The 144179-nt window shown below is 44.9% G+C and overlaps 1 protein-coding gene across 1 annotated transcript; it reads left to right on the forward strand.

The window, feature by feature from the left end:
- Nucleotides 1–5016: 5016 nt before the first annotated feature.
- Nucleotides 5017–66698, forward strand: LOC120933283 (intercellular adhesion molecule 5-like). The gene is made up of 7 exons (XM_040346408.1): nucleotides 5017–5380; nucleotides 32579–32848; nucleotides 42004–42243; nucleotides 50815–51072; nucleotides 55749–56009; nucleotides 61882–62142; nucleotides 66476–66698. Exons 1-7 carry the CDS (start codon nucleotides 5317–5319, stop codon nucleotides 66574–66576), a joined length of 1455 nt encoding a protein of 484 aa, XP_040202342.1. The 5' UTR covers nucleotides 5017–5316; the 3' UTR covers nucleotides 66577–66698.
- The last annotated feature ends 77481 nt before the right edge of the window (nucleotides 66699–144179 follow it).

Genomic DNA, 144179 nt, shown 5'->3' on the forward strand with positions numbered 1-144179 from the left:
GAATATGCAAATGACCTAGATACGCCGATTCACAAACGTACGTGCGCCCGTAAGGCTTTTCCTTCGTAACGTTGCTCCTGCTTCTATGAGGCGTACGCAATGTTAAGTATGGACGTCGTTCCCGTGTCGAATTTTTAATTTTTTACGTTGTTTGCGTAAGTCGTTCGCGAATAGGGGTGGACGTAATTTACATTCACGACAATAGCAATGACGATTTGCGGCGGAATTTCGAGCATGCGCACTGGGATTCTTTCACGAACGGCGCATGCGCCATTCATAAAAAACTTAAAATACGCAGGTTCAACAATAATTTAAATAAAACACGCCCACATCATCCCCATTAGAATTAGGCGGGCTTACGCCGGCCCACATACGTTACGCCGCCGTAACTTAGGGCGCAAGTTCTTTATGAATATTACGGCGGCGTAACGTTTCGGAGATACGTTACGCCCATACAATGTTACGCAGGGCTACCTGAATCTAGCCATGTAATGCTAATTTGTGACTGATATAGCAATGATGGAAGGTTTTCTGTAGTAGCTCATTTGGCATCTATTCTGCAGAGCTGTGTACCTTCAAGGCCACCACCACCATGGTAGTAGAACTCAAACTCATCTCAAAGTCATTCTTCCTGCTTGTCGGCCTGCTCCCAGATAACATCAATGGCCCGGATTCAGGTAGATTTGCCCCTTAGTTACGGAGGCGCAGGGCAGCGTTTTTGCCCTGCGCCCTCGCAAATTTCCTGCGCTACCCGCGATTCACGGAGCAGTAGCTCCGTAAATTGCGTGTGCGCTGTGTAAACTTGCCCTGCGTAAGGGCGCCTAATGTAAATGATCCCGTAGGGGGCGGGAATCATTTAAATTAGGCGCGCTCCCGCGCCGAGCGTAGAGCGCATTCTCCATCGGGAAACTTTCCCGACGTGCATTGCGGCAAATGACGTCGCAAGGACGTCATTTGCTTCAAAGTGAACGTGAATGGCGCCATTCACGAATCACTTACGCAAATTACGTAAAAATCGAACGTTGCGACGCGGGAACGACGGGTATACTTTAGCATTGGCTGCCCCTGCTATTAGAAGGGGCAGCCTTACGCTAAACACGACATACGGAAACGACGTAAATTGCGTACGCAGGGCTCGCAAAACATTGTGAATCGGTATTAGTATGCAATTTGCATACTATACACTGAGCACAATGGGAGTGCCCCCTAGCGGCCATCGCAAGAATGCAGCCTAAGATATGCGTGGCATAAGAGCCTTATGCCACGCAGATTTTAGGCTGCAGTCGGCGTTACGATGTTCCTGAATCAGGAGCATTCGTAACGCCGGGGGAAGTAAGCAATTGCGCTGTGTAACCTATGGTTACACAGGCGCAATTGCTTCTTGAATCCGGGCCAATGTAGTTAAGTAATCATGTCACAAGTGCAGTTTGTAATTAGAAGTTCCAAATTGAAGGTGCATTTTTATCTAGCTCATTACATTATTCTGTACTATGAAATCCATGTTATAAAAGCTTTCGCCTGAACAGGGATCACAACCCTCAGATTAAAAGTTTGATGCTCTAACGACTGAGCTATCCTGGCACTTCTAGAATGCTCTATTGTATGGATTTAAAAAATAAAGTTTAATTAGCTACTAAACCACTCAATGGCCCAGATTCTCATACATTAGCGTTGCTCCTGGGCAGCGTAATGTATGAGCTCTACGTTTCACCGCCGCAGGTCTACAGGTTTAAATCCTGATTCTCAGAACACTTACCTGTAAACTTGCGGCGGTGTAGCGTTAGATTGCTCGGCGCAAGCCCGCCCAATTCAAATGGGGCGGGCACCATTTAAATTAGGCGCGCTCCCGCGCCGAGTGTACTGCGCATGCTCCGTCGGGTAAATTACCCGACGTGCATTGCGCTAAATGACGTCGCCCCGACGTCATTTGCCTAGATGTATACGTAAATGGCGTCCAGCGCCATTCACGGACGTCTTACGCAAACGACGTAATTTTTATTCAATTCGACGCGGGAACGACGGCCATAGTTAACATTGGTTGCGCCTGCTAATTAGCAGGGGCAACCTTACGCGTCGGGTACGCTACGCAAACGACGTTAATTCGCTGCGTCGACCTCGCGTATGTTCGGGAATCGCCGTACTTACCTCATTTGCATAGACGACTGGGAAAAGCGACGATGCGACACCTAGCGGCGGGAAAAACAATTACTTTTAAGATCTGACAGCGTAACAGCCTTACGCTTGTCAGATCTAATGGGTACCTATGCGCAACTGATTCTGAGAATCAGTCGCATAGATACCCGGGGCCAGATGAGGTGTTACGACGACGCTAATGGTGTTGCGCCGTCGTAACGCCTTTGAGAATCTGGCCCAATGAGTTTACTGTTTGCTTTAGGTCGCTGGAGCAATCACACAGTCTAGCTGCCGGGAGCACTGTGGTTGTTACATCATCAAAGATTGATGAACCTATTGTCTTCAGTCAGTCAGACAGACCCTGTCATCTTGGCTAGGAATGAACTCAGACATGTTCGGATCCTAGTCTGAACCCAACTGATCAAGCCCACCAAGAAATTGTCACTGTAATGGGCCAATCATAGGCATTCCTCCCCACTGCATGTATGCATGCTTAGGGTCTGTAGGGAATGCCCCAACTGATGATGAGCCCAATACAGGTAACCGCTTTCTGTAGGGTTTGCTCACATGGGTTCAGACTGGGATCTGAACTCATCTCTGCTCCTTATTTTCTGTAGGAAAAGATGATCAGCAAGGTTGAACCTTTGAGCAGCAATAAATACCTCTAAACTGCCCCAAGTGATTTTCTGGCAGCCCCTTCAATTACCCCGCAGTATCCCTTGTAAGACCTGATGGCCACAACCACATAAACTGACTAGGAGACTTACAGTAGGGTGACCAGACATCCCCAGTTTCATGGGACAGTCCCCTGATTGAGGACACTGTCCCCGGACCAAGTCTGTCCCTGGTTTTGTCCCCAGATTGGATTTAATAAGGGGCAGGGGCAATTTCAATGACAATCAGTGCAGAAATAAAATAAAAAAAATATTACACCCCCGCTCCGCTGTGCCTACTAGCATAGGGGGGTTGTATTTTTCCCATTATCTGTGCCCCTTTCTGATGATCATGTGCTGGTCGGAGCGGAGGGAATATTTCTTCAGTTTCGGGTGCATGCCCATTCAGCTTTTCTTGCATGTTGTTCTGCCTTGGCTCAAATCCTTGCCAGCCACCTGCCTATCTCCTCGCCTTCCCTTGTGGAGTGATCTTCCTCCGCTCCCCATTCAGTAGTAGCCGGGGCCCGAAGAGTAAGACTTGAAAGGCTGTGAGGCGGGCGGCAACGGGCAGAGAGTCGCTGATTGTTGCCATTACCAGTAAAGAAAAAATATGTCCCCGGATTTCATTTAAAAAATCTGGTCACCTTAACTTACAGAGAATGTCTAACTGGAGAAACCCCCTTACAATATGACCAGCAAGGAGGTAGCATCAGCTCTCCTGTATCAGGCCCAGGCCTGCCAATTCAGCAGGGGTGCCCAGAGGCAGAGCGAAGACTCCCATCCTCTGGAAACAAGTGTAGTAATGCTGCACTCGGAAGCAGAGGCCCGGGCACCTCAGGCCACATTTGTTCAGCAGGGTGCCAGAGGTAGAAAGGGGACTATTTAATAATTTTTGAATGCAAATGGAAATGCACTCTGCAAGGATATTTCTCTAGAGCTTAGTAAATGAGGTGAAACTACACTTTGCAAAGAATGTCCAATTATGTGCAAGAAAAAGAAAAAAAAAAGGCATGTTTGCTTGCACATGATTGGATGATGGAAGTCAGCAGAGCTTCCTCTCATTTAGTAAGCTCTGGAGTAAATGATATTGCAAAGTGCACAGTCTATTTGCCTTCTAGCCTGGTTTTCCTGAATGTACAGTTTATTCAGCACAACATCACACCAGAACCTTTCCCAGCTAAACCCGGATTGTGCGAGGAGCCTGTGAGGCCTCGTATACACGACCGAAAAACTCGACGGGCGAAACACATCGTTTTGCTCGTCGAGTTCCTCGTTAGGCTGTCGAGGAACTCGACAAGCCAATTTTCTCCATTCCCATCAAGGAAATAGAGAACTTGCTCTCTTTTTGGCTCGTCGAGTTTCTCGACAGTTTCCTCGACGAAAATGTACACACGACCGGTTTCATCAGCAAAAAAATATCTCCCAGCAAGGTTCTTGCTGGTTTTTGCCGAGAAACTCGGTCGTGTGTACAAGGCCTGAGATGCACAGAACTGCCAGGACTACAGGACTACTTATGATGAGCATGACTCCCACTTATATCTTGTAAGTGTTTTTAAAGTGGAGTTCCACCTAAAAATGGAACTTCCTCTTAACCCACTCCTCGCCCCCTTACATGCCACATTTGGCATGTAATTTTTTTGGGGGGGAGTGGGGGCTTCAGGAGAAGGGGACTTCCTGTCCCACTTCCTCCTTCCGCCGAGGGGCTGGAAAGGCGATTAGCTTAATCGCCTTTTCACAGCCCCTCCCTGTAGGCGAGCGCCTGTCCAATCGGACAGCGCCGCGCCGCTCGCGCATGCGCAGTGGGTGCCCGGCCGTGAAGCCGAAAGCTGTCACTGCCGGGTGCCCACACTAGAAATGAAGGGGGGGGGCGAGGAGTGGAGCCCCGGCCGGTGCGTCGCTGGAGCCGTGGTGCAGGTAAGTGTCTGTTTATTAAAAGCCAGCAGCTACACTTTTTGTAGCTGCTGACTTTTAATAAACTTAAAAAATGGGTGGAAAACTCCTTTAATCTTGTGCAATAAATGTTACTGTTTTAATACTACACTTAGAGAGCCCCCCCCTCCCCCCTGTCTGTTTTATTTGCCTTTAGTAAATCAATCCCACTGACTTTGAACAAGTGTGCAAATCAGGGGCTGTGACTTTACAATTTGTTCAGTGAAGCCAGGGACAGCCAGACACTTTGCATTTCCAGAAACAGCTGAGCAATGACAACCTCCGTACTCCACTCAGTGCAGGTTTCGTTTTCCTATCTATAGCTTTATTCTCTAGTTCCCGTACCCCTCTTATCCCTCCCACGCCATCATAACCTCTGTTTGTCCTTATTAGAATACTTTGCCCATCTTCACTCTAGCTCTCACCCGCTCTATCCAGAACTAAAACATTCTCATCTCACAAAAATTCCCCGTCCACCTTATTACCAATCAACTTCCTTCCCTCTATTGTTTCCACAAAGTTTGCGATAAGTGAGAGAGCTTTACAAACTTTCCTTAAAAATCATTCGTCTTTGCTGCACTGAGATTTACACTGCTGCCCGATGGAGCTCTGCGTTCTCTGGACCCTGGCCAACATATTTGTTTTCAGCGTTTCACAAGTGTACGGTAAGTCTCATTTTTTAACCAAATGCCTTTTAATAGAGTTAGCTGGGTGTGAGTGAGAATATTTAGTGTTGTATTTTGCTTTATGTTGACTTTGGACATAAATGCATTGTGAATGAATGTGAGAGTATGTACTTATGTACACAAAACATGACTCCACACCGTGTGGATGCAGAATTGAGACCACCACCAGCGCTTCTACGTATATTGTAATTTATTAAGAGACTGCATCTTCGGCAGACATTCACACAGGCGGAAATGCACTACCTCCAGGGTCGCATTCAAGTATATTTCTTGTGTAATCTGCTTTCCGGATTCATGGGGAAAAAAAACAATCTAGCAAGTATATATTCATTGATCAACCATGATATTATGATCACCCACTAAAACAGGGGTGCCCAACCTTTTGAAGAGTGAGGGCCACTTAACCAACTTGGTTACCAGTCGCGGGCCACAATGAGTGGAGCGGGTAGATGACAGGTCAAAAGCTACTCTATAGGCCCTCTGATCCACCCTGATAAAAGGGGATGATCTCCCTTATGTTTTTCGGATTGGAGGTAGGTGGGCGTAAACGGACATCTGACTCTCTATAGAGGTGAATTGAGGGTCCCATTTGGTTGGGCTGGTCGTGTCAAAAGGGCCTAAGACTGCTTTCACACTGATGTGCTGCAGTTTACCCACACTGCGGTTGCAGTGTAGTCAGGGCTGTCTTAATGAGAGGGCACACCTGGGCACTGCCCAGGGGCCCCAGCTGCATGGGGGGCCCCTGCACTTTCCCCAAAGCAGCTTATCCTTGAGCCCACGCTGCCCCTAAATTTGGGGGCCCCATGATGGCAATGAGAGTGATAGATACACAGGGGAGGCAGTCTGCCTCCTACCTACTTGATGTCAGTTTACCTGCACTGTCATCGTTGTAGGGGCCCCAGAGCATTACTTTGCCCAGGGGCCCATGATGCTATTAAGACGGCCCTGAGTGTAGTGCACCTGTGTCTATCCTGCGGGTTAGCTGAACTTTTCCATAGACTCCACCTGTGGCAAAAGCCAGCGCTGTAGAGGAAGCATTGGCTTATGGGGCTCTGCTCCACAGCCACTTTCTTCCTCTGCCAGCAACTTCATTCACAACACTTATGCTGTGGTATGGCGGGGCGGCAACCTGCGATCTGGGCTTGCCAACCCGCCATTCCAGACAGGAGGTCATGGGCCATATCAGAGGGCTCCACGGGCCACATGTGGCCCCCTGGCCACTGGTTGGCCACCCCTGCACTCAAACCCACCAAGGCATGGACTCCACTAGACCTCTGAGGCCTCGTACACACGACCGAGAAACTCGACAGAATCCATCAAGAAACTTGGTGGCAGAGCTTTTTTGCCAAGGAAAACGGTCGTGTGTACGTTTTTCATTGAGGAAACTGTTGAGGAACTCTACGAGGGAAAAAAGAGAACAAGTTCTCTTTTTCCTCAACGGGAGTCTCAATTTCCTCGTCGTGTTCCTCGTCGGGCTGGTTTTCGACGAGAAACTCGAGTGTGTGTATGCTAAGAAACCTGTGTGGAGATAACACATTTTTCACGCTGTAACAGACTGAAAAGCGCGAATCGTCTCTCACCAAACTTTTACCTAACACGCAGTAACATGAGATTAGCAAAAGCAGCCCCAAGGGTTGTGCCAGTGGAATCGAACTTCCCCTGCCATTGTATGTGTTGTACGTCACCGCGTTTGAGAACGAGAAGATTTTATCTTGACGGTGTGTACGCAAAGCAAGCTTGTCGAGTTCCTCGACAAGCCTAACAAGGAACTCGTCGAGGAAAACAATGTGTCTTTTCCGACGAGTTCCTCGGTTGTGTGTACGAGGCCTTAAGGTATGCTGTGGTACTTGGCACCAAGCTGTCAGTAGCAGATCCTTTAAGTCATGTAAGTTGCGAGGTGGCGCCTCCGTGGATCGGACTTGTTGGTCTGCCACATCCCACAGATGCTTGATTGGATTGAGATCAAACCAACGCCTCAAACTCATTGTTGTGTTCCTCAAAGTATTCTTGAATTTATCAGACCAGGCCACCTTCTTCCATTGTTTTGTGATCCAGTTCTGATGCTCACATACCCATTGTAGGCACTTTAGGCTGTGGACACGGGTCAGCATGGGCACCCTGACCGGTTTTCGGCTATGCAGCCCCATACACAACAAACTGGGATGCACTGTGTGTTCTGACACCTTTCTATAGGAACCAGCATTAACCTTTTCAGCAATTTGAGCGACAGTAGCTCTACTATTGAATTGGTCTACACAGGTCACCCTTCGCCCCCCACATGCATCAACGAGCTTTGGACGCCCATGATCCTGTTGCCAGTTTGCCAGTTTTCCTATCATGGACCACACCAGAACAGGAACATCCCACAAGAGCATCAACTTTGGAGTTGCTTTGACCCAGTTCACTTGCTGCCTAATAATCCTACCCACTTTCAAATGCCATTGTAACAAGATAATCAATGTTATTCACTTTACATGTCAGTGGTCTTAAAGTTATGGCTGATTGGTGTGAAAATATATACTGTATGTACAGGGCTTTTTTTCAGGGGGAACTCAGTTCCACCACCTCTGGCTCAGACCCTTTGGTGCCTGCTCACCACAATCACTTGTAAACACAGAAGTCTGGTTTCTGTGTTTACAAGTGACAGCTTTGTAACCCCCTGAACTCTGCACTATGCATGTAAAGCAATTCTGGTATTTAATGCCCCTTTAAGACCCTTCTACTGTTTGTGAAATCTGAACGGGTCGTGGTTGAGTTCCTGCACCTATTTTTTGAGAAAAAAAGCTCTGTGTATGTATAAAATTTAATATTTTGGGGAGAGAAAGTCTGATTTAATAAAGGATATGTGCAGTCTGATTTAATAATGGATATGTGCTGCTGGTGCATGCTCGAACAAGCTGGCCATATACAGGGCCATCTTAATGCAAGGGCACGCCTGGGCACTGCCCAGCGGCCCCAAGTACATGGGGGCCCCACAATAATCTTGCATTACATCATACTTGCCAACTGTCCCGGATTTGCTGGGACAGTCATGCTTTTTTACTATGGTCCCGATATGGTTGTGTCCCGGGAAGCGTCCCAGAATCTATACTGTGCCCTCCTGATCCCAGTATTGTGCCCTTCTGCATTCCACCCGTGCTCTTTGTGTTGACTAGTCTTTGATTTATGGAATGTTTTCCTTTTGTAAAATCGATTTTATTGAAAGTACTAATGAATATATGTTTAATTCTATCAACTATTTATACTTTATTTCTTGAAAGTAGGTGTTTAAATTGGGGAAGGTTGGTAGGGGCCCCAGTGCATTACTGTGCCCAGGGGCCCATGATGCTATTAGGATGGGCCTGGCCATACAAGGTAAGATTTGTCTTTTTGAGTCCTGCAGGCTGAAAGAGAGAAATCAGTCAATTCCCTAATCCATGATAAACAATGAAGATGGATGGATTTGCAGTGCTGACTATTGTATTCTGACAGCTACAGCACCTGCAGCTGCAGCTGTCAGAATACCCAGACAGTTACTGCAGCCATTGTGCAGCAGAGAATTTTCCACCCGGCTCATACAGCATAAGTCAATAAAAAAATCTGGATGGTGCCAACAAGTTCACCCATGGAATAAATGTAATCCAATGCAGCAAGAATTGTCCAAAATTCCATCTGCGTATGGCCAGCTTTATACTCACAAACACACTACCCATCCACTGTGCACCTACACGCACAGACTTCTTCTTATGCACTGAATTTACTAAAGTGTGGTTGGCTGTGGGATTTAGGCCCCATGCACACGAGACGCTGGTAAACTCGAGTTCAGAGGCATTTGGGCATTTTTTTCAACTGCCCCTGAACACATTTAATGTTATCCTATGTGTCCATGCACACATTCACGTTTTTTTTGCGTTTTAAAGCAGTTGGGTTTAGGCTTGTTTTTTCAGAAGCAAAATTTTGGGTTCAGACACAAAAGTTTTTGCGTTTCAAAGCTTTGGGAGGGTCTACAATGTCTTTGTTATAAACGCTGATAGCCGCAAACGCCGTAAAACGCCGCTGGACGCGGCAAAGCGCAGCACAATTCGCGGCAAAACCGGGCGTTTTAAACGCCGTTTTTTGCCTTTGAAAACTTGAGTTTACATGTGCTTGCATTTGCATGCTCCAGCAACAAAATGTATCTGTCTAAATAAAACATGTGTTTTTCATTTTTAAAGATGCATACAATGTAGAAATAAATCTGCAACAAGTGCACATGACTACCAGAAACGGGAACTGTAAGAAGAAAACAACATTGTTAAGTGGCCTTAAAGATTAGTCAAAAGTTCATGAAGTCTCAAAGTAACTATTTTGATGTAATCAACTTTCATGCCCCAGGAATGTGTATAAGGCCTCGTACACACGATAGGTTAACCAGAGGACAACGGTCTGATGGACCGTTTTCATCAGTCCAAACCGATCGTGTGTGGGCCCCATAGGTTATTTAACCTTCGGTTAAAAAAATGTCAACTTGCTTTAAAATTTAACCGATGGATTGCTAACCGATAGGTCAAAACCGATCGTTAGTACGCACAACCATTGGTTAAAAATCCACGCATGCTCAGAATCAAGTCGACGCATGCTTGGAAGCATTGAACTTCGTTTTTTTTTTTCAGCACGTTGTTGTGTTTTACGTCACCGGGTTCTGACACGATCATTTTTTTAACTGATGGTGTGTAGGCAGGACGGACCATCAGTCAGCTTCATAGGTTAACCTAAGACAACGGTCCTTCAGACCGTTGTCCTCTGGTTAACCTATCGTGTGTACGAGGCATAATGCGGCGTACACAAGGTCGTTTTTTGGCATGTAAAAAAACGTAATTTTTTAAAACGTCATTTAAAATCATCGTGTGTGGGCTTCACATCGTTTTTCGGCTTCTGAAAAATTCGAACATGCTGCATTTGTCGTTTTTCAAAATGTCGTTTTTTATGTTGTAAAAAATGATCGTGTGTGGGCAAAATCAACGTTTTATACCCGTGCATGCCCAGAAGCAAGTTAAGAGACGGGAGCGCCCGTTCTGGTAAAACTACCATTCATAATGGAGTAAGCACATTCATCACACCGTAACAGACAAAAAAGCGTTAATCGTCTTTTACTAACAAGGAATCAGCTAAAAGCAGCCCAAAGGCGAATAGAACTTCCCCTTTAGAGTGCCGCCGTATGAGTTGTACGTGATGAAACGGTCCTTCAGTCCGTTTTCATCGGTTTTGACCGACCATGTGTACGCGGCCTCAGTGTTACAATTTTTCAGGTGGGAATGGGGAGCAGGTGTGTTAAATTTGGTGTTATCGCTCGCACTCTCTCATACTAGTGGAAGTTCAAAATGGCACCTCATGGCAAAGAACTCTCTGAGGATCTGAAAAGAATTGTTGCTCTACATAAAGATGGCCTAGGCTATAAGAAGATTGCCAAGACCCTGAAACTGAGCTGCAGCACGGTGGCCAAGACCATACAGCGGTTTATCAGGACAAGTTCCACTCAGGACAGGCCTCACTATAGTCAACCAAAAAAGTTGAGTGCACGTGCTCAGCGTCATATCCGGAGGTTGTCTTTGGGAAATAGACGTATGAGCGCTGCCAGCATTGCTGCAGAGGTTGAAGGGGTGAGGGGTCAGACCATACGCCGCACACTGCATCAAATTGGTCTGCATGGCTGTCGTCCCAGAAGGAAGCCCCTTCTAAAGATGATGCACAAGAAAGCCCGCAAAAGGTTTGCTGAAGACAAGCAGACTAAGGTCTCTGATGAGACCAAGATAAACTTATTTGGTTCAGATGGTGACAAGCGTGTGTGGCGGCAACCAGGTGAGGAGTACAAAGACAAGTGTGTCTTGCCTACAGTCAAGTATGGTGGTGGGAGTGTCAGGGTCTGGGCTGCATGAGTGCTGCCGGCACTGGGGAGCTACAGTTCAATGAGGGAACCGTGAATGCCAACATGTACTGTGACATACTGAAGCAGATCATGATCCCCTCCCTTCGGAGACGTGTGAAGCTCTTGTGAACTCCATGCCTAAGAGGGTTGAGACGGTGCTGGAAAATAATGGTGGCCTCACAAAATATTGACACTTTGGACCCAATTTGGACATTTTCACTTAGGGGTGTACTCACTTTTGTTGCCAGCGGTTTAGACATTAATGGCTGTGTGTTAAGTTATTTTAAGGAGACAGAAAATTTACACTGTTATACACTGTACTGTGTACGCTCACTACTTTACATTGTAGAAAAGTGTAATTTCTTCAGTATTGTCACATGAAAAGATAGAATAAAATAGTTACAAAAATGTGAGGGGTGTACTCACTTTTGTGAGATACTGTAGCTCCCTGATAACTGTCCCTGATTTGGAGGGACTGTACCTGATTTGGAACAAACTCCCTTTGTCCCTCTTTACTCTTCATTTTGGTCTGATCTATATAGATGTATATAAAATGCACTTTTTATTTTTCAAAAAGTGTTACCCAGCACTAGGGGTGCTTGGGGAGTATCTCCGCTATGGGGCTGGATTGTCTCCGCCCCATAGCGTGGGGCTCATTGGATGGCATCATCAGTGTCGCATAGAGCCTCGCTTCTGCGGAGTTCTGCCCGTGGACTGGTGGAGCCACACGCGTGTGCCAGTGGGCTTGGAACGCATATCGCGGCCCTGCAATATGTCGGGCAGCTCCTTACGCTCCAGGCTCAGTTGTTTTTCAGAGCCAGCTTTGCGCATACGCGGTAAACCCCTGAGCCGCACGCATGCGCGGGCATCCAGCACCATATTTAGTTGCCTAGGCAGGCTGTGTCCACAGCGCTTTGCCTTGAAGGACACCACTGGAACATTAGTAGAAACCACTTCTATGAACCGACAGATAATTAATATTTCCATCTTGGATGTAGGGCCCAATGGTCCACATATCTAGCTAGATTCAGGTAGAGTTAGGTCCTAAGTTTAAGTGTATTCTCAAACAGAGATACACTTAAACCTATCTAAGATACGACGGCTTGCGCCGTCCTATCTTAGGGTGCAATATTTAGGCTGGCCGCTAGGTGGCGCTTCCATTGCGGTCGGCGTAGAATATGTAAATCACTAGATACGCCCATTCACGAACGTACGCCCGGCCGATGCAGTACAGATACGCCGTTTACGTAACGCTTTATTAGGCCTAAAGTTATTCCAACAAATAGTTCGAATAGTAATGTTAAAGTATGGCCACCGTTCCCGCTTCGAAATTCGAAAATTTAACGTCATTTGCGTAAGTTGTCCGTGAATAGGGATTTACGTCATTTACGTCCACGTCGAAATCAATAGGCCCGTGCGGCGTACGTTGCCGCAATGCACACTGGGAAATGTAGGCGGAAGGCGCATTCGCCGTTCCAAAAAAACTTCAATCACGTCAGGTCAAGCCCCATTAACATAAAACACACCCCCTTAGCCGAATTTGAATTAAGCGCGCTTGCGCCCGCCGCATTTACGCTACGCCGCCGTAACTTAGCAGGCAAGTACTTTGTAAATCATGTACTTGCCTCGCTAACTTACGGCGGCGTAGTGTAAACACGCTAAGCTACGCCGCCGCAAAGTTTTTTTGGGCAGAATCGTATGTTTTTGGTCCCTTAGGGCTCATTCAGAGGGGTGATGAGTCCCATCCTCTGTACAGAGCTGCTGGCAGGTCCAATTTAGTTTTGACAATTTGAAAAAAATAAGTTGGTCTTGTGTTGCAGTTTGGGCACTATGGCTTAAAAAGGTTCGCCATCTCTGCCGTAGACTGTTTCTGAGCTAGAAAAGTGAATGTTGCTGTTTGCCTGGCTGCCATTACAAAACCTGGGACAGAAATCAGGGGCCCTTGTGAGGTTTAGCGCTACATATCTATTCACAAAAATGATCACATAGCTTTCAATTTACCATTCCTGCTTTTTGCTATTGTCAGCTGACAAGCGACATTAGGACCAGATTTATTTTTTGTGCACATTGGTTAAGGTGCTACATCATAATATTACCATGCACAGTGCACATCGAGCAATGTGGTTAGACTCTGGTGCCTATTTGTGCCCTAATTTAGACATGTTGGTGCAAAAGCAGGAAGTGAATATTTCTTAAAATGTAGATTGTTAGTTTAACCACTTAACCCCCGGACCATATTGCTGGTCAAAGACCAGAGTACTTTTTGCGGTTCGGCACTGCGTCGCTTTAACTGACAATTGCGCTCCCAAACATAATTGGCGTCCTTTTTTCCCCACAAATAGAGCTTTCTTTTGGTGGTATTTGATCACCTCTACAGTTTTTAGTTTTTGCGCTATAAACAAAAATAGAGCTACAATTTTGAAAAAAAATGAATATTTTTTACCATAATAAATATCCCCAAAAAATACATAAAAAAATGTTTTCCTCAGATTAGGCAGATACGTATTCTTCTACATATTTTTCGTAAATAAAAATCGCGATAAACGTTTATTGATTGGTTTGCGCAAAAGTTATAGCGTTTACAAAGTAGGGGGTAGTTTTATGGCATTTTTATAAAAAAATGTTTTACTAGTAATGGAGGCGATCAGCATTTTTTTTTTTTGGTACTGCGACATTATGGCGGACACTTTGGACACTTTTGACACATTTTTGGAACCATTTGCATTTTTATAGCGATCAGTGCTATAAAAATGCATTGATTACTATAAAAATGGCACTGGCAGTGACGGGGTTAACCACTAGGGGGCGGGGAAGGGGTTAAACGGTCACTAAAGTAATTTTTTTTAGCTAAATAGCTTCCTTTACCATACCGCAGTCCTGGTTTCATGTCCTCATTGTTCGTTTTTGCTCTGATGTTGCTGTAATCCTTCTCTGTTCTGAACAGTCTGTTTCCTGATGAAAAAAGTCATGGAAGCTTTCTCTCTGTGGCACTAATCAAGGAGGTGTGATTACTGTGTGTCTCAACAGCAATCAGTTTCGTTTTACAAACCATCACTGCCCTGTATTGGCTCTTTGTCTCTGTTCATCACAGAAGCAGTAAACTAGATGCAAAAACGAAACTGAAACTACAGGTACATTATATGATTGATTTTTATCTATTTTTAATCATTTTTAAAAGGAATCAGTCAACTATTATGTCTTTATACCCTGTAAATAGTAATTTCCTTTACAACTCCTTTAAGTATGTTCCCTGGGTGTATTCTAACTGTAGGGGGGGTGGCCTCACTAGGGGAAATGACAGATCACTGTTCTTACATTGTATGAACAATCAGTCATTTCTCCCCTGACAGGACCGGGAGCTGTGTGTTTACACACACAGCTCCCAGTCCCCGTTCTGTAACGAGCAATCGCGGGTGCCCAGCAGTGATCGTGACCGCCGGGCACGCGCACGGGAGTCGGACGCTTCAGGGAGCGACGTATAGCTACGGGCTCTCGCGCAGGGGAGCCGACCTGCCGCCGTAAAACGACGCCGGCTGGTCGGCAACCAGTTAAAGTTTATCTGACTAAATATATACTTCTGCTACCTAAATACAAAGAAATGGTAATTCACATAAAGTAAATGTTTGCCACAGTGGGCACGCATGGGGATTTTTAGTGGTACCCAGAAGACCGATAGCCACAGATTCACAAAATTATTTTGATATTTCCCATGAACCACTTAAAGGGGTTGTAAAGGTAAAAAAAAAAATTCCCTAAATAGCTTCCTTTACCTTAGTGCAGTCCTCCTTCACTTACCTCATCCATCGCTACGGAGTCCGCCTGCTCCCGCCAGCTCAGCGGGAGATCAGTCCGCACATCTCCGCTGAGCCGACGGATGACAAGCTCCTCTCTGCTCACTGAGCGGGGTGGGGCTTGTCGGGCGCCGCTGTCTCCTATGCAGCGATCTGATGAAAACGGAGAGCATGTCTGTTTTCATCAGATCTTACCCGATCCGATCCGCCATGGACGGATGGGGACGTTTTTAGCGGATCGGGACGGATGTCAGCAGACATGTCTCCGCTGATATCCGACGCTCTATAGGGATGCATGGAGCGGCCGTTCAGGTCCGCCATCAAAACTGACAGGCGGACCTGAATGGTCCGTCCATGTAAAAGGGGCCTTAGTGGGCGTCCTGACCCTCCTGCTCGCCCCCTCCCCCCTCAAGAGCCTTTCTCCACACCAGGGAGAAAGCCTCGCATTACTGTGTGTAGTTACAGACAGAAGAACAGGAAGTGAGGATTTCTCAGAAGAAATAAGGACATTTAAAAGCAAAATGGAAGGATGAGGTAAGTGAAGGAGGACTGCACTAAGGTAAAGGAAGCTATTTAGGGAATTTTTTTTTTTACCTATACAACCCCTTTTAGGACTGGAAGGATTTGCCCCTTTATGACCAGGCCATTTTTTACGATACGGCACTGCGTTGATTTAACTGACAATTGCGTGGGCGTGAGACGTACCCAAACAAAATGTATGTCCTTTTTTTCCCACAAATAGAGCTTTCTTTTGGTGGTATTTGATCACCTCTGCGGTTTTTATTTTTTACGCTATAAACAAAAAAGTGCCACAATTTTGGAAAAACAAAACAATATTTTTTAATTTTGCTATAATAAATATCCCCCAAAAAATTTTAAAATAACACATTTCTTTATCAGTTTAGGTCAATATGTATTCTTCTACATATTTTTGGTAAAAAAATTGCAATAAACGTATAATAATTGGTTTGTGCAAAAGTTGTAGGGCCAGATTCTGAAAGGACTTACGACGGCGCAGCGCCATGTACGCCGTAAGTCCTAATCCGACCCGTCGTATATATGCGCCTGATTCTTAGAATCAGTTACGCATAGATATCCATTAGATCCGACAGGCGTAAGTCTCTTATGCCGTCGGATCTTAACTGCATTTTTTTGTTGACCGCTAGGTGGCGCTTCCGTCGAATTCCACGTTGAGTATGCAAATTAGCTAGATGCGCGAATTCCCGAGCGTACACGCGGCCGACGCAGTAAAGTTACGACGTTTACGTTAGGCTTTTCCCGGCGTATAGTTGCCCCTGCTATATGAGGCATAAGTGCGGCGTACCAATGTTAAGTATGGCCGTCGTTCCTGCGTCGAAATTTGAAAAAGTTACGTCGTTTGCGTAAGTCGTCCGTGAATGGGGCTGGACGTCATTTACGTTCACGTCGAAACCAATGACGTCCTTGCGGCGTACTTTGGAGCAATGCACACGCGCATGCGCCGTTCCGCAAAAACGTCAATCACGTCGGGTCACAGTAGTTTTACATAAAACCCGCCCCCCTGATCCAAATTTGAATTAGGCAGGCTTACGCCGACCGATTTACGCTACGACGCCGCAACTTACGGAGCAAGTGCTTTGAGAATACAGCACTTGCCCGTCTAAGTTGCGGAGGCGTAATGTAAATCGGATACGTTACGACCGGGCAAAGATACGCCGCTGACTGAGAATCTGGCCCATAGCGTCTACAAAATAGGGGATAGATTTATGGCATTTTTATTATTTATCCATTATTTACTAGTAATGGCGGCGATCTGCAATGTTTAGCGGGACTGCGACATTGCGGCAGACAGATGGAGCACTTTTTTGGGACCAGTAATATTTATACAGCGATCAGAGCTAAAAATAGCCACTGATTACTATATAAATGTCACTTGCAGGGAAGGGGTTAACACTAGGGGGCAATCAAGGGGTAAGTGTTCCCTATGAGTGCTTCTAACTGTGGGGGGAATGGACTGACTGGAGGAGGAGAGAGATCGCTGTTCCTAATTGCTAGGAGCAGCAGATCTCTCTCTACTTCCCTGTCAGAATGGGGATCTGTTTTGTTTACATGCACAGGTCCCCGTTCTTGCTCTCTGTGGAGCGATCGCGGGTGGCCGGCAGACATCCCGCCCTCCAGCCACGCACATCGGCTCCAGCGTCTTGCTCTCTATCTGGCCTGCGTACACCTACGGCGATTTGCGCAGCCGTGCCAACCCGTCGCAGTTTAATGACAGCGGCTGGTTGGCAAGCGGGTAAAATATAACTAGTAAAATTTGCTAAATATTATCTAGTTGGTAGGGCCATCAAAGCTTGTAATTTTTTTTATATATATAAAATAAAAAAACTTGTTAAAACAGTAAATAAAGATTAACTCTTAAGAGCAATATTCCACATGTGTGCACACTGAGCAGTCACACACAAAACAGCTGCAGTACAGTATGTGAAGCATTGCATAAATTGTTGTTGCTATATAAATGCATGTTATAAATAAACCACCACACATTTTAAAGCAAACACACACTGTGGCGATTTGGCCCCTAAAAAAGTCTAATACTCGCTGCCATGCCCAGACATTAATGTAACAGATTTTCACACCACCATAGTTTCTTCAGAAAGGCAGAGTTCCTCAATTTTCAAATTAGAGCATTCAGAGATTCAACTTAAAGCGGAGGTTCACCCTGAAAAACAACTATATGCCATTACATCCAGCATACTGCTGACATCTGCAGTATGCTGTTTTTTTTTTTTTTGCTCCGAGTTCTCACTCCCGCGGGCAATAGGGTTCCTAAGACGAGGCATAGATGATTGACGTGCGGGTAAAGCTCGTCGCGCCTTCCGAAAATATCCGAGCTGGGACTCGGCTCTTTACGGCGCTATACGGCGCCTGCGCCTGCCGTGTAGAGCTGACTGCGCAGGCGCCGTAAAGTGCAGAGTCCTAGCTCGGATATTTTCGGAAGGCGTGACGCGCTTTACCCGCACGTCAATCCTCTATGCCTCGTCTTGGGAACACCTACTCCCCGGGGGAGCGAGAACCCGGAAGCCGGGTGAAAACAACGATAAGACGGTAAGTACAGCGGGAAAAAAAAACCCAGCATACTGTCGATGTCAGCAGTATGCTGGATGTAACGGTATATAGATGTTTTAGGGTGAACCCCCGCTTTAATGATATTTAAATATCGTTTTAATGAAAATAAAAATGATACAAGACATACACAGAAATAGATTTTTAGAAAGTCAGCAAAAGCAACAGTAAATTAAAAAAGCTTAAACACCTTGGCCCGGATTCACAGACAGCGGCGCACATTTATGCCGCCGTAGCGCATCTCCTGTATGCTACGCCGACGCAGCGCAGAGAGGCAAGCATGGAGTTCACAAAGCCAATGCTGCCTAAGCGTAGGTGGAAGCGGGCTTTCCCCATGCAGAGCCATGCAAATGAGGCGTGACCCCATGCAAATGATGGTTTGAGAGCCAGACAAGTACGTTGAACGAACTGCGCATGCGTCGTGTCGTGGACGCATCCCCGTGCGCATGCTCATAACCACGTCGGATCAACTACCTAAGATAAGCCAGATCCCTGCCTACGCCATGAACGTAATCTATGTCCATCCAGACACATGTCCAATGTAAACTACGTAAAAACCGCCGGCTTCTGTTCCCTGATGCAGACCTTTACATGTCTGCTGCTGAGTTACACCTCCTTTATGGGGCTTAACTTTACGCCGGACATACAACTTACGCGCACCTCTCGTAGCCTGCGTCGGGCGGGCGCAGGTTCGTGATTCGCCGTATTTTCCTCATTTGTATATTTGAATGGGTAATCAATGGCAGCGCCACCATGCGGCCAGCGTAAATGTGCGCCCACCCTACGCCGGCGTAGGCAAGTTACGTCGGCGGGATTAGGCCTGTTTTTAGGCGTATCTTAGTTTGTGGGTACGGCGCACAGATACGACAGCGCATATTTGCACTTACGTGCAGTATCTGAAGAAACGTCCGCGCAAGTGCTTTGTGAATCAGGGCCCTTGTTGGGAAGTCAAGAAAAGGTAGCTGCAGGGGCAGCTGGCAGCTCTCATCTTACTATCGGAACTCCTAAAGGTTACTGGGAGTTAAGGCCCATGCACATGATAAGAAAACCAGGAGTAAAATTTTGTACGACACACGATCGTCCGATTATCTGATCCTTACTACAAAACCTGAAGGTGCAAAATGTTATTACAAGTGAAAGCAACACCCGGTTTTCATTTAACTAGTGTAACCACAACTTTCATCTGAAAAAAAAACGTAAGAGCAAGACTACGCATGCAATGAAAGAATACATTACAAAACAATTCAACATCAACACATTACATCACTTCTGAAGTTGAATTCTGTCGTATGAGAATTTTCATACGTTGAGTAACCTCTTCATTTTTGATATTAGACTAGCATGCAGCAAAAAAATCTGACGATTATTCGTGCGATAATCTCATCATGTATACCAAGCTCTTTCTCTAGGAGGGCCAGTGACTCTTACATTACATGGACCTCATCTGTAAAGCCCTGTACACACGATCGGTTTGTCTGATGAAAACGGACCGATGGACCGTTTTCACCGGACGAACCGATCGTGTGTGGACCCCATCTGTTTTGTATCAATCGGTGAAAAAAAATAGAACCTGTTTAAATTTTTTTTTATGGTTAAAAAAATGATAGAAAAAAACGATCGTCTGTGGGGAAATCCATCGGTCAAAAATCCACACATGCTCAGAATCAAGTCGACGCATGCTCGGAAGCATTGAACTTAATTTTTCTCAGCACGTCGTAGTGTTTTATGTCACCGCGTTGGACGCGATCGGATTTTTAACCGATGGTGTGTAGGCAAGACTGATGAAAGTCAGCTTAATCGGATATCCGATGAAAAAAATCCATCGGATTAGATTCCATCAGATGTCCGATCGTGTGTACAGGGCATAAGTGATCCAAAATCTACATTGTGCCAAAGACCATGTGGATCTAAGTATGTTTCACTTTTTGTGAGGTTTTGGGACTTTAAATGAGATGCGTTTTTAGCAAAATGCAATTAAATATATATATATGGAATATAACATTTTTTTCCATAATACCCAGGCTCAAAGTTACCAGCCAAAAAAGCAACAAACCAAATTAAAGCGGGAGTTCACCCAATTCCTTTTTTTTTCTCTTTTCCCCTTAGATTCCTGCTCGTTCGGTCTAGGGGAATCGGCTATTTGTTTTAAAATATGATCCGTACTTACCCGTTTTCGAGATGCATCTTCTTCCGTCGCTTCCGGGTATGGGTCTTCGGGAGCGGGAGTTCCTTCTTGATTGACAGTCTTCCGAGAGGCTTCCGACGGTCGCATCCATCGCGTCACTCGTAGCCGAAAGAAGCCGAACGTCGGTGCGGCTCTATACTGCGCCTGCGCACCGACGTTCGGCTTCTTTCGGAAAATTGTGACGACTTGTTGTGGAATTGTGGAAGACTGTCAATCAAGAAGGAACGCCCAGTCCCGCAGCCCATACCCGGAAGCGACGTAGAGGATGCATCTCGTAAACGGGTAAGTACGGATCATATTTTAAAACAAATAGCCGATTCCCCTAGATAAAACGAGCATGAAGCTAAGGGGAAAATGTGTAAGGTATGGGTGAACCTCCGCTTTAACCTGTCTAGCTGTAAGCATTAAAAACAGAGGTTTAGTTGCACGCATTTGCAAATACCTGTGTAAGCTGCAGGCCCCGTCAAGGCTCTCTGTGTACTGCAGTTCCTAACTATGAATTTTAAAGTCTTCTCAGTAGGAGCACAGGAGTGCTAATCAATAGATAGGGGGAAGGTGATCACCTGACCATGCCCCTACCTATAGCTGGTCTAGCAAAAAAGAGCACTGGAAAAAACTAAAGAAATACAAGAGTGGAACTAATCATGCCTACCAAACCAAAACACCACCAAACCAAGAGCGGACCACATCAACCTGGGTCAGCTAGTCAAAAAATGACAATGCATAATTAACTGTCAGTGGTAAATCTGTGGAGGCACTTTATTCCACTCCTGAAACGCATCTCCATCCCTGGATAATGTAGAAAAAGGGGGGATAAGGTTGGGACTTTACATGAGGCATATGATAAACTCCATCCCTGTAAATGGATAGAAGGGGGGGGAGGTTTTGGGACTTTAAATGAGATTTAAAGTCCCAAAACCTCCTCCCCTTCTATCTATCCAGAAGAATCATCTCTTCTATTGGCAAGCCTTTCTTTAGGGCCCCGGATGGCTATCCCCCTTTTTAATATATATTTTTCTTTATTTCTCCTTTTTTTTGTAAAGGCCCCCGCCCCCGCTTCTCAATTCGTGGCAGAACCCCCCCCCCCCCCCACCCCCGCTTCTCAATTGCAGGCGGGAAACATCTGCATGGGACCCATAGCCTCCTGGCACATCGGACCCATAGCCTCCTGGCACATCGGACCCATAGCCTCCTGGCACATCGGACCCATAGCCTCCTGGAAAATGTGTCATGCCAAAGAAGGTTGCTTGCGGAAGGAGGTGTGCCTTGGCGAGCTGAGTGAAAGTGGGAGCAGGTACCTGCCAGAAATAGGTACCCGCTCCAGAAAAAAATTATAAATCCAAAAATGGTTGAGAAGGGGTGGAGGAGGAAAGGCAGAAAGTCCCTTTTTAGGTGAAGTTCTGCTTTTTAGGGTAACTTCATACAGTAAGATTTTGAGACTATGTTTCACTGGCAATCAGCTGTAGGTCAGTATAGATCAACACCTCAACCTCACAGATTCCTGAGCTGCATACCAGATCACAGGACCTCATCAGAACCTGGGCTAGTTAAAGTGAACTCCAGGAAAAAACATTTGTAGACTTTTGCCTGGTCCAAATAAGTTACCTCTAATGCTGTTAATATTGAGTCTGTATTTACTGAATATGATACAAGTTTTAATATATCAAATGGACTTAAATTTACATTTTATTTTTAGATGCACTTAATGATATGGCTGCATTCACTTGTATTTATTTGTATTTACTGTTTGTCTTTTGAGCACTTTTGAACTCCCGCTTGTAGGTAATTTATTTAACCCTGTCACCCCGAACCCCTCCCAGCCCAGGACCAGTTTCAGCAGACATGTTCGGTCGTGTGTACGGCCGACCGGACAGGTTTCCAGCGGACATTCGTCCAGCCGTCCAGCTAAGAAACATGTCCGCTGGAAGCCTGTCCGTCGGACATGTTCGGTCGTCTGTACAGACTCACCGTACATGTCCGCTCGGCCGAAAGCCCTCGCATGCGTCAAAGTGATTCGACGCATGCGTGGAAGCATTGACCTTCCAGGGCCGCACACGTCGCCACGTAATCGTCGCGGCGACGGCGCGGCCACGTCACCGCGTATCGTATCCGCGCGGATTTCTGTTTGATGGTGTGTACAACCATCAGACAGAAATCCGGCAGCGGACTGTCCGCTGAAAACGGTCAGGCGGACTGTTTTCAGCGGACAGTCTGTCCGTGTGTACGAGGCCTAAGAGTTCTAAAAGCTGGGAGGCAGAGGCGGGCATTGGGGTCATGTGACTGCTGAAATTGCCTGTCACAGCAGTCACATGATCAGATAGCATCCAATCACAAGTATGCATCAGGAGCTTACCTATCCCTGCACGCTACCATCCTGGGAGCGTGCAGGGAGCGCACTCTTATGCCGCGCACAAACGCTCGGAATTTCCGACAACAAATGTTTGATGGGTGCTTGTTGTCGGAAATTTCGTGTGTAGGCTTCATCGGACATTTGCTGTGGGAATTTCCGACAACATTTGTGCGACCGTGTGTATGCAAGAGCCAAAATCAGTCGGAAAAAAATACACGGTTTTGTTGGCGGAGTGTGGTAAGTTGTTTTACCAGGGCTGGTATTCTGCATTGCATTTTATATAATGTAGTATTGCTGGGATTTGTAGTCCTCTGTAACTGCTGGTATTCTGCATTGCGTTTTATATAATGTATTGCTGGGATTTGTTGTTCCTCTATAGCTGCTGGTATTCTCCATTGTGCTGTATAATGTATTATTGCTGGGATTTGTAGTTCCTCTATAACTGGTCAGTGGTAATCTGCATCGCGCATTATAATCATTATACGGGGTAATGGAGAATACCAACAGTTACAGAGGAACAACAAATCCCAGCAATAATACATTATACAGCGCAATGCAGAATACCGCTTTAAGGCATCCTATGCGTAGCTGTCAGTTGGACAGCCGATTCCTGTTCTGTGTATCAGGAGCAACAAGAGAAGCTCCTACGCATTTTATACTGACCTCATTCATAAACACATCCTAAAAACATTCTGATGTATTACTGTCTGTGTAAAAAAAATTCCATTAATCTGCACATAAAATCCAACTTGGAGCTGTAGTTAAAATTACTCATACATTGGGGTACATTGGGGTCAACACCGTACTGCATGGGTTAAATGCTCCTTTGGCTGGGGGTAAAGAAATAAGTACAAATACTTACCATATGATATTCCTCTCCTGTGCTGTTCGATGCTCTGGAATGTGGAAGGGCCCTTTCCATCTTCCCGTACAATGCAGGACTATTACACCTGCATTGTACCTGATGACGTCAGAGAGCCCTCACCAGCCAATTGGCAAAGTGGCATGGGGGACCAGACACACAAAGGAAGCCTGTGAGAGTAAGGAATATGGTAAGTATTTTACCTATTGCTTTCCCCCCTAGCCGAGCATTTATCCCATACAGTGTGGGGTGACCCCTCTGCATTGATTGTAAAAGGTAAACTTAAAAAAAAAAATATGTTGTTGGATATATCTTATCGCAGGAAGTAAAAATGTAGTTAATTTTTTTTTTTTCAAAATTGTCAATAAATTTTGTTTTTTTAACCACTTGCTTACTGGGCACATATACCTCCTTCCTGCCCAGGCGAAATTTCAGCTTTCGGCACTGCGTCGCTTTAACAGACAATTGCGCGGTCGTGCGACGTGGCTCCCAAACAAAATTGACGTCCTTTTTTTCCCACAAATAGAGCTTTCTTTTGGTGGTATTTAATCACCTCTGCGGTTTTTATTTTTTGTGCTATAAACAAAAAAACAGCGACACTTTTGAAAAAAAAAACACTATTTTTTACTTTTTGCTATAATAAATATCCCATTTTTAAAAAAAAATATATATAGGCCGATACGTATTCTTCTACCTATTTCTGGTTAAAAAAAATCGCAAAAAGCATATAGTGACTGGTTTGCGCAAAAGTTATAGCGCCTACAAAATAGGGGACATAATTATGATTTTTTTTTTTTTTTACTATTAATGTCGGCGATCTGCAATTTTTATTGGGACTGCGACATTATGGCGGACGCATCGGACACTTTTGACACATTTTTGGGACCATTCACACTTATACAGCGATCAGTGCTATAAATATGCACTAATTATTGTATAAATGTGACTGCCAGTGAAGGGGTCAACACTAGGGGGCGAGGAAGGGGTTAAATGTGTAACCAGGGAGTGATTCTTACTGTGGGGGGGAGGGGACTGACTGGGGGAGGTGACCGATCTGTGTCCCTATGTACAAGGGACACAGATCGGTCTCCTCTCCCTGACAGGACGTGGAGCTCTGTGTTTACACTCAGAGCTCCACGTCCCTGCTCTGTTACTGGGCAATCGCAGGTGCCCGGCGGCCACTACGGCCGCACGCGCATCGTGTTCCCAGTAACACGACGGGTGCGCCCGCGTCGCCCACGCCCCCTAGCGGCTGTGAAAGACAAGGATGTCATATGACGTCCTGTCAGAACAATAGGACTATTGTACCGCCGTCAATTGACGGCGGCCGGTAGTGTAGTGGTTAAACGCAAAAAATAAAAACTGCAGAGGTGATCAAATACCACCAAAAGGTATCATCTGGTGAGGAATTTCTGGAATAAGATATTTGAGATTTATCAGGAAGTGTCGGGAGCGGAGACGAGTCCAAGTATAACTATTTCACTATTCTCTTTAATGCCAGATTCAATTAAGGCTATAAAAACGGGCATTCTTCACCATATGACAACGGCAGCTAGAACATTAATAGTAGATGGAGAGAAATAAAAAGCCTGACGATAACAGACTGCATATGTGAAATGTTCGAAATACAATATATAGAAAAACAGATATGAGAAGAAGGTTATATAAAAAATCAAATGCCAGGAATATGGCAAAAAAGGGAAGAATTTCGGTCCTCAAAAAGAATGATAGAATATTTATGAATGAAAAGGAACAGTCAACCCCTTAACCACTTGACGACCTCCGCACGCAAATGTACGTCGACACAATGGCACAGGCAGGCACATTGGCGTACCTGTACATCCCTTTAAATTTGCCGCCCAGCAGGCGTGCCTCGTGAGCGTGTTCGTGGGTCCCAGGAACTCGATGTTCCCGGTCGGCCCGCGGTCGGCAAAGGAAGAACAGGGGGATGCCTTTGTAAACAAGGCCCTATTCTGCCTAGTGACACTGTCACTGATGGCTGTTCCCCGTAATCGGGAACGGTCATCAGTGATGTGACGTGTAGCCACGCCCCCTAACAGTAAGAATCACTCCATAGTACTGACCCTGCAGTGCCACCTAGTGGTTAACCCCTTCACGGCCAGTGTCATTTTTACAGTAATCAGTGCATTTTTATAGCACTGATTGCTGTAAAAATGACAATGGTCCCAAAAATGTGTCAAATGTGTCCGACATAAAGTCACAGTCACAATAAAAATTGATGATCACCGCCAAAATTATTAATAAAAATGCCATAAAACTACCCCCTATTTTGTAGCTGCTATAACTTCCGCGCAAACCGGTCAATATACGCTTATTGCGATTTATTTTTTACCAAAAATATGTAGACGAATACGTATCGGCCTAAATTTTTATTTATATATTTTTGGGGGATATTTATTATAGCAAAAAGTAAAAAATATTGTTTTTTTTTCAAAATTGTCGCTCTATTTTTGTTTATAGCGCAAAAAATAAAAACCGCAGAGGTGATCAAATACCACTGAAAGAAAGCTATATTTACGGGGAAAAAAGGGCGTCAATTTTGTTTGGGAGCCGCGCCGCACGACCGCTCAATTGTCAGCTAAAGCATGGCAGTGCCGAATCGCAAAAAAGTGGCCTGGTCTTTGACCAGCAAAATGGTCCGGGTCTGAAGTGGTTAAGAGGGTATAGGAGGAAAAGAGGGAGAGAATAAGACATGTATGGGTGTTTCTCTCTTTTTTTTTCGGTAGGATGAACGAGTTTGGAATGATAGGTGCATATGAGGGGGGGGGGGGGGTAAAACTCCTGAAGTCGAATAGAGGAATGTAGGATGGGAATAAGAAAGGTAATAGGGAACAACTAAGATTCCTTATAGTCATACAGGAGAATAAATAAATGAATATGAATATTTTAATGAATTTTGTATAATTGTAAATATTTGTGTATACATCAATAAAAAGGAAATTGAAAACAAATACCACCAAAATAAAGCTCTATTTGTGTGGGGAAAAAAATATTTGGGGACAGCATTGCACGACAAAGTAAAAGTAACGCAGTGCTGTATCACAAAAAATGGCCTGGTCATTAAGGGAGTAAACCTTCCGGAGCTGAAGTGGTTAAACAGAAATAAAAATATTTGTATACATTTATTTTTTAGCTGTGAAATATATTATAAAACAAAATAAAAATGTTCTGACTGCCATCTATTTCAAGTGAAGTGTCTGCATTTTCCATAACACCAATCTCCTCCGCCCACAATACCCAATGCCTAGGACTGGTGTGGTTTCCTAAGCTCTACATCAGCTGCTTTTTCGATTTCCTGCCTTTTCAGTGCGGCTGGTTCTGTTATCAGACAGGAAATAGAGACAAGAAGCAAACCGATGGGAAACTACCTATGTGTGATATTAAAATGTGATTGTTCAGCTCAACCTAAAGTAATAGGGCCGGATTCAGATACATTGGTGTACCTATCCGCGTGGCGTAACGTATCTCAGATACGTTACGCTTCCGTAAATTAGGGTGCAAGTTCCGTATTCAGAAAGAACTTGCGCCCTTAGTTACGGCGGCGTAACATCTGTGATCCGGCAGATGTTCAGACCCATGAGCAGATAGCGTGGTGTATGAAAAGATATAAGGGCTCCAATAGTATAAAAACCTTTTGATTTATTGCTCAAAACAGTAAATAACACACTTACAATTAGAACTTGAAATGAAAGCCTTGTGTCCGATGCGCCGGCCAAGGCGCGATCGGACAAACCCATCCGTCAGGGTAAGCGAGCAGTAAACAGGCGGTAACATCAGCACGTTGCACCGCTCCGCCCTACGCGTTTCGTAATAACCTTAATAACCACCAATGCCGTAATAGCCTTAAAGACGGCCCTGATTCAAACACAAGACCTCCTCCGTAACACCAAACTGATGACCTATAGAGGGCTGAAACCTCACCTATAGAAAATACGAGTTATAATCTTTATACAACCCACTTTAAATTTACCAGAACAATGTAATCTCAGGACCTACCCAAACTACCCAATCAATCTGTATTCAATCGATATGTCCCTCATACTACATAGTTGTTGGCAAAGGAGATTGTACAGTCACATTGGAAGGTGTGTGGTGAGCTTTAAACATGTCCTGGTTTTGCATGGGAAAATCAAGTCCTGTTTATTTATCGCAATAACAAAATGCCATAACTATATTTATGAACGCAAACTAAACCGCACATGGGGAACTTGCCAAATCTTTAAACCAGATGCATAAATAAGTTATTTCCTGAAAATAAAATAAGACAATGGTATTTAATTGTGAGCCTGGAAAAACATCCACACTTGATTATTTATTACTGCATGATTGTCTTAGCTAAATATTGTAAGCAATTGATATTATATCTATCAACACAGACTTCCTGACACACATTCCACACCGCCTTTCACTGAAGAAAACTTTTCCTCCATCATTGGAGCCTTTCTTTGTTAAAGTCAAACTCCAGTCTTTCCCTCTATTTAATCTGTCTATGTGTTATAAGATAGATAGATAGCCCCAGATTCACAAAGCACTTACGCCGACGTATAACAATTTACGCCGACGTAAGTGCAAATGTGCGCCGTCGTATCTGTGCGCCAGACCCACAAACAGATATGCGCCTAAAACCAGGCTACACCCCGCCAACGTATCTTGCTTACGCCGGCATAGAGTGGGCGCACATTTAGGCTGGGAGCATGGTGCCGCTCCCATTGATTAGCCATTCAAACATGCAAATGAGGGAAATACGGCGATTCACAAACCTGCGTGCGCCCAACGCAGGCTATGAGAGTAAGTTGTACGTCCGGCGTAAAGTTAGGCCCCATAAAGGAGGTGCAACCTAGCAGCAGACATGCAAAGGTCTGCACCAGGGAACACAAGCCGGCGTATTTTACGTTGGACGTGTGTCTGGCTGGGCGTAGGTTACGTTCATGGCGTAGGCAGTGATCCGCCGTAGCTTAGGCAGTTGTTCCGACGTAGTTGTGAGCAGGCGCAGGGGGATGCATCCACGTCACGGCGCATGCACAGTTCGTTATACGTACTTGTCTGGCGCTCGGCCCATCGTTTGCATGGGGTCACGCCTCATTTGCATGGGTCACGCCCACTTCCACCTACGCCGGCCTGCGCCTTTGAAACCCACGCCACGCTGGTGCAACGTTGGGAGCACTGGCTTGATGAATTCCATGCTTGCCTCTCTGCGCTGCGTTGGCGTAGCGTACAGGGGTTACACTACGGTGGCGTAATGTGCGCCGTGCTCTCGGTGAATATGGACCATAGAATTTTTCATTGATGGAAGCTATAGTACAACTTTTATGAATGGAGGAGCTGTCATGTCAGCACAAGTGATGAGTACATATGGCAAGTTCCTAGGTACTATTAACCCAGCTGCACTGGAAGATGACAATGTTTTTGCTTCTTCCTTTCTTCTTAGCAGTATTTTGCAGCTAATCTTTCAACGTTATTTATTTACCATTATAATTTAAGCTTTTTTGTTTTGTTTATACAGTATATCCAAAAAAAAGCTAAAAACTATGTATACACATATATATATATATATATATATATATATACACACACACACCGAGTATGTCTCAAAAGTGAGTACACCCCTTAAATTTTTGTAAATATTTTATTATATTAATATTTTAATATTTATTATCTTTTCATGTGACAACACTGAAGAAATGACACTTTGCTACAATGTAAAGTAGTGAGTGTACAGCTTGTATAACAGTGTACATTTGCTGTCTCCTCAAAATAACTCAACACAGCCATTAATGTCTAAACCGCTGGCAACAAAAGTGAGTACACCCCTAAGTGAAAATGTTCAAACTGGGCCCAAAATATTTTGTGTGGCCACCATTATTTTCCAGCACTGCCTTAACCCTCTTGGGCATTGAGTTCACCAGAGCTTCACAGGTTGTTACTGGAGTCTCTTCCACTCCTCCATGATGACATCACAGAGCTGGTGAATGTTAGAGACCTTGCGCTCCTCCACCTTCCATTTGAGGATGCCCCACAGATGCTCAATAGGGTTTAGGCCTGGAGACTAGAGTTGCCACCTCATCCCTTTAAACCTGAACACATATGAATTACACAGGTTCTGAGGCTAATTGAATGCAGATAAAGCACCAAGTGAGTTTAATTACCACCTTAATCAGCCACAGAACCTGTGTAATTATAATGTGTTTGGTTTTAAAGGGATGCGGTGGCACCCTTACTGGAGACATGCTTGGCCAGTCCATCACCTTTACTCTCAGCTTCTTTAGCAAGACAGTGGTTGTCTTGGAGGTGTGTTTGGGGTCGTTATGTTGGAATACTGCCCTGCAGCCCAGTCTCTGAAGAGAGGGGATAATGATCTGCTGCAGTATGTCACAGTACATGTTGGCATTCATGGTTCCCTCAATGAACTGTAGCTCCCCAGTGCCGGCAGCACTCATGCAGCCCCAGACCATGACACTCCCACCACCATGCTTGGCTGTAGGCAAGACACACTTGTCTTTGTATTCCTCATCTGGTTGCCTCCACACACGCTTGTCACCATCTGAAACAAATAAGTTTATCTTGGTCTCATCAGACCACAGGACATGGTTCCAGTAATCCGTGTCCTTAGTCTGCTTGTCTTCAGCAAACTGTTTGCAGGCTTTCTTGTGCATCATCTTTAGAAGAGTCTTCCTTCTGGGGCAACAGCCATGCAGGCCAATTTGATGCAGTGTGCGGCATATGGTCTGAGCACTGACAGGCTGACCCTCCACCCCTTCAACCTCTGCAGCAATGCTGGCAGCACTCATACCTCTATTTCCCAAAGACAATCTCTGGATATGACGCTGAGCACGTGCACTCAACTTCTTTGTTCGACCATGGCGAGGCCTGTTCTGAGTGGAATTTGTCCTTCTAAACTGCTGTATGGTTTTGCTGCAACTCAGTTTCAGGGTCTTAGCAATCTTCTTATAGCCTAGTCCATCTTTATGTAGCGCAACAATATTTTTTTTCAGATCCTCAGAGAGTTCTTTGCCATGAGGTGCCATGTTGAACTTCCAGTGACCAGTATGAGAGAGTGAGAGCGATAACACCAAATTTAACACACCTGCTCCCCATTCACACCTGAGACCTTGTAACACTAAGGCCGGGTACACACGGGCAAACATGTACGATGAAACCGGTCCGTCGGACCATTTTCACCGTACATGTCTGCCCGGGGACTTCTGTACGATGGCTGTACTAACATCGTACAGAAGTCCGCGCGTAAACAATACGCGGGGCGTGTCCGCGCCGTCGCCGCGATGATGATGCGGCGACGTGGGCGGGCCTGCCTTTTAAATGCTTCCACGCATGCGTCAAAGTTATTCGAAGCATGCGAGGGACAGCGGGCGCTCGGACATGTACGGTAGGTCTGTACTGACGATCATACATGTCCGAGCGGGCAGGATTCCAGCGGACAGTTTTAAAACAAGTCCAGGAATATTTGCCCGCTGGGAAAAGTCCCGGCGGGCAAATGTTTGCTGGAATTCTGCCCGCTCGCGCCTACACATGACCGAACATGTATGCTGAAACTGGTCCGCGGACCAGTTTCAGCATACATGTTTGGTCGTGTGTACGGGGCCTAACAAGTCACATGACACCGGGGAGGGAAAATGGCTAATTGGGCCAAATTTGGAAATTTTTCACTTAGGGGTGTACTCACTTCTGTTGCCAGCGGTTTAGACATTAATAGCTGTGTGTTAAGTTATTTTATACGTTATACATTGTAGCAAAGTGTAATTTCACATGAAAAGATATAATAAAATATTTTCAAAAATGTGAGGGTGTACTCACTTTTGTGAGATAGTGTGTGTGTATATATATATATATATATATATTTTATATATATATATATATATATATATATATATATATATATATATATATATATATACACACACACAATTATTTTTATTTTTTTATAAATAGCTTTATTATTCTTTTGCAAGATAAACAAAAATGTTGTGTCAATATACGCAGGCGAAATTATAGCATCAAATTTACTACCTTGAAAAAGTATCTATATCCATTTGAAATTGTTCAGCATTTTTTTTATGTTACAACCAAAAACGTAAATGTATTTTATTGGGATTTTATGTGATAGACCAACAAAAAAGTGGCACATAATTGTGAAGTGGAAGAAGTCAAAACTTTGTAGAACCTCCTTTCTCTGAAATTACAGCTGCAAGTCTTCTTGGGTATGTCTCTACTAGCTTTGCACATCTAGAGAGGGACATTTTTGCCCATTCTTCTTTGCAAAATAGCTCATGCTCTGACAGACAGGGGTGCTTAAAAAAATGTTTTTAAAAAATATCACTTTTATTGCTGTCACAAGGTTTTTAAACATAATTTGTGAAAGGAATAGGTAGTGACAGGTACACTTTATGGAGAGATCTCAGATGCCAACATCAGTGTGACTCTGTTTAGGTTCGGGAAAACAGAAGTAACGATAGTACTCGTCGCTTCCGGTTTCCAATACCAGAGAGCTCATCTAAGACCTTCTGGTCCTCCAATGGCTCTATGGTAAGCCGGCGGAACAGCCAGTTCTCCAGTGGGCGTTGGGAAAGGGGAGGTGACCTCTCCTGTCACCTGTAATGCAATCCAGCGGCTAATTAGCTGCTTGGGCGGCTTTTACATAAGTCGATTGCATCTTGTAAAAAAACAATTCTGAAATGATGCCTGTAGCAGCAGGCATCATCCCGGCATACAACTTTAAAGCCGCAATGTAAATATATGTAATGAGGTCTTCAAGTGGTTAACATTGCTTTAAGTTTCTGTAAGATTTTAGTGATTGGTTCAACATAAACTTTAATAAACTATTAAAGCACCTTGCCAGAGGTCCAGTCAGAATACATTATTTGTACGCCAGAAAACTTTGGATACGCCTTGAACCACTAGTCTTTACTGTGTTGAATGAATGGAACCAGTGATACATTCTTATAATGGAACATTTTGTCCTTTCAGGTAGTCTGCCAATCCCTGTTTTGCATTTCGAAGAGAATATCATTGAAGATGACGTCACGTCCATTACATGCACTTTACCCTACAATGACTACCCAGATGTTAAACTTGTCATCAAGGGTAACACGACCATCAAAGATTGCACCCCTAGAAAAGGAAACTACCCAAATGTCACCTGTACCGTGGAGGTCACCCAAGAGATGCATGAGATGGAGTTCACCTGTGAGGCTGAGTTTAAAACCCTAAGCCTGCCTAAACCAATGTACATTCAAAGTAAGTATAAGCTTCATCTCCATACAGTTGCAGCTTTATAGCTTTTTACATCCTAGATGTCCAACCTACAGTAGGGTGACCAGACATCCCAGGTTTCCGGGGACAGTCCCCGGATTGAGGACACTGTCCCTAGACCAGGTCTGTCCCCAGTTTTGTCCCCGGATTGGATTTGAACAGGGGCTGGGGCTATTTCGAAGACAGTCAGTGCAGAATAAAAAAAAAATCTGAATTACACACCCCTGCTCCGCCGCTCCTACTAGCTTAAAGTGGAAGTAAACCCACCTATCATTTTCTGCCAAGGAAGCTGCCATCTTGGCCTATATTTAATCTTCAACTGCCATGGTGCTGCACATGTGATCAGTTATGACACCAGCCATTGGATGGTTTGACAGTTTGGTTGAGAGCACAACCAATGGGACAGTTAGCAATCCCGGCATGCCGGAAATGCAACTGCTTTTTGAAACTGTTAAATCGATGGGTTTACTTCCGCTTTAAGGGGGGTGTATTTTTTCCATTATCTGTTCCCCTTTTTGATGATCATGTGCTGTTCGGAGCGGAGGAAATATTTATTCAGTTCCAGTGCATGCCCATTCAGCTCCGCTCGCATGTTCTTCCTCCGCTCCCCACCCAGTAGTAGCCGGGGCCTGGAGAGTAAGACTTGATAGGCTGTGAGGCGGGTGGCAACGGCGACAGTCAGAGAGTCGCTGATTGCTGCCATTACTAGTAAAAAAAAAATGTCCCCAGATTTCATTTAAAAATTATCCCCTTAACCTACAGCCCTCCCTTGGCAGCAGCGGCCTGTCCATAAGGGGGTAGATTCAGAAAGAATTTCCGCCGGCGTATCTATTGATACGCCGTGTAAATTCAAATCTGCGCCGGCGTATCTTCTTTCTGTATTCAGAAAGCAAGATACGCCGACATTAGCCTAAGATCCGACTGGCGTAATTCTCTTACGCCGTCGTATCTTAGGGTGCATTCTCACGCTGGCCGCTAGGTGGCACTTCCGTCGTTTTCGGCGTAGAGTAGAGTATGCAAATTACCTAGATACGCCGATTCACAAACGTACGTGCGCCCGGCAGTAGTTTTTTACGTTGTTTGCGTAAGGCTTTTTCCGGCGTAACGTTGCTCCTGCCTCTATGAGGCGCACGCAATGTTAAGTATGGACGTCGTTCCCGCTTAGATTTTTGAATTTTTTACGTCGTTTGCATAAGTCGTTCGAATAGGGCTGGACGTAATTTACGTTCACGTTGAAACCAATACGTTGTTGCGGTGTACTTGGGAGCAATGCACACTGGGATATGTACACGGACGGCGCATGCGCCGTTCGTACAAAACGTCAATCACGTCAGGTCATCATAGATTTACATAAAACACGCCCCCTTCCACATTTTAGTTACGCGCGCTTACGCCGGCCCCATTTACGCTACGCCGCCGCAACTTACGGAGCAAGTGCTTTGTGAATACTGCACTTGCTCCTGTAAGTTGCGGCGGTGTAGCGTAAATACGATACGCTGCGCCGCCGTAAGATCAAGCGCAGCTACCTAAATCTAGCCCAAAGAGCACAGGGGCCACGCCCCCCATAATCCATGCGCCCCACCCCTAATTTAATTTTTTTAGAAGCACACGAGTAAAGACAGAGGCTCTAATTGGCTTCAAAGAAGAGTGGGCTCGGAGTGCAGTGGGCCCACCCAGTTGTGTGACAGTAGCAAATTAATGTTTGCTATTGTCTTCCTGTTTGTTCTCCCAGCCACCCATCTATGCAGCAGGTGGCGCTGTAATATTGTAGTGTATAAATCATGTTTTCTATGATATAACAGGATGTATTGTCTATCTCAGTGCATGCACTTGTATATTCCTGCTTCCTGTTCATGTTTCTCCATGAAATGAAAGCTTTATTACTGCATCCAAGAAGCATCCAGCGCTTATTGCAATACTTTGCACAGTATGCATCGCATTACATTCAAACCAAAGATAAACAAAAAGATAAGATATGGGGGGTGGGTTTAAAACACCCCAAGATGTGCTTTATAATCCAATATTACAGAACATATTAATAGAGTTGAAAAAAAAAGCATAAGAGTCCAGTGTACTGTGAGAAGCTTACTGTAACATCTGATAATACTGTAACCTCCAGAGATAACGAAGGGGAAATAATTATACAAAAATTTAGGAAAAAAATACAAATCTGAACGAGGTACATTAAAGTGGAAGTAAAGTCTACTTTGTAACTACAGGTAAATCCTAAAATATGACTTACCTTTAGGTATGGTGAATATCTCCTAAACTTTCACTGTTTAGGGGATATTAACACAGGATGCATTCAGTGACGTCACCGGCGCATGCGCTCTAAAGGGACTGCCCACCCACGACTCACCTTCAGATCTTCATGCCAGGATTTTCCTCGCACATACATGGGAGTGACATCATCGCAGTCCTTGCCATTCATATAGCCATAGCACGCAATCTAGAAAGGAAGACCCGGTGAAGGAGGAAGCGCTGGGGAGCCCTGACAGTGATGCGCGGGAGGGCTCCGTGTGCAGGTAAGTCTGTTAAAATGTGTATGTAGTGCATATTAGTACATTATGCAGTGGCGTCACTAAGGTTGGAGTCACCCGGTGCCGTAAAACATGGTGTCACCCCCCCTCTGTCTAGGCTGCCCAGCTCCAAGCAGGCAGCGCACGGGCACGGGGCGCACCCCAAACCAGCCCCTGTAAATGATAGTATAGGGCAGTATAGTGGCAGGTTAGGGTAGTATAGAGTGGTATAGTGGCAGGTTGGTGTAGTGGGGTGTTATAGGACAGGTTAAGGTGGTATAGGGCATGTTGGGGTGATATAGGGTAGTTTGGGGTGGTATAGGGCAAGTTAGGGTTGCATAGAGCAGGTTGGGGTGGTATAGGGTAAGTTAGGGTGGTACGGGGCAGGTTGGGGTGGTATAGTGCAAGTTAGGGTGGCATAGGGCAAGTTGGAATGGCATGGGAAAGGTTGGGGTGGTACAGGGCAAGTTAGGGTGGCATTGGGAAGGTTGGGGTGGTATAGGGTAAGTTATGGTGGCATAGGGCAGATTGGGGTGGTACAGGGCAAGTTAGGGTGGCACAGGGCAAGTTGGGGTGGCATGGGAAAGTTTGGGGTGGTACAGGGCAGGCTGGGGTGGCACAGGGCAGGCTGGGGTGGCACAGGGCAGGCTGGGGTGGTACAGGGCTGTTGGGGGGGTACAGGGCAGGCTGGGGTGGTATAGGGCTGTTTGGGGTGGTACAGGGCAGGCTGGGGTGGTACAGGGCAGGTTGGGTGGTACAGGGCAGGCTGGGGTGGCACAGGGCAGGCTGGGGTGGTACAGGGCAGGCTGGGATTGCACAGGGCAGGCTGGGCATGTCAGCTAAAAAAAAAAACGGGATGGTGTCACCCCTCTAGCGGGTGTCACCCGGTGCGAACCCCCCCCCCCCCCCCGCACCACCCTTGCAACGCCTCTGACATTATGACTTAAAGGGGTTGTAAACCCTCCTGTTTTTTCACCCTAATGCATCCTATGCATTAAGGTGAAAAAACATCTAACAATTACTGGCTCCCCCAGCCCCCAGTTTTACTTACCTGAGCCCCGTCAAAGTCCTGCGTCGAGAATGCGCTGGATCTTTGCCCGAGGTTCTCGGCTCTTCATTGGATAGATTGATAGCAACGCAGCCATTGGCTCCCGCTGCTGTCCATCAAATCTAATGATGCGGGCGCCGAGAAAACAGGGCCAAGTCCTGCATTCAGCAGCTATGGACGCCGAATTCTGGACTCGGGAGCGCGCGTGCAAGGTAACCCCCTTGGGAGAGCGCTTCCCAGAGGGGGTTATCTGATGCGGGGAGGTGCCTAGAGAGCCGTCGGGGGACCCCAGAAAGCGGCGTTTCGGAGCTGCACAGTGGAGGTAAGTATGACATGTTTGTTATTTAAAAAAGAAATAAAAATCAAACCTATAGTGTCACTTTAAACCTGCAGAGAGACGAATGTTTTATTTTTTATTTTGTGGCAGTTTACCACTGCTTTAATAGACCTGATGGCCTAGGTTAGCAGAGACACAGAAAAATCAAAAGATGCTAATTTTACCATTAGAAATTGGAACTTCGTGTACAAAAACAGCACACAAATGATGAGTGCAAAAACTGCCTACAAGAATCTTTCCAAAGAAAATAAAAAAATTCACTTAGAAAGAAAGAAAAAAAAGAGGGAAAACCAGAAGAAAATTAAAGGGTCACTAAAGGAAAAAATGTTGTTAGCTGAAACGACTGTTTACAGGGTATAGAGACGTAGGGCCAGATTCACGTAGGAGAGCGCATCTTTGTGCGGGCGTAACATATCCTATTTACGTTACGCCTCCGCAACTTTGACAGGCAAGTGCAGTATTCACAAAGCAAAGTTGCGGCGGCATAGCGTAAATAGGCCGGCGTAAGCACGCCTAATTCAAATGTGGAAGATGTGGGCGTGTGTTATGTAAATTTATTGTGACCCAACGTAAATGACGCTTTTTACGAACGGCGCATGCGCCGTCCGTGAAAGTATCCCAGTGCGCATGCTCCAAATTAACCCGCAAAAAGCCAATGCTTTCGAAATGAACGTAAATGACGCCCAGCCCTATTCGCGAACGACTTACGCAAACGACGTAAAACGTGAAAAATTCTACGCTTTTCCGACGTCCATACCTAACATTGGTACACCTCATCTACGCCTCATAGAGCAGGGGTAACTTTACGCCAGAGAAAGCCTTACGTAAACGGCGTATCTGTACTGCGACGGCCGGGCGTACGTTCGTGAATAGGCATATCTAGCTGATTTACATATTTCTAGGCGTAAATCAGCGTACACGCCCCTAGCGGCCAGCGTAAATATGCAGTTAAGATACGACGGCGTAGGAGACTTATTCTGGCGTATCTGATTCTTTGAATTAGGCGCCAAGATACGACGCCTCAGACTCAGAGATACGACGGCGTATCTCCTACGTGAATCTGGGCCATAATAGTTAACTGATTACTTTTAAAAATTATTAAAAATAGATAAAAACCAATCACATAATGTGCCTGCAGTTTAGTATCGTTTTTGCTGTTGTTTCCTGGTTCTCTGATGTACAGAGCCAGAGAGCCAATAGAGGGCAGTGATGGATTGTAAAACGAAACTGGATTGGTGCTGACACACAGTAATCACACCTCCTTGATTAGTCACCACAGAGAGAAATCTCCCAGTACTGTGGTGATCAGGAAACAGACAACAAGGAAGTGTCCAGAGCAGAGAGGAATTATAGCAACATCAAAGCAAAAACGAACAATGAGGACATGAAACCAGGACTGCAGTAAGGTAAAGGAAGCTATTTAGCTAAAAAAAATATTTCCTTTAGTGACCCTTTAAGGATAGACAAGTAAGAAAAAAGAGTGAGAAGAAAAAGAGATAAGTATACCCTTCACGAGTCCTACACCGCCCACCTATATGTCCTCATTTTGGCTCCTGCAAATAGACTGACACTGCTCCCTCGCTGTACTGTATCTATAGAGGAGAAGCATTGTCACCCTAGGACAGGATGTTAGAACTACAGAACACCTCTCTCCCTCTCCTCTTTCCCCATTATATGGAGAGGGGATGTTCTATAGTTTACAGAAAGAACTGGTAAAGTCGATAACGTTGTTTGAGGTGTCAATTCAGTGCACAGGTAGTTACAAGCTCAGTGGATTTTTCAAATGGTCAACGGTTATTTTTCTGTACTTGCAGAAAATGTACTTAGTCTAGAAGAAAACTAATACAGTTGAACCACGGATTACAAGCATAATCCGTTCCAGGAGTATGCCTGTAATCCAAAGTAATCACATATCAAATCGAGTTTTCCCATTGAAATCAATAGAAACGAAAATAATTTGTTCCACATTGACTTCAATGGGATGCAATACTGAATGCAGCCAGAGGTGGGGGGGGGGGGGGCGCCAAAGAGCACCGAAAACGTCCGAAAAGGCCCGAAGACACTTCAGCTAGTTTCCTGCGCCCCCGTACCTCAGGCCAAATGAGGTACTGCTGGCCAATGTTTGGATTTTCTCGGCTCCTGCGCCACCGTACCTCAGGCCAAATAAGGTACTGCAGGCCTATTTTCAACTCTGCTCGGCTTCTGCGCCCCCCTAGCTCAGGCCAAATGAGGTACTGCAGGCCTATTTAGCTTGAATTCTGCTTGTCTTGCGAGTCAACACTCGCAAACCGAGTCAGAATTTAAAAAAAAAGTTGCTCGCAAATCATAACGCTCTCAGACCAAGTTACTCTTAAAGTGGAGTTCCACCCATAAATATAACATTACATCAGTAGTTTTTAAAAAAATGTCATTAGTCCTTTCCGAATTTTTTTTTTTTTTTTTTAGATGCCTTCAAAGTGTTGTTGCTAGGCAGAATAGTTAATCTTCCCACTTCCTACACCTAGGTGCTTAATGCTTCCTAACCTACGCCGCACAGACTCCTGGGAATGTAGTGGGTGTAACTTTCCAGGAGTCTGTGCACTCCCCAGTCTCAAAGAATCATGTGACTTGGACAGCACAGGTGCTGAAACCTGATCTGACACTGCTTGTGCAGCACTGAGCATGTGCAAGGCTGAAATCCAGGAAGTCATACAGTCTGGCTTCATGATGCCCACACTTAAGATGGCCCCAGTCAATTTCTATGTTATAAAGTGTCTAAATGCTGTAACAACCTAACAAAACGGACCTTAGTTTACAGACTAACTTTACTAGAATACATTAAGCTTGTGTATTACAGGGGTATTTATATTTAAAAAGTGAAATTGTGGCCGGAACTCCGCTTTAAACCGAGGTTCCACTGTACAGCCACCACATCTAAGGATTGAAAAGTGATAAGCGCTCCAGGTATGTGTCAAATTACAACCAAAGTATATACGTGAATGGATGGACCACAATCAGAGAATGAGTGACCAAACTCAAAATGTGCAGTGCGTGCCAAAAAATAATAAGAAGAAGAAAATATATTCAGATGTGATAGATTATAGGGATGTCCAGTCCTCTGTGAATCTAAAATCACTGTGATGATCACACATAAATAAATATAAAAATAGATATATAAACTGAATATATATACATATATATATATATGGAATAGTGTAAAAAGTAAGTGAGCGAATGTATAAAAGTGCAACAGTGATGCTAATAAAGCAGTCTATAGGTGGAGATGATGAGATGTTTCCATAAAAGATATCTGTGTAGAAGGCAGCAGTTTAAAAATCCTCATGAGTGTTGTAGTGCCCTTACCATGAAGGTGCTATATGTGCGCATATAGAGATATCCCTCCGGGTCTCCGATCACCCCTGTCCTGGGATCAGTCAGTGTACGTTGTACCAGCAGCTGTATTCCATTAAGGTGTCCTGGGCGCGTATCTACTGATGTCCTCCGGGTCTCAGGTCACCTTTCTCCTGGGGTCACTTCATTCAAGTCTGTTCTGACTGCTGCATACCTCCAAAATATTCCCAATTGCAGTGGTCCAATAGGCAAAACAGTGGGGTGGGGAGAAAAGAAGATAGCCTCCAATGGTGTAGTAGGATTAGGAATCCAAAAGTATTTATTGTGGTTAAAAAGCAGGTAGCACAAACAGTGCTTGAAATAACAGAGCAGCGTTAAAAATCAAGGTGCAGACGTGGCGTTTAAAATTACCGCCTTACGTCCGATAGCCTCCGGCTTGTGTGAGTATAATCCTCGGTCTCGACTTTCGGCTCCCTACGGCGTTACGTCACGCACCTCGTGACTTCATCAGGGCATCCCCTGATGAAGTCACGAGGTGCGTGACGTAACGCCGTAGGGAGCCGAAAGTCGAGACCGAGGATTATACTCACACAAGCCGGAGGCTATCGGACGTAAGGCGGTAATTTTAAACGCCACGTCTGCACCTTGATTTTTAACGCTGCTCTGTTATTTCAAGCACTGTTTGTGCTACCTGCTTTTTAACCACAATAAATACTTTTGGATTCCTAATCCTACTACACCATTGGAGGCTATCTTCTTTTCTCCCCACCCCACTGTTTTGCCTATTGGACCACTGCAATTGGGAATATTTTGGAGGTATGCAGCAGTCAGAACAGACTTGAATGAAGTGACCCCAGGAGAAAGGTGACCTGAGACCCGGAGGACATCAGTAGATACGCGCCCAGGACACCTTAATGGAATACAGCTGCTGGTACAACGTACACTGACTGATCCCAGGACAGGGGTGATCGGAGACCCGGAGGACATCAGTAGATACGCGCCCAGGACACCTTAATGGAATACAGCTGCTGGTACAACGTACACTGACTGATCCCAGGACAGGGGTGATCGGAGACCCGGAGGGATATCTCTATATGCGCACATATAGCACCTTCATGGTAAGGGCACTACAACACTCATGAGGATTTTTAAACTGCTGCCTTCTACACAGATATCTTTTATGGAAACATCTCATCATCTCCACCTATAGACTGCTTTATTAGCATCACTGTTGCACTTTTATACATTCGCTCACTTACTTTTTACACTATTCCATATATATATATATGTATATATATTCAGTTTATATATCTATTTTTATATTTATTTATGTGTGATCATCACAGTGATTTTAGATTCACAGAGGACTGGACATCCCTATAATCTATCACATCTGAATATATTTTCTTCTTCTTATTATTTTTTGGCACGCACTGCACATTTTGAGTTTGGTCACTCATTCTCTGATTGTGGTCCATCCATTCACGTATATACTTTGGTTGTAATTTGACACATACCTGGAGCGCTTATCACTTTTTTACCTTGTTATCTTTTTTTGTGTTATGTGAACACTTTTAGATATAGCTGCCCCGGGTAATATTTACATCATTTACACTATTTTCACACATTTTGTTTACTCACAGTAGCGCATTGGAACTAAATATTTATTTTACATCTAAGGATTGGCAAGCTGGAATATATATATATTTTTTAGCAAACTGTTGGCACTGTATAAATACCAAATAATAATAATAATTTGTTTTGCTGTGTTTAGTTACACTTGATGATGAAATGGTGTTAATATTCAGTTGGGTCTATGGCTGTGTTATACCTAAATATTGCTCTGCATATTCCTGCATTTTGCCATTATCAATGACCATTCTCATCTCTTGGCATTGTCTTCCAGCTGGGCCCGAGATCACAGACTGTCCTGACAATTTGGTGTGGATTGAGGGAGAGGAGCACAGCTTCTACTGCAGGGCCACAGGATACCCCCCGCCAACAGTGACCTGTAAGAAAGACAACACCACCACCACCTATAAAGTTGAGGAGAAATTCACAGCAATGAGAAATATGATGGGGGTGTACACCTGCATTGCTTCGAACTTTGACAAGGTTACAAAGAAAGTAAACGTGTCTGTAGAGTGTAAGTATCTATTAAGCAATATAGGTTATACCATATTGGGCAACTTAAAGTAGAACTATAGGCAATATTTTTGGGGGTTTAATAGAAGTTTATAACTGCACTGTTGTCAATTTCTTGCCATTATTATCCCATTGTGGTGGGTCCCCTTCACTTCCCGTCCCACAGCCAAAACAGGAAGAGGAATGAAATCCCACCAAAGTGAGGAAATCCCTTGTTGTCACCACCAGGGTGACTGGAATTAGTGTCCCCATTGGAAGATTTCTCCTCTACTCCTGTTTTGGTGATAACACAAAATTTGGGATCATATATCATGCAACATTAGGTAAAAACAACATGACTCCCCCTTGCCCTCACTACACAATATTTGATGGCATGTGACCACACTGGAGCTTTGTTTATAAACCTGTTTATGTTTTTTTATACAATGTGACCACACAGGAGAATTTATTTTTTATAATCCTCTGTCTGTTTATATACCATGTTACCACACTGGAGCTTTGTTTACAAACCTGTTTCTGTTTATATACCATATGACTACATTGGAGGTTTGTTTACAAAACTCTATGGGGCAGATGCACAAAAGGATTACGCCGGCGTATCTACTGATACGCCGGCGTAATTTTAAATTTTCCGCGTTGTATCTTTGTTTTGTATCCACAAAACAAGATACGACAGGCGTACGTCTTAGGGATTTGCATAGAATGACGTCACTGTCGTAAGCATTGGCTTGTTCTGGGTTAATTTCGATCATGTGCACTGGGAGACCCCCACGGATGCGCAGTTAAAAAAAAAACGTTTAAGTTGGGTCACGACGTATTTACATAAAACGCGCCCCCATCACTTCCATTTGAATTCCGCGCCCTTACGCCGCAATAGATACACTACGCCGCCGTAACTTACGGCGCAAATTCATTGAGGATTCAAACCAATAAAAAGTAAGTTACAGCGGCGTAGTGTATCTTAGATACGCTACGCCTGGCGCATTAATGCGTGGATCTGCCCCTATCTGTTTATATATCATATGACCACACTGGATGTTTGTTTACAAAACTCTATCTGTTTATATATCATATGACCACACTGGAGCTTTGTTTATAAACCTCTGTTTGTTTACAAGCTATGTGACCGCATTGGAGGTTTGCTTATAAACCTCTGTTTATATATCATATGACCACACTGGATATTGGTTTATATAATTTGTCTGTTTATCTACCATATGACTACACTGAAGCTTTGTTTATAAACCTCTGTCTGTTTATATATCATATGACCACACTGACGCTTTGCTTATAAACCTCTGTTTATATATCATATGACCTTACTGAAGCTTTGCTTATAAACCTCTGTTTATATATCATATGAGCATACTGGAGGTTTGTTTATAAACTGTGACCACACTGGAGCTTTGTTTATTAACCTCTTGTCTGTTTATATACAATATGACCACACTGAAGCTTTGTTTATAAACCTCTGTCTGCTTATATATCATACAAACTACATTGGAGCTTCCTTTATAAACCTCCATCTGTTTATAAACCATGTGACCACACTGAAGCTTTGTTTATAAACCACTGTCTGCTTCAGGGGTGTAACTAGAAATCACAGGGCCCCATAGCAAAATGTTGTATTGGGGCCCCCCCCTCCAAAAAAAAAATGATCGGTCCAAATTATATATATATACACACACACACACACACATTTTATAGTTGCTTTATGGCATTTGGCAACCATTTCACACATAAAACTACATCTTTGATACCTGTTGTATATAAGAAAAAAAAAAAACTAAGTTTTATCTTATGGGTCTTTTTTTAGCTTTGTGTTCAGTCATTGTCAGAACTGGGGGAGAAATAACATGCAGTAGTAAATAATCTTTCTATAAAAACATCATGTCCAAACAGACTCACCTCTTTAATCCACCCCTGTGAATGTGCTCTTTTTTTTTCCCTCTCCAAGTGTGCTTGCCAGAGCCCAGTGCACAGCCCTCCCTGCCTCAGGGCGCTGACTACAGAAGTCAGCGCGCTGAGGTGGGGAGGCGTGTCACGCTGGGCTCTGGCAAGCACACTGGGTGGAGCAAGATGGCCGCCACTCCGGAGCTAGGCCAAAGCCGGGGACTTTCCTAGGCCGAGGCTCTGGAGCGCTCCGCAGATCGCGTAGTGTGCCGATCCGAAACAGGGTGACCCATTCGGATCACGGATCGGTGACGAACCGTTGCACCCCTATTCTTCATCCTCACCGGGCCCCACTCGGCTGCGGGCCCCATAGTGCCCGCGTGGGTCGCTATGGCGGTAGTTCCGCCACTGGTCTGCTTATATACCATGTGACTACACCATACCTCCCAACATTTTGAGACGGGAATGAGTGACACCTACTTGCCAACGTATGTAGGCATAGGACGCACCCCTTTGACACACACCCTTAACCGCTTAAGGACCGCCACACGACGATATACGTCGGCAGAGCGGCATGGCTGGGCATAAGCACGTACAGGTACGTTGTCTTTAAGAGTCACGACCCGGTCCTGAGCTCTGTGACCGCGCATGCGGGAATCGCAGACCCGATCGCCGCTGGTGTCCCGCGATGGGTCACAGAGCTGAAGAACGGGGAGAGGTAAGTGTAGACAAACCTTTCCCCATTCTTCCTAGTGTCAGTGATCGTCTGTTCCCTGTCATGGGGAACGATGATCAGTGACATGCCACGCCCCCTACAGTAAGAATCACACACTAGGCACACTTAACCCCTACAGCGCCACCTAGTGGTTGACCCCTTCACTGCCAGTGGCATTTTCACAGTAATCAGTACATTTTTATAGCACTGATTACTGTAAAAATTACAATGGTCCCAAAATAGTGTCAAATGTGTCCGCCATAATGTCGCAGTCACCATAAAAATCGCTGATCGCCGCTGTGAATGATGCTTCAGTGTAATTCTCCCTGCTTGGTTAAATTGTGGGTTAGAGGTAAAATGGATTCATGTGTTACAAGCTATTGACATGTTAATGACCCGTCTGCAGCTAGCTCCTTATTTCAAAGGGATGTTAATCCTGTTACTGTGATTAGAGGTGACTCATGTTATGTATTCTGATTGCTTCATTATGCGGTGCCAGGCTGCCCAGCTAATGTGTTCTGTACACCTTGTAATTAACTTCCCTGATGTCATTATTTAAAGAAAATGTGTCTCAGGTCGGCTCCGAATTGTCTGGCTATATTCTGTATGGGAAACTCCAGAGTGTGTGAAAAGGGGGTGGAGCTCCCATTGTTCCTTGATTAAGGATTTAGCTTGTAAAACTGTATTTATAACCAGCAGCAAGCTGCCAATAAATCAGTCTTGGTTCCAGCATTCAGTCTTGACTCATGTGTGGATGATCCTGTGATGTTGTTGTATGGAGAGGAGGGAATGCTTGACGGGGATATCATACCGATACCGTCACAATTGGTTGGAAGCAGCGGGATTTTCCCTTCTACTCTCCCTTACACCAGGATTCCAAGCAGACACTGGGAACAGTGAATGGAAGGCTTACACCCTGCTTAAAAGAAATACACTGAAAGAACTACTGGAAGTTCGTGGAAGGATTGCTAGCAACAAAACCAAGCGGGTCATCATAGCAGAATTAATGGAGCTAGACCAGGAGGACGGGATTGCAGCAACGCCAGCAGTACAAGAGATGGAGACACCAGTGATGCAGGAAGAGGAATCACCAGCCAACAAGCTAATGAGAGAGAAGCTAGCGTGGTTCGGCCCGAACCCAACGCCGGATGTGGTGCTGAAAGTGATGGACCTGTTAGTAAACGCAGAACTACAGGAGGCTAAACAAATAAGAGACGCAGAACTACAGTTAAAGCTGGCAGCAGTCCAACAAGCAGCCGCACATTCTCCAAACAGTGAGTACAGCACAGCAGACACAAGGAAGATTCCGTTTAGCGCTTTTAAAGCTTTTGATGAAAAGGACTGTGAGATTGATAACTACCTGGCAGATTTTGAGCGACAATGTAACCTGCACCGAATAGCTAGAGGAGAGTGGGTTGCAATATTTGCAAAAAATGGAAAAAGTGCGCTTATCTATAACAATAATAAAAACAGCTGCAAACTCAAAATGTTTATACAAACAAAAGATACTATGAAAAGAAGAAATGGAGTTGCGCTAACTCCATTTCTTCTTTTCATGGGTTGCAATATTGTCAGGCAAACTGTCAGGCAAAGCTTCTGATGCTTTCCGGACCGTGCCAGATCAGGATATCCATAGCTACGCCAGGGTTAAAGAAGCGCTCCTGGCTCGTTATGCAGTAACCCCAGAGTCCCACCGACAGAAGTTCAGGGACTCACGCAAAACCACGAAAGACTCTTACGCGGAATGGGCATGCCAGTTGTCCCTGTCGGCCTCTAACTGGGTTAACAGCAACCAGGCCACCAAGAATTAATAAAAATGCCATAAAACTATCCCCTATTTTGTAGACGCTCTAACTTTTGCGCAAACCGATCAATAAACGCTTATTGCGATTTTTTTTTTACCAAACATATGTCAAAGAATATGTATCGGCCTAACCTGATTGTTTTTTTTTAATATATTTTGGGGGATATTTATTATAGCTTTAAGTTAAAAATATTGCATTTTTTTATAGCGCAAAAAATAAAAACCGCAGAGGTGATAAAATACCACCAAAAGAAAGCTCAATTTGTGGGGAAAAAAGGACGCCAATTTTGTTTGGGAGCCACGTCTCACGACTGCGCAATTGTCCGTTAAAGTGACGCAGTGTCGAATCGCAAAAAGTGGCCTGGTCCTTTAGCTACAAAATGGTCCAGGGCTTAAGTGGTTAAAGGAGAATTAATTACTATTCTCTATTGGCTTTTAAACGCGGTTTAAGAGATATCCCCTATATCAGCATGTGCCAATGTCATCGGCACATGCGCACTGAAGCAATGGTTCGTGCCATTGTTTCAGGTAGTGTGCCTTAACCGGCGGCTCCCGCCCAATCACAACAATACCCAGAAGTAACTCCAGGAGCGATGTCGCCGGCCAGAGCTATGTACGGGGACTGCTGCAAGGGATTCAATCTAAGGTGAGGATTTTATAATGAGCTAGTATGCTATGTATACTAGCTCATTATGCCTTTGTCTTGCAGGTTGTTGTTTTTTGGGGGGGTTTACAACCACTTTAAGGCATGTTTGTGCCGCATTTCAATAGAAGTGAATGGCAATGGTTGCAAAGTGTCAACGCCTGATGAACTCTGCAGGCAGCGTTATTTTTGGCTGACCGTCATGCAAGGCAATGCTAAAGCTGCTGTGCGTTTTTCTCCATCTGCTTCCTTTTTTAACATGAATAGACGACCCGGCCATCAATTTTCAATGCTTGGGTTGATGAGGCCTTACAAAGATTCATAAAATATGCACTTTGATGTAAAGATCGGTTTAAAAATAGGTGCAGCAGTATCTCATAGACATGTGCAATTCCTTTAGTTCCGAATTTGTCTTTTAATGAATTTTGACAAATTTGTTAATTCCGAATTTTTCAATTTCCTGAATTTCAATTTTCCGCAATTTTGAATTATCAAACTGGCTCTCAAATTTTTGTTGTCGGAAATTCCGACAGCAAATGTCCGATGGAGCCTACACACGGTCAGAATTTCCGACAAAGAGCTCAAATCGAACATTTGTGGCGGAAAATCCGACTGTGTGTACGCGGCATTAAAGGGTTAGGGCATCTTTACCTGTCCTACAAGCTTTAGATGTTTACCAAAAGCATTCCTATGCATTACAGCGGTGAACTCCAAACTGCAACATGTGGACTGAATGCAACCCTTTGTTTGCCTTTATCCAACCCTTGGAGACTATTATTCTCACTGACACCAATGATAAGGTACCATTCATTCCACTGACACCAATGATACCAATGAGGGGATACTATTCCTCCCACTGATACCAATGATGGGACACTATTCCTCCCACTGATACCAATGACGGGACACTATTCCTCCCACTAAAACCAATGATGGGACACTATTCCTTCCACTGATACCAATGATGGAGCACTATTCCTTCCACTGATACCAATGATGGAGCACTATTCCTCCCACTGATAACAATGATGGGACACTATTCCTTCCACTGATACCAATGATGGGACACTATTCCTCCCACTGATACCAATGATGGGACACTTTTCCTTCCACTGATACCAATGATGGAGCACTATTCCTCCCACTGATACCAATGATGGGACACTATTCCTCCCACTGATACCAATGATGGGACACTATTCCTCCCACTGATACCAATGACGGGACACTATTCCTCCCACTAAAACCAATGATGGGACACTATTCCTCCCACTGATACCAATGACGGGACACTATTCCTCCCACTAAAACCAATGATGGGACACTATTCCTCCCACTGATACCAATGATGGGACACTATTCCTCCCACTGATACCAATGATGGGACACTATTCCTTCCACTGATACCAATGATGGGACACTATTCCTCCCACTGATACCAATGATGGGACACTATTCCTCCCACTGATACCAATGATGGGACACTATTCCTTCCAATGATACCAATGATGGGACACTATTCCTCCCACTGATACTAATGATGGGACACTATTCCTCCCACTGATACCAATGACGGGACACTAATCCTCCCACTGATACCAATGACGGGACACTATTCCTCCCACTGATACCAATGACAGGACACTATTCCTCCCACTGATAAAAATGATGGGACACTATTCCTCCCACTGATACCAATGATGGGACACTATTCCTCCCACTGATACCAATGATGGGACACTATTCTTCCACTGATACCAATGATGGGACACTATTCCTCCCACTGATACCAATGATGGCAAACTATTCCTCCCACTTAAACCAATGATGGGACACTATTCCTCCCACTGATACCAATGACGGGACACTATTCCTCCCACTAAAACCAATGATGGGACACTATTCCTCCCACTGATACCAATGACGGGACACTATTCCTCCCACTAAAACCAATGATGGGACACTATTCCTCCCACTGATACCAATGATGGGACACTATTCCTCCCACTGATACCAATGATGGGACACTATTCCTTCCACTGATACCAATGATGGGACACTATTCCTCCCACTGATACCAATGATGGGACACTATTCCTCCCACTGATACCAATGATGGAGCACTATTGCTTCCACTGATACCAATGATGGGACACTATTCCTCCCACTGATACCAATGATGGGACACTATTCCTTCCACTGATACCAATGATGGAGCACTATTCCTCCCACTGATAACAATGATGGGACACTATTCCTTCCACTGATACCAATGATGGGACACTATTCCTCCCACTGATACCAATGATGGGACACTTTTCCTTCCACTGATACCAATGATGGAGCACTATTCCTCCCACTGATACCAATGATGGGACACTATTCCTCCCACTGATACCAATGATGGGACACTATTCCTCCCACTGATACCAATGATGGGACACTATTCCTTCCACTGATACCAATTATGGGGCACAATTCCTTCCACTGACATCAATAATGGGAACCATTTCTCTCCCTACTGACCTCAGATGCTATGTAAGTTTTAATAACGGCCACTAACCACAAGTCTGAAGTATTGTTTATTTCCACTAATGTTGGAACATTTTCTACACCCGCAGATCATCTCCCCCTCCACATTTATATATAGTACATTAATATGCAGTATTTTTGTACGTTTTTGTTCACATGTAAAGGGCCGTATTTTCCCACACAGGATGCACAGGCGTTCCATTTATTTATGTGTAGGCAGTCCCATACATGTATATTGGAATGCAGTGGCTGCATGGACACAGCCAGTGCTTCCAATCTGACATTCTTGCAGGCGTGTGTCCCTGAACTCAAACTGCATTTGGGGACATACATTCACACTCACACTGATGTCAAATTGGGAGCAGCGGCTGTGTCTGTGCAGCGGCTGTGCCCAAATAGACCCGAATGGGACTGCCTGATTAGAGATGCACAAAACACCTGTTCATCCTGTGCATGCAACACATGGCCCTTCACGGGAATGTACGCCTAAGTATGCCAGTCTGAATGAGGCCTAAAAGAATGCCTACTTTTTGTGGTACTTATTCCAGTGCCCGTCACTCTCTGTTCTGCAGATGGCAAGAGAGAAAACTGCGCATGCATGCATAGGGAATGAAGCCGACTGCTTGTTCGCAGGTTTCTGGGACCACACATCCAACACTTGGTACGTACTGCCATCTGCAGGATGGAGAGGGGACAGCAATGGAATGAGCAGCTTAAAAAGTAAACATTATTTTGCAAAACTGAGCACTGCATATAAAGTACTGAGGGCACTGGGATGCATAGGGAAGCTTTGGGCAAAGGTTAGTAAAGGTGATTAACCCTTTAAATTAATATTTCTCTTCCTGTTTGATAACAAGTGAATAAGCAGTTGTTTTTAACTGTAATGGGGATATTTATTGTACGGATAATCAAACATCCATCTACTCTCTTGTCTTTCCATATACAGCAAATTCTACACTTATGTTATTCAATGCATTTATTTCAGATAAACCCAAAGTATCAAGCATAAAACTGAATCCACCTTTACATGGAGAAGGAGATAAAGTGGAGATAACTTGTGAGGCTGACGGGGTTCCCAATCCAATTTACAGCTGGAAAACACCTTCTTCTGACCTACAGTTCTCAGCTGATAACCGAACTGTTACCATCAAGAGTCTGCAAACGAGTCATCTAGGAAATTACCAGTGTATAGTAGAAAACAAGCATGGGACGCACAATGGGACCCAAAAACTGAATCTCGCAGGTAAACTTTCTTTACATAATACAAATCTTTGCTGCTGCATGGGGAATTCTGACACCCTCACCCTCTTTATTTGTCCTGGTGTAGCACCCTCCTCCTAAAACAGGGTTACAGGTAAACTTAGCTATGCTGGGTGGTAGCTAGCCTGGCTAATTTGTTGTTGTTTTTTTGGATTAAATGGGTTTTCTTCTAATCCTGTTTCTGCTGTGGCTTCTCCCTTTTGTCAGTAGGTGGCACTGTTGCCTTTGACATAAGTATGATGAGCTACAGTGAATTTGGGTTATGGATAAACATACTTTTTCTCAGCCAATCAAACTGGCTGCTATGCGTGCTGGGAAAGGGTATTAATTTGGAGAGAGTTGGGTGATCTAGGTCTTTTCCGCCCAGACTGCAGTCTTTATGGGTGTGTGAGGAACAGCTCCTGCTGGGTAGGCCTGAAGCCTAACCATGTGCTCAAGGTTCTGCAAGGGAGAGCCTGCTCACTACCTAGAGGCAATACTCAGAGGGATAGAATTTTAAGGAAGTACCAAAGGTGACTCTTCATGTGCTGGGGACTATGAAGTGGCTGGGAGGACTTCAATGAAGAACTCATCCAAAGGAATCTGCGTATGGTACCGTGAGTTAAGTTCAGTTACTATAAGAGACAGCCTATTCTACAAAGTACAGATGTGCTGGTTCAGCTTAAAGGCTCTTTTCCTGTACTGCTGTCTGCCTTATCTCACCTTTTTGTCTAAAGGGTCTGCCTGTCTGCTGATCGTTACTATTTTTGACTAAGGCCCCATCCCCTCTCTCCCACATTTTCCTGTTTGTGAGAAATAAACATATCTTTGTTCAAGCGTTAAAGTGACTGGCACCCATCTTTCTGTCTTGTCCATCACCCACTATGCCTAGTAACCTGCACCCTGTGAGGGAATGTCGGCCATCCCTGTCTCTGGTGGTCACAACCAGGCCCCCCGGAAATGTGTGGTAGGAGCCACATTTGGCACCCAACGTGGGGCTCAATGTTATTTTTGCTGTGGTCGCCCCTAGCAACGAAATAAAATTACACATGAAAGTGGCAAGTAATGTCTGTGTGCCTCAGAGACTTTGCTATTGTTCTTTTAAACCATGTGGGTAAGAACCAAATTGTCTTTTTGCTGTTGGGAGAGTGTCAGCCTGGCCTTTTGTCACTTTACGCCAGTGCTGAAGGGGTTAGGGAAGACTCCAGAAGAGCTTTGGTGCGCTGCTGGAAGAAAGAAGTAGGTGCTGAAGTTTTTGCTGAGCAGCCGGACCCATCCCTTGGCAGTGGGAGGAGTCGCCTCTCTGCAGAGAAGGAGACGCAATTGTGTGTACCGCCATCTTGGGTCCACGTGCTGTGAGACGGAGAGGCAAGCATGGTGTATTTTGGAGTCTCCAATGCTGACTGGAAAGGCATCGATCCTGGCCCTGTCAGGCTGAAATAAGCTATTACCAACACCGGAGTGCGTTTTATCCTCAAAGGTAAGTTGGCGCTCTACACAGCGGGAGGCTACGAATCGGTTGGACTGCTATGTTCAAAGTGCTCAGTGCTAGCTACAAATATCTGGATCACCTGTGGCCACAATCGCTATTGGAGGTAGTCTTCCCGGCCTTACCATTACAATTGCTGCAAGTGGACTGGGCCACATGTGTTGTTACTACTGCTCCAGGACCAGCTCCTGTTGTCACCGCCACTGTTGTTTTGTCTGCTGAAGTGTCTGCTACTGCAGTTACTGTGCCTACTACAAGCCTTAGTGACCTCCCGCTGCTGCGGTCAAGGTCGCCTACATTCCCTGATAATGGAACTGTGATGGAAAAATATGGCTCTATGCTACGCGTAATCCATATTTCAACACATTTCGGTCTAATGGTATAATGCAGCTTACTACTTACTCTATTTCCCGCATATCCCCAAGTAAACAGACATGACCACAGCTTACATCCTCATCTCAGTACCATCCTCTTCTGCCTCTACCGAGCACAGCACTTGGTTTTTATTCAACCACAACAAAAGTAAATTACAAACAGGAAGTCATGGCCCCAACAGCCAATCGCTTCCTCCATGGGAAATTTCATCACAGGATATGACCTCACAGGATATGAATGTCAACACAGGAAATCCTTCCAACAGGATGAGTTTATACAACAACCAATAAACAATGACTAGGGGAGTCTTATGGGCGTGTCTGGGTAGAGACAGTGTGTATGACATGGACACTATCCCTGACCATAAAAATTCAAAAGCTCCCGTTTTTACAGTTGACATGAATCCTTATTCTGTGTTGTTTAGAGAACAACACATACCCGGATTATACTACCGTTCCTGCTGATGGGAGATTATCTGCAGGGGCACGCCTTGGCCACCCGAATGTGTTGGCCAGGCACACAGGGGTGACATGTGTGTACATCCGCTCATAACCGATAATGTCATTGCAGAGTGAACACATCCCTCCAGACGAATGTTCTGTGCATTGCACAGGGGCCCTTTCGCTGGCAAGCATATCCCCACTCTGCAAACACCACTCACCAACCTCAGGAAGTTTTCCACTACCAGACAGCGTCAGTCTGCCACAGTCAGCTCTTTAGAGCGGGCTGCGGGAGTACTAACACTGGGAGACACTATGACAATACATATTAAATACATGTTCATAACATTTCCACAACAGAACCTCCCAGGGAGAAGGCTACTGAGCCTTGTAAGCCATATGTGAATGAGGGCAGTGTGCCTGTTGGGACAGTGAAAGCTGTAGCCACAAAGGGAAGTCTGCCGCTGCATGTTTAAAGCCTAACCTACTCCCAGCTGAAGAGTTCTCCACAGAGTCAGACTCTTGTCCGATAGAATTTCTAAAGTCTGACACTATGTTCTTTGGAGGGAGATGGACTGATAGAGATACTGAACAGCAGTTATGAGCCTGCAGAGGAGGATGTTCTCTTATCTACCCATACCTCCAGTAATAGGACTGGGCTTTGTCTAAATCTCCTGTCCCTTGTCTGGCAAGTTCTCTGGAAGAGGAGCGGTGGGCTCACTGTGCTAAAATCACTAATGTTGTTGTGCGAGAGTCCTCTTCATCTGCATGCATCTCTCAAAAGCCAAATACGATTGCAGGTTATTCTTTCAAGTGTGCTCCAGATATTTCAGTGTGCTACCTGGCTGTGGGGACCCTAAACTTCTGACAAAATTGTCCAAACTACAACGTATTGTGATGAAAAAGGTGGCTGAGGAATATGGCTACCTGTGCCCATATGTGCCAGAGCCTCCGGTGGCTGAAATCCAAAGTAGGCGAGCACAGTGGATTGATACCGCTATCAGAGACTATGGGAACATTTCTACTCATTGTGATGTAAAGAAATTGTCACCCAGGGCAAGCTGACATCTGAAACCTATACTTCATGGACTGCAAAGTATCTTTAAGTGAACTTTTGTTTTACTGTCACCAGGTGGCAGCAAGGAGACAATCCGAGTGAGCAGAAAGTTTGGTATTTCCATGGTTATATGCTTAGGAATTTAATTCTGTAAGTATAATGATAGGATGTATATAGACACAATGGCAACAAGTAATACAATAAAACCTTGGTTTGAGAGCGTTTTGCAAGATAAGCTAAAAAAAATTAAATACATTTTGACCTGATATACAAGCAATGTCTTGATATACAAGTAGCGTCATGTCATAACTGAGTATAAAAGAAAAGAGGCGCATCTAAGTGTAGCAATATGGTTATATTTAATGAACATATTGCTACACTTAGAGGCGCCTCTTTTCTCTTTTATACTTTGTAGCTCCTGCTGGATTTTGCTTCTAATCCCCTTGTGGAGGCTTCCATTTGTGGATGGACATTTTATGGTTACACCACCTATCACATTGCTCTAATCTTTTTATATGGACTATAAACTGAAGGATTTATGAATAAATAGTTGTGGAACAAATCATTTGAGTTTTCATTATTTCTTATGGGGAAATTCGCTTTGATATACAAGTGCTTTGGATTACAAGCATGTTTCTGGAATGAATTATGCTCACAATCCAAGGTTTTACTGTATTTGAATACGTATTACTATGCTCAAAGGTTACATCTAAACTCCATGCAGTATACTGAAGCAAAACCGATTATATTATTGCATACATATAACTTTTATGCCGCGTACACACCATCACTTTATGTGATGAAAAAAAACGACGTTTTAAATCATGAAATAAAATAAAGTTTTTGAAACTTCATTTTCAAAAACGACGTTGCCTACACACCATCGTTTTTTCAAAATGCTCTAGCAAAGCGAGGTTACGTTCAGCACTCTTTTCCATTGAAGCTTGCTTCATAACTTGCTTCTGAGCATGCGCGGGTTTAAAAACATTGTTTTAAACGTCGTTTTGCCCACACACTATATCATTTTAATTGACACAAAAAACGACGTTTGGAAAACGACACAAAAAATTGAAGCATGCTTCAATTTTTTTTGTCGTTTTTCACAAGACATAAAACAACGTTTTCCCCCACACACGGTCATTTTGATTGACGTTTTTCAAAACGTCGTTTTTTTTTCATCACATAAAGTTATGGTGTGTACGCGGCATTACTGTCTTGCCCTACAGTTTTTTTGTTTTTATTTAGAAAGACGATGCTCCACTTTAAATGAATGAATAACTGAACATGTGTTTGATATAAAATGTTTTTTTTTCCCCCAGTGAAGCCTAAGATATCCCGTTTGGACATTGAGCCATCCACACAGGTGCTTGAAGGCGCCAATGTAACGTTAACCTGTGAAGCCAGCGGATCCCCCCCTCCTGAATTGAGTTGGATCACCCCAGGACCTAATGTGCAGATTTCTGAGGACAAACACACTGTCAAAATATGGGGGTTCACTAAGAAACACGTGGGATTGTATACCTGTAAGTCTCAGAATGAGCACGGAAGTGACACACAAAGTGGACAACTCTCTCTAGCAGGTAAAAATGCAATACAGTTTTTAACTAAACATTTTGGGCCAGATCCACATAGAAATGGATAGGCGCAGCGTATCAGAGATACGCTACGCCGCCGTATCTTACCTGGCTTTAAGTCAAATCCAGGAAGATTTTGCGCCGTAAGTTACGGCGGCGTAATGTATTTCTGGCGGCGGAATGCAAATCGGCGGGTAGGGGGCGTGATTCATTTAAATGAAGCGCATCCCCGCGCCGAATGAACTGCGCATGCTCCGTTTCGAAATTTCCCACTGTGCTTTGCGCGAAATGACGTCGCAATGACGCCATTTTCTTAACTTAGACGTGACTTACGTCCATCCCTATTCACGGACGACTTGCTCAAACAAAAAAAAAATTCAAATTTTGACGCGGGAACGACGGCCATACTTAACATGGCAAGTCTATCTATACCCTGCAAAATAGCAGCTTTAACTATACGCCGGAAAAAGCCGACTAGAGACGACGTAAGAGAATGCGACGGCCGCACGTACGTTCGTGGATCGTCGTAAAAAGCTAATTTACATACCCGACGCGGAAAACTACGCAAACTCCACCCAGCGGACGCCGAAGTATTGCACCTATGATCCAAAGGCGTACGAAGCCGTACGCCTGTCGGATCGAACCCAGATGCCGACGTATCTTGGTTTGAGGATTCAAATTAAAGATACAACGCGGGTAATTTGAAAGTAAGCCGGCGTATCAGTAGATACGCCGGCGTACTCGCTATATGGATCTGGCCTTTTAACATTTTTGTTAGACACGGTAGTATATATTTTTTTCTTTGTGCACAGAGAGAACAGTGCCATCTGCAGGCTGGAGAAGATAAGTAAACCTCTCCAGCCTGCATATGATCACCATGATTGGCTGTCATAGTGATCAAATAATCGAGAACCAGCTGATTGGTTTCCAGTTAGTCTGAGATCTTCATCTGTCAGAATGAGTGTTTGTTCTTAGTTCTTAGTAGCAACATACTGTAATTGGAATTTTTATGGCACAACAAACTCTTTTTTTTAGAAGGTTAGAATACAGATTGCAGGCATCTAGGCCCGGATTCACGAAACACTTACGCCGACGTATCTCGAGAAGTCTATCTATGCGCTGTCGTATCTATGCGCCGTGCCCACAATCTGAGATACGCCTGAAAATAGGCTTCATCCGACCGACGTAACTTTACTACGCCGGCGTATCGTTGGTGCATATTTACGCTGGCCGCAAGTGGTACTCCCATTGATTTCCTATGCAAATGAGGGAGATACGCCGATTCACGAACGTACTTGTGCCCGGCGCATAACATTCGTGGTTTGTGTAAGACTTACGTCCGGCGTAAAGTTATTCCCCATATAGGAGGCGCAAGTCATGTTAAGGAATGGACCAGGGAACACAGCCGTCGTATTTGACGTCGTTTAGGTAGTACGTGAATAGGGCTGGGCGTAGGTTACGTTCACGTCGTAGGCAGTGATTCGACGTATCTTAGGCAGTTGTTTCTACGTGATTCTGAGCATGCGCACTGAGATGCGTCCACGGGACAGCGCATGCGCCGTACGTTATTGGTATCTTTATGACGCTCAGTCCTTCATTTACATGGGGTCACGCCTCATTAGCATGGCTCACGCCCACTTCCACCTACGCTGGCTTACGCCGCGGAAACCCAGCGTATCTTTAACAGCAAGTGCTTTGTGAATCCAGTGCTTGCCTCTGTGCGCAGCGCCGGCGTATCGTATATTAGATACGCTACGCCGGCATAAATATGCGCCGATGTATGTGAATCCGGGCCCTAGTGGTTAAAGAAGAACCTCAGTCCGCTCCCTCCAGCGTTACCATTTTCATATTTCTGGTGCATGTGCAGATTTACCGAAGGGTTCCGACCAGCCTTCAGGTACTGGCAGAGCTCTTCGCCACTTCTGTGTATGTGCAGGGAATTCTCCACCCATCCACAACCATGGTAGCTCCATAGCAACCTATCTTTGCACACGTGCAGGGATACCTACACTAGGCAAGGTTATCTAGATCCCAGGGCAAACATACCAAACTGCACCCCATCCCCCCCATGAGCATTGTGTGTCAGGAACCCCCCCCCCCCCCAAAAAAAAAATATTGAGCACCAATCTGCATGCTTGCCCCCTAAGCATAAGCATGTCCTCCCACTACACATTTGCCCCCACCCCCTGCTGAAACCCCCAGCTCTCTCACCAAATTCCCAGAGCACAAATTTCCCCCCCCCCCAAAAAAAAAGGAATCACACCTCCCAGCACAAATCCTCTACCCCTCAAATTCCCCCTCCAAGCTCAAATTCTCTTCTCCCACTCCCCCTCCTAGCACAAATCATCTTTATTTGCACAAAAAAATCCCCTCCTAGAACAATTATGCTTCCCTTTCTACCATATCACCTCTTCTAGCACAACCCCCCCCATATCCCCCTCCTAGCACAAATCCTCTCCCCCCATTCCCCCTCCCAACACAAATCCCCCCCCCCCCCCCAAATCATCATTCCTAGCACCCCTCCTAATTTCTCCTCCTATTTTTTCCTTTGCTGCCCTCCAACTTTCCCCTCCCAACACAAATCCCCCCGTCCCCTCACATGATACCATAATGCCCAGGGCAGCTGACCCTGGTCGCAGGTCTCTGTTTGGATCCGAAGAGGGTGGACGCAAACTACATTCTTGCTCAGGGTAGGGGAAAAAAACAATAAAATAAATAAATAATAAAATTTATATCTAAATGATAAAAAAAGATTGGAGGGAGGAAGCAGGGCAAAATTTAAGCTAATTAAGGGTGAAGGTCCACTTTGAAGAACCCCTTCAGGCATATATGCTTATAAACACTGATTAGCCAATATGCGTTTCCCTTAAAATTCTCAATCGTTCTGCTCACTTCATTATGTGAAGTCAACGTTTATATGATGGCAGCCCAGTAAAGGTGAAAGCTGACATCAGGCTTGCAGGGGAAGCGTTGTCAGAATGTTTATACTGAAATAAAAAAACAGTATTGTATTTATGAAATTATGGAAATCTTTGTTTTGTGAGATTTACATTTACAACTACAACCAACGGCGCATGCGCTGTTCAATCGGCGCGGGAACGCGCCTGATTTAAATACTGCACGCCCCCTAGCCGGGGAATTTGAATTCCGCAGGGGGATTTACGATACGCCGCCGCAAGTTTTGAGGTAAGTGTTTTGTGAATTAACCACTTGCCTCAAAAACTTGCGGCGGCGGATCTTAAATCAGATCCGCTAACCTATGTGAATCTGGCCCGATATTTACATTTCAATACTTGGATGATAACGTGGTAAATTTTAGACTTGGTAACCTAGTAAATAGCTTTCCGTGGCTTCACGGACTTATGTATACAACTGGGGCCGGATTCAGGTAGGAGATACGACGGCGTATCTCCAGAGGCGTACGCAATGTTATTAAGGCGTACGCAATGTTAAGCATGGATGTCGTTCCCGCGTTGAATTTTGAAATTTTTACGTCGTTTGCGTAAGTCGTTCGCGAATAGGGCTGTACATAAGTTACGTTCACGTCTAAAGCATTGACGATTTGCGGCGAAATTTTGAGCATGCGCACTGGGATTCTTTCACGAACGGTGCATGCGCCGTTCGTTAAAGACGTCATTTATGTGGGGTCATGTTTTATTAACATAAAACACGCCCACCTCTTCAGAATTTGAATTCGGCGCACTTACACCGGCAGATTTACGATACGCCACCGCAACTTTGTGAATACTGCACTTGCCCGTCTAAGTTGCGGCGGCGTAGCGTAAATAACATACGCTACGCCCGCACAATTGTACGTCCCCCTACCTGAATCTAGCCCAACGTGTTCACTTTAGCACTGTGATTCCTTCTCAAAACTTACACGGTGACGTACAACACGTACGACGGCACTATAAAGGGGAAGTTCCATTCATATGACGCCACCCTTTGAGCTGCTTTAGCTGATTCCGTGTTAGTAAAAGACGATTCGCGCTTTTCAGTCTGTTACATCGTGATGAATGTGCTTACTCCATTACGAATGGTAGTTTTACCAGAACGAGCGCTCCCATCTCATAACTCGCTTCTGAGCATGCGTGGATTTTTCACGTCGTTAAAGCCCACACACGACCATTTTTTACAACCTTAAAAAAGACAACGTTAAAAACGTCGTGAAAAAATAGAGCATGTTCGAATTTTTTTTTTTGCCCATTTTTTAGAACCCGAAAAATGCTCTGAAGCCCACACACGATCGTTTTTAATGACATTTAAAAAAAAACTTCATTTTTTAGAACCCGAAAAACGGTCGTGTGTGCGCGGCATTAGTTTAACCACTTCCGGACCGCCGCATGTACATTTACGTCGGCAGAATGGCACAGACAGGCACATCAACGTACCTGTACGTGCCTGCCTAGACGTGGGTCGGGGGTCCGATCGGGACCCCCCCCCCGTACATACGCCGGTTCCCGTGGCTTCAGGAGCGATCCGGGACGACGGCGCGGCTATTTGTTTCTAGCCGCCCCCTCGCGATCGCTCCCCGGAGCTGAAGAACGGGGAAAGTCGTATGTAAACACGGCTTCCCCGTGCTTCACTGTGGCGGCTGCATCGATCGAGTGATCCTTTTTATAGGGAGACTCGATCGATGACTTCAGACCTACAGCCACACCCCCCTACAGTTGTAAATACACACTAGGTGAACCCTAACTCCTACAGCGCCCCCTGTGGTTAACTCCCAAACTGCAACTGTAATTTTCACAATAAACAATGCAATTTGAATGCATTTTTTGCTGTGAAAATGACAATGGTCCCAAAAATGTGTAAAAATTGTCCGAAGTGTCCGCCATATTGTCGCAGTCACGAAAAAAATCGCTGATCGCCGCCATTAGTAGTAAAAAAATTAAAATAAAATAAAACTATCCCCTATTTTGTAAACGCTATAAATGTTGCGCAAACCAACCGATAAACGCTTATTGCGATTTTTTTTACCAAAAATAGGTAGAAGAATACGTATCGGCCTAAACTGAGGGAAAAAAAATTATATATGTTTTTGGGGGATATTTATTACAGCAAAAAGATATTACATTTTTTTTCAAAATTGTCGCTCTATTTTTGTTTATAGCGCAAAAAATAAAAAACGCAGAGGTGATCAAATACCACCAAAAGAAAGCTCTATTTGTGGGGAAAAAAGGACGCCAATTTTGTTTGGGAGCCACGTCGCACGACCGCGCAATTGTCTGTTAAAGCGACGCAGTGCCGAATTGTAAAAACCCCTTGGGTCATTTAGCAGCATATTGGTCCGGTCCTTAAGTGGTTAAAAAAGAAAATGAAAGCCAAAATGGCTTTGGTCATAGCATATATATGAAAAATATATGCTATACAGGCCTTATATATATATACTCTTTTAACCCCAACAGTCCTGGCAGTGTGATGTCCCTTAACAGTCCAGGGAGCAGCAAGAAATCAGGTTATGGCAGGTAGAAGTTTTCCAGCGTTGTCATGCTATGCAGTCACAGCAAGGTGTGTGAAACATGAGAGTATATGCTTTAAAGCGTAATGAAACCCAAAACCAAACTTTTATTATATTGCAGCTTACGTATTCTTAGATGTGATGGCTGCATTAGTTTTCTCTTTCTTCTATTATTACCTGGTGATCCTGCCAGTAAGTCTGTTGCTTTTAAACCAAACAAACTGTTCTGCAGATGTAGCAGTTAGAGGAATAGGACAAACTATTTTCCACTGACCGCTGTTTAATACTTATTTTTTGACAGGAAAAGGAAATTCTATATACAAGTTTCAATTGTGTGTTTAGCTGTTGGATTTGCATTTTTAAACATTGTGCTTTGAGTCCAGTCTTAACATTATATTATGCATTGCTTGCTTCCAGTAAAACCCAAAATAGTTCAAATCAAAGTGCAACCATCAACCTCTGTAGCTGAAGGGGCCAATGTGACTCTGACATGTATAGCAGAAGGCGTGCCCCCGCCTACATTCAGCTGGGAGACCCCAACACCTGATGTGCAGCGCAGCGCCGATCATAGCGTCATTAACATCTGGAATGCAAAGAAAACCCATAATGGCAATTATCAGTGCAAGGCGGAAAACAAACACGGCTTGGCCACAAAGACACAGAAAATCGTAGTAAAAGGTATTTATGTCCACATATCCATGTTTGTAACTTCATCAACCTAAAGCCCAATTTAACTTACCGCTAAAGACATTCCTGATGCTTAAAAACAAAGGGCTAGATTCATAAAGACTTACGACGGGCGTATCAGTAGATACACAGTCGTAAGTCGGAATCCGCGCCGTCACAACTTTAAGCGTATGCTCAAACTGAGATACGCTTAAATGTTGCTAAGATACAACCGGCGTAAGTCTCCTACTCCGTCATATCTTAGGGTGCATATTTACGCTGGCCGCTAGGTGGCGCTGATTTCCGCATAGAATATGCAAATGAGCTAGATATGCCGATTCAGAAACGTACGTGCGCCTGGCGGATTTTTTTTATGTCGTTTACGTAAGGCTTTTTCCGACGTAAAGTTATGCCTGCTATATGAGGCATAGCCAATGTTAAGTATGGACGTCGGGACAGCGTCGAATTTTACGTCGTTTGCGTAAGTCGTTCGCGAATAGGGCTATTGACTATTTGCGACGTGATAAGGAGCATGCGCACTGGGATACGTTCTGGGATGCGCCGTTCGTTAGAAACGTCATTTTTACGTGGGATCATGTTTTATTTACATAAAACACGCCCACCTCTTCACAATTTGAATTAGGCGCGCTTACGCCGGCACATTTACGCTACGCCGCCGTAACTTAGGGCGCAGGTTCTTTCTGAATACAGAACCTGCCTCACTAAGTTACGGCGGCGTAGCGTATCTGAGATACGCTACGCCCGCACAAAGTTACGGCGGGCTTTCTGAATCTAGCCCAAAAGGTGTGCAAAGTCTAAAGCCATGTACACACGATCGGTTCGTCTGATGAAAACGGACTGTTTTCATCAGACGAACCGATCGTGTGTACAGGGCAATACAGTTCTTTTTCTTTAACTGGTTAAAGACCGTGCCTATTTTTCAGGCTCTGTGTTTACAATTTAAAGCGGAGTTCCGGCCACAATTTCACTTTTTAAATATAAATACCCCTGTAATACACAAGCTTATTGTATTCTAGTAAAGTTAGTCTGTAAACTAAGGTCAGTTTTGTTAGGTTGTTACAGCATTTAGACACTTTATAAAATAGAAATTGACTGGGGCCATCTTAAGTGTGGGCATCATGAAGCCAGACTGTATGACTTCCTGGATTTCAGCCTTACAGATCTCGCACATGCTCAGTGCTGCACAAGCAGTGTCAGATCAGGTTTCAGCACCTGTGCTGTCCAAATCACATGATTCTTTGAGACTGGGGAGTGCACAGACTCCTGGAAAGTTACACCCACTACATTCCCAGGAGTCTGTGCGGTGTAGGTTAGGGAAGATTAACTATTCTGCCTAGCAACAACACTTTGAAGGCATCTAAAAAAAAAAAAAAAAAAATTTCGTAAAGGACTAATGACATTTTTTTAAAACTACTGATGTAATGTTATATTTATGGGTGGAACTCCACTTTAAAACATTTTTCCTTAGAATCCCCAAACATTATATATATATATATATATATATATATATATATCATAATTTTTTCTTCAGACACCCTGGAGAATAAAATGGCGGTCAGTGCAATACTTTATGTAACATCCTATTTGTGCAGCGGTCTTACAAACGCAATTTTTTGGGAGAAAATACACTTTTTTAAATAAAGAAATAAGACAACAGTAAAGTTAGTCCAATCTTTTTAATATTGTGAAAGACGATGTTACGCCGAGTACATTGATACCCAACATGTCATGCTTCAAAATTGCGCCCGCTCGTGGAGTGGCGACAAACTTAGAACCTTAAAAATCTCCATAGGCGATGTTTAAAAATTTCTACAGGTTACCAGTTTTGGGTGAAGGAGGAGTTCTAGTGCTAGAATTATTGCTCTAACGTTCGTGGCGATTCCTCACATGTGTGGTTTGAACACGTATGTGTTCGCTTCTGCGCGCAAGCTCAGTGAAACATGGCGCTTTACTTTTTTAGTTTTCTAATTTATTTTACTTTTTTTTTTTTACACGGTCCTGTTAAAAAAAAAAAATGGGTCACTTTTATTCCTTATACAAGGATTGGACCTTCTAAATGTGAGATCTGGGGTCAAAAATACTCTTACACTTACACTTAAATGCAATAATAAAAAAAAAAAAATTCCCTTTTAAGACCATTGGGTAGAAGTGATGTTTGATGTCGCCTCTGTCATGGTATGGAGCCGAGCGGCATCCAGCTTCACAGGGGAAAGGACGCGATCGTCTCTGCTGCTACCGACGGCTCCGGTAAGCGGCGGAGATGACTGGAGCGTGGCGGGAGGGGGGGGGCTCTCCCACCGCCGTTAAAAGTCGAATCCGCCACAGAGACCATTTTTATCTGAGAAAGGCCCATCCACCGTTGAAGAGGATACCGGGGTTATGGCAGCGGTATTCCACTTCAAACAGCCAACATACAATGACAGCGGGTGGTCCGTAAGTGGTTAAAAACAGCCACAGCCTGAGTAAAAAAGCCTGTCCCCTGCCAGCATGCTACAGAGCAGCACCCTTTGTAGAAGCAGTGAACTCTCTGCAGAGGTCTGACGCCCTCTAGTGAGTCAGAACCAGAGCTCTCCAATCAGTGGGAGTATAATTTTAGTTGATTGAAGAGCTATAGGCCTGACCACTGCTTCTGCACAGGAGGAAGGAATCCACTCTTCAGCTGCTGGCAGGGAAAAGGCTTTTCTACTCAGTCCATGGCTACTTTATTATAACTACACCTACTGCAACCCCTAACTATAACTCAGTGGCGGCTGGTGCTCAAAAATTTTGGGGAGGTGCAAACAAACTGAAAAAAAAAACCATCAATTACAGCCACTGTGCCCATTGAACGCCGCCACTGTGCCCATCGAACGCCGCCACTGTGCCCATCGAACGCCGCCACTGTGCCCATCGAACGCCGCCACTGTGCCCATCAAACGCCGCCACTGTGCCCATCAAACGCCACCACTGTGCCCATCAAACGCTGCCACTGTGCCCATCAATTGCCACCACTGTGCCCCTCAAGTACTGCCAGTGTGCACCCCTCGCCTGCTCAGGACTTACCGTGTCTTGGTTGGGCAGCAGGTCACAACGGCGGTGTCCTCCATGCTCCTTGATGTCTTCTCCCATCCTCTCTTCCCATCCACTGCTATGATTGGATGTCTGATAGGCATCCAATCGCAGCGCCTGTCTTTTCAGCCAATCAGGTGACAGGTAACAGACCTGAGCACCTGATTGGCGGAGAGGTGCTTCAGTGTTAGGAAAGCCAATATTCATTCGCTTTCATAACACACAGCTGAGTGAACTGCGAGCGCCCGGCATGGCGTTTTCTGTTCACCTTTTTGGATGCCTATAAGGCCGCGTACACACGATCGGTTAAACCGATGAGAACGGTCTGATGGACCGATTCTCATTTTCATCGGTCCAAACCGATCGTGTGTGGGCCCCATCGGTTATTTATCCATAGGTTAAAAAAAAAACAATCTTGTTTTAAATTTAACCGATGGATACCTAAAAAAACGATAGTCTGTAGGCACGTCCATCGGTTAAAAATCCACGCATGCTCAGAATCAAGTCGACGCATGCTTGGAAGCATTGAACTTAGTTTTTTTCAGCACGTTGTGTTTTACGTCACCGCGTTCTGACACAATCGGTTTTTTAACTCATGGTGTGTAGGCACGACGGATCATCAGTCAGCTTCATCGGTTATTTGATGAAAACAGTCCATCAGACCGTTCTCATCGGATGGACCTATCGTGTGTACGCGGCCTAAGGCTCTAATGAGGTGCTTCAAAAAAATTAATTCAGGCTCCCGGCACCCAAAAATGGATATATATATATATATCTGAAAACATTATAAATACCTTTTTTATAAGTGATCACATGATCTCTGTTCTCAGCTGCATACAGGGACTTAGGGAGCTGTTCAGGGGGGCATGTCAGCACAAGTCTTGGCCATTGGAGGACGGGCAGGCTGAGCTCCCAGCACAACCAGAAAACTGACCACACTGATATGCTCTCATGCCTAGCATGGTCAGCTTGCAATAGTAAAGCAGGAGGATTGGCTAGGTCACCAGGTATTTAAAACAAATGAAGCAATGCAGAAGAGAACAGCATTCTTTTTTACACATGTACATGGTACAAGATACACATTTCAGGAATATGAAATGTTGGGTTAACAAACACATTAATAGTGACAAACTGAACTGCATTTACAGTATAGGTGTGCCTTATGTTGTGGTATTGTGTGGAAATAGATGTTTTTTTTCCACACAGCTGTGGATTTGCCCTTAGGGAACGAAGCATATGGTAAATGACTGACATTTCACTTTCTTTCTCCTTTCAGTTACAGAACCAAAGGGAAGCAGAGGAGGGCGACAAGAGCCTGTAACAGTCACCATCTTGGCCACAATCATCTCCACAATTCTATTTTATTATTTGTATTAAAGATCTTCACATCATCACAAACATTTCCAATAAACCATGAAAAAAAAACATCTCTTTATACTCAATAACATTGTTCTCAGTCAATAAGGCTCTACATGGAATAAACTATTCTATAAAACATATTCAGGGTGATTATTCATTTTTAAGGTATACAAATTAAATGCAATAAAGACATTTTCGTGTATCCTGACCTTACCAAATGACCAAGGAGGCATAGGGTTTCCTGACCCGTTTAAATATTACTGCGCGGTCCATTAAACCAGAGCCCTAGACTGGACCAAGCATTTTCTAGAGAAGGAGTGGGTAGGGGTGGAACAGGCCCTGTCACCCTTTCCACTTCCAACTTTGTTGTGGCAGACTTCTACCCTGCCGGTGCCCCCTGAAATCCCACCCTTTGATCGGGACTACTTTGTCGGTAGTAGCTAAGACAGGTTGCAACACGACGGTCCCTCACACCCCCTCACCTTTGCCCCCGGTTATTGGTGCCCAGGAGTTTCCTTCCAGTCTTTTTAGGAGGAGGTTTAGGGAATTTCTCCTGACCAACAGGTATAGATTCCAAGACTTTCTTCTTGGGGGTCGATGGTGCACAATTGAGGAAACTCAAGCAATGCTGTCACCCACCCTAGACAGGCGGCGGGCAACACAGATTAGACACTTTCTCATCTCCTTGCATTTTGTGCCCTCCTCTAGTTACTCTGTGCCTGCTTTTGAGAGGCTCTACCTAGATCCTGCTCCTCTCCACCATCTTCTGTCATTAACCACTTAAGCCCCTGACCATTATGCAGGTAAAGGACCTGGCCAGTTTTTGCAATTCGGCACTGCGTCACTTTAACTGACAATTGCGCAATTGTTGTGGCTCCCAAACAAAATTGGCGGCTTTTTTTTCCCACAAATAGAGCTTTCTTTTGGCGGTATTTGATCACCTCTGCAGTTTTTATTTTTTGCGCTATGAACAAAAATAGAGCGACAATTTTGAAAAAAATGCAATATTTTTTACTTTTTGCTATAATAAATATAACCAAAAAAGATATAAAAAAACATTATTTTTTCTCAGTTTAGGCCGATACGTATTCTTCTAACTATTTTTGGTAAAAAAAATCGCAATAAGCGTTTATCGATTGGTTTGTGCAAAATTTATAGCGTTTACAAAATAGGGAATAGTTTTATGGCATTTTTATTAATAATTTATCTTTTTACTACTAATGTCGGCGATCAGCGATTTTTTTTCGTGACTGCGACATTATGGCAGACACATCGGACAATTTTGACACATTTTTAGGACCATTGTCATTTTCACAGCAGAAAGTGCTATAAAAATGCACTGATTACTGTGAAAATGACAATTGCAGTTTAGGAGTTAACCACTAGGGGGCACTGTAGGGGCTAAGTGTGACCTCATGTGTGTTTCTAGCTGTAGGGGGGCGGGGCTGGACGTGCGACGTCAGTGATCGTCATTCCCTATATCAGGGAACAGACGATCACTGACATTGCCACAGTGAAGAACGTGAAAGGTGTGTTTACACACACCTCTCCCCGTTTTTCAGCTCCTGTGACCAATCGTGGGACACCGGCGGCGATCGGGTCCGGGGGTCTCCCGCGGGCGCGGTCACGGAGCTTCGGACCGGGTCTTCTCAAAAGTTCAGAGAGAATGTGTTTTGTATTTTGCACACCACTCCTCAATTGCAAGTAGGTTGGGGTGGGGTTTAAGGTCCTGACCCGCTAGTATAGAGTACCCATGCTCTTACATTCCCTCCACTTACTGGCAATGTCAACAACCTGACGGTTCACTACCAACATGTATTTTGGACATGCTCCCTTGTCCGCCCCTCTCTGGGATGCTTTTCGGCAACTGGTTTTTAGACTGACAGACATTTCACTTGCAGATGATCCAGCGCAGTGCTTACTATTGTACGTGCGTACTGTATTTACTATTAGTACTTACTATTAGTGTTATACACTGTTGCATCTTAATTCAGTCTAATGTAGGTGAGTTGTTGCTATATTGACATCATCCTATTCGCTATGTTCCTAATAGATGTTGCTACTTTCTTATTGGTGTTGTGTAATAGTCTATTCTTGCTGTACAATATTTAGTTGCTGGATTTTTTGCGCTGTCTGGTGCAGACAATAAAAAACATTAAATAAAAAAAAATACATTTTTGTGTGTTGTAGTAAACCTAAACAGAGGAGAAAAGAGGATGGAGTTCTGTAGTCCTGTCCATGGGCGTCCGCTCCATAGGGCAAGGGAGGGCGCTTGCCCCCCCTAGAAACCAGTGCCATGATCCTCGGGGAGAAAAACAGCGGGCAGGAAGCAAGGCAGCGGCACGGCAAATCCAATTAGAGCCGCTCTCTCTTCTAGCTCCAGCTGACAGAGAGGAGGAGGGGGCGATCGGGGGAGATATACAGTACAGCCAGCCTGCTGCTCTCCTCTCCCTGTCACAGCGCCGCTGCTCCATTTACCAGAGAACTCGGCAGTGGCGCTGTGACAGGGAGAGGAGAGCTGCAGGCTGGCTGTACTGTATATCTCCCCTGATCGCCCCTCTCCTCCTCTCTGTCAGCTGGAGCTAGAAGAGAGAGCGGCTCTAATTGGATTCGCCGTGCCGCCGCCTTGCTTCCTGCTTTCTTCGCCATGATTGGCCACAGCAGAGGACCAATCAGAAGATCCAGGGACTGGGGGCATCATGGGAAATGTAGTCCCTTAAGAGTGGTGGCACCAGCGTGTCCACAGACACCATGCTAAAGCCTCCAGCATGCAAACACTCTGCTGGGGGGGGGGTTACAAGAGGAAAAAATAGAATACTGTGCTCATGCTGGGGGAAGCCAGAGAGAGAGCCACAGTGTGCCCGCACAACCAGAGAGCCACGTTGTACCCACACCAACCAGAGAACCACACTGTACCGCACCAACCAGAGAGCCACGTTGTACCCACACCAACCAGAGAACCACACTGTACCGGCACCAACCAGAGACCCACGCTGTACCCGCACCAACCAGAGTGAGTGAACGTCCAGCCAGAGGGATCACTGTTGCGGTTTCACCAGGTCTGGTAAGAGGGCCTGTTGGCCATTATCCATTACTGTTCCTAGGGACTGAGCCATTAGGAAGTGTCTAACCTGATATCCTCCCATCTATGCTGGGGGCAATTATTGCAGAAAATGACACCAAATGCTGGGAGTTTTTAGTGCGGAAACTGACACTAGTGCTGAGGGTCATTATTATGTACATTGGTACAGATGCTGAAGTTTTTATTCTAGAAATCTGCACAGATGTGGGGGGTTATTGTTGTTGCTACTGACACCAATGCTGGCGATTGTTATTGCAGAAACTGCCACTGATCCTGGGTGTTGTTATATACTTAAGGGGGGGCCTCAATTTTTTATGATATTGTTATTCAAAGTTGCTAGTTGCTTGATAGTTGCATCAGGTTTCTCAAACCTTTGCATGCATGCGCTTTATGTGATAATGACTAAGCCCCTCCCCTTCATGACATTGTCAAAAAGGGACCGAGCATGGATAACCTTAAAATGATGCCCCCCCTGAAAAAAGTTCAGCGGATGCCCATGGTCCTGTCCTAGGGTCAACAATGCTGCTTCTCCATAGATACAGTGCAGTGAATGAATGTTGTCACCTTGGAATTGGAAATGCATTACTCACCAGATGAAAATAAAAAGCCTGAAAATAGAAAACGAATGCACTCACCACATATAAGAACTTGAAAGCTATAATAAACGTTTTTCTTGTAATAAGAAACACGTTAACCACTTCACGCCCAGCCTTTAGACAAATGATGGCCATCCTGATTGGACGTCAAATGATGACGAGACGAACACAGGGCCACTCAGCGGCGCGATCTGTCACATTATGACCAAAAAGTTAATCTTTGGTTTCATCAGACCAGAACACATTTTTCCACATGCTTTTGGGAGACTTCAGATGTGTTTTTGAAAAATGTTGCCGGGCTTGGATGTTTTCCTTGGTAAGAAAAGGCTTCCGTCTTGGCACTCTACCCCATAGCCCAGACATATGAAGAATACAGGATATTGTTGTCACATGTACCACACAGCCAGTACTTGCCAGATATTCCTGCAGCTCCTCTTGGCAGCCCCCCTGACCAGTTTTCTTCTCGTCTTTTAATCAATTTTTGAGGGACTTCCAGTTCTTGGTAATGTCACTGTTGTGCCATATTTTCTCCACTTGACGATGACTGTTTTCACTGTGTTCCACAGTATATCTAATGCAGGGGTGGCCAACCAGTGGCCCGGGGGCCACATGTGGCCCGTGGAGCCCTCTGATGTGGCCCACGACCTCCTGCCTGGAATGGCGGGTTGGCAAGCCCAGATCGCAGGTTGCCGCCCCGCCATACCACAGCATAAGTGTTGTGAATGAAGTTGCTGGCAGAGGAAGAAAGTGGCTGTGGAGCAGAGCCCCATAAGCCGATGCTTCCTCTACAGCGCTGGCTTTTGCCACAGGCGGAGTCTATGGAAAAGTTCAGCTAACCCGCAGGATAGACACAGGTGCACTACACTGTGTGGGTAAACTGCAGCACATCAGTGTGAAAGCAGTCTTAGGCCCTTTTGACACAACCAGCCCGACCAAATGGGACCCTCAATTCACCTCTATAGAGAGTCAGATGTCCGTTTACGCCCACCTACCTCCAATCCGAAAAACATAAGGGAGATCATCCCCTTCTATCAGGGTGGATCAGAGGGCCTATAGAGTAGCTTTTGATCTGTCATCTGCCACTCATTGTGGCCCGCGACTGGTTACCAAGTTGGTTAAGTGGCCCTCACTCTTCAAAAGGTTGGGCACCCCTGATCTAATTCCTTGGAAATTCATTTATACCCTTCTCCTGACTGATACCGTTTAACAATGAGATCCCTCTGATGCTTTGGAAGCTCTCTGCGGACCGTGGCTTTTGCTGAAGGATGCGACTATGAAAATGTCAGGAAAGACCTACTAGAACAGCTGAACTTTATTTGGGGTTAATCAGAGGCACTTTAAATTATGACAGGTGTGTACTGACTCCTATTTAACATGAGTTTGAATGTGATTGCCTTTATTCTGAAGACATCTCCAGATATAAGAGGGTGTGCACACTTATGCAACCACATCATTTTATTTTTTTAATTTTACTCACCCCTAAAAGATTTCAGTTTATTTTTCAATTGAGTTGTAAAGTTTATAGGCCGCATTAAAGGTGGAAAAAGTTCTGAAATTATTTATATTTGTCCCATTTTTTTTACATCACAGACCAGCCCCCCCCCCCCCCCTTTACAATGTTAGTTTGGTTTTGGTGACACTACAAATTTATCCTCTCATCATATGTCCAAAATAAGACAGCATCACATTGGTCATCTGGACCTTTTCATTAAAGTTTTTTTGAAAGATCCACTTTATTGTTTTCCTTGCTGTCAATGGTATTCATAGATTTCCTCAACAACATCAAACCTTAAAAGCATCAGTACGTTTTTCTGTCTTGTCTGACTACATTACAAGATACAACAAAAGAAAAATTACTATTTAATTTGCATGCTAATTATTTTAAAGAGAACCTATAGCCTTATCAATCTTATGTACAGTTGTGTGAAAATGTGTTGGCCCCCTTCGTGATTTTTCATTGTTTTGCACGTTTGTCACAAATTAATGTTTCAGATCATCAAATAAATTTTAATATTAGTCAAAGATAACAAAAGTAAACACAACATGCAATTTTTAAAGGAAGGTTTTTATTATTAAGGGAAAACAAAATCCAAACCCACATGCCCCTGTGTGAAAATGTGTGTTTCTAACTGTAGGGGGGCGGGGCTGGACGTGTGATGTTAGTGATCGTCGTTCCCTATATCAGGGAACAGACGATCACTGACATTGCCGCAGTGAAGAACGGGGAAGGTGTGTTTACACACACCTCTCCCTGTTCTTCAGCTCCTTTGACCGATCGCGGGACACTGTCGGCGATCGGGTTCGTGGGCACGGTCACGGAGATTCAGACCGTGCTGGGCTCTTAAAGGCAACGGGCCTGTGCCCAGCCGTGCCATTCAATCAGGATACACTTAAATCTCATTAAGTGTATCCTGATTGTTTTTGTGTGAAAGGATGGCAAAGCCATTGCCTGGCCATCATTGTGCTATAGGAAGGTGTTAAATGGGTCTTACGCTATGGACACTCTTTTGTACACCCATGGTTTGACTGTTTTATACACATTTTTGTTACATGGGAACCTGCATCTTCCTAGCATAATTAAACCCAAAATGTAATATATAGCTTCTTACTAGTCCTTATTGTGGTGGCTGCATTTGTTTTTTTTGTTTTTTTTAATTAGTATTTAGTTGTAATAAAAAGATTTTATTTGTTGCTTATCATTTGTAATATAATAAAGTTTTAAGTATCTCTGTTAACATGCTGTTTATACAGGCAGAGATGCAACAACCATTATATAACATGTTGTGATTAGTAGTTTCACCACTAGGTGGTGGTGTTACGATGACACATCTATGGCCCGGATTCACATACATCGGCGCATATATATGCCGCCGTAGCGTATCTCTTTTACGCTACGCTGAGGCAACGCAGAGAGGCAAGCATGGAATTCACAAAGCAAATGCTCCCAACGTTGGCGTAACGTAAATTCATAGGCGTAAGCCTGCCTAAATCAAAGTAGGTGGAAGTGGGCGTGATCCATTTAAATGAAGCGTGACCCCATGCAAATGATGGGCCGAACGAACAGTGCATGCGCCGTCACGTGGACGCATCCGAGTGCGCATGCTCAGAATCACGTCGAAAATACTCTCTAAGATACGTCGAATCACTGCCTACGACGTAAACGTAACCTATGCCCAGCCCTATTCACGTACTACTACGTAAACGACGTAAAATACGACGGCTGTTCCCTGGTCCATACCTTTGCATGAGTTGCGCCTCATAGATTGGGAATAACTTTACGTTGGGCGTACAACCTATGTAAAATGCGTATATGAATGCGCCGGGTGCAAGTACGTTCGTGAATCGGCATATCTCACTCATTTGCATATTTGAATCGTAAATCAATGGGAGCGCCCCTTGCGGCCAGTGTAAATATGCGCCCAAGATACGACGGCGTAAGAAACTTACGTCGGACAGAAGAAGCCTATTTTCAGGCGTATCTGGTTCTGTGGGCACGGCGCACAGATACGACGGCGCACATTTGCACTTACGCGGTGTATCTCGAGATACGTCGGCGTAAGTGCTACATGAATCCGGCCTATATGTTTGTTCTCGCATGGAACGCTGTTGATTGGTTGTAAAATTATTATTATTCATCAAATCAAAATTCAGTTTGTGCAGCACTTTACAAAATAAAGGCAGAACATTTTACACTACAATTCCATACAAGAAGAGTCAGAGAGCCCTGCTCGTTAGAGTTTTATCACCAAAATATCTCATTGTGCTCCTATTTCAAAAAGAAGAAAGCCTCATCAGTTATTTTGTCTAGCACAACCCTAACAGGTGAGGGTCATATCTGCAGAATCTTACCAACAGATTATTGACCCAGATATAGGCACAGCTTTTTTTCTCAGAAAATAGGTGCAGGAACTCAACCATGACCCCATTCAGATTTCACAAACAGTAGAAAGGTCTTAAAAGAGCATTAAATACCAGGATTGCATTACATGCAGAATGCGTAGTTCAGGGGGGGGGTTACACACAGAGTGCAGAGCTGTGACTTGTAAACACAGAAACCAGACTTCTGTGTTTACAAGTGATTGTGGTGAGCAGGCACCAAAGGGTCTGAGCCAGAGGTGGTGGAACCGAGTTCCCCCTGAAAAAAAGCCCTGGATATAGCCAAAGTTATAAAAACTGCTGCAGACACAGGGTTACACCAAAACAGTCTTGGAAAAACAAAAGACCAAAAGCAAATATGATGGCTGCTAAAAGCACTTCATTCAGAGTTTCAATTGCTGATCTGACAAACCACAACTACCAGTCCCGGAAGTTTAAGCTGAAGATGCTGCTGATAGGAGAGGAGGGCACAGGTGCCCAAATAAAACTTGCCTGGGCAAAGTACTATATCCCTGAGTATAGATGATGATGATGATCAGATATGCAAGTGTGAAACTGCAGAAGCAATGTGGTAGGATCTACAGAAAGTAAATAAAATGGAAAATCTTAGTGTAGCCACCCTGTCCTTAGCAAAGGTTATTATTTAAATTTAGCCTCACCGGGTGGTAGTCAGCTCAAGCTGATTTATATTCTATTTGCTCATTTGGGTTTCCGCTAAGCTTAGTGGTTTCCTATGGTTTCTGTCTCCTGCCAGTAGGTGCCACCGGTACCTCTGGAAATAGTATATGATGCCACAGTGATCCTGTGTTAAAGTGGAGGTTCACACGAAAAGTTAATTTTTAACCTTAGATTGATGCTCATTTAGTCTAGGGGAATCGGGTAGTTTTTTTAAAATCGAAGCAGTACTTACCGTTTTAGAGATACATCTTCTCAGCCGCTTCCGGGTATGGGCTGCGGGACTGGGCATTCCTATTTGATTGACAGTCTTCCGACAGGCTTCCGACGGTCGCATCAATGGCGTCACGATTTTCCGAAAGTAGCCGAACGTCGGTGCGCAGGCGCCGTATAGAGCCGCACCGACGTTCGGCTTCTTTCGGCTGCTCGTGATGCGATAGATGCGACCGTCGGAAGCCTGTCGGAAGACTGTCAATCAAATAGGAACGCCCAGTTCCGAAGACCATACCGGAAGCGGCGGAGAAGATCGCTCTCTAAAACGGTAAGTACTGCTTAGATTTAAAAAAAACTACCCGATTCCCCTAGACAAAATGAGCATTAATCTAAGGTTAAAAAAATTTTTTCGGGTGAACTCCCGCTTTAAGGATATTTATATCTCCTCTAGCCTACCATTAGGCAGTTTATTACAGCTGGTGCATGCTGGGGGGGGGGCATAAATATCTGGGGTGGACCTTGTGAGCTCTCTTTTCCCCCGGGCTGCTGCCTGGGGATGTACTGCTGATTGTTCTTATCAGTTAGGACAACATCTTGTGTGGGCCTAGCATATGCTAGGCCAAATATGGTCTACAAAAGCTGTTTTGTCTGGTCTAGAAGGACCAGGATTGAGACTGAACCAGGATCGAGAGTCAGGAGCAGGATCTTGCTGGAGGAAGAAGCCAGGAAAAAGGCTGGTTTTCTTGCAGGGCCTGGTGACTCTCCTGGAAGGATGGCAGGGACTAATGTGATTGTACAGTATGCAAAACATGGCATTTATTGTCAGTGCTAAATAAATGCCTTAAAGCTGAACAGCCACTTCCTAAAATGTGCTGGCTCTTTATGGGTTAAGTTCAACAAGGTGCATGCCACCTAATAAATGTATCTCTTCAATTTAAATTTCTACTGACTGGCAGAAGTATAGCTATAGCAATACTTCCGGTGCTCCAATGCTAGACCTTCGGGTATCACCTCCTTCAGAAAAGCCTATGTCCTGCTGTGCCTACCCATCCCCTGCCCTCAGTGCCGGGACAAGGTCCACTGGAGCCCATGGCGAACAAGCCAAATTGCGCCCCGCCCCGCCCCCCCCCCCCCAAGATGTATGATTAGGTGCCAGCAAAAATTCCCCCCCACCAAAAAAAATCAAAAATAAAATAGAGCACTAATGTTAATACTCCCCCTAAGCATTAATTCCCCTAACCTCCCAGTACAAATCCACACCCCTGCTGAAACCCCCTCTCCTGGCACAAATCTTTGTCCCCCCAGCTGAAATTCGTTTTCTCCTCATATGCCCTCAGCACAAATCCCCCCCCCCCCAAAAAAAAAAAAAACTCACCCCCTAACACAAATCTTCCACCCCTCAAATTTCCCCTCCGAGCACAAAATCCCCACCACCCTCCCCTAAATCCCCCCCTTCCATCACAAATTCCCTCCCCCCAATTTGCATGTGGTGTCCCCCTACCCCACATGATACTATAGTGCCCAGGGCAGCCGCCCCTCCTGCATGCCCCTTGTCCCGGCCATGCATGCCCTCCTCATGGAGTGCTTTGTATTATGTGAACCCTTTCACAAAATAGAAAGCCTTTTGTTATTGGACAACAGAGGGGAGGGTGTGGCTAGAGTGGCTGTTGCCTGGGAAAGCAGCATTGCTCCTATCAGACCGTCGGGAGTATAGTGATAGCTGTACTCTTGGCGCCCCATGAGGTGGGATGAATTCCTGGAGTTCAGCTTTAAATAAATAAAACTTAAGACACATTCTAACTAAAGCAAAAATCACAGAGGAACTGTATCAGTTGAAGTGCAGTCACACTAGATTTCAGAGGAACTGTATTTACAGCTGGCACTGTTGTCCTAAACAGAGAAATCCCGAAACTATAAAGAACCTAGATGAACATCACCATTACAGTGGTGTAATGAAATGACCCGTGTAGTCAAATACGAAATGTTAAAGCTGCTTATAATGAGCTGGAAATCTCTACCCAAATGTAGCGACTACAGGATCCGACAGCCCTGTCCTTGATTTACTCAGATATTTGTGGTGCTATGAAAACTCAGACTGCAGGAACAAAGGGCTTTTCTCACATTCATTATTAACTACCTAAGGTCTATTGTTTTCTAACTGTTATAAGGCAAACATGAAGTTCCAGAAAAACCAGAACAATATATTTCCCAAGTAAACATTAAATATGGCAAAATGCCTAAAATATATTGGACACATAATTGCACAGAATAAACAAGTGATAAAACACAAGCTTTTCTGAGCAAACATGGAGTTATGCTCCAGACAACTGAACCGTACAAAGCCAAACAAAATGGTGTTGCATTGAGAAAGAACCTCACTTTATGTGATAATGGCAGAAGAATGCTTGACTTGGGGACCTCAGAGTGTCTAGGCTTACAACTACTTACAACTACTTACAACCCCTGAATCCCTCAGGCCTCGTACACACGACCAAGTTTCTCAGCAAAAACCAGCAAGAAACTTGCTGGGAGATATTTTTTTGCAGAGGAAACCGGTCGTGTGTACATTTTTGTCGAGGAAACTGACGAGAAACTCGACGAGCCAAAAAGGGAGCATGTTCTCTATTTCCTTGACGGGAATGGAGAAAATTGGCTTGTCGAGTTCCTCGACAGCCTAACAAGGAACTCGACGAGGAAAACTATGTGTTTCGCCCGCCGAGTTCCTCGGTCGTGTGTACGAGGCTTAAGATCTCAACTACTTCTCCTCTTCTTAAATGACCAGATGACCACTATGCATGTTTGCAGTCGAATAGCCCTAGCAGCTCTATATTTAAAATTAAAAAAATAACAGGGTTACATACAAAATGGGAAAAAAACACATTAAATCAGACCTGGTCAAAGTACGACCCTAGGGCTACATCCAGCCCCTTGGCTGTCCCTATATGGGCCCTCGATGCCTCCACTGTCAGCTTCCTCACTGGCTCAGAGAGATATGCTGACGGGTGTCCCTGTGGAGAGCTTGAAGAACTGAAAGGAAAGAGCCTAAGGCCTCGTACACACAATAGAGGACAACGGTCTGATGGACTGTTTTCATCGGTCAAAACCGATCGTGTGTGGGCCCCATAGGTTATTTAACCATCGGTTAAAAAAAAGCCAACTTGCTTTAAATTTTAACCGATGGATTCCTAACCGATAGGTCAAAACCGATCGTTAGTAGGCACATCCATCAGTTAAAAATTCACGCATGCTCAGAATCAAGTCGACGCATGCTTGGAAGCATTGGACTTCGTTTTTTTCAGCGCGTTCTGACATGATCGGTTATTTAACCGATGGTGTGTAGGCGCAACGGACCATCAGTCAGCTTCATCGGTTAACCGATGACAACGGTCCTTCAGACCGTTCTCATCGGATGGACTGATCGTGTGTACACGGCTTTACAAGTGGATTGGTAGAGCGAGAAGACTCGGTTCTGGTAGTAAAGTGTTGCTTAGGATAAGGCCCGACTCTCTCCCACCACTCTACTACATGACCAAGTTCTTCTTGGGGTTCATCTGCAAAACCTTTTTTCATGGAAAAGCAACATAGAAAAACTCCATATGACCTACTGAATGGAAAGAAGCCTGACCCGACACAAATAAAAATCTTTAAAGGCAAAGCATACAAACATATTCCTAAAGCCATCCACAACCCAACCCCCAGCTACATCACTGACCTAGTCTCAAAATACCAACCAAATCGTCCTCTTCGTTCCTCCCAAGAAGGGTTGTGTTATACAATTTTACACTATGGGAGGCATATTTGCTTTATTCTAACATGTGGCTCAGTGGATATGTCAGAGGTTGAAAGGGACCACAGGCGTCTTAAAGCATCTTAAAGGGACCAGTACCACATTATCCTGGGTGTTTAGATCTCTAGAGTACCTTGGAAGCCCATTGGGCACAGTATTCAAAGGCTTACAAGAGCCTTTTATGAGGTGGAAGTTCACTATATTAAGTATACTGAATAAGAATACATGTGGATATCATCTGATTAGAAGAAGGTGGTTGACATATATCACGTATGGAATTTGGACTTTTTTCAGCCTATATAAGAACTCATTTAATTCACCATTAGCATTTGCACTTTAATGATCTTCATGTGTGATTCGTTATGTGATTATTTTGATATTGTCTTACACCATTGTACATTTATGCCTTCACTGTCACATAATCTATTTTGCCCCTGTCTAAAACAAGTAGATGTAAGGATCTGGATTTGGATCTTATACCCACTAATCAGGAGATTTTGATTTAGCTTGATGACTACCACAAAGCAGGGACCTTCCCAAGGGGCGATGTCCTCCCAAATTCAGAAATCCAAGTTGGATTTCTGAATTTGAGAGGCAATCACGCCTTGGGAAGGTCCCTGCTTTGTGGTAGTCATCAAGCCCAATCAACATCTCCTGATTAGTGGGTATAAGATCCAAATCCAGATCCTCACATTGTTTTAGAACTCCAAAATTCAAAAGGAAGGAAAAGAAGTCCCAGGAGCCACACATCACCCTTATGTAAAAAGAGGAAGCAGCCTCAGCTTAGATTCCATCCAGGCCGCACCCCTGACATGTTTCGCCCCACCCATGGGGGTGTGGGGGCTGGACAGAGTCTAGGCTGAGGCTGCTTCCACTCTTTACAAGAGAGTGAGGATGTCACACAGTTGCCATGACAACACGTTTCGGGGGCATGGCTTCCTTCCTCTGGTCAACTAAATTACCCCTAGTATGTGTATGATAATAAGTGAGGCGCGCTAAATAAAAAATTATGTGTTAGATTATACAATAAAGAATACAGTGAATTGCAGCCAAACTGCATACACAGAACTATGTGCTAATAATCTAATAAAGCCAGCTGATGATTAAATGGTGTCCATGTGTACAGTTGTACCAAACAATAAATATTATAAGAATAAGTATAGATAACAAATGGTAATACACAGTCTGATGACTGAAAAAAGTCCATGTGCAAATCGATGCAAATATACAGTCCCAAATGAATAGGTAAAGTGCAATGTGCAACGTGCTCATATATCTTCCAAATCCAGTGTGCAAAAAGGATCCACCTTCACCAATAAGTCACCAGAGATAAAGATAGATGGCTCCTTACCAAACGGTGTTGACCAAATTAATTAAAATAAGGTCAATAATAGCTTGTTGTTAATATGGGTCAGCAGGATCTCATAAAGGTTCCAATGTCATCAGCAGATAGCGGAACGGATACCAAAAAGGAGAAGAAATGCCGCCATAGTGTAAAACGTTTATTTAAAACTTAAAAGTAAAATCACAGTGCCGAGTGGCCGCTTACTTTTGCTGGTGCCCGTATCCCGGCACTGAGGCTGTACGCTTATAGGGATAGATGAGTGTGGAGAGGGATGGTCATATCCTGATGAGCTGGCCTGCGTTCCACCGCTAGCAGCTTGTTGACCAGTGAGACCGGAAGTGGGCGGCTTGTGCGTGCCCGGGTACCGCCTCGACGTACGTTTCGTCTAAAATGTCATCAGGAAGCTAGTATGTGTATGTATGAATCTGAGTTAGGGACTTTAGACTGTAAGCTCCTTGAGGGCAGGGACTGATGTAATGCATAATAAATATGTAGCCCTGTGTAAACTGCTGACACTATATAATACCTGTAATAAATAAAAGGCTAGTAGCTCAAACACAGGCACATAGGTAAAATAATTGTATAAGTATGTTGGAATTATGTTTTTATTTTCTAATAATATAAAATGTTCTTTATCTTTTATTTTTTTAGTTTTTAGTTTTTTTTTTGCATTTTATTCATGTTTGATCTACTGCACTTGATCAACAAAAATGACTCATTAAGCTGGTGATACAACTTACACTTTGTAGAACTTCTTTCTCAACTTCCTGTGTCACCCTTATCCCTCCCCTTTTATTCGATTATCATATCATATAAGTACTTTCACTTTTTTGTTCCTTGGATCATCAGTTCTAGCCAGCACTGTCACACACTTATTATTGTGACAAAGTTTGAGGCAAGCAGAAGACCTGTGTGAGCTGCTCCTTAATGAAAAACAGTTGTCTTTCTGTACCGAGATCAACATCGCTGTCTAAATGGCGTTCTCTTGTTTCTGGACCGTGGCCACCATGCTTCTTCTTAGCATTTTAAAAGTCAACAGTAAGTTTCTTTTTAATGTTTTTGTTTTAGTGTTTTGTCTTTGAACCTAAAGTGTGATTTGTGTTAGGTGATGGGTGTTTAAGCTGGTCCTTATTGTATTTCATATACTGACAAAAGCACAGCTGTGAGGCTTCATGCACACTGGTTTATTGGAAACGCTGTTTCTTCTGGCAGGAGGAAATCTGCGTTATAAAAAATTTGCCTAAGCTGCATTTTTGCAGACCAGTTTAGGCAAGTTTAGGAGAGTTTAAAAGCATTTGGCGTTTGGGAGTTTATTTATTTCATTGGCCAGAATTTTTAATTATTCTGGCACTTGAAATGAATAAATACTGAAGTGCTAAATGCACCTAGATGCGTTTATGTGCCTTTAGGCGCAATTTGCATTTTTTATGCCCAAAAGCTCCTCCCTGAACACGATTCTTCTGCATTCAGGAGAGGAGCTTTGACTGCCTCTAAACTCTGCATCTCCTTAAAGGGGAGTTCCAGGTTTTTTTTATATTTATGAAAAGTCAGCAGCTACAAAAAGTGTAGCTGCTGGCTTTAAATAAACAGAAACTCACCTGCACCATGTTCCAGCGACGCAGCCGCCCGGAGCTCCGCTCCCCCCCCCCTCTCCGGCCGGCGACTTCATTCCCAGTGTGGGCACCTGGCAGTGACAGCATTCGGCTTCACGGCCGGGAACTCACTGCGCATGCGCTAGAGGCGCTGTACTTTATGAGTGGTTAGGCAATCGCTTCGGATCTGTCACATGTCCCAGGCGATCGCCTACAGGGAGGGGCCGCCATAGGCGATATGACGTATCGCCTAAGCGGTCCCTGGGCGGAAGGAGGAAGTGGGACACTCCTCCTGAAGCCCCCACTCCCCCCCAAAAAAATGACATGCCAAGTTGCCGAAAGAAGCCGAACGTCGGTACGCAGGCGCCATATAGCGGCAGGCCATTCAATTTACTGTAAAAGAGGATCTAGCGATTCTACAGTGTATGGAGATTCCTGTGCTCACCACCGACAGTGTAGTCAGCTACCACAGAGGTGAAGTTCTATACAGAATTGATACAATGTTGCAGAGATGAAACTTTGTTGTATGACAAGTTTGTTGGCCTGAAACCCTTCACAGATGAGCAACAGGTCACCTAAGGTAAACAACAGAATTCCATCTCTGCAACATATCAATTTTGTATCTAAGTTCACTCTCTGCAGTTGTTGATTGATTACATTGTTACTGATGAGCACAGATTGTATTTGGTTAGCTGCTTTCCCAGCTATAGAAGCCAGGGAATGACAGCTCTGAACCCTGAAATTATGAAATCTATGTTACTTCTGGGTCCGTTCATCACAAAGGAGATCAGGGAACAGAAGTCCTCCAATCCATGCCCGCTTGACATCCTGAACTTATGTTCCACGTTCTCCCCACAGGGATAAGAAAGCCCAGGAAACACCATGGACAGCTCCAGTGGGTCATCCAATTTACTGTAAAAGTGATCGAGTGGCTGTACAGCAGCCTGGATCACTTTTACATGACACCTGAGAAATGGTTTGCGTAACACGTCCGGGAATACGGAAGTACGCTACGCGCGTCGCCGTTCGAAAAAATTACGTCACGGCGCGCAAAGCACAACGGGAATTGCGCAACTGAGCATGCCCAGTAGGTCCGGCGCGGGAGCGCGCCTAATTTAAATGGCACACGCCCATTTGAATTGGCCCGCCTTGCGCCAGAGGCCACCGGCGTAGTTTTCATCGCAAGTGCTTGGTGAATCAGGCACTTGCGATGAAAACTTGCGGCGGGGGAACGTATCTACGATACGTTACGCCGCCGATCACCTACGTGAATCTGGCCCACTGTGTTTCGCAGAAGACAGCGGGGGTGACGCGAAGTGGTGTAAATACCTGTTTTATACAGGTATCTGCACCCCCCTCCGCTTTAAATACACAGCACACTACTATTTGTTTCACTTATGCAATTTTCCCTATATCTGTATACCATGCACCTGTTATAATTTATGGTTACATTTAATTATTGATGGATTATTGAAGAATATATTCACTGTTTGAGATATGTGGTAATATATGTATTTTTTAGGGTCAGAGCAGTTATCCTTTATACTGTAATATTGCTTACCCCATACTTGGCGGGGATTTTATGCCTGCAGCAGATCCGCTATCCAAAGACACATATACATCACTTATTATTATTAATATTTTTTTGGTGGCGATGACACATATTTCACATATGTTATAGGCTTACACCTAGCAACACAGGAATGAACGGTGTTACTCCCCACAGCAAAAGATCATAGAAGAAGCCTATGTGCATGCTGCCCCCACCCCCTGGGTGTCAGGGACCCAGCCACAGCTTTGCTGCAGAGCATTAAATGAGGAATATTATTTGTTACTGTGATGTTGGGAGTGAGCCTCTAACAGCTGCAGTCTCCCGGGACTTGATTAGGACAGTGTGTTCAGTTATAGCAGAACTAAAGGCATTTTACAACAAACTGATCTGAACATGCGCAGCTCAACTTACATCGCCGTCATGGTCCCTGTGTGCATGTTACATCATCCAGTGCCAGCCAATGAAGATGACCAAAGATCAGCAGCTGAGGTGAAGATGTCAGTTCCAGCCAATGGATGCTGATAGAAATCATGGGGCCCTGTACAGTCTACCTGACAGGGCCCCCTTCCCCCAGCTGAAAGTGACTGAGGTCATAGATTTATCAATCCCTTTCTCTGTAGCCTCAGCTGCACAGATGAATGAATAGGAAGCACTCTGAGGTTTCCTACTCATTGACAAACTGAAGCATAGTTAACACAGTTTACTATGCTTCAGTGATGAATGGCCACAGGAGTGATTGGTACTGATCACTCACTGTGTTCACTCGGGGAAAAAGGCGGCCAGCAGTAAATAACATATTTACTGACCCTCTCCATCCTGACACATCCCCCTGTGTGCCCACAGCAGCTGCCAGCGAGAAAGGAGAGAAAGCTCTCAGAACTGAAGGGGAAAGGGGCTCACAGGGGAGCCTGGATAGCAGATGGAATGGACACATGTGCTAGGACCAATCCCCCTGCAGTGCAGCTGGAGGGGGAAATTAGCGGAGAAGCTGGCAGCACTGCAGGGGGAGGCAGAAGAGGATTGGTGTCTGCAATAAGACAGTACAGCTGAACCTCCGGCTCAGGAGGTGCCTGGGCCCCCCTTTTTAACAGATGGAACTTGGGCCCAGTAAAGGAGGGCTGACTGTACTGCCTTATCAAGAGCCCTAGTTCCAGTGATGAACCCCTCACAAACATCCATCTATTAGAAATGAGAGCCCAGATTCACAAAGCACTTACTCCGACTTATATCAAGTTACGCCGACGTAAGTGCAAATGTGTGCCGTCGTATCTGTGCGCAAGACCCACAAACAGAGATGCGCCTAAAAATCGGCTTCACCCTGCTGACGTAACTTGCTTACGCCGGCGTAGAGTGGGCGCACATTTACGCTGAACGCATGGTGGCGCTCCCATTGGTTAGCTATTTAAACATGCAAATGAGGGAAATACAGCGATTCACGAACCTGCGTGTGCCCGACGCAGGCTACGAGAGGTGCGCGTAAGTTGTACGTCCGGCGTAAAGTTATGCCCCATAAAGGAGGTGTAACCCAGCAGCAGACATGCAAAGGTCTGCACCAAGGAACACAAGGCGGCGCATTTTACGTTGGACGTGTGTCTGGCTGGGCGTAGGTTACGTTCACGGCGTACGCAGTGATCCGGCGTATCTTAGGCAGTTGTTCCGACGTGGTTGTGAGCAGGCGCATGGGCATGCATCCACGTTACGGCGCATGTGCAGTTCATTATAAGTACTTGTCTGGCGCTCGGCCCATCATTTACATGGGGTCACGCCTCATTTGCATGGGTCACGGTCACTTCCACCTACACCGGCCTGCGCCTTTGATACCCACGCCATGCTGGCGCAGCGTTGGGAGCACTGGCTTTCTGAATTCCATGCTTGCCTCTCTGCGCTGCGTCGGCGTAGCGTATATGGGTTACTCTACGGCGGCGTAATGTGCGCCGTGCTCTCTGTGAATCTGAGCCGAGGTAAGTAGAGTTATCAGAGATTTTTGCATGCCGGGCACTGTGTGCGATCTGTCCACATCCATATATAGTACAGAACACGTATAAAGTAGCCATTGATTTTTTTTAGTGGTCACACATGAACAACCAGTAACACTAATATAAAAACAAGGAATTTTATTTGAAAAAAATGATGTTGCTAAAATATGTCTATTTTCAGTTCACATAGAAGTAATGGTCCAAAAGAATCCACACGTAACAATTTACTCTTAAGTTTAAAGAAAACTTTTAGACCCCTTTCACACAGGGGCGTGGACGTGTCAGCGGTAAGGCGCCGCTAGTTTTAGCGGCGCTGTACAGGTGGGAGCGGGGCACTTTTAACCCCAAAGAAGGGGATAAAAAGGGGTTAAAAGTGCCTGAAAAGCATTGCTGCTGAAGTGCTTTACAGGCGCTTTGGCAGCGCTGCCTATTGATTTTAATGGCAGGGGCGGCTTAGGAGCGGTGTATACACCACCCCAAAGATGCTGCTTGCAGGACTTTTGTTTCCCGTCCTGCAAGCGCACCACCCCAGTGTGAAGGCACTCAGACTTTAACACTGGGGAGGCATGAGAGGTGATTATCAGGCGCTGTTTTTAGTGCTAAAACGTGTAAACCGTGTAAAAAGTGAATACAGTGTACAAGGATATGGAAAACAGCATTTACACGCACACACTCTCAGGCCCCGTACACACGGCCGAGGAACTCGACGTGCCAAACACATCGAGTTCCTCGGCCAGTTCAGCCCTGAAGCCGCCGATGAGCTCGGCGGGCCGAGAGCTCCCATAGAACAACATGTTCTCTATTTCCTCGCCGAGCTCCACGTCGGCTTCCTCGGCGAAATTGTACACACGGCCGGGTTTCTCGGCAGAATTCAGCCAGAAACTCGGTCGGAAGCTGAATTCTGCCGAGGAAACTGGTCGTGTGTACGGGGCCTCAGGTTGTACTAGACCACTGTCTTTATCCAAACTTACCAATTATGTAACTAGGTGAAAAAAAAAATCCCATAGGGTTTCCCTTGGTAGGAGGGGGCTAGTGGGCTACCAGAACCATAACAACTAATGTGCATAGCCTGGATATGGTGGGAGCAAAGTACCAGCAGCCATGGTTATTGTGGGCAAACCTGGCAGTGATGGAGCGGAGATTGCCAGACTGGAGATTTGACAAATCCAGCAATAACCTCAAACAGATTCCAAATTCCAGAGTCAGTTCCAGCAAGTTCCCAGGTATGGCTGTAGGTTCATGTTTGAGGATATTGTTCATTTAAAGTGATTGTGAAGGTTCATGGTTTTAAAAAAACAAAAACAAACATGTCATACTTGTGAAGGTTCAGGGTTTTAAAAAAACAAACATGTCATACTTACCTCCACTGTGCAGTTCGTTTTGCACAGAGTGGCCCCGAACGTCCTCTTCTGGGGTCCCGCGGCGGCTCTCGTGGCTCCTCCCCGCAAGAGATAACCCCCTCTGGGAAGCTCTCTCCCAAAGGGGGCTACCTTGAGGGCACGCTCGCATGTGATACAGTCGGCGGCCTTAGCTGCCGAGTGTATCACTCAGCCGCGCCCCCGGCGTGCTGTGTCTTTGATTGACAGCCAAAGGAGCCAATGGCTGTGCTGCTATCAATCATCCAATGAAGAGCCGCCTCAAGCTGTGAGAAAGCAACGTGGGATCGCGCTCAGGAGATTCGAGGCTCAGGTAAGTAAAACGGGGGCTTGGGGGGGTGGTGACTTTAAGGTGTTTTTTCATCTTAAAGGGGTTGTAAAGGTCCAATTTGTTTTTCCTTAATAGCTTCCTTTACCTTAGTGCAGTCCTCCTTCACTTACCTCATCCGTCCATTTTGCTTTTAAATATCCTTATTTCTTCTGAGAAATCCTCACTTCCTGTTCTTCTGTCTGTAACTCACCACCGTAATGCAAGGCTTTCTCTCTGGTGTGGAGTGTCGTACTCGCCCCCTCCCTTGGACTACAGGGGAGTCAGGATGCTTTCACGAAGCCTTACAACCCCTTTAACCTCCCTGGCGGTATGATTCTTTCAGAAAAAACATGCTGAAAGCGGTACCATTATTTGCAATGAAATTTGGCGTTTTATATTGTAGGTCTGTCATTTTTAGGAATAACTCACTTAAATCTGACCAAACAAGCTTCTAATAGGCATCCCGGGTATGAAATTTTTTTAAAAACAAAATTATAAATTATAATATAATAAATAATTATAAATAATTATAACAAATAATAATATAATTATAATAAAAATTATTCAATAATGTAATCAAATCAAAATCACTGAAATTTGCTCAGTTGCAGAATTGTTGCTGTCATTATTTTTTTTTTTTTTATGACGAATTTCCCCACAAATCGCTATCGCACAATTCTGCAAGTGATTATAATTTATTATCGCTGTTTTTTAGCTGATCTAAAACTATTTTTGACATAAAGGGACACTTTTGGTTGCTATGGACAATCTACAGTTTGCAGGCAGAAAGAACAGTTTTTATTATATAAAATGACATGTAGGGCACTGGGCAGACCACTAGGGACAAGGGGGGTGTGTTTTTTTTACATACAGTACTGTAATCTATAAGATTACAGTATACTGTATGTATAGTGTTTGTTTACTTTTTTGAATTTGGCGCCGTTCTCCGTCCCCGTGCGTCGTAACGTCGCAGGGAACGGGGATCGGCGTCACACGGAGGCACTGTGTGAATCGAGCGAGGTCCCGCTCGCTCACACAGCGCGGTGGCATCGCTGGATCCAGGAACAAGGTAAGTAAAACTCCCTGTACATCCAGCGAGGCGAGCCCGAGTCTGACTCGGGGTTACCGATCCTAGCCCAAAAATCTCACCCCGAATCCGACTCGGGAACACCGCCCAGGAGGTTAAGCTAATTATGTAGGACTAGTTGGTGACCTTATCTTATTGGTTTTCGTTGGATCTTCAATAATAAATGATTATAAAGCCGGTACCTTCTATCATTAAGTGAGGCAGACTAATATATAAATATTAGTGCAGTAATTATTTGATTGCTTAATGTGGTGTCTGCCGAAGATCAGAAGACATGGTTCGCCAACAATGACCACATTGACCATAAGGTGAAACCGCTGCACAGTCATCACACTACTGAAGATAGATAGAACGCACCACACAGCACACATGAGGGTCTATGTATCAAATGGAGTCAGGGATGTAAATGCATTAGGTTTACAATAATAAACAATGGCCTTATGCAACCTAGCTAAGCCTCATTTTCTTGGCATCAACTCGCAATGAATAAACATATCACTGTTTTCATTTCTCTAGAAACTGAAACGAGTATATCTCAGACTCTGACTATTGTATTTTGCATTTGTCAGGAGTGGGTACACTAATTATAAAGTCATTCCACTAATGTTTGTGGTCTGTGGATCAGATAAGGATGAGTGTAATGACTCATACCATTGAGCAGTGCAAGGGGAGATCACTTCAGGTTTCCAATTATATACCTGGGGACAATGTCACTTTGGGCATTCAGGGTGATTAATTTTTAACAAATCCATAAGTGTGTTTACAAGCGTCAAGTGCCAAAATGGCGCTGCCAGGAGGAAAGGAGTCTAGTAAAGATGGTAAAATGTCCAGGGTGCATGAAGGCCTAAAGCTTAACTATGCTCACCTTTACTCCAAAGATGTGAAGTCTGCTAGCTCAATGGCCCGCGCTGACATTTGTTTGCCGTCTTCTTCTATCTTTGGACATTTTCACTGGCAGGCTGGAATGACGTGCCTCCTACCTATGCACATAGAATGCATTTGTCCCAGCAGGCAGCAAATAATTGCATTTCTGGAGATGTTTTGTACACGCATGCATGGTAAACGCAGGTGCAGTTCTCATTGGTGTTTACCCAAGCATGGCCTCATACAGCCATTCACTTGTATTGGTGGATGTAAACAGCACATGTGGCTCCCCAAGCACCAGAAAGCGTCAGGTGCTGCTAAGCGCATGTGTGCATGAAGCCTAAAGATTAATTTCTCTGCAATGCCTATAGCTACAGAGCTGGATAAGGACTTATTTTAAAACACCTTACCTGCTTGATGAGTAATATATATATATATATATATATATATATATATATATTTATATTTATATTTATATATATATATATATATATATATATATATATATATATATATATATATATATATATATATAAAGCATGCACATAGGGTGGGCACAGGTTCTAATTTAAATGCAGTATAGGAAACTAAGACCCCCACACACACCATACAACTTTTGCTGTCTGATTTCCTTTAGACTTACCTGTCAGAATGTTTATACTGAAATAATAAAACAGTATTGTATTTATGAAATTATGCAAATCTTTGTTTTGGGAGATTTACAATTTTCTCACAAATACAAACAAGTAATTCAAGTTTGTATATCCGTGCTATTTTAAAGACAAGTGCCACAAATGATATGCTTAAAATATATATATTTATTAACTAAAAATACAGTGTAAAATTAATCAGGTATATTTTGTGATAATACAAAAAAATTGGATATACTTTTAAATATCGAAGAATTATGATGATACAGATGATATTCACATTTCTACGCAAGCTCTTATTACAAAATACCACCCATTTCAGTACTTGGATGATAACTTGGTAAATTTTAGACTTGGTAACTTAGTGAATAGCTTTCCGTGGCTTCACAGACTTGTGTAAGCAAATGGTGTTTAGTTTAGCACGGTGATTCCTTCTCAAAACAAACATACCTTCCAACTAAGGCCTTGTACACACGATCGAGTAACTCGTCGGGCGAGACACATCGTTTTCCTTGACGAGTTCCTTGTTAGGCTTGTCGAGGAACTCGACAAGATTGCTTTGCGTACACACTGTCAAGACAAAATCTCCTCGTTCTCAAACGCGGTGACGTACAACACATACAACGGCAGGGGAAGTTCGATTCCACTGGCACAACCCTTGGGGCTGGTTTTGCTAATCTCATGTTACTGCGTGTTAAGTAAAAGTTTGGTAAGAGACGATTTGCACTTTTCAGTCTGTTACAGCTTGAAAAATGTGTTATCTCCATTACAAATGCTACTTTTACTCCCGTCTCATACTTTATTCTAGTAAGCACGGGTTTCTAAGCATACACACGCTCGAGTTTCTCGTCGGAAACCAGCCCGACGAGGAACTCGATGAGCAAATTGAGACTCCCGTCGAGGAAAAAGAGAACTTGCTCTCTTTTTTGCTCGTCGAGTTCCTCGACAGTTTCCTCGATGAAAAATGTACACACGACCGTTTTCCTCGGCAAAAAAGCTCTCCCACCAAGTTTCTTGATGGATTCTGCCGAGGAAACTGGTTGTGTGTACGAGGCCTTACACTTTAGAAGGCACAGGCAAAATGTTATACTGTACACATGGCTTGATAATCCAAACAAGACTTCATTTTAAATTTAGAATGAATCTATTTCTAAACACATATTGGTCTTAGCTTTGTAAAGACAGACAAAAATATTAAAGCCGAGGTTCACACAAAAAGTGAACCTCAGCTTTTTGGATCCCTCCCCCCCTCCGGTGTCACATTTGGCACCTTTCAGGGGGGAGGGGGTGCAGATACCTGTCTTTTGGGAAACACTGTTCCCGGGAGAGAGTAGGGACCAGTGACGGCGCGCCGCGATCCTCGCGCATGCGCAGTAGGGAATCGGGCAGTCAACCTGCAAGGCTTCACTTCTTGATTCCCTCACCGAGGATGGCGGCGGAAGCAGCCGAGGACCGAGCAATTGCTTGTCCTCGTCTGCTGACATCGCGGGTGCGCTGGACAGGTAAGTGACCATTTTTTAAAAGTCAACAGCTGCAGTATTTGTAGCTGCTGGCTTTAAAAAAAAAACTGGTGGACCTCCGCTTTAAATGGTTTTGTTTTGTATGTCAAAAACAATTCAACTACCAAAACATAAAATAGAAAATTTATACTTTACCAGTGGTCTAAGAAACTTTGGTTTTGAGAAGTATCAGTTAGGTGTTCCTACGGACTTCTTTTGACACGCCTACATCTCTGCGTTATCAAGATCTCAACACCCCACTCGCCTTCCAAAATCCAGCTTAGATATATGTGTATGAGAAAATATACCCCACACAATTAGCTGGGGTTGTTACATTTCTAGAAACTCAGATCATTGGAATTTAACCCTGTGTATTATTTGACAAATACAGTTTCTAATACTTTCAAACTTTTCATAGGATCTCATATTTGTAACCCTTATCATAATAATATATATATTGATGGGTTTTATGATTATCCAAACAATACATATAATATTATGAAAGAAACATTATTATTTAAAATATATAATACAATAGCTTCATTTGTAAATAAGCCCTCTTGTTTCGTGGCTCAATTCTGGAAATACCAATTAGGTTTGTAAGCTCACCTGAAAAACGATTTTCTAATCTATACGTTGCCTGTAGAATCTTCCCTTATCTATATGTGTCAAAGGCTCTAGAATTAATAACCTATGAAAGACAAGGAGCCTAAAACTCTCTTACAAAAGAAAAACCTCTTCTTTAGAGACAGTGGGCCAGATTCACGTAGAATCGCGGCGGCGTAACGTATCGTAGTTACACCGCCGCAAGTTTTCATCGAAAGTGCCTGATTCACAAAGCACTTGCAATGAAAACTACGCCCGCGGCCTCCGGCACAAAGCGGGCCAATTCAAATGGGCGTGTGCCATTTAAATTAGGCGCGCTCCCACGCCGGACCGACTGCGCATGCTCCGTTTCGCAATTCCCGTTGTGCTTTGCGCGCCGTGACGTCATTTTTTTCGAACGGCGACGCACGCAGCGTAATTCCGTATACCCCGACGGCTTACGCAAACAACGTTATTTTTTAAATTTCGACGCGGGAACGACGGCCATACTTTAACATGGGCTGTGTAAAGTTAAGGCACCAAAAACCGTCGTGGATCGCCGTAACTGCTAATTTGCATATCCGACGCTGGTTTACGAAGCAAACTCCCCCCAGCGGCGGCCGCGGTACTGCATCCTAAGATCCGACAGTGTAAAACAATTACACCTGTCGGATCTTAGGGATATCTATGCGTAACTGATTCTATGAATCAGTCACATAGATAGAAACAGAGATACGACGGCGTATCAGGAGATACGCCGTCGTATCTCTTTTGTGAATCTGGCCCAGTGAACTTAGTTTACCCTCTTAAAAATAAAATGAAAGACAAAATGGCTTTGGTCATGTTCATAGCATATATATGAAAAATATTCGATATACAGGCCTTATATATATACTCTTTTAACCCCAACAGTTCTGGCATACCAAAACCATGTGGTGCAAGGGCCTGCCTGATTGCATAAAAATTGAAATTCTTAAGGTTTGACCTCATATTATATGGTTTTGGTAAACCGACACAAAAATCTGCAGAAAATCTAATAGTGTGTATTGGGCTTTAGGTCACCAGCTTGACTGTACAATCTAGCAGAACTTGATAAATCCCTGAGTTGAATGGACAGAAATGCGAAATATTTGGCAGGTAAATAAGCTCCCATATATGTATTTCATCTGTGTATTTAGCTTTTTGCCTAGAGATCAATTTTACACTAGGTTCACACCTTAGCGTTTTAGGGCTAACTTCTACAACGATTCTCCACTTCTGGAGTGATCCCTCAGGTATTTGATGTGCATACTTACATTCAGAGCTCAAGTCCTACGGGAACGGCATCCCTGCACCTTTTTCACAGCAGGAACGCAGTTCCTTTTGAAGGACTAGAGCAGCCGAGCCTTAGCCAATCCTTAACTAAGCGGCGATGCCAAGCTTTTACTTGAAAATGAAAACTCCTTTACAGAATACCAATCTTACATGAACAGGTTTGAAATCTAACCAGCACTTCCTTTTCTCTCTGCCATTTCTCTATATAATGGAAAACCCAACCTTGAAATCTTGTGACATATTCTGACAATGGAACTCTTTCTTTCATTAGGTAATGCTCCAGTTCCTGTGTTGAATTTGCCAAAAAATATTTCTGAGGATGAGGATGCAGCCATCACGTGCACACTGCCCTGCACCAACTGCTTGGATGTTAATTTAACCATCGTGGCCAACGTGACATTCAAAAGCTGCACCTTTCAGACAGGCAACAACCCAAATGTAACCTGTATTGTGGAGGTCACCAAAGACATGCATGAGAAAGAGTTCACTTGTGAGGCTCAGTTTAAAATCAAAAGTTTGCCTAAAAAGATTAATATTCAAAGTAAGTTAAAGAGTTATGCCATCTTCCTCTCAAAATATACTTTCCCTTATCAAAGTCATGCAATGTTCTCTACTTAGTGTCCTCACCTGTACTGCTTCTCGTCTTCATCTCCAGTGTTCTCACCTGTACCACTCCCCTTCTTCCCCTCTAGTGTCCTCACCTGTACCACTCCTCTCCTTCCCCTCTAGTGTCCTCACTTACAGTATACTGCTTCTCTCCTTCCCCTCTAGTGTCCTCACCTGTACCACTCCACTCCTTCCCCTCTAGTGTCCTCACTTACAGTATACTGCTTCTCTCCTTCCCCTCTAGTGTCCTCACCTGTACCACTCCTCTCCTTCCCCTCTAGTGTCCCCACCTGTACCACTCCTCTCCTTCCCCTATAGTGTCCTCACCTGTACCACTCCTCATCTTCCCCTCTAGTGTTCTCACCTGTACTGCTTCTCTCCTTCCCCTCTAGTGTCCTCACCTGTACCACTCCCCTCCTTCCGCTCTAGTGTCCTCACCTGTACCACTCCTCTCCTTCCCCTCTAGTGTCCTCACCTGTACCACTCCTCACCTTCCCCTCTAGTGTCCTCATCTGTACCACTCCTTTCCTTCCCCTCTAGTGTCCTCACCTGTACCACTCCCCTCCTTCCCCTCTAGTGTCCTCACCTGTACCACTCCTCTCCTTCCCCTCTAGTGTCCTCACCTGTACCACTCCCCTCCTTCCCCTCTAGTGTCCTCACCTGTACCACTCCCCTCCTTCCCCTCTAGTGTCCTCACCTGTACCACTCCTCTCCTTCCCCTCTAGTGTCCTCACCTGTACCACTCCCCTCCTTCCCCTCTAGTGTCCTCACTTGTACCACTCATCTCCTTCCTCTCCAGTGTCCTCACTTGTACCACTCCCTTCCTTCCCCTCTAGTGTCCTCACCTGTACCACTCCCCTCCTTCACCTCTAGTGTCCTCACCTGTACCACTCATCTTTTTCCTCTCCAGTGTCCTCACCTGTACCACTCCTCTCCTTCCCCTCTAGTGTCCTCACCTGTACCACTCCTCTCCTTCCTTTCTAGTGTCCTCACCTGTACCACTCCTTACCTTCCCCTCACCTGTACTGCTTCTCTTCTTGACCGTGAGAATTCTCAACCTTTACTTTTCCTCTCTCCTCTTCCTCTAGTATCCCCACATGTACGGCTCCTCTCTGCTTTCCATTCAGTGCTCCCATTTGTACTTCTCATCTCCTTCTAATGTATCATCTTCACCCGTATCATTCTTCTTCCCCTACAGCGACGCCACCTGCACCACCACTCTTCTCCTTACCATCTATATTGCCCCCTTATACCACTCCTCCCCCTCCAGTGTCCTATACACAACTATTCCTGATCCTGACATACCTATTCTGTATGGCCCCGCTGAGAACTGCTCAGCCTCTGTTAAAAACTCTCCCAGACCATCTCAAAATCTTCTACGTTTGTGGACAAATCCCATGTATCTCTATGAAGAGGTCTGGTGTCATTGGACTACGTGCTAGGTGGCCTTTCCATAGGAATGAATGACATATTTTTCTTAAAAGCACAAAAGTATTTATAACTAATCAGAAAAGATTATTGTGGGGGCAGTGCAATTCTCCATGGCTTACACATTGTGGGTCTGACAGGCTGGTGGACAGTTGAGTATAAAGCTGCCCATAGATGGAATGCAATTTACCCGATTGACTGTTGGAAAACCTTTGTCTATCAGCCGGTTGCAGCCTATTGAGAAGTCCTGCTGTCAGAATACAATGGCACAGCAGAGAGGATTCATCTATCCACCTTAAATGTTTGGATGAGGGAATGCGTTTGTTTGTTTTTTTCTTGTTTTTCGAAAAAGAACGAGGCATCTATGGCCAGCCTAAAACTTGGGAGGGCATGGTTAAAAAGGATAGTTGTAGAAAAGCACAGTAATGCTTTAAGGATGCATTGTTATACAGTACAAAACCTCTGATATGCCTGCCATTTTTTTTATTTCAGAACCCACTCCGGGTTACAGTGGAAGTGGAAGAAGTGGAAGAAGAGAACCTGTATTAGCCACCATCTTGGCAATGCTGGTGGCTACCAGTTTTTTTAAATATTTGTTTTAGACAATTCTTTGCATTATAACTTAAGGCATGCAAGCCTAGCCATTACTGTCTTAATGTATCTGTTGAGGTTTTGGAATGCTATAATGACTGCATAAGTAGGTCAATGCTTATATACCTGCTTATATACCTGTATATATGATTTACAAATGATCATTTTATACATATCAAGAATTCCCAGAGCACCATAGGTTATCTAAAGAGACAGCACAGCAGTAGTAATCTCTATTCAAGCATGCTGTCTCTAAATGAAACTTCAGAAGAAGCCCACAAACAACAGCTACGTTGTAAAAAGGTTAATCTATCTAGTCTCTGCTAGCTGATAAACATGTAATACATGTCAAAGGATTCCCAGAACAATTTGGGTTATCTAAAGAGACAGTACATCAGTAGTTATCTGTTCTCAGGCATACTGTCCACGATTAAAACCTCAAATGAAGACTACAAACAATAGCTGTTAATCAGTGTCACTGTAGAAGTCACGCTACACCATCCTCTGCTTCCCTGGTGCTCCCCTCAATCTATCAACTTGGGTACAACCAGCCCGTTGTATTTTTAATGCAATTATTGCCGTTGGCTATAGCTACTAGAAATAATCAGTGCGTGTTCTCCCCGCCGGGACGGCTCCAGCCCTCGCACCAGGAGAACACGGATTGTGGTGATGAGGGAATCAAGCGATTTTCTTTCCTGCAGTCGGCTCCATCTATGATCGGCTTCCTCCTACCTGATGACATGATTGCAGCCTAGACATTGTCGCTGGACTGGAGCTCAAGGGAGACTCGTTAAGTTAAAAGACAGAGTTTTTCTGCAAAATTATACTGCTAATATATATTGTGATATGTCAGGATTTTGTTTGTTCAGATTTGTAAAGTTTATGAAAGGTCCAGTTTAACTTCTAAATTATTTTGTGTTTGCTAAACGCTAAAATAAAACATTTATTAATGGGAATATTGTTTAAATATGTGTTTTACTTTATGTTCAGTACTAAAGAATGACATTTAAAATTGTTGTTTTTCATTTAATAGAAAATATTGCACATGTGTATTTCATATTTACCACTTACAGCCAGCAGGTGGAAAGCTCTCTGAAAGTTCTTTCTATGGCTGTTGTGTTAAAAAACAGCTCAGTGCATTCTGCTTTCCCCTTCCAGTAGTGAAGTGTCAGCCTGTCAGCCCTCTGATCTCTATTGTAAAGACAAAGAAGATGCAGGAAAAAAATGAAAAATGAATTTTGTTTCGGATTCATTCATTAAGTTAATCATTTTATTTTATCATATTCACTATAGTAGAATTATTTGTTTTTGTAATTTGTTTCGCATATTCGGATTAATTGGATATATTTGTTATTTTCCGATCGAATCAAAATTCTAATTTATTTGAAATTCTAATTTATTCAAAAGAATGCTGTCCTGTTTTTGTTCAATTTTTTTTATTCTATTCTATTCTAATTTTGTTTCTACTCTATTCAATAAAATGTTCTATTTTATTCTTTTGTATTCTTTTTTACTCTAGTCTATTATTTTTTATTATATTCTGTTTTATTCGATTTTATTTTATTGTATTCTTTTATTTTCTATCATATTCTCTTTTATTCTGTGCTATTCTATTATTTTATTTTGTATTCTATTTTATTTTATTCTATTATTTTATTTTGTATTCTATTTTATAAAGCATCCTTTTATTTCACCTTTATACCTTACTTTATTTGTTGCAATATGTTTCCATTTTGACTTTGAATACATTTTCGAAATTCCGATTAATTTTCCAAATCAAATTCAGTTGCAAATTTGATTTAATTTTCGAATACAGATACATTTTCAAATATGAATTCATTTTCAAATTTGGATAATTTGTTTTGTTTAGATGGATTTTAAATTTGTTACTATTGTGATTCGGAAACTCAGATACATCCGAATCTCCAAAGAACGAAGATTTCCTGCAAATTTCTAATCGTCACGAAAACAAATCGCACATGTCTAAGGGTAAATTGCTCCATAGTGTCTTCAGCTAGAGAGGTTGGTGAGGGCTTTTTCTAACTGCTTTTCACAAATAGGCACTAGTCACCATTCTATCTTAGAGGTCATAATTTACGTTTACAGTTGGAGAGGGGAGATGGTAAAATTAGGTGGTTGTGCTGCAGTTTTTTATTTTTTTTATTTAAAGATAAGACACAGAAACAAGTATAAAAGCAACTTCACATTACCGATAAATTGCAAACAAATCGCACATGTCTAAGGGTAAATTGCTCCATAGTGTCTTCAGCTAGAGAGGTTGGTGAGGGCTTTTTCTAACTGCTTTTAAAAAATAGGCACTAGTCACCATTCTATCTTAGAGGTCATCATTTACGTTTACAGTTGGAGAGGGGAGGGGAGATGGTAAAATTAGGTGGTTGTGCTGCAGTTTTTTATTTTTTTTATTTAAAGATAAGACACAGAAACAAGTATAAAAGCAACTTTACATTACCGATAAATTGCAATGAACATATGAGAAATAATGACCATGCAAAACCGTTGCATGTGGGTAAGAATCACCATTCAGCTATGAGCGGCCGCTGGCCTCCAAGGCAGAAAATAAGTTATTCTTCTCTAGACTGGCTTACTTTGAGGAGGGTGAAAGTACAGGACGTATGCTAGCCAGAATAGCTAACTCCCAGCAGAGGTCCCCCAGTATTGGAGCTATTAAAAACAAAGAGGGCAAAATAGTGAACTCCCCGGACCTAGTCTTGGCGGAACTGGCCAGATTCTACAAGAATTTGTACCTCCCGACGGAACTATCTACCCGAACAGAACTCTTGACCTACTTAGAAGACATTGACTTCCCCAGGTTGGGTAATGGGCAGCGGAGGGCCTTGGACGTCCCCTTTACTTTAGAGGAGCTGCAGACAGCACTGGCCGAGTTCCCTAATTGTAAGGCACCAGGGGCAGACGGATTGCCCATTGAAGTATACAAGCGCTATGCGGGTATTCTCCTACCGAAACTTTTAGCGGTGTTTAATGCGGCCAGGGAAAGACAGATTTTACCTGCTTCTATGACTACGGCTAACATTGTATTGATACTAAAGCCCGGCAAGGACCCGTTGGATCCGGGCTCCTACAGGCCGATATTGTTACTCCAGAGTGACATTAAGCTGTTGGCCAAAATGTTAGCGATCAGGCTGAATGGGGTCATTACTAGTTTGGTCCATTCAGACCAGGCTGGTTTCATGCCTTAGGCCCCATACACATGAGAGGATTTATCCGCGAATACGGTCCAGCGGACCGTTTCCGCGGATAAATCCTCTCGAGGATTTGTGCGGATTTCCATGCGATGGAGTGTACTCACCATCGCATTGAAATCCGCGCCGAAATCCTCTGGCGATGACGTGTCGCGCCGTCGCCGCGATTATGACGCGGCGACGTGCGCGACGCTGTCATATAAGGAATTCCACGCATGCGTCGAATCATTACGACGCATGCGGGGGATCCCTTCGGACGGATGGATCCGGTGAGTCTATACAGACCAGCGGATCCATCCGTTGGGATGGATTCCAGCGGATAGATTTGTTTAGCATGTCAGCAAATATTTATCTGCTGTAAATCCATCCCAGGGGATAAATATCCGCGGAAACAGATCCGCTGGAGTGTACACACCATAGGATCTATCCGCTGAAAACCATTCGCTGGGATTTTTCAGCGGATGGATTCTATCGTGTGTATGGGGCCTAACAAGTCGACGGCTGTCAACTTGCGTAGGCTATACCTGAATATGCAATCCCCGGCAGATAATGTGGGACAGAGGGCCTTGCTCTCACTGGACGCTATGAAGGCCTTCGATAGCGTTGAGTGGGAGTATCTATGGGAGGTTCTTGAGAGGTTTGGGTTTGGGGAATCCTTTATTTCCTGGGTTCGCTTATTGTACTTCAACCCGAGGGCAGCCATCCAGTCGTCGGGGGTGGTATCGCACACTTTTTCTTTGGGGAGAGGCACGCGACAGGGGTGCCCACTGTCACCTCTGTTGTTCGCCTTGGCGATAGAACCACTTGCAATTAAAATTAGAGCCAGCCAGGAGGTAGTGGGGTTCAAGTACGGAGACAGACAGGAAAAAATAATGCTGTATGCGGACGATACCATGACTTTGCTAGGAGACGTAGAGGGCTCACTGACGGGGGCCATGACTGTGATACGGGAATTCGGTAGATTTTCAGGACTGCAGATAAATTGGACTAAGTCCTCGCTGATGCTTATTGACGAAGGGGCCCCCCCGACCTCTTCCACGGTGCCCCTGTCTACCTCATTCAGATATCTGGGTATCCAGGTAACGCCCAGGATATGTGAGTATGAAAGACTCAATGTGTCCCCGCTGTTGCAAAAATGTTGTGACCGTATTAAAACGTGGAATTCTCTAGGCCTGTTGGTAGCCGGTAGGGTAAACCTGATCAAAATGATCCTTATGCCCCAGCTGCTCTATGTCCTTCATAATACCCCCACAGTGGTGACCTTGAAGGTATTCAGGATTGTCAACGCCCTGTTTCGCTCACTTATCTGGAAAAACCGTACCCCCAGGATTAAGCTGGAACATCTCCAGTGCCCGAAGGATGAGGGAGGGCTCGCCCTCCCTAATCCCTGGTTATACTATATAGCCGCTCAGCTGCAACAGCTGGTAGGCGTGGTTCGCACTGGGGAGAGGAGGGAGGGGGAGGGAGGAGGTTCCTCTGAGATGGTGATGCTCCATACAGTTGGGAGGGAGTCGGTAGCACCTGCCCTGGAAGCGCTGGCCTTTGGAAAGTCAAACAAACAATACCCTACCTATAACCTTATGCAAAAAGTATGGAACAAAGCTAGGTGTTTGCAGGGAGTAACAGGGTACACGGAATATAGCCCCATCTGGTCGAATGACTCATATCCTGAGTTAGCCAAGCTACAGCATGGGGCACTTTGGAAGAGACATGGGATAACCCATCTGGGGCAGATATTTCGCAACGGGAATCTACTCTCATTTGAGACTCTGCGGGATCTTTTTCAGCTACCACTATCAATGCAGTTCTATTACATGCAACTTAGACATGCAGTGCAGGCCCAGGGTGACGCTTCGGAGTGGCTCCCCTCCCCTACCCCTTTGTTTAATCTGATTGCAGGGGCGGCTTCTACCAAGGGTTTCATATTGCAATGTTATAACATGTTGTTACACAGTTTCATGACCAAACACCCGTTGAGAGTGAGAGCCAAGTGGGAGGGGGACGTGGGCCCGATGGATGGTGAACAGTGGGATGAGGCTCTACAGGCGGTACCAATCTGCTAGCTGAATGTATCCCATAAGGTGTCACAATTATACCTACTATTGAGAGTGTACTACACCCCCCACAGACTGTTTGCTATGGGGTTACGACCCACCCCGTTGTGCACCAGGTGTAAGAGAGACCATGGTGACCTGATTCACCTACTGTGGAGATGCCCGAAGCTTCACCCGTATTGGGTGGGCGTAGTGGACACCATTAACAGGGTGTTCCAGATAACGCTGCCTATTGATCCAAAACATTGCTTGCTCCTTATATTAGATGAACTGGAATGGGAGGAAGGCACTAAAGTGGCGGTCATTAGATCTCTATTTATGGCCCGCAAACTCATAATGTCTCACTGGATAGCGGAGGAGCCTCCCAGTCTGAGGGAATGGATCAATCTATTGGGGGAAATGCTGCGCAAAGAGAAAGTGATATACCAACATAGAGGGTGCTCCCAGAAGTTCGAGAAGCTATGGGGCAGGTGGCTGGATGTACCGGGCTTGGCACCGGTGGACCTGGTCACGGGTAGGTTACTCGGTTTGAGCAATCCAACTTGATTTCTGTAGTGTCAATGAGATTGGTCTAAGGGACGGGAGAATCATTTATGCGGGGAGGGGATGGCCGGGTGGGGCTGGGACTGGATTGGACTGGATTTCGACATATTTGTTGATGATGTAAGGTTATGGTTTATCAAAACTGAAATGTGTAATGGATCGCTGTTCAATGATCTATGATTGAAAGTAATCTCGATGTATGTAAGTTTCTGCTGGTGCTTCAATAAACTTTTATTTTGGATTAAAAAAAAGAATCACCATTCAGTCAGAGTCCTACTACTCGCTGAAGTCTAATACAGGGTAAATCTAAACACCCGTGCTCATCACATTTTGTTTCTTTTTTGCATTGAGAGAAACTATAAGGAAGAAAGAGGAGAAGAAAGAAAAGAAAACAGAGAGAGAGAAAAAAATAAAGGGGGAGGGGGGGTGACAGGAGAGGAGGGGCAATTACCCCCGGGAGCCCAGATCGTTAACGCTGAACTGGCGCTGGGGATCCTATACAGTGGATCCAGCCATGTATTGGGTGAATTCGCCAGAGAAGCGAAAGAGGTTCCAGTGAATCCATCTGGACCTATGTTCCTCTGACTTGTCTCACATCGCAGAGGTCAGATCTTCCATTTGCTCAATGTCCCTCACCCTTGCGAACCATTGGGCCGCCGTGGGCGCAGACTGTTGTTCCCAGAGAGGTGGGATGCTGGCCCGGGCAGCATTAAGGAGATGTTTGAGGAGGGATTTATGGTAACTTTTCCTTGATAGGGGGGTAAGGTTAAGGAGGACCGCAGCCGGGTTATCCTGAAGGGGGACATCCGTGAGTTTCTGTATGAGCTTAAGTACCGGTTGCCAAAAAGTTTGGAGCACCAGGCAGTCCCAAAAAATATGCAGTAGCATGCCTGGGTGTAGGCCACAACGCCAGGCCATCGGTCAGATTGTAGAGGAAATATCCGAGCCAGTACAGAAGGAGTCCTGTACCAGCGAGTCACTATTTTATATGTGGTCTCTTGATATTTGCTGCATAGAGAAGATTTCTGTGCGAAAAAGAGTATGCAGTCTTTTTGGGGTTCTGTGAAAGTGACATGCAAGTCTCTTTCCCATTTAGCTAAGAATGGGGGGTCTTCAGTGGCGTGGAAACCTAACAAGGATTTGTAGGAGGTAGATAAGTTCCTCTAGAGTTCCTCGAAAGGGTGAAGCCTTCTAAAGAAGTGGGCTGACTTGGGCAGTGAACTGAGAAAGTGAGATAGTTGGTTGACCCTCCAGCGGTCTGTTGAGAGTGGGGCCTGGCCTGAAAACAAGTTCTCTGTAGTGAGCCAACCCGTGGGACGCAGGAACGAGGAAGCCCTCATGAGACCCTGTGGGGCTTGTGAGATAAAAGACGGATCGGTAAGGCCTGGTATAAAATCCGGATGACCAATAATTGGCGTCAGTGGGGATGGAAAATTTTTCAATGAGGCTAAGTGAAATAACTTTTTCAGTTCCATGAGAGTAGGCCCAATCAGTGGGTGGGTAGCAAGGTGTGCTGCAAGAGTATTCCCCGCCCATGGAAGTCCCACAAGGGGTGCCCTGGCTGCCTCTCTTTCCAGTGACACCCAGAGCTTCAAATCACTGTGACGACACCAATCCACGACCCTGGTCATATGAGCCGCCGTATAGTACAGGGCTGGATCTGGGAATCCAAGACCACCCCTGTTCTTTGGTCGTAGTAGGAGTGCTCTGCCGAGACGCGGATGTTTGCCGCGCCATATGAATCTGATGAATATGGAACGTACGGCGTGGAAAAATGTCTGAGGGATCCTGACGGGCAGTAAATACAATACAATACAATAAATACAGAAGTCTGGGCATTGCATTCATTTTTAGTACATTGCAACGGCCGAACCAGGAGAGGGCCAGAGAATCCCATCACCCAAGATCAGCCGCAAGAGTAGATAAAAGGGGCTGGAAGTTGAGGGCAACAATGTCTTGTAATTTAGCAGAGATTTTCGTTCCCAGGTATTGGATTGAGCCGGCAGCCCACCTGAACGGGAAAGAAGGGCTTAGGTTAGAAATTGTAGAATCCAAAAAGGAAACGCTTAGGGCCTCTGATTTCTGTAAGTTTACCTTAAAATTAGACAGGGTGCCGTAACGCTTCAGCTCCTGTAACAGAGAAGGTAAAGAGGTGAGGGGCTCGGTAATGTAAAATAAAAGGTCATCAGCATATGCCGCAACTTTGTGACATTGGCCCGACTGGATGCCTCTGATAGACTGATTGCCTCTGATGTGGCGCAGGAAAGGTTCCAAGGAAAGGACGAACAACAGTGGGGAGAGGGGGCAACCCTGTTTGGTGCCGTTCGAGATATGAAAAGGACTGGAATCGTAGCCATTTACTCGAACAGTCGCTGAGGGATTATCATAGATGGCCGATATCCATGACAGGATAGAGTCTGTAATACCCACAAATTTAAGCGTCTCCCAGAGAAAAGACCAGTCCACCCTGTCAAAAGCCTTCTCGGCATCCATGGACAGGAGCAGCAGGGGCATTCTGGAACGCTTTGCTTTATCGATGATGTTCAGTGTCCGTATAGTGTTGTCCCTGGCCTCTCTGGACTGGATAAAGCCAACTTGGTCTGTTCCGTGAAAGCAAAGTATTCATCCTAGAGGCAAGGATTTTAGTGAAGAGCTTCATATCGCAATTCAAAAGCAAAATGGGCCTGTAACTGGCACATAATAGTGGGTCTTTACCCGGCTTAGGGATCACAGATATAGAGGCGCGCAGCATGTCCGCCAGAAGGTTGTGTCTGTCGCTCTCAGCATTAAAGGCCGCAAGAAAGGAAGGTGCCTAAGTGTCCTGATACATTTTGTAGTAGAGGAGAGTAAATCCGTCTGGACCGGGAGCCTTACCAGGCTGGGTGTCAGCTATTGCGACTACGAATTCCTCTGCGGTAATGTGTTTAGACAAGTCCTCTCGTTCCTTCGTCGTCAGCGTAGGGAGGTCAATTTCACGCAGATAATTGCGAATATCCAGGGTGTTTTGGGGTAATGACCGAGATGCGGAAACTGGATCCAAGTTATACAATTTGGAGTATAAAGTATCCGCTAGTTCTGGAGATGAATGGACTCTGGAGCCCGAGGACATGAGGAGAGCGGGTACATACGTTTGGGAGCGCTTGGCACGTAAGGTGTTGGCCAATAGCCGGCCGCATTTGTCGTAGTATTCATAAAAAGAGCGACGGGCCTTCAGCAGCACATGTTTCGCCTCGTACATAGAATGATCCCGTATGGCTTCCCGAAGTTGTAGCAATTCCGCTTCAGTAGCCCCATCTGGCCGGTTCTTATGTTGGCGTTCCAATGCGTGAAGTTGTGCTAGGAGGTCATTCAAGGTTTTAATGCGACGTTGTTTGGCCGCGTGACCGTGTTTGATTAGTATGCCTTTGATGAAGCACTTGTGTGCCGACCATACCGTGGCAGGGTTATCCACCGAGTCAGTATTGACAGAAAGGTAGGACTTAAGTTCCCTGAGGACATTTGCGGCAATTTCAGGATCCTTGAGGAGCGCCTCGTTCAGTCGCCACGTGGATGTTCTGGGAGATGCTTGTGAAATAGCCAGTTCCAACAGAATTGGGGCGTGCTATGTGGCCTATATACATCTTAGTAACCATGGGAATAGCCGAGTGCTTTAGGAAAAAAAGGTCAATTCTGGAGTAGGACTCATGAACGGCAGAATGGAAGGTATAATCCCGTTCTTGTGGGTGCACTATTCTCCAGATATCGACTAGTTGATGTCAGTGTAGAAGATCTTTTAAATGAAGTCTGGTTCCCCTTGGGAGGGAGGACAGGTTTGAGGAGGAGTCTTTGTGAGGATCCAGTGTTAAGTTAAAAATCCCCTCCCAAAACTAGGGTTTCTTCGAGAAAGGAGTCAAGGGTGGACAGGAAGGCCTCAAGGGTGGGGAGAGGGTTGGAATTCGGGAGGTAGATGTTCGCAAGAGTGAAGGTCTGAGAATATATCTTTCCCTTTATGAGCAGGAATCTGCCATCGTGGTCGCGTCACTCATCGAGAAATTGCCAGTGGAGGGACTTAGAAATTAGTATACTAGTTCCTTTGGATTTGGAGGATAAAGACGGACTATGATAGGCCGTTGGAAAGTGTTTGTTCGTTAGTTTGGGTATCTTGTCTGCTCTAAAGTGAGTCTCTTGGAGAAATGCAATTTGAGCCCTCTGTCTCCATAGCTCGGCGAGACAACTAGTGCACTTCTCCGGGGAATTCAGCCCCTTTATGTTCCACGAGAGGATCTTAACAGACATGTTGTCTGATTTTGGTGTCAACTTGCGTTGACTCCCGGGTTGTAAAGGAGGGGGGTAAGGGGAGGGAGAAAAAAAAAAAAGATGAAAAAATGTAAAAGAGAGAAAAGAAAAAAGAGAAAAAGAGATCTAGTCAACATTTTATAGACTCCGCAGAGAGGAGCTACCGCCACCAGGGCAGAGTGTGCCTAGTGCGGGGAGTAGTAAGGCACAGCTAAGTTCTGGGCCCCGACCATTGGAGCCCCCGCAGCTTTTGTGGTCGTGTAGGTAAGGCATCATTATTGCCCGGCAAACGACAACAAAAGACACCCAGCATATATATATATATATATATATATATATATATATACATATACATATACATATATATATATATATATATATATATATATATATATATATATATATATATAAAAAACAGTAAAGTAAAACTTGTTAATAATGGACCCACAGTCCGAAGTCATAAGGTAGCGGCCCAGTATTGAGTCATAGCCATAGACATCACCGGTCCCGCGTCCCAATCCTGGGCGGCCCAGTCACACGGCGCCCAAATCTAGGCACGGCGTACCAGCTGGGCCCACCCCGAGGCAAGGCCACGGCAACCCACCAGCACCTGGAAGACCGTAAACAAAATGTATAACCCACAACAAGTTAAAGGCAAGGTTATAGTTAGTTAAGGGATTACATACGTATGCAATCATTTAAGTACCCCTGAAAATATATATATATACTGTATATATATCACTAAATATATGCATATACAAATGTGCAACATCATAAAGAATAACGGAACCATTACGACAGATCCCTGAGGCAGGTAATGAGATGTCAGTCCGCGGAACCAACCACAAGCAGCCGCTTCCTCCTCACCGTTCCCACCCTCCAAGCTCGGCTGTGGTAAGCCATAGAACACCCCCCCCCCCAAAAAAAAAAGATGGGGGGGAGCAATTGCTCCTGTGCATGGTCTAAGGACCAGTGTTCTATCAGGACATTCGGGGTATACCAATGTGGAGGTAATAGGTCAAAGTTAACAGTAGTAAGCATTGTACTGGGACTGAGAAGAGTAAGAGGCCCGTCATCATTTGTGTGAGGTGGTTGGTACATATAAGAGGCCGTCAGGCATCCGCGGACCAGGAAAAAACTAAATGGCAAAACAAAAAGGCCCCCAGGTTATAGGCCAGAAACATACTGTTCCCGGTTATCTCCCATGGATAAGAATAGTTAAACAAAAATCAACCTAAAAAACAGGAAAAGAGTAATGCTTATCTGGTAGAAGTCCACAGTCTGCGTATGTAGAACAGTATCAGCCCGCCGCCTTCTCATTTCGGGGGATGTGGGTGGGGGTTGCCCGCCCGCCTAGCTTGAGACTGGTTCCCACGGCCATGGCGAATATAGTGAGCCCTCTGTGGTCTCCTCGGGGGAGCTTGGCGCGGTGGATCCCTGGAGATGACCATCAGCAGCTAGTTGGGTACTGGAAACGGATCCAGATTGGCAAAGGTGAACAAGCCTGGAAGTTCCGAGGGGTGGCGCAAAGAAAAGGTATCCGGGCCCCTAAGGACTATGAGGTGAAATGGGTGTCCCCACTTGTACGTGAGACCTTTCTTCCAAGACCATCTAGAAGTGGTTTGAGCGATCGTCGCATTAGAAGAGTCTTCCTGGAGACATCTGGTAGTAGGTGGACAGCTGCGCCATCAAATTCCAGGACTCCCACCTGCCACGCCCGCTGCAGTATGTCTTCCTTGAGGGTGAAGGAGTGTAAACAGCAGAGGTCTGTCAGAAGGCTCAGATCGTTGGCCCAGGGTTCTATGAACTCTGTCAATGATAATCTTGAAGTCTGACGGCCAGTCCAGGTACCGATTAAAGACATTAGTCACCGTGGAACGCAGCTCTGAGTGTGGGACACTCTCGGGCACCCCGCAGCCTGATGTTTTGCCTGCGACTGCGATTCTCCAGGTCGTCCGGAAGTAAGTGCAGCTGTATGATTTGCTCAGTAAGTTCAAATTGGGAAGTATGCAGGGTTTGTACAGACTGGGATACTATAACCTATCCCTGCTGTACTACAGTGACCCTGGAGTCTAGTGCTGCTACATCCTTTCTGACAGCTTGTATCTCACCCTTCAAGGCTGTCTCTATCCTCCGAACAAGTGACTCCAAATCATTTCTAGTGGGCAGCTGCTGCAAAAAAGCCCACAGTCTTTGTTCAGATGAAGCATGGAGAGGGAGACCCTGTGATTGCTGTATGCATTTGGGTGAACTCACTGTGGTCTGATGCATGGGTGGCTGTATCTGCTCCTCCATGTCCCCTGGGCTGAAGCCACGAGTGAGGAGCCGTGCAGAGTATCTTCCCTGTCTGGAGAGGCTGCCAAGGATCTGGGAAGACAGGGCGAGAGGTCGCAGGGCGGCAAGAAGGGCAGCATGCAGTGATCGTCCGCAATCTGTAGTGGGAGGTCAGTCTCCCTCGGGACCTCCGCTGTGTCCTGGGCTGCATGGCGTGCCGGCGCCATCTTGGCTGTTGCAGGTGTGGAGGCCGCCGGCTGAAGCTGCCGCAAGTAGCGGTCCATGCCGGTTTTCAGAGCAGGCGGGTGGCTGATCGGGGTCCCCAGGTGTCTGAGGCTGTGGGCGGATGCCGTCAATGTGCTGTAGTATGTCAGGTCTTTGCTGCAAGGAAGCCGCTGGCCAGGAGCCCTGTAAAGAAACGTCTTCACGCCGCCATGTCTAGGCCACGCCCCCTGTGCTGCAGTTTTATTGTCTACCCCTTGAGCTGCAAAGGCAGCTGGATTGAGTTGTGCACATGCCACAGCCATGATGTTTTGCTTGTTATACCCCCTTCTGCATTCAATGGGCAGTGCCACCACTGAACGCAACCCACTAACTGAATGTGGCTGTGCCACAACCACGAGACAAATTCTAAGCTCAAGGTTGCAGCACAGTATTCTAATTAAAAAACCCTGTAAAAAAAAACAGGCAGTCAGGCCTGAATGCCTGTCACTTCTACCGCTCTCTAAAAAACCACCCACCACGGTGGATTGCTTTTCTTGGTCAAATGTTTTATTTAGAAATTAAATGGAAAATTACATCACACAGATAGCACAACAAATAAGTGCAAGCAACAGTCGTCTACTCACAGGGAGTGATATTGTACATTAACTGCTTGCCGACCGCCGCACAAACTTAAGGGTCTGAGCCAGAGGGGGTGGAACTCAGTTCCACCTGAAAAAAAGCCCTGACTACAACTGTGCTGAGGTCTCAGAGAAAAGGTACCCAATATATGTGTTACAGTGTTGGGTATTTGTTTCTCTGTCTACCTGTTCACATAGGTCTTGTAGCAGATTTTTGTCAAGCACCTTTGTATATCAGTTATGAGATCTATCTTCTGTTAAACTAAAGCTGTTTTATTCATGCCATTCTTTGTGCTCATTTTATCTCAGTAAACATATCTGAGTGGTTCAGTGCTACTGTGTGAGTTTCTCATTACTATCGCAGCATTGCAGGATGGAACCCAAGGTGTCAGAGGTAAGAGAGGATTTGCAGAGTCGAGGTAGCCAATGGGTTATAGAGTCTATTAGCAGCCCTCATGGGGGAAGCGATACACTTAATTTACATTTTTGGTAACCACCATGCCTGCTAAGCAAACAATAGCTAAGTCATGGAAAACCCCAGCTCTTTGAGTCTTGGCCAACAAACATAGGATCACCCAGGCAATGGTCCATGCCAAGATTAAGGCAACCTTGCATGACAGAATTCGCAAATACCAGAGAGTTTGGCAGCCGTGAATTGAAACTGACTTTGTAACAACTTTATTGGGGCCTTGAGACATAACACTCATTTTGACCTTTGCATTACTTATTGCTGATTATAACATACTCATCCAGGAAACCCACCGCATCCCATTCCTTCCATTCTCCTCCCTTTATTCTGTTTCTGGTATTTTTGGGAGCCATTTGTCCCTCAACAACCCCAAACTGTGCAGTTACAACAAAGCAAAACATTATGCTTAGTATATATGGTGAAATATTTGGAACTGCTGCACTCAAATACACCTGAATACTAGGTCAGAGGTGACAACCAATATAGCAAAGAAAAAAAAAACGTAATATTTCCCATATGTGCTATGTACTTGTACTTGTATGAAGAAGCATCCTGTTCTCTTCGTATGCTTCCTTTATGTGAAATCCCTGGTGTTTCTACTAGTCAAGACCAACCCCTTCTGAAGGTTTAGGACGACACCAGATGGAAAGCGCCTTGAGGCGATTCAGTTCGCATGTGTAGCGCTATACAAGTTTTTCACTCACTCACTCACTCAGTCCCCTTGCTTTCCCATTAAAAACTGATCTCACTAAGCAGGAGAGCACATTGTGGTCAGTTCTCTAGCTAGGCTTGGAACTTGTGTACTCTGCTCTAGTGATCAGACTTGTCCTGACACGCCCCCGCTGCACAGCCATTCACTAGCAAGCTCAGTGTACTGCTGCTTCTCCTCCCCCAGCTCTTATGGAGCTGAGAACAGAGACTATGGGGGTTATTTACAAAAGGCTTCCAAGTGCACTTGGAAATGCAGTCGCTGTAAATCTGAGGGGCAGATTTGAAATGAGGGGAAGCTCTGCTGATTTTATCATCCAATCATGTACAAGCGAAAATGCTGTTTTTTATTTTCCTTGTATGCCCCCCTCGGATCTACAGCGACTGCACTTCTAAGGGCACTGTCAGTACAAATTCAAGTGCACTTGTAGTGCAAAGTGGATTTTCCTTTAGTAAATGTGATCATTAATAAAAAAAAAGGGAAACATTTTATTTATTTTTATATCTATACAAAAAATCTTTGCCTTTCATTTCTATTTTAAACTGAATGGGTTGTTTTACAAGGTGATAGTTTACAATCACTTTAACAGTTTACTATGAAACATGCATCGGGACCATATTTTTTTGGATGTTAATCTTTTTATATACCACTTCTTCTATTTACTTAACCACTTTAGCCCCGGAAAATTTTGGCTGATCAAAGACCAGGCCACTTTTTGTGATTCGGCACTGCGTCACTTTAACTGACAAAATTGACGTCATTTTTTTCCCACAAATAGAGCTTTCTTTTGGTGGTATTTGAGCGACAATTTTGGAAAAAATGCAACATTTTGTACTTTTTGCTATAAGAAATATCCCCCAAAAATCTATAACAAGAAAAAAAAATTCTTCAGTTTAAGCCGATACTTATTCTTCTACATATTTTTGGTAAACAAATCGCAATAAGCGTTTATTGATTGGTTTTGTGCAAACGTTATAGCATCTACAAAATAGGGGATAGTTTTATGACATTTATTTATGATTTTTTTTTACTAGTAATGGCGGCGATCAGCGATTTTTATCGTGATTGCGACATAATGGCGGACACAAAGGACACTTTAAAATAGGCTAAAAAAATGCACTGATTACTGTAAAAATGCCACTGGCAGTGAAGGGGTTAAGTGTGACCTAGGGAGTGCTTATAACTGTTAGGGGGCATGGCTTGCCATGACACATCACCGATTGCTGTTCCCGATGATAGGGAACAGACAATTAGTGACATGTCACTAGGCAGAACGTGGAGATGTTGTGTTTACTTTAACATCTCCCGTTCTTCAGATCCGTGACACGATTGTGGGACACCGGCGGACTTCGAGTCCGCAGGTCCCGCGGGCCCGGTCATGGAGCTCGTGGCAGGGTCACAGCATTACATATATATACATCTATTTGTGCAACCATGCCATTCTGCCAACGTATGAAGTCTGGTTTCTGTGTTTACAAGTGACAGCTCTGCACTCTGTGTGTAGCCCTCATGAACTCTGCACTCTATGTAATGAAATTCTGATATTTAATGCCCCTTTAAGACCCTTCTACTGTTTGTGAAATCTGACCACACCCACTATTAGATGTGATTTTATGGGTGTGTGTAGGGGGAGGGGTTTTGGGGGGCCGTGATTGAGTTCCAGCACCTATTGTTTGAGGAAAAAATCCCTGGTTGTAGTGCAATGATTAGGCAAAACAATGCAAAGTAGTTTTGCACAGCAAAGAAGAAATGACAAGTGTTCCTTCAGTTCCGGATATCTTCAGCTAGCCTGTAGTTTATACTGCAGTGTAATTTGTAATACAAAGCAGGAAAAGGGAGAACAAAGATGAGCTAGTCTGTGCTTTATCTGAAGGAATATTACCACATGGGTGTTCTTCTTTTACTGTATTAGGAAGATATTTACAGTACTGGCGCTTAAAACACAGGGGAAAAGAATAGGCCCCAAGCGCCTGCTGTGTGAGGTCTTTGAAGAAGTAGATTCACATCCATGGAACTACAAGTATCACCAGCCAGTCTGTAAAGGAATTACTCAGCAATACTGTTATCAACCATCACAATGGGCTGTGCCCTCTCACCACTATGGGCATCAGATGGATGGAGGGTTCCAGGCGGAATTCTCTGTGTCTTGTCCTGTGGAAATGGCGCAGCCATGCCACTCTGCAGCTCCTGGTGAACTGGAATGCAGGTGTACCCAGATGATCTGGAATGCAGGCCGGTCCGCTATGCTCCAATAGCGATGCTGTCCTCTGAGGCTGCGGGTTCCGGCTCTCTGCTGTGTGGGCTGAGACTCTAACTCCCTGTCACATAGACCTCATACTGGCAGGGTCAGAATGGCGTCCAGAGAGAGCGAAAATAGGCCACACCCGCCCTTTTATTTCCTATGTGCCCATCAGTGATACCTGCCAGTGCATCTGATCAGTGCTGCCCATCAGTGCCATCCATCAGGGCCACCAACCAGTGCTCATTAGTGCCACCTATACGTGCCCTCCAGTGCCACCTATCAGTGCCACTTATGAGTGCCCATTAGTGCCACCTATCAGTGCCACCAATCAGTGCCACCAATCAGTGCTGCTTATCAGTGCCACCTATCAGTGCTGCATCATCAGTGCACGTTAGTACAGCCTCATCAATGCCCATCATTGAAGGAGAAAACGTACTTATTTACACATTTTTGTAACAGAAACAAAGAAAAACATATTTTTTAAGGAAGATTGGAAACTGGGTATTAGTCAATATAGTGGATTCCCTCAGTGTATACCTACCTGGGTTAAAGGGAAAAGTGAGTATTGACCTTACCTAGTGTAGATCAAACATTGAGGTAAGCGGTTTGCATTAGTGGTGGTAACACACATGGTGAAGCATGCACTGATGTCATTGAAACACATGTGAGCAGGTCAAGGTGACAGGGTGGTCATCACGTCCTCTATGTTGCCCTCCTAGTCGGGCATCAAGCAAGGATCACACTTTGTACAGGGTCACCGCCATACACATGGGGATCTTTTACTTATGCCACGCTCACAACCCAGACAATTGACTAAACATGAACAAACTCTAAAAAACTCTCTTGATATATTAAACATTCAAGCAGGCCCGGATCCAGGAGCGCAGTGACTCAGAGTAGGGCCCCCATGACTGGGTTATCAGTGAAAATTAACCATTGGCTGTGAGGGGTTGAGGGGGAGGAGAGAGGAGGTCATAAAAGGGGCTGTTCCCGCCCCTGGGCAAGCACAGTGAGAGTAGGGCCCCCATGACTGGGTTATCAGTGAAAATTAACCATTGGCTGTGAGGGGTTGAGGGGGAGGAGAGAGGAGGTCATAAAAGGGGCTGTTCCCGCCCCTGGGCAAGCACAGTGAGCTGAAAAGTTCCCACCCACCCTCCCTTGTTTTTTCATATCTTGTGGTCATGTAGGTCATGTTGTACGTCAGTGTTGTGTTGTGTATGTTGGTTGTGTTTTGTTTCATCCATAGGTTCAGCGAGGTTGTCGTGGCAGCGTGGTTTTGGTCTCTGCGGGTGAAGGAGGAGCCGGAAAATAAGGGAGTTAAGACCTGTCGGTGACAGGAAAAAGGATGGTGCCCAGATAACGGAGGTTACCTGGAGGGAACGGTATGGTGCACTGCGGTCGGGAGGGTCTCTGAGCACGCATCGGCTTGAGGCCTGACAGAAGGGCACGAGAGACCGCAGTGCAATTGAGGAGTTAATTGTATATATATGTTTATATATATACAGGGTTTGAGTTTGTGTATATATATGTTTATATATATTTATAGTGTTACAGTTACAGGCTTTCGCCTGCAGAGACCAACGTCAGTTAGTTATAGGACAGGTGTGTTGTTTACGTTAAAATTGTTAAATTATTATCTTTAATAAAAATAAGGCTGCTACGGCCTATTATTTTACCCAACAACTGGTGTGGTCTCCATTTAATGGAAAGAAGGTTGGTTTTGGGTAGTAGGGGTAATAATACGGTTTAATTGCACATCTGTTATACCATAGTCATGATTACTTGTCCATCTAGCCCGGACTTCATGCACACACTTCACTTTCATAACACTTTCTCTGCTATTCCTGTGTACAGGATGGTGCAGACCTGCTCTTGTTGCTCATGGAGACAGATTGCTGCTAAAGGAGTGCCAACAACACCTTCCTCGCTGCAAGAGGTTGTCTCACCTGCCATATGTACATGCTAAGACAGGCTGCTAGAGAAACCTTTGGTTACTGCTTGTATCTTCACACTGTATTGTCTCTTGTACTGATGCCTTCATACCCCAATGTGTTAAAAAGAGAAGTATGGGATTTTTTTAAATCCCATAATCATACTTACCTAGGAGGATGCCGCATCGGTCCATTGCTGCATCTGTCCCCTCAGTGCTTCTTCACTGAGAATAGAGCCACCGAACATCGCTCATGGCTCGGGTCTCTCACCTCCCCAAGTGGAGAGCTGCTGCCTGTCAGTCAGAAGCTCTGCTCCTCCATGCTCATTGGAGCGTTGAGCTGTGGATGGGGCTGGGAGCGGCCGTCTCAGTAAGTACACAGATGGGTAGATTCACACACAATGGCCTAAAATTAGGACGGACTAGCCTACTTTTTTTAGGCTACACCGCCGAAAATTATTTAGGTTAGAAGTGATTCTCAAACCACTTACCTTAAAATTTTCGGCGGCGTAGCCTAAAACGAGCGGGCGTAAGCGCGCCTAATTCAAATGACTGGGAGGGGGGCGTGTAGTATTGAAATGAGGCTTGACCTCAAGTTTTTTGATGTTTTTTACACTGCGCATGCGCCGGGCGACTACATTTCCCAGTGCGCATTGCGGCTAAGTGGGCTGTACGGGCCTATTGATTTTGACGCGTACGTAAACGACGTAAATCCCGATTCGCGGACGACTTGCGCAAACGACGTAAAAAAAATTCGAACCTCGCGGCGGGAGCGGCGGCCATACTTAACATTGTTATTCCACCTCATAGGTGGAATAACTTTAGACGGCCTATCGCGTACGGAAACTACGTAACTCGACGGTCTAGGCCCGGCGTACGCTCGTAAATCGTCGGGAATCGGCGTATCCCCTCATTTACATGATCTAGGCCGGCCGCAATGGCAGCGCCATCTAGCGGCCAAAAAAAACATTGGGCCTGATCCACAAAAGGGATACGCCGGCGTATCTACTGATACGCCGTCGTATCCCTGTTTCTATCTATGGAACTGATCCACGGAATCAGTTTCTCATAGATAGGCAGAAGATCCGACATGTGTAAGGGACTTACACTGTCGGATCTTAGGATGCAGTACCACATCCGCCGCTGGGGGCATTTCTCGTCGAAATCCAGCGTCGGGTATGCAAATTAGCACTCACGGAGATCCACAAAGCTTTTACGCTTCGTTTTTTCTCCGTAAAATTAGGGCTGCTTTTACAAAGTGTAAACTGTTTACACCTTGTAAAAGTAGACCCTTCTATCCCGCGTCGCTGTAATTTTTTTTTTTTTTTTTTTTTTTTTCGCCGCAACTCTTTTTTTTTTTTTTTTTACGTCCGTCACGATTCTCAAAACCCGGCGCAACGTAAATCCGCGCAAAGCACGTCGGGAAAATAACGTCGGGAGCATGCGCAGTACGTCCGGCGCGGGAGCGCGCCTAATTTAAATGGGACTCGCCCCATTAGATTAGGCACGCCTTGCGCCGGACGGATTTAAGTTACACCGCTGAAAATTTCTAGGTAAGTGCTTTGTGGATCGGGCACTTAGGTAGAGATTTTGCAGCGGTGTAACTTAAATGGCAAAAGTTAAGTTACGGCCGGTTTTTGTGGATCAGGCCCTTTGCAACCTAAGATAGAATGGCGCAAGCCAGCTTATTTTAGGTATGTTTAAGTGTATCTCTGTTAGAGAATACACTTAAACATAGGCCGGTTTAGATTCAGAGTTAGGTCGGCTTATCTGTAGATAAGCCGGCCTAACGCTTTGTGAATCTACCTAAGAGAGTTCCCAGTCTAGCTAGAGAACTGTCCACGATGTGCTCTCCTGCTTAGTGAGGTCAGTTTTTAATAGGAAAGCAAGGGGAATAGCAGGAACACCAGGGATTTCACATAAAGGAAGCATATGAAGAGAACAGGATACTTTCTCATACAAGTACATGGTATAGCAGGCACATATGGGAAATATGAAGCTTCTTTTTTTTTGCTATATTGGTTGTCACCTCTGACCTAGTATTCAGGTGTATTTGAGTGCAGCGGTTCCAAATTGTTCACCATATATACTAAGCACAAGGTTTTGCTTTGCTGTAACTGCATAGTTTGGGGTTGTTGAGGGACAAATGGCTCCTGAAAATGCGAGAAACAGAATAAAGGGAGGAGAATGGAAGGAATGGGATGCGGTGGGTTTCCTGGATGAGTATGTTATAATCAGCAATAAGTAATGCGAAGGTCAAAATGAGTGTTATGTCTCAAGGCCCCAATAAAGTTCTACCAAAGTCAGTTTCAATTCACGGCTGCCAAACTCTCTGGTATTTGCGAATTCTGTCATGCAAGGTTGCCTTAATCTTGGCATTGACCATTGCCTGGGTGATCCTAGGTTTGTTGGCCAAGACTCAAAGAGTTGGGGTTTTCCGTGACTTAGCTATTGTTTGCTTAGCAGCCGTGGTGGTGAGTGACAAATACCAAAAATTTAAATTGTGTAAACACAAAACCACAAACATCAGACAGAAACAATAAAAATCCCCAAATACGTAAGTATTTTGTTGCCGCTAAGCCACTGATATGTGTTCCCACATCCAAATATCTTATATCAAAAAGTGCAGCACAACCAATTTAAATAGCTGTGCAATCTCATAAATATATTAACCACAAGGAGCGCCTAACGCCGATATACGTCGGCAGAATGGCACGGCTGGGCACAGGCACGTACAGGTACGTCCCCTTTAAGAGCCCAGCCGTGGGTCGCGCGTGCCGCAGGCTCCGTGATCGTGGACGCGGGACTAGGGTGCCCACGTGTCCCGGATTGCCCGGGACTGTCCCGCAATTGACTTGTCTGTCCCGGGTCCCGGGCACCTTCATTCCGGGACAATACAGTGTCCCGGAATGAAATAGATGACACAACCACCCCCTACTAACTAGTAACTACATTTCTGAAACTGGTTGCTAGGGCCGGCGCTGCCTGGCGTCTTCCAACCAGTGACAATTTACTCTCAGACAGTGAGACCGGGAGTGAGGCCTGTGCCTAGTGCAGCACTGCTGTCCCCACCCACTTCGGCACCTCTTCCTTCTCCGGCACCAAGTGGCAAGCAGCAGGGACTGGTGTGATCTTCACTCTCCAGATAGTGACACCACTCCTTTCCTTCAATGCACGTAGCTCATGCAGAGGGAGTGACAGCAGCACTGCATCTGGTGGCAAGTGGCACATTCACCTGACAAATAACCCGCCGCCAAATTCCCCATCAACTCCGAGACTACATTCCCCCCCCACGCTCATCTTTTTTTGGGGAAGGTGAGAGAGGGTGTGTGTCACTGAATGGCAGTTTGGAAATGTGGTCACCCTACGCGGGACCCGCAGACCTGATCACCGCCGGTGTCCCGCGATCGGTCACAGGAGCTGAAGAACGGGGAGAGGTGTGTGTAAACACACCTTCCCCGTTCTTCACAGTGGCAGTGTCATTGATCGTCTGTTCCCTGATATAGGGAAAGACGATCAATGATGTCACAAGTCCCCTACAGTTAGAAACACATATGAGGTCACATATAACCCCCTACACCGCCCCCTAGTGGTAAACTCCTAAACTGCAATTGTCATTTTCACAGTAATCAATGCATTTGTATAGCACTTTTTGCTGTGAAAATGACAATGGTCCCAAAAATGTGTCAAAATTGTCCGATGTGTCCGCCATAATGTCGCAGTCACAAAAAAAAAAATCGCTGATCGCCGCCATTACTAGTAAAAAGAAAAATATTAATAAAAATGCCATAAAACTATCCTCTATTTTGTAAACGCTATAAATTTTGCGCAAACCAACCGTTAAACGCTTATTGCGATTTTTTTACCAAAAATAGGTAGAAGAATACGTATCGGCCTAAACTGAGGGAAAAAATCTATATCTTTTTTGGGGGATATTTATTATAGCAAAACGTTAAAAATATTGATTTTTTTTTTTAAATTTCGCTCTATTTTTGATTATAGCGCAAAAAAATAAAACCGCAGAGGTGATCAAATACCACCAAAAAAAGCTCTATTTGTGGGGAAAAAAAGAACGCCAATTTTGTTTGGGAGCCACGTCGCACGACCGCGCAATCGTCAGTTAAAGCGACGCAGTGCCGAATCGCAAAAAGGGGCAAGGTCCTTTAGCTGCATATTGGTCCGGGTCTTAAAGTGGTTAAAGTGGAGTTCCGCCTGGGTGAAAACAAAATTGTAAGTTAGCAGCTACAAATACTGTAGTTGCTGACTTTTAATATAAGGACACTTACCTGTCCAGGGAGCCAACGATGTTGGCATCTTTCCCCCATAAGTGGGAGCAGATACCTGGTATCCTTTGACAGGTATCCGTTCCACCCTGAAATGTGGCACCGGAAAGGGGGGGGGGGATTGGATCCACGTAAGTTACATTTTTGGGTGGAACTCCACTTTAAATGCAGTAAATTAAATAAATACAATGAAATAACTAATAATAATAAACTTCCTGCAACACAAAATTATCCGTGTGATTATTTAACCACTTACTGGGCACATAAACCCCCTTCGTGCCCAGGCGAAATTTCAGCTTCCAGCACTGCGTTGCTTTAACTGACAATTGCGCGGTCGTGTGACGTGGCTCCCAAACAAATTTGACTTTGACGTCCTTTTTTCCCCTCAAATAGAGCTTTCTTTTGGTGGTATTTGATCACCTCTGCGGTTTTTATTTTTTGCGCTATAAACACAATATTTTTTACTTTTTTCTATAATAAATATCCCAATTTTTTAAAAAAATAAAAAAAATTCTCAGTTTAGGCTTATACGTATTCTTCTACGTATTTGTTTACTAGTAATGGCGGCGATCTGCGATTTTTATTGGGACTGCGACATTAAGGCGGACATATTGGACACTTTTGACACATTTTTGGGACCATTCACATTTATACAGCGAACACTGCTATAAAAATGCATTGATTACTCTATAAATGTGACTGGCAGTGAAGGGGTTAACACTAGGGGGCGAGGAAGGGGTTAAATGTGTAAACTGGGAGTGTTTCTAACTGTGTGTGTGTGGGGGGGGCTGACTGACTGGAAGAGGTGACCGATGCTGTGTCCCTATGTACAAGAGACACAGATCGGTCTCCTCTCTCCCTGACAGGACGTGGATGTGTGACGTCACGCGACTCCGGCCATTTACAGAGCCGAAGTTCGCGGCCCCGGAAGGAAGAGGGGTGAAGAATGGCCGCTCGCTACTAGTGAGGAATACAGGGACATCGCGGGCTTCTTCTGCAGGTAAGTTTCACATAATGGGCTGCTATGCAATGCATAGTAGTCCATTATGCTTTACCTATGCAGGGAAACAAACAGGAAGTGACACCCATTAGGGTTTATGTCCTCTTTAAGGATCAGCATCAGCTCCACAGATGTGCAAAAAGATGGCTTACTTCCGGTTCCAGGTGTGGTGACATCACGTGGTCCTATACTGACGCGTTTCGTCACATGATCAATTACGTTATCAAAAGTGTTGCATATCTGTGGATCCGATGCTGACTCTTAAGGGGGCAATGATTTTAAATGAAAAGAGGTGATATTCCTGTGTGCACTAGTTCTAAATGCACTTCTTTCATGAGTGTTACTCCATTTTTAGTTAAATAAAGTTGGTTTTTGTGGAGTTATTACACTACGAGAGGCATTTTTATTCACTTTTGGTAAGTGTTATGCCAGCTGGAGTGGAGGTTTAACCGCTTCAGCCCCAGAGGATTTTGCTGGTCAATGACCGGGCCACATTTTGCGATTCAGCACTGCGTCACTTTAACTGACAATTGCGTGGTCGTGCGACGTGGCTCCCAAACAAAATTTACGTCCATTTTTTCCCACAAATAGAGCTTTCTTTTGGTGGTATTTGATCACCTCTGCGGTTTTAATTTTTTGCGCTATAAACAAAAATAGAGCGTTCATTTTAAAAAATAATGTTTTTTTACTTTTTGCTATAAGAAATATCCCCCAAAAATATATAAAAAGACGATTTTTTTTCTCAGTTTAGGACGTATTCTTCTACATATTTTTCGTAAAAAAATAAATCGCAATAAGCGTTTATTGATTGGTTTGCGCAAAGGTTATAGCGTCTACAAAATAGGGGGTAGTTTTATGGCATTTTTATTAATATTTTTTTTTTACTAGTAATGGCGGCGATCAGCGATTTTTTATCGGTTCTGCGACATTATGGCGGACACATTAGACACTTTTGACACATTTTTGGGACCATTGGCATTTGTATAGTGATCAGTGCTATAAAAATGCATTGATTACTGTAAAAATTTCACTGGCAGTGAAGGAGTTAACACTAGGGGGCGATCAAAGGGTTAATTATGTTCCCTAAAGTGTGTTCTAACTGAAGGGGGGTGGGACTGACTAGGGGAAATAACAGATCGCTGTTCATACATTGTATGAACAGACGATCAGTCATTTCTCCCCCTGAAAGAACCGGAAGCTGTGTGTTTACACACACAGCTCCCGGTTCTCGCTCTGTAAAACTGCGGTGGGCGGTCGGCAAGCGGTTAAGGAAGATTGAAGACTGGGTATTAGTAAATTTAGTGGATTCCCTCAGTGTATACCTGTATTGAAAAAAAGGGGGAAAATTGCGCTAATATACAAAAAACCTGTGCTACCACAGAAAAACAGAAATTGCTGGTAAAACGAAATAAATGAAAGCTGCGACTAACTGTGCAACATAAAACAGTGTTAAATATAGAAAAAGGTATAAAGTTGCGCTAAATACTCAAATAAATGAATTAAAACAAACAAGTGCATATTCCAAATACAATCCAAAATATGATCATTGAATAATAATTGTGAATAAATTATGAGGTGAAAAAACATTAATCCCCATACACCAATTAGGAGATCGGGATAAACATAAATATGAAAATAAAGTCCAAAGATTGTGAATGTCCATATGACAAGTGAATAAACAATTAAGTTTTCATCCTTAGCCAAATGAGAGTAATCCACCACTTATGTGAAAAGAATCCTTAAATATTGTGGTCCAATTGTGCCAGAAAGTAAAAAAGCACAGCCAATCCAGTGAGATCCTCCACCAAAAAGCACACTGATCTGCTTACCAGATCCCGGTGGTCCCTTAATTACAGGGGACCCCAGGTTGCGTGTAGATAAACAAGGCTGTTGGGCTCTGATACTCCAAGGACTGTGTTAGTAATCCTCTCCACACTCCATAACGGCATGAATCAGCATGACAGCATGAAGATATGTAATAAGACGAAAAATGCCTTGGATAGTGTAAAAATACCTTAAGTGTTATGTATAAAAGAAGTACAAACATTGCACTTACAAATTAGCAGTACAGATTCGCCTTAAGTCTGCTGTGCTGACCGGACACAAGCAGACAGACCTGTCCGTTTAGAAGAATTCGAACAGTCAGGGGGATGGTGACATCAGCGTGCCGCTCGTTCCGCCCTACTAGTTTTGTGAGAGATCATTTCTTCCAGGGGCTTCTTCCTGGAAGAAGTGATCTCTCACGAAACTAGTAGGGCGGAACAAGCGGCGCGCTGACGTCACCATCCCCTGACTGCTCGAAATCTTCTAAACGGACAGGTCTTCTATACCTGCATTTTACAGGGCACATCGGTGACAATGGGCACAGTGGCATCAATGGGCACAGTGGCATCAATAGGCACAGTGGCGACAATGGGCACAGTGGCGACAATGGGCACAGTGGCGACAATTAAAGGGCACAGTGGCATCAATTGGCACAGTGGTGACAATTGATGGGCACAGTGGCTGCGTTTGATGGCATGGCACAGTAGTGACAATTGATGGCACAGTGGCTGTGTTTGATGGCATGGCACAGTGACTGCGTTTGATGGCATGGCACAGTGGTGACAATTTATGGCACAGTGGCTGCCTTTGATGGCATGGCACAGTGGTGACAATTGATGGCACAGTGGCTGCGTTTGATGGCATGGCACAGTGGTGATAATTGAAGGCACAGTGGCTGCGTTTGATGGCATGGCACAGTGGTGACAATTGATGGCACATTTGCTGTGTTTGATGGCATGTCACAGTGAATGCGTTTGATGGCATGGCACAGTGGCTGCATTTGATGGGCCCAGTGGCTGCATTTGATGGGCACAGTGGCTGCATTTGATGGGCACAGTGAGGCTGCAATTGTTTTTTTGTTTGTTTTTTCGTTTGCGCCCCCCCTAAAAATTTTGAGCACCAGTCGCCACTGCATCCAATTAAGGCTATGGACTCTGCATTGGACTTGATGGCATCATAGACCTGTGACTATGGGATCCTAGAGCAGATGAGGAGGACTGGTAATATTACAGCACAGAGAGAGCCTTCAGCAGCAGAGGATCAGGTAAGTAAAACTGCTTTTTGCGACCCCCTAGACCTAAACAAGCATTTAAGCCTGCAGTGCGGGGGCAGCCCAACTGCAGGGAAGCATTTTCAATAAAGGTGACAGTGTGATTCCAGGATATTTCCCAGGACACAGCATGGTCAGGGTACCCAGCCTGTCAGTTTATGCCCAGAGAGGCAGAAGACATAAGCCTTACTTCTTTGTGTATTTGGACACAGTGGGGTAGATTCAGATAGATTAGCGGATCTTTAGATCTGCATAATCTATCTGATTTACGATCCGCCAGCGCAAGTTTGAGAGGCTAGTGCTGTATTCAGAAAGCACTTACCTCAAAACTTGCGGCGTATCGTAAATCCCCTGGTGGAATTTTAAATTCCGCGGCTAGGGGGAGTGTAGTATTTAAATCAGGCGCGTCCCCGCGCCGATCGAAATGCGCATGCGCCGCCGGCTAAATTTCCCAGCGTGCATTGCTCCAAATTACGTCGCTAGGACGTCATTGGTTTCGGCGTGAACGTAACTTGCGTCCGGCCGTATTCTGAATCGACTTACGCAAATGACGTAAAAATTCAAAACTCGGCGCTGGAACGACGGCCATACTTAACATAGGATACCCCTCACATAGCAGGGGTAACTATACGCCGGAAAAAGCCGAACGCAAGCGATGTAAAAAAAAAGCGACGGGTGGGCGTTCATTTCTGAATCGGCGGTTCTCCTCATTTGCATATTCGTCGCATATACAAACGGAAGCGCCACCTAGCGGCCAGCGGGAGATTGCAGCCTAAGATCCGACGGTGTAAGTCACTTACACCTGTCGGATCTTAGGGAGATCTATGCGGAACCTGATTCTATGAATCAGGCGCATAGATCCGATGGCCGGACTCAGAGATACGCCGGCGTATCTCTTTTCTGAATCCGGCCCCCTATATTTAAAAATGTATATGTCTGCTGTATCACGCCTTCAGTACTCCTCCCAACGCTCTTCTTCTGTAATTTTGTGGCTCCAGAAAAAGTCAGCAATTACCCCATAACATACTAAGATCCTTTTTTCCAAAAAGTGATTTTTGTTCAGCTGATTTCAATGAGATTTGAGTATTAAGGCCCGTACACACGTTTGGACTTTCAGCCAACAAACTTCAAAATCAACAAGTTTTCACATTTGTCCGATCGTGTGTACGCTCCATCGGACCAACTTTTTCGGGTTTCATCGGACAAAAAGTTCGGTCTGCAAACGCACAAACTTTACGACAACAACAAAAGTCTGATGGTGCCTAGTCCGACCGTGTGTACAGCAAGCCATCGGACTTTTGTACAAAGTGCAAATACGCGTGCTCAGAACCAATGTTAAAATCAACCAACAATAGCAGAAGTTAACCAAAGGGTGGCGATAAAGAGCAGAAAAGAGCAGAAAAACCATGTGATGTTGTGAAAGTTTTAGAAAGGTTTTCAGAAAATCGTGTGTATGCTATGGGTGTGACCGGACAACTCACTTCGGACAAAAATCCAAGGGAAAGTTTGTCGGATGTCCGACCGTGTGTACGAGGCTTAACAGTCACAGGGCTATACTAAACATCTTTATTCCTCTGTTAACCCTTGCGAATTGAGCCTACTGATATAAATATTATTTACTTATCAAGGACAGCAGATGCAGCCTGCACTGGAGGACAGGAGGCCTTATCTCTCCCTCCTCCTGGAATATACACTTTATAGACATGAGATAAAATAGACACAGACATGTTTATAAGTTATGTCACATTTAATAACTACATTGCCTATCAGATGTTTAAAAACCTTCAATAAAAGCTATTAAACATGAAAAAAAACTGATATTCCAAACTCTTCCTATTTCTAAGGGAAATATCCACAGCAGTCATCACCCCAATTCATGGAACTAAATTAATCCTATTTAAAAGAAGGTTTGTGCCTGCCACCTAGTGGTTGAATTTAATACTGTTCTTTAAAGAGGTACTATTGGGATTTTTGGACAATTTTATTTGTTTCTTTAAAGCGGTTCTTCGTCCTGTCTGCAAAAAAAATTAAAAGTCAGCAGCTACAAATACTGTAGCTTATGATTTTTAATAAAAGTACACTCACCAGTCCAGGGGTCCAGTGCCGTCCTCGCCCAAACCGATTCTTTGCTGCTGTTCACCATCATATTTACTGTGTGCAGCCTTCTGGAACCTGTAACTTGTCCCAGAAGGTTGCAGAGGGCAGGGGCTTTTGGTGGATTGGCGCATTTCTCAACAGTTTTTGCTTGAGCTTTTTGAAATTATGTCACATTTAGGGCCTGTGTTAGCTAGGGTGACCACATTTCCAAACTGCCATTCAGGGACACCCCCTCCTTCACAAAAATGTGCCAATTTTAAAGGCTTTAATACAAGTAATTGGCCATAATAGAGGTATGGGGGTCCAGATACTGCCTTGGGGGACATGTATCAATGAAAAAAATGTTTTTAACATTTTTCAGGAGCAGTAATTCTAATGATGCTTTAAGTGCAACAATACAAAATAATAATTCCTCTAACTATAGTGCCTGGGGGGTCCCCTTAGTCTGCCTGTAAAGTGGTGCATGTGTACCATGTATAGAACATGCTGCAGCAAAAATGAGTCAAATTACAATTAAATTGACTCACGGTTGCAATTGTCCCCCCACACCCCAAAGCAACCTGTCCCCATCTTACCCTGGCTGGTGGCTGTGGTGGCATGCAGGCAGGGGGATTATCAGAATCTGGAAGCCCCCAAAGAACCCAAAGGGTCTGAAATGGACTAGGGGAGGGGGACCCCACGTCATTTTTTATTAGCAGCTTCTTCTTTTTTTATTCAGCTGTCAGCAGGGAAGCCCATTGGACAGCTGATGACTCATCAGTTGTTAAGGATGTCGGCCTCCCAGCTTTAACTGCGCCCTAGTTGGGCGCAGTGCATTGCAGGGAATGTGGCGGGGCAAACACCCTGGGCTGGGAAACAGACAGTTTCCACCATCGGCTCATCGGGTGGCTGTGTCAGTTTCATTCCGGGACACTGTATTGTCCTGGATTGAAGGTGCCCAATCTGTAACTGCAAAATGCGGGACTGTCTCGGGCGATCCGGGACACGTGGTCACCCTAGTGATAGCAGGCTTTGGGCGTATGCCATTGGTATTAGTTTAACATTGAGATCACTGTGAATGCATTGGAAGGTTTATTTGACCTGCTTCAAGTGGTTTTTACATTCTCATAGACTATGCTCACTATGGAGCACATACATAAATAAATAAGTCTCTTCTTCTTTCCTCACCTATCTGATCCAGTGTACAGCTGTCATGTTTCCACATATATGGCTTATTTGTTCAAAACTCTTTAGACTGCCGGATAGCTATTTGAGTTTTTTTTTGTTTTTTTTTCAAGTAAACAATTGTTGGAGTACGTTCTTCCAAATATAGACTATGAGGGGTGTTTTTTTCAGCACCAGATCTCCAGGTCTGAGGAATCGGATTCTCTGTAAGTGCTGGGTGTCATGGACCCACCTCCTATAGGGCCTCACAATAGGGGCTTACACTGGCCCTACGCTGGCAGTGTAATGATGCAGAGGGCTGCTCAGATGTCATCACCTAAGTGTCACTCTCTGCAATATTTAGGACCTCTCACTGCCGGTGTAGTGTCACATTCCGCTCCCTATCACAGATTGCTCCAGAAGTGACGTTCCATCGCCACCATCTTGCTACACCCCACACCATTGCACAGTAATGATAGAGTGTAAAGGGAGCAAGCGGACATCTTATTTTTTTTTTATTTCAATAGTTTTTTATTGATATTTTTCAATCAAACAAAATAATGCATTACAATAGCATATAGTACACAATGCATCGTAACAGTAGGAGACAAAGTAATACTCATTATCTAACATACAGATATGTGTTGGCTAAGCAATATAATACTACCAATCATCATAAGAAAAAATGTAGAGTATTTTCTGTAGAATATTTTCTCAATAGTATCAAGTCAATAAGAGATCAAATCACAATATCAAAGGAAAAAGAAAGAAATACATTAGCAAACAAATAAAATAAAGGAACTAGCTTTCCCGAACACCCCATATGGGAATCATAGTGTTCGAGAGCTATCTCCTCTCATATTTCCTATCTGAATAGTAAACAACGTGTCGGAGGAAATAAGGTAAACAGAATTATGTCCTGTTTTTGAACCAGACGTTCCAGAGGTCCCATTGGATTGAGTATTTATGAAGAGAGCCCAAGGATGACGCTAAAATCCTTTCATAGGAATTATGTAAATCCAAGAGGTCAATAGCGTCATCAGGGGAAGGCGGATCGGGATCTTTCCACTTTCTTGTAATCGACAATCTAGCTGCCAAGAGTAGATGGGTTATCGTTCTACGAAGATTAAATGAAAACCTGTCTATTCCTAATGATAAAATAGCCAATGCTGGATCAGGAGCCACTCGTGTTTGAGTCAGGTCAGATATTATATTGAAGATTCCTGCCCAATAGACTGTGAGCTTTGGACAACTCCATAATATATGGAATATGTCTCCTCTGACTGAAGTTGGGCAACGTCTCCAACAAGCTGCAGGGGTTTGGGGGTCAAATTTAGACACTATTACCGGAGTAAGGTACCAACGCAAAGTGATTTTGATAGATAACTCCCACAAGGAGGTGCAACGAGTGGCAGATTGATTGGCCTTACAGGCCAAGCGCCATTGGTCATTCGTGAAAGAGCATTTAAGATCTTTTTCCCAAAGAAGATGGGAGGCAGATTTATTAAAAACTCGTTTTTGTTGCATTAATTGATAAAATAAAGAAATGCCCTTATTTTGTCGTATTGGCGAAGAAAAATAGGTCCAAGCTGAAGCATTAACTTGTTTGGAAATATTGTCAAGTTTATATAGACAATGCATTAATTGAGTATATTGAAACTCGTTGGTGTGAGGGAGGTCATATTCCGATTGGATAGAAGAAAGCGGACATCTTGTTACACCCACCGGAGTTTTAGATTTCACAGTTATTTTTAACAGAAAACAGAGCTTATATGTTTAAATACAGTATTTGTAAATCCGACTGACTGTTTACGTGTTAAAATCAGAGGTGTTCTGTCACATTAGCTAGCATGTAAGGTCAGCAGGTTTGCTGCTGCTTTAAAAATGTACCGTAAACAGTCCGTCGGATTTCCAAATACTGTAATTAAGCGTATAAGCTCAGTTTTGTGTTGAAAAAAACTGTGAAATCTAAAACTCTGGTGGGTGTAAGAAGATGTCTGCTAGCCCCCTTCACACTCTATCATTACTGTGCAGGAGTGTGGGGTGTAGAAAGATGGCCAGGGCCGGCGCTACCACTAGGCGGACTAGGCGACCGCCTAGGGGCGCACTGCCACCTAGGGCGCCCGGCCGCTGGTTATTGCACTCCAGCCCAGTGCCGCACTGTCCTCCACAGAGCTTGCACACAATCCACCAGCGCCCTGCTGACATGTCAAGCAGTGCCGCCAGCACCCCCGAGCGCGGCTCGTCAGGGACAGTCTCCTCCCTCCTCCACGCTGATCACACATTGTACATAGGACATCGCTATCCCCCCTGCGATCAGCCCTGAACCCATCACAGCTCCTGCGCTTCCTCCCTGTGCCATGTGACAGGGGGTTGTGGCCGCTCCGCTCTCCTCCGGCTCTCAGGCTCTGCTCGTAGTTAGTGCTGTGTACCTGGTGCGGGTGATCGGGAGGAGCAACCCCAGTGATCGGTGTGGTCGGGAGGTAGGTGCGGGGCGGAGGAGTCTCTGGGGAGGCCGGGAGAGAGGGGGAGAGGAGAAGTCGCTGTTTTTGCTGCTGCCGCTGTTGATAAATACTGTGTGTAATCAGACCATATGGATGGATGGAGGAGGGGGTGGGGATTAGACTACATACATGTCTGCCTTTGTTATCTTCAGTAGGGGTGGTGTAATTAGTAGTTTACACAATAAATCTGGGCCCCTCCTTATCTCTCAGAAGAGTGGGGCCTCCTTATGCCTTGTAAGAGTGATGTCACAACTTCCTTACCGGCAGTTCCCATATATATGGGGGTGGGGGGTGTGTGTGAGTAGTGCAGGTAGGGGGGTCAATATATGTGTCAGGTAGGGGGGGTCAGTGTATGTGTCAGGTAAGGGGGGTCAGTGTATGTGTCAGGGGGGGTCAGTGTATGTGTCAGGTAGGGGAGGTCAGTGTATGTGTCAGGTAGGGGGGGTCAGTGTATGTGTCAGGGGGGGTCAGTGTATGTGTCAGGGGGGGGGGGTCAGTGTATGTGTCAGGTAAGGGGGGGTCAGTGTATGTGTCAGGTAATGGGGGGTCAGTGTATGTGTCAGGTAAGGGGGGTCAGTGTATGTGTCAGGTAGGGGGGGTCAGTGTATGTGTCAGGTAGGGGGGGTCAGTGTATGTGTCAGGTAAGGGGGGGTCAGTGTATGTGTCAGGTAGGGGGGGTCAGTGTATGTGTCAGGTAAGGGGGGTCAGTGTATGTGTCAGGTCAGTGTAAGGGTCAGATAGGTCACATGTGTTGCAAGGGCAGAGTAAAGTGAAGTCAAGGGCGCAGCACGGGGGGGCGGCAAAATTAGGTTTCGCCTAGGGTGTCAAAGATCCTTGCACCAGCCCTGAAGATGGCTATGATGAAACGTCACTTCCGGAGCAATCTGTGATGGGGAGCCGAATGTGACAACACACCGGGAATAGATCCGAAGAGGACAATGAACCTCCCTGTCACATGACCTGCCTGACGATATCTGGAAAAACAAAGCATAAAAAAATATAAGGCAAAGCTAGGCTAAATGTGACATAATTTTAACCACAAAATAAAATTAAAAACTAAAAATACACAAGAAGAACCAAAAAAGGCAGCAAAGGGGTTGGTTGCCCAAAGAGTTAGCAATTATAACTTGTACAGTTTCCTAACCCAGACCCCAATCTCTCACTGTGCAGTTTCCCTATGTTTCCCTACCACAGCTTCCAATTCAATGACACACTGGGTTTGATTTACTAAAGGGAAAAAGACTGTGCACTCTGCAAGTGCAAGAGCTTAGTAAATGAGCAGAAACTATGCTGACTTCCATCATCCAATCATGTCCTCCTGAGTGGGAGCTTCTAAATCCTGGGTGGATGTCATATTACATCTTCCAGGCACACACCTCATACGCTGGAGGCTGTGATGCTGCTTAATCTATCACCCGCTATGTCCACCGGACATAGTTGATGATAGCTCATTGTGCCTAGCTGGCCCCGGTACCATGTGATTGACAGCAAGGATCACAGGATCAATCACAACAATCACATGTCAAATGTCCACGATAAATGGCATTCACTTATAGCCATTCATTGTGTATTAGTGTGATCTCTGTGATTGGTCACAGTGATCACATGGTACAGACAGGGTCAATCACAGCGCACATGTACCATGTGATAGCTGTGCCCAATCACAGCCATCACAATTGTACATAATAGCACATGAATGGTTGACGTAATTTGGAGGCCATGCCCCTTCTGGCATCATCGTCCCATCATGTCCCGGGCGACGACGTCCAATTATGTCGAACCCAGCATTACACCGGGAGATCGCGTTGAGTCAAAATCGGAAGAAGAACAGATGGAGAAGACCCAGCAAAAGAGCGAGAAGACCCAGCAAAAGGGCAAGAAGATAGCGGAGAGAGAAGACAACGCAGAGAGGAGAAGAACCGGAGAGGGGTTAAGGACCAGCAGAGGGAGAAGACGACGCCAGAAGAGGGAGAAGAGCTGGAGCCAAATGTAATAAATTACTTAAAAAACCTGTGTAGTGTTTTTATTTCTTGACACCTTTTTTGGAGTGAATTGGTAGGGGTACAATGTACCCCATGCTCATTCACCTAGGGTGGGGGCCAGGATCTGGGGGGCCGCTTTTTAAAGGGGGCTTCCAGATTCCGAAAAGACCCCCGCCCGCAGACCCCGACAACCAATGGGCAAGGATTGTCGGGGACAAGGTGCTTTGGGGTGTGGGGCACCCCTGCCGCAAAGCATCCACCCCAAAGTTGAGGGCATGTGGCCTGGTATGGTCCAGGAGGGGGGGGCTCTCCCCCTCCCCCTTCCTGACCTTCCGGGCTGCATGCTCAGATAAGGGTCTGCTATGGATCTTGGGGGGTCCCCACACCAATTTTTTGGGGCATGGGGGAGTTTCCTTTAAGATCCATACCAGACTGAAGGGTCTGGTATCGTCTTGGGGGGGAGGACCTCACGCCAAAATTGTTATTACATTTCTGAGGTGTAAAGATTCTTGGCCCACAAGTCGCGCAGCAAGTCGGATCATCTTGATCCGACTTCTGGTGCAACTTCTATTAAAATCAATGGGCTCCTATAGGGAACCATTGATTTTGAATAGAGTCAGAGAAACGCAGCTGAAAGCTAGCATGCCTAAATGTGCATTGACGCCAATGCTAAACGCGGATAAAATCGTGTTTTTACCGCCGTTTTTTTACTGGTGTCGTTACTAGCTTTACAGCTCATTTTTTAAAAGGGCATGAGAACTTAGGGCCTCAAGAAATGAGATCGGTACATCAGAACTGATTAATGTTTTAGCTATACAGGTGAAACTCGAAAAATTAGAATATTGTGCAAAAGTTCATTTATTTCACTAATGCAATTTAAAAGGTGAAACTAGAGTGCGCATCCGGAGATAGACGTGCTCTGATCGGGCTCCGCACGCTCTGACCTATAACAACAAACTACAGTGCAGGCAGCGGGGATACCGCTCCGGGACACACATGGTCGGCATCCCAAGGTGGTGATGAACAGAAGAGCACAGGGTCAGCCTAAAAAGGGTCAGCGTAAGCAGTCTAAATCCCACGGAGCGGGGCCCTCCCCAGGACACAAGCTGCAATCCAAGATGGCGCCGGGTCCAGTGGACACACGAGGCAGCACAGCTAACAAGGCAGGGGGATCCCTGCAGAGGGGAGACAAGAAGAAACAGCCTGACCAAGCCAGGGATCCTTTCTCCTCACAGTCATCAGGAGATCTTGATGCAGACCAGCAGGGTGAGTCCCCTTCACAGCCCCCGTCACCAGATACTTACAAGGACATGCAGGAGACAGCAGATTCCCCTATGTCTTCCATGGACAGAAATATGGCATAACTGACTGAGGCACTATACAGCCAATCCAGCCCTGATATCACTGCACCTCAGCCAGCACATTATTCAGGTGATGCAGTTTTACTTGCTCGCTTTTCTACCATACTGCAGCAAGAACTTTCAAAAGCCTGTACTATGATCACTACTGATCTTAAGAGGGACATTCACAGCCTGGGTCAGAGGTTTGAGCTGATTGAAACAAAGGTGGACAGTACTGTTAGAAAGGTCAATCAGAACGCTAACATGATTACAGACCTCCAAGATAGGCTCGAAAAAACATGTACCAAAATCGAAGATCTCGAAAACCGTTCTCGCAGATATAAGGTGTGCATATGCGGCCTCCCTGAGACCCACACTGATTTGGAAGAGGCCATGAGGCAACTGATGAAAGAACTGATTCCGGATATTAATGCTCACCAAATGGAGATCGATCGCATTCATCTCGCCCTAACAGCCTCCAGGAAGGACGGCCTGCCGCGCGATGTTATTGTCAAGCTGCATTATTATCGCATAAAGGAGAAGTTGATGCAAGCAGCCCGTAATAGACAGGACTTGTCCCTCTTCGGTGCGCCAATTCAACTTTTCACAGATCTATCCCCTTCTACGGTGCAAAAGCGCAGAAATCTGAAGCCCTTGCTACAACAGCTTGTGAATAAGCAGATAAAATATCGCTGGGCATTTCCCGTTAAATTGTCCTTTACATTCAAAGGAAGGTCCCACTGTTTTTCAACATTTCAAGATGGCGAAGATCTGTTGCTGGGTCTGGGAATCATCACACAGGACTTCCACGCCCCCTCCACCACACGCCAGGATCAACGTCCCCTCTCCCCACTGTGGCAGGACCGACAGACCTCGCAGGCAGGAAGATCTCCTCGGCTGACCTGAATATGGACACCACCATCTTCCCCCGATGGGGAACCCGCCTGCCCTGGCGTTCCGGACCTACGGAGGAGGGGGTTGATGCAGACCACCTGAGCAGTTGTATCTGACTATGTTAGTCTATGTTTGACCCTCGTTGCCCTGCTTTAGGGTTTTAATATTTTAGGTCGTGGCGGCAATTTATGCCACCCGATTGCAAGACTACTTCCCCTCCGAGGAGGATGGTACCCTTGCAAACCCAGTTCCGGACATTTTATCCAGCTGGGGATATTCCCCACATAGTAGCTAATTTACTCAAGTTTATTGAGAATGTACACTTAGGCCTATGGCCGAATGTTTGTTGTTCTTGTACTCATCTTTCTTTTTTTCTTTTCCCCTCCCACTTCCCTCCCCCCCGAACTCCGGCTCCATGCTCCACCATCACTAACTGGTCATGGGAGAAGCAGAAGCTGACAACGTCTGCCGCAGCAGTCTCCTTTTCTTCTCAGGTGACACAAGGTAAGAGTGCTCTGCCCTACCACGATGGCTAAGATTTATTTCACTGACTATTCGATAGTTACCCATAATGTACACGGTTTTAACTCCCCAACTAAACGGACTAAGGCCTTTCAATTTGATCACAAACAAAAAGCTGAAGTCCTTTTGCTTCAAGAAACCCATTTTTCTAAAATGTCGCCCCCCCCCGATATCTGAACGTCAAATATCCACAGTTCTACTTAGCGTGTGGTCCTGAAAAAAATGGCGGAGTGGCTATCTGCTTTGCTAAGCGGACACCTTTTACGCCCATCACTATAGTAAAGGATAAGGGTGGTAGGTATCTTATGGCAGTGGGACGTCTCCATGATCGGGTGGTCTTGTTTATATCATACTATGCCCCGAATACAGGACAGACGGAGTTCTTTGGGAAAATGCTTAGGATTCTAATGCCCAAAGTGCAGCGCCAGGTAATCATGGGAGGTGACAGCAACATCCCATTAGATAGAATAATGGACAAGTCAGACTCTTCTAAGCCAAGCCTTAAAGGGCCGCCTACTGGAAGTAGTAAGGTAGCACGCCTGTTTCACTCATGATTTGATTGATTCCTGGCGGGAACGTAACCCCACAGCTAGGGATTACACACACTTTTCACAGGTACATCGCACATATTCTAGGGTAGATCACCTCCTAGTGCGTACCCCATTAATTCCGTATCTGACGTCGGTGAAAATACTATCCACCCCCTGGTCTGATCATTCTCCGATCAAACTTACCACAAAGGGACTCTGGACTAAATCTTGCCCTTCTCCCTGGCGGCTTCATGCAAGCTTTCTGAATGATCCCATACTTTACGCTGAAATTGAGAAAGAATTACATTTTTTTTTTAGGACTAATAAATCGACGGACACGTCCCCTGCGATCAATTGGGTAGCCCATAAAGCTACGATACGAGGGAAATTGATTCAATTAGCGGCCGGAGCAAAGCGGTCCCGAGAACACGCGATTCGCCAGTTGGAGGCGAATTTAGAGTTGTTGATGGAGGAACAGCATAGGTTCCCTCAGATTGATATTAGACATAAAATAGATGAAGCAAGAATGGCACTCAACTTCAGTCTTACCACCCAAGCTGAGAAACATATTAGCTGGTCTAAGCATAGGTACTATACCAGGAAGTTTGTACCCCGACCATATACGCCGACCTTACCTAAATTACAGTTATCCACTGGACATCTCACACAAAACCCTGACTTGATCCTCAAAGAATTTCATAAATTCTACACCAGATTGTACAGCCCACCAAATAAATTCGAGCCCTCCAAAGCCGAAACGTTCTTTCGCGATATCCAACTACCTAAATTGACGCAGGCCCATATGGAACTGATGGACAAAGATTTTACTGAATCGGAAATTAAAATGGCCATCAAATCTACCCACCCCTCCAAGGCCCCAGGACCCGACGGCTTTACTGGTCACTACTATAGGAAATATCAAGACATCCTTGCTCCCCACTTATGTTCTTATTTTAATGATTTGAGACATGGAAATAAAATCCCCAGTCATGAGAATGTAGCCTTTCTAAATGTAATACCGAAGCCAGGGAAAGATCATGGGGACTGTGCAAATTACCGCCCGATCTCCTTGATTAATGCAGACTTAAAAATATTAAAGGATCACTAAAGGAATTTTTTTTTTAGCTAAATAGCTTCCTTTACCTTACTGCAGTACTGGTTTCATGTCCTTATTGTTCGTTTTTGCTTTGAAGTGGCTGTAATTCTGCTCTGATCTCCACACTTCCTGGTTGTCTTTTTCCTTACAACCATCGTACTGGGAGCTTTTCACTGTAGGTCTAAGCTGTCATTACTATGTGTCTAAAACTTAACAGAACCAATCAGATTCATTTTAAAAACAAAACACTGCCCTGGATTTGTTTGTTTTTGTTCTGTGTGTCTCTCTAGTTCACAGGAACATGAAAACAGTTTAAAAGTGAAACTAACCTACAGGCACATTATATGATTGATTTTTTATCTATTTGTAATCATTTTTAAAAGGAATCAGTTAACTTTTATGTCTCTATACCCTGTAAACAGTCATTTCAGCAAAAAAAAAAAAATTCCTTTAGTGACCCTTTAACTAAAGTTTTAGCCCTTAGATTAAACACTTTTCTCCCCCACTATATTCACCCAGACCAAGCAGGATAATAGATCAAACCCGATTATAGACTTAATTTCGGCGGTCCAATCAGATTGGGACGGCAAGGGACCGAGGCGGGGAATGCTGCTTTCGCTGGACATTCAGAAGGCGTTCGATTCCCTCTCCTGGGACTATTTGTTTGACGTCTTAAGTCGTTATGGCTTTGGCAAGAGCTTTCTGACCCTCCTGCGTTGTCCCCGGTGCTATTCGCTCTAGCCATTGAACCTTTGGCTATCAGGATTCGTACATGTCAAGATATTCGGGGGATAGCTTGCGGTGACTATGAACATAAATGCCTACTTTTTGCAGATGACCTTTTACAGGCTCTATCTTCACCAATCACTTCCCTCCCCAATCTATATGCAATTTTGCAACCTTTTTCCAATATTTCTGGGCTTAAAATTAATCATAGTAAATCCAGGGCATTAAATCTATCTTTGCAGAGTGCCACTCAGAAAACGTTAGAACAGTCCTACCAATTTTTATGGGAACCAGAGGCTCTTCCATATCTTGGGATATATCTAACCTCTTCCATCCAAATGCTATGTAAGAAGAATTACCCCGCCCTATTCAAACGGTTGACTGAGGATCTGGCTAGATGGCAGATTCACCCCCCATCGTGGTTCGGCAGACTACACTCAATAAAAATGAATGTGTTACCAAGGATACTATATTTATTTCGCACCATACCTGTGCCACTGGTTAGAAAGGACCTTCAAATATTTAAAAATAAAATCTTCCAGTTCATCTGGGGAGACAAGAGGCCTAGGGTGAACAGAAGTACGATGTATACCCCAAAACTAAAAGGAGGCCTTGGCCTGCCTGATTTACAGAAATATTTTCATGCGGCCCAATTGGCCCAACTCTCAAGGTTTCACTCCCAACAATCCCAAGCTATGTGGATGTCTATGGAATCCTATTCCTGTCGTCCTGAATTAATATCTCACATTATGTGGCTTTCTATGAAAGAGAGACCGGTTATACTATGTCCTACTCTCTCCTTCTCGCTTGAAATATGGGACAGGCTTATGAGATCACAGAAATTCAAGTCACCCCACAATCCACTAGCGCCGTTACTGAAAAATTGGGAGTTCACCCCGGGCCTCACTCCCCTTGTGTTCGAGTGGTGGACTAACAAGGGCCTAATGCTGCATACACACGATAGGTTAGTCTGATGAAAACAGTCTGATGGACCGTTTTCATCAGACCAAACTGATCGTGTGTGGGCCCCATCGGTTATTTATCCATAGGTTAAAAAAATTATCTGATGGATAAAAAAAAAAAAAAAAAAAACGATCGTCTGTGGGAACGTCCATCGGTTAAAAATCCATGGATGCTTAGAATCAAGTTGACGCATGCTTGGAGGCATTGAACTTCATTTTTTTCAGCACGTCGTTGTGTTTTACATCACCGCGTTCTGACACGATAATTTTTTTAACTGGTGGTGTGTAGGCACGACTGATCATCAATCAGCTTAATCGGATAACTGATGGAAAAATCCATCAGACCGTTTTCATCAGACTAGCCTATCGTGTGTACACGGCATAATACGAATAGCTGACCTTAGCGACCACAAAGGTGTGCTATCCGAACGATCTCTAATAGACAAATATCAAATGCCATCCACTGAACGCTATAGATATACTCAAATACACCATTTTGTTCAAACTGTAGCTCGCAAGGGCGATTTAGCAACATTAACGCCCATGGAGAATCTATGTAGTCAATATGACAAAATCAGGGGTCACATATCTGCTATATACACTATATTGATGCATGTCTCGACTAAATTTAATTATATGCTCCAATGGGAACATGATCTTCAGGAAACCCTTGACCTTGAGGAGTGGCACACGATCTCAGAGATGGCCTCACGTTTGCTTATCAACACCTCAATAATAGAGGCCAACTACAAGGTATTGTTGAGATGGTATGTGGTGCCAGTTAGATTGGCAACCTTTGTACCCGGAGCCACCTCTGGGTGCTTTAGAGAATGTGGCCAAGTTGGATCCACCTTTCATATATGGTGGACTTGCTCCAAGGTCAGGAGATTTTGGATCAGGGTCTACAATTTTATATACACCCTTACCCAGATTAATCTGACGAAATCCGCAAAACATGCACTTTTGGGTAGTGCAGTGACAGAGGCCTCCAGGCCCCAGAGGCAGCTTCTCACATTTATATTCATCTCAGCTAAAATAACTATAGCCAGGAACTGGAGGTCTGCTGCCCTACCATTTGACCAGCTTAGATACAAATTGTTGTGGCTTATGTTAAACGAACGGTTAACTGCAATGGTACAAGATAAGATCAAATTGTTTCATAAAGTTTGGGATCCATGAATTAGATACCTGACAAATGACCCCGGGATGCTCACAACCTAGAACTATTCCCCAGAGATGGGTCTCTGGGCACGGTGCTGTGGTTCACACCCCCCCTCCCCCTCTCTCCTTTCTTTAACCCCTCCTCTATACTTTATTCTCCCCCTTTTTTGTCCCCCCCCCCCTTCTTTGTTACAGAAGAACTCTTAACTATTGGGTTTTGATCTCTGTTATATTTTGTTGTAAAGTTGTTTCTTGCTCACCCTCGGTGATCCATTGCCGACTTGGGCTAAAGTGGGAGGTAGCCAGATGGGGACCTGGGTGGAACATATGCTAAGGCCTTGGAGCGAAAACTAGATCTTCTAGGTTTTGGACGCAATGGTATTGTATTTAGTTTATAATTTGCAGTTTAGATAGGGATATATATCATAACTCCTTGAGCGGAAGTGTTATGGCTCAAGTCAGAAAGTGAGAACGGTCCAGTTATGCTATATGTGGAGGATTCCTTCGGCCTTTTGGAATATTTAATGTATGACTCTCTGACTAGGTTGTATACAGTATATTGGAAAGCTGAGATCTTTATACTTTGTATTGTTAAACTTCAATAACAATTATTGAAACATAAAAGGTGAAACTAATATATGAAATAGACTCATTACATGCAAAGCAAGATAGTTCAAGCCGTGATTTGTCATAATTGTGATGATCATGGCTTACAGCTCATGAAAACCCTAAATCCACAATCTCAGAAAATTTGAATATTGTGAAAAGGTGCAATATTCTAGTCATAAAGTGTCCCACTCTAATCAGTTAATTAAGCCATAACACCTGCAAAGGGTTTCTGAGCCTTTAAATGGTCTCTCAGTCTGGTTCAGTAGGAATCACAATCATGGGAAAGACTGCTGACTTGACAGTTGTGCATAAAACCATCATTGACACATTCCATAAGGAAGTAAAGCCTCAAAAGGTAATTGCAAAAGAAGTTGGATGTTCCCAAAATGCTGTATTAAAGCACATTGATATAAAGTTATGTGGAAGGGAAAAGTGTGGAAGAAAAAGGTGCACAAGCAGCAGGGATGACCGCAGCCTGTATAGGATTGTCAGGAAAAGGCAGTTCAAAAGTGTTGGGGACTTTCACAGGGAGTGGACTGAGGCTTGAGTCAGTACATCAAGAGCCACCACACACACACAGACGGATCCTGGACATGGGCTTCAAATGTCGTATTCTTCTTGTCAAGCCTCCTGAACAACAAACAACATCAGAAGCGTCTTACCTGGGCTAAAGAAAAACACAGCTGGTCTGTGGCTCAGTGGTCCAAAGTCCTCTTTTCTGATGAGAGCAAATTTTGTATCTCATTTGGAAACCAAGGACCCAGAATATGGAGAAAGAATGAAGAGGCACACACTGCAAGATGCTTGAAATCCAGTGTGAAGTTTCCACAGTCTGTGTTGATTTGGTGAGCCATGTCATCTGCTGGTGTTGGTCCACTATGCTTCATTAAGTCCGGGGTCACCGCAGCCGTCTACCAGGAGATTTTGGAGCACTTCATGCTTCCTTCCACAGACGAGCTCTATGGGGATGGTGACTTCATTTTCCAGCAGGACTTGGCACCTGTCCACACTGCCAAAAACACCAAAACCTGGTTTAATGATCGTGGGATTACTGCGCTTGATTGGCCAGCAAACTCGCCTGACCTGAACCCCTTGGAGAATCTTTGGGGCATTGCCAAGAGAAAGATCAGAGGCATGAGACCCAACAATGCAGAAGAGCTGAAGGTTCCTGGTCTTCCATAACACCTCAGTGGTGCCACAGGCTGATAGCTTCCATGTCACTCCGCATTGAGGCAGAAGGGCCCAAACCAAGTACTGAGTACATATGCATGCTTATACTTTTCAGAGGTCCGATATTGTTCTATGTACAATCCTTGTTTTATTGATTGCATCAATAAGGAATTCAAATTAAGATCGAAGAAAACAATTTTTATTGCCCAAAGCAAACAATTAGCTTACAAATGTTATTTCTGCAACCTAAATCTAAACCCTGTACTGAGTCCCCCACTACTGAATTTTTTCTGAAGTATTTAGTCCGAACAAATGACATTAGGGTCTTCTTTCCCTGCAGATATTTTCCTGCCATTGTGCAGTCCTTTAAGAGGAATTCCGCCTGAGAATTTATTTTTACATTCTGTAGCTGTTAACTTTAAATATGTGGACACTTACCTGTTCAGGGAGCCCACGATGTCGGCACCCCAGCCGATTTTCGAATCGACTGTCGGGTGCTGCTGCCGCCATCTCCACTCCAGACCGGCTTCACAGCCGGCTCCCTACTGTGCATGCGTGAAGTGCGCTGCGCTTTCTAACTGGTCCATCGGCGGATGAATTAGGAGTGGGGGCTGAACTTCCAAGGGTCGGCGCCAAATGTGGCACCGGAGGGGGAGGGGGGAAGAAGCAAATAAGCGGAGGTTCCACTTTTGGGTGGAACTCCACTTTAAGGATGCAGATAGCAATACTAACATGGTAAGTTAGGCAGGTGCAGTCTATTTTCTCCACTGCAGGTGGTCTTCATCCACAGCAGCAATGCAGGTGGAGGAGGAAGTAGAGAAGAACAGAGTTCCTCTATGGTTTTCCCGGTCACAGAGAGGCAGCATCCAATGTGACTTTGGCACCCATTTTGGGTCAGGCAGAGTCTATTTAAGTCCCTAGCTCCCAGGTTTGAAGCGCAAGTCGCGTGTGGCTAAAGTAGGGACAGGTCACCCATCTGTCAGGAAAGTGCTTAGCAACATGGAGAGGTTCTGGTCAGGTAGGGAAAGTGCAGGGACTTGTCATCCTACTTGGAAGCCGCCACACTTGGGTACGACCAGTCAGACCACAGTTCGTTTATCAAAACGGATGCACACCTGAGACTTTCTGTTACTATGCATCTCTGTTACATCCTGTGAGTGTTCCACGTGCCTTCCAATCGGGATTGTTGTGTATTGCAGAGTTTCAATACAGTTCTCTTTTCTTCAACTGAAGTCTGAGTGTTTTCTGCCTCTACACCACGATGCACCTACTCACACTCAGTAACACTGTCCACTACAGTAGGTGTTTGTGATATTGTGCTTTTAGCACGACAGCGTCGCGCTGATACTCGGCGACAGGGTGCCGAGATCTCACCGACATCTCACACTCACTGGAATAGTGACAGCACATCCCAGCAAGCGCGTCATAGAAGCGACGGGAGATCCGACTTGGATTCCCGCCAATTCTACACGTGTGCGGCGTTTGTTATGAATCCTGAGGGGGAAGTCCCCGCCGGATTTTAAATAAAAATCCGGCATGGGTCCCCCCCTCAGGAGCATACCGGGCCCTTAGGTCTGTTATGGGTTGTAAGGAGAGCCCCCCTACGCCGAAAAAAACGGCGTAGGGGGTCCCCCTACAATCCATACCAGACCCGTATCCAAAGCACGCTACCCGGCCAGCCAGGAAGGGAGTGGGGACGAGCGAGCGCCCCCCCCCCTCCTGAGCCGTACCAGGCTGCATGCCCTCAACATGGGGGGGTTGGGTGCTCTGGGGCAGGGGGGGCGCACTGCGGCCCCCCCACCTCAGAGCACCCTGTCCCCATGTTGATGAGGACAGGGCCCCTTCCCGACAACCCTGGCCGTTGGTTGTCGGGGTATGCGGGCGGGAGGCTTATCGGAATCTGGGAGCCCCCTTTAATAAGGGGGCCCCCAGATACCGGCCCCCCCACCCTAAGTGAATGAGTATGGGGTACATCGTACCCCTACCCATTCACCTGCAAGAAAAGTGGTAAAAACACAAATAAACCACACAGTGTATTAAAATATTTTATTTTTCTGCTCCGGAGGCCGCCCGCTGTCTTCTTTATTAGCTCTTTTACCAGGGGGGGCTTCTTCTTTGACGTCTTCGGGTGGGTGGGGGCCGCCGTCTGGTTCTCTTCCACCGCCGGGGGGGGTGGCTTTTAAAAAAGCCCCCACCCCCCCGGCGGGTTTCCTCCGGCGTCTTCGGCGGGGCTCTTCTTCTTCCGCTATCCCGACGGGTCTTCTCCGCTATCCGGGGGGTCTCGCCGCTCTCCGCTGTTGACTCGTCGCACACCGGTTCTTCGTCTCGCAGTCCGGTCCCTTCTTCCGTGCTGTACGTCTTCTTCCGTGCTGTGAGTTCTTCTTCCGCGCTGTGACGTCATGTTCTTCACTTCTCTTCTTCTCCCGATGTTGACTCGCCGGTCCTCCTCGCTGAAATGACGGATGCGCGCCTTGCATCGGACCTATATAGGCCTCACAGTCCCATCATGCTCTGTACCTACCCATGTGATACCTACCCACGTGGGTACTGTAGGTATCACATGGGTAGGTACAGAGCATGATGGGACTGTGAGGCCTATATAGGTCCGATGCAAGGCGCGCATCCGTCATTTCAGCGAGGAGGACCGGCGAGTCAACATCGGGAGAAGAAGAGAAGTGAAGAACATGACGTCACAGCGCGGAAGAAGAACTCACAGCACGGAAGAAGACGTACAGCACGGAAGAAGGGACCGGACTGCGAGACGAAGAACCGGTGTGCGACGAGTCAACAGCGGAGAGCGGCGAGACCCCCCGGATAGCGGAGAAGACCCGTCGGGATAGCGGAAGAAGAAGAGCCCCGCCGAAGACGCCGGAGGAAACCCGCCGGGGGGGTGGGGGCTTTTTTAAAAGCCACCCCCCCCGGCGGTGGAAGAGAACCAGACGGCGGCCCCTACCCACCCGAAGACGTCAAAGAAGAAGCCCCCCCTGGTAAAAGAGCTAATAAAGAAGACAGGGGGCGGCCTCCGGAGCAGAAAAATAAAATATTTTAATACACTGTGTGGTTTATTTGTGTTTTTACCACTTTTCTTGCAGGTGAATGGGTAGGGGTACGATGTACCCCATACTCATTCACTTAGGGTGGGGGGGCCGGTATCTGGGGGCCCCCTTATTAAAGGGGGCTCCCAGATTCCGATAAGCCTCCCGCCCGCATACCCCGACAACCAACGGCCAGGGTTGTCGGGAAGGGGCCCTGTCCTCATCAACATGGGGACAGGGTGCTCTGAGGTGGGGGGGCCGCAGTGCGCCCCCCTGCCCCAGAGCACCCAACCCCCCCATGTTGAGGGCATGCAGCCTGGTACGGCTCAGGAGGGGGGGGGCGCTCGCTCGTCCCCACTCCCTTCCTGGCTGGCCGGGTAGCGTGCTTTGGATACGGGTCTGGTATGGATTGTAGGGGGACCCCCTACGCCGTTTTTTTCGGCGTAGGGGGGCTCTCCTTACAACCCATAACAGACCTAAGGGCCCGGTATGCTCCTGAGGGGGGGACCCATGCCGGATTTTTATTTAAAATCCGGCGGGGACTTCCCCCTCAGGATTCATAACAAACGCCGCACACGTGTAGAATTGGCGGGAATCCAAGTCGGATCTCCCGTCGCTACTATGACGGCTCTGTCTCCATCGCGGCAAGCCAGCTCGGCGCTGGCTCCCGCGATGGGGCTCGTAGGTGCTCAATCTCGCCGAGAAAGAGAGCGAGATTGACACAAAATCGGGTTCACCTACTGTATGTACTCCTAGTATGACCTTATTCGTGACCATCTAGTGGCAGAATGGTTTTACATGGGTGGGCAGAATGGAGGTGAGTATTGCAGTCAAAGCTAAAAAAATAATTATTGGCTAGGGAATATTTTTTTTTTAAATAATTTGTCTGGGGTTGGGCTTTAATTGGTTGCTTTGATCAACAAGAATTTTATACACAGGTTGCACTCACATTATCTCTTATTGGATACTAGATTATGGGTTACTGTACTTTCCACAATTACTCTTTGTCTATTTAGGACATAACTCAGTGTTATTGTTCAGGAATAACTGTGCAGTTTGTACGGGGTGCGTGGAATACCACTCCCAGGTCTGCTCCCATAGCTGGAGATGTACAAACCCATATTGGGCAGGAATCGGATAAAATGTAGTGACTCCTTCCACAGGAATGTCTTTTCTGGCCACCTTCCATTTCTCTCTCTTTCTCTGTCACTGATGTGAGAAACATGAAAGATGCAGTGCCAAAGAAAATCACACAGCTACAAAACAGCAAAAAGTGCACTATGGTGATAAAAAATGGTTTCCATATCAGTATTGTTCTTTATCGCCGTTCTGAAATACATTCCTGCATTGTAAGAGAGTTGTCTTCCATTTTCTAAACCTACCCAACTGTATGGAAATGTTGAATATAGAAGGAAAGGTAAAGTGTATTTCTTTTGAGCATATCATGAATTATTTTTGCTGTACATTTCAATATGTATGTGCTTTATGTTCATTGTTTTTATTATTGTATTAACCACTTAACCCCCGGACCATATTGCTGCCCAAAGACCAGAGCACTTTTTGCGATTCGGGACTGCGCCGCTTAAAATGACAATTGCGCGGTCGTGCGACGTGGCTCCCAAACAAAATTGGCGTCCTTTTTTTCCCACAAATAGAGCTTTCTTTTGGTGGTATTTGATCACCTCTGCGGTTTTTATTTTTTGCGTTATAAACAAAAATAGAGCGACAATTTTGAAAAAAATGAATATTTTTTACTTTTTGCTGTAATAAATATCCCCCAAAAATATATAAAAAAAAATTTTTTTTCCTCAGTTTAGGCCGATACGTATTCTTCTACATATTTTTCATAAAAAAAATCGCAATAAGCGTTTATTGATTGGTTTGCGCAAAAGTTATATCATTTACAAAAT

This window comes from Rana temporaria, chromosome 3 (assembly GCF_905171775.1).
Source record: "Rana temporaria chromosome 3, aRanTem1.1, whole genome shotgun sequence".
In the NCBI taxonomy this organism is placed as follows: domain Eukaryota; kingdom Metazoa; phylum Chordata; class Amphibia; order Anura; family Ranidae; genus Rana; species Rana temporaria.

What these genes read in the sequence shown, in the direction of transcription:
- LOC120933283 (XM_040346408.1), top strand. Translation starts at nt 5,317, where the DNA reads ATGGAGCTCTGCGTTCTCTGGACCCTGGCCAACATATTTGTTTTCAGC. An exon ending in TAAACCAATGTACATTCAAA is followed by an intron (nt 32,849 to 42,003) that starts GTAAGTATAAGC and finishes ATTGTCTTCCAG; the next exon opens with CTGGGCCCGAGATCACAGAC. An exon ending in CCAAAAACTGAATCTCGCAG is followed by an intron (nt 51,073 to 55,748) that starts GTAAACTTTCTT and finishes TTTTTCCCCCAG; the next exon opens with TGAAGCCTAAGATATCCCGT.